Source organism: Denticeps clupeoides, chromosome 11 (genome assembly GCF_900700375.1).
Source record: "Denticeps clupeoides chromosome 11, fDenClu1.1, whole genome shotgun sequence".
Taxonomy (NCBI): Eukaryota; Metazoa; Chordata; class Actinopteri; order Clupeiformes; family Denticipitidae; genus Denticeps; species Denticeps clupeoides.
Window position 1 is genome coordinate 15287444 of NC_041717.1, and position 141241 is coordinate 15428684.

At 43.4% G+C, this 141241-nt stretch overlaps 10 protein-coding genes across 14 annotated transcripts; 5 read left to right on the top strand and 5 right to left on the bottom strand.

Annotated features, from left to right (window-relative positions):
• Positions 1 to 2284: 2284 nt before the first annotated feature.
• On the top strand, positions 2285 to 8025 carry cdk7 (cyclin-dependent kinase 7). The gene is made up of 12 exons (XM_028996344.1): positions 2285 to 2398; positions 2487 to 2546; positions 2637 to 2670; positions 2961 to 3028; positions 3731 to 3799; positions 4687 to 4797; positions 4988 to 5106; positions 5366 to 5465; positions 5633 to 5719; positions 6093 to 6242; positions 6534 to 6678; positions 7776 to 8025. Exons 1-12 carry the CDS (start codon positions 2333 to 2335, stop codon positions 7802 to 7804), a joined length of 1038 nt encoding a protein of 345 aa, XP_028852177.1. The 5' UTR covers positions 2285 to 2332; the 3' UTR covers positions 7805 to 8025.
• Positions 8026 to 8294: 269 nt separating this feature from the next.
• On the top strand, positions 8295 to 25355 carry serinc5 (serine incorporator 5). The gene is made up of 12 exons (XM_028995485.1): positions 8295 to 8590; positions 12533 to 12700; positions 14470 to 14648; positions 15496 to 15578; positions 18593 to 18686; positions 19790 to 20001; positions 21102 to 21194; positions 21393 to 21519; positions 22091 to 22163; positions 22663 to 22699; positions 22875 to 23022; positions 23346 to 25355. The coding sequence occupies exons 1-12, from the start codon at positions 8564 to 8566 to the stop codon at positions 23488 to 23490; spliced, it is 1386 nt and encodes a 461-aa protein (XP_028851318.1). The 5' UTR covers positions 8295 to 8563; the 3' UTR covers positions 23491 to 25355.
• thbs4a (thrombospondin 4a) lies at positions 25313 to 34502 on the bottom strand. Its single transcript, XM_028995484.1, has 22 exons — positions 34261 to 34502; positions 33548 to 33745; positions 33225 to 33475; positions 33044 to 33146; positions 32446 to 32531; positions 32315 to 32366; positions 32027 to 32190; positions 31068 to 31205; positions 30880 to 30957; positions 30483 to 30635; positions 29672 to 29776; positions 29479 to 29586; positions 28812 to 28971; positions 27952 to 28070; positions 27825 to 27877; positions 27567 to 27748; positions 26842 to 27020; positions 26716 to 26764; positions 26416 to 26612; positions 26053 to 26225; positions 25831 to 25970; positions 25313 to 25547 (listed from the first exon to the last, which is right to left on the bottom strand). Exons 1-22 carry the CDS (start codon positions 34340 to 34342, stop codon positions 25495 to 25497), a joined length of 2823 nt encoding a protein of 940 aa, XP_028851317.1. The 5' UTR covers positions 34343 to 34502; the 3' UTR covers positions 25313 to 25494.
• Positions 34503 to 35612: 1110 nt separating this feature from the next.
• On the top strand, positions 35613 to 42618 carry mtx3 (metaxin 3). Its single transcript, XM_028995284.1, has 9 exons — positions 35613 to 35851; positions 36821 to 36890; positions 37021 to 37097; positions 37941 to 38033; positions 38392 to 38574; positions 39078 to 39154; positions 39460 to 39608; positions 39862 to 39950; positions 40501 to 42618. Exons 1-9 carry the CDS (start codon positions 35771 to 35773, stop codon positions 40597 to 40599), a joined length of 918 nt encoding a protein of 305 aa, XP_028851117.1. The 5' UTR covers positions 35613 to 35770; the 3' UTR covers positions 40600 to 42618.
• A 118-nt stretch (positions 42619 to 42736) lies between these two features.
• On the bottom strand, positions 42737 to 54690 carry cmya5 (cardiomyopathy associated 5). Its single transcript, XM_028995282.1, has 13 exons — positions 54519 to 54690; positions 50460 to 54261; positions 48135 to 48230; positions 47679 to 47912; positions 47249 to 47271; positions 46761 to 46882; positions 46536 to 46670; positions 46168 to 46314; positions 45874 to 46015; positions 45649 to 45782; positions 45064 to 45175; positions 44337 to 44513; positions 42737 to 44251 (listed from the first exon to the last, which is right to left on the bottom strand). Exons 1-13 carry the CDS (start codon positions 54587 to 54589, stop codon positions 43999 to 44001), a joined length of 5448 nt encoding a protein of 1815 aa, XP_028851115.1. The 5' UTR covers positions 54590 to 54690; the 3' UTR covers positions 42737 to 43998.
• Positions 54691 to 56183: 1493 nt separating this feature from the next.
• tent2 (terminal nucleotidyltransferase 2) lies at positions 56184 to 64092 on the bottom strand. The gene is made up of 15 exons (XM_028995283.1): positions 63944 to 64092; positions 63364 to 63531; positions 63154 to 63270; positions 62440 to 62683; positions 61464 to 61578; positions 61049 to 61140; positions 60879 to 60942; positions 59743 to 59809; positions 59506 to 59582; positions 59268 to 59396; positions 59150 to 59193; positions 58930 to 59066; positions 58232 to 58323; positions 57257 to 57336; positions 56184 to 56745 (listed from the first exon to the last, which is right to left on the bottom strand). Exons 2-15 carry the CDS (start codon positions 63492 to 63494, stop codon positions 56671 to 56673), a joined length of 1464 nt encoding a protein of 487 aa, XP_028851116.1. The 5' UTR covers positions 63495 to 63531; positions 63944 to 64092; the 3' UTR covers positions 56184 to 56670.
• A 6131-nt stretch (positions 64093 to 70223) lies between these two features.
• homer1b (homer scaffold protein 1b) lies at positions 70224 to 91744 on the top strand. 2 transcript variants are annotated; one of them, XM_028996750.1, is made up of 9 exons: positions 70224 to 70511; positions 77159 to 77315; positions 81062 to 81193; positions 82622 to 82714; positions 83589 to 83731; positions 87574 to 87730; positions 89001 to 89111; positions 89341 to 89421; positions 89968 to 91744. In XM_028996750.1, the coding sequence occupies exons 1-9, from the start codon at positions 70507 to 70509 to the stop codon at positions 90154 to 90156; spliced, it is 1068 nt and encodes a 355-aa protein (XP_028852583.1). In that variant the 5' UTR covers positions 70224 to 70506; the 3' UTR covers positions 90157 to 91744. The 2 variants fall into 2 exon arrangements, with proteins under 2 accessions (XP_028852583.1, XP_028852582.1); XM_028996749.1 differs by lacking the exon at positions 70224 to 70511 and having other exon boundaries at positions 76994 to 77315.
• A 2310-nt stretch (positions 91745 to 94054) lies between these two features.
• LOC114799679 (betaine--homocysteine S-methyltransferase 1-like) lies at positions 94055 to 96901 on the bottom strand. The gene is made up of 8 exons (XM_028996475.1): positions 96813 to 96901; positions 96199 to 96331; positions 95963 to 96075; positions 95686 to 95877; positions 95346 to 95493; positions 95067 to 95249; positions 94513 to 94741; positions 94055 to 94409 (listed from the first exon to the last, which is right to left on the bottom strand). The coding sequence occupies exons 1-8, from the start codon at positions 96885 to 96887 to the stop codon at positions 94220 to 94222; spliced, it is 1263 nt and encodes a 420-aa protein (XP_028852308.1). The 5' UTR covers positions 96888 to 96901; the 3' UTR covers positions 94055 to 94219.
• Positions 96902 to 97670: 769 nt separating this feature from the next.
• lhfpl2b (LHFPL tetraspan subfamily member 2b) lies at positions 97671 to 103479 on the top strand. Of its 4 annotated transcripts, none has more exons than XM_028996227.1 (4): positions 97671 to 97861; positions 99682 to 100206; positions 102492 to 102590; positions 102674 to 103479. In XM_028996227.1, exons 2-4 carry the CDS (start codon positions 99816 to 99818, stop codon positions 102892 to 102894), a joined length of 711 nt encoding a protein of 236 aa, XP_028852060.1. In that variant the 5' UTR covers positions 97671 to 97861; positions 99682 to 99815; the 3' UTR covers positions 102895 to 103479. The 4 variants fall into 4 exon arrangements, with proteins under 4 accessions (XP_028852060.1, XP_028852062.1, XP_028852063.1 ...); XM_028996229.1 differs by having other exon boundaries at positions 97671 to 97855; XM_028996228.1 differs by lacking the exon at positions 97671 to 97861 and adding an exon at positions 97974 to 98291.
• Positions 103480 to 104588: 1109 nt separating this feature from the next.
• Positions 104589 to 114377, bottom strand: lonp2 (lon peptidase 2, peroxisomal). The gene is made up of 15 exons (XM_028996053.1): positions 114052 to 114377; positions 112246 to 112474; positions 112033 to 112164; positions 111538 to 111660; positions 110854 to 111017; positions 110669 to 110763; positions 110090 to 110348; positions 109421 to 109562; positions 109168 to 109318; positions 108922 to 109048; positions 107333 to 107469; positions 107112 to 107242; positions 106779 to 106986; positions 105989 to 106179; positions 104589 to 105274 (listed from the first exon to the last, which is right to left on the bottom strand). The coding sequence occupies exons 1-15, from the start codon at positions 114282 to 114284 to the stop codon at positions 105044 to 105046; spliced, it is 2553 nt and encodes an 850-aa protein (XP_028851886.1). The 5' UTR covers positions 114285 to 114377; the 3' UTR covers positions 104589 to 105043.
• Positions 114378 to 141241: the final 26864 nt, after the last annotated feature.

Sequence of the window (141241 nt, forward strand, 5' to 3'; positions counted from 1 at the left end):
TAAGAATACTAATACAAAAAGAACACGCCCAGGTGGATTTACCTGCTTAGCAAAGCTTATTAAGCTGTAGTAATAATAATAATGATGGGGAACTGTCCTATGAGGTGTCATCTTAAATTTACCTAGATCTCCAAATTTGTTAGATTTCCCTTTTTGACCATTTTTGAATTGACACAGCTGTTGGGTGCTCACAGAGCATGAGATGGAGCCTAAATTTTGTTAGAAGTAATAACTTAAGTAATAACATATTCAGTCTGACCAAAATACAAGTTCTAAAATTGAATTATAATTTGCCTCACAAAATTGAATTCCTGCAATACATGATACAGAATTTACAAGACATACTTCTCTCTCTAAGCTCAAAGCTTGAATGTTGGGTTTACTCAGAAGTGCATTTTTTACATTTCTGCAATGTGATAGTAGGGTGGTAGTAGCCTAGAGGGTAACACACTCGTCTATGAACCAGAAGACCCACTTACTACCACTGTGTCACTTAACCCTTAACCCTGAGTGTCTCCAGGGGGGGACTGTCCCTGTAACTACTTATTGTAAGTCACTCTGGATAAAGGCGTCTGATAAATGCTGTAAATGTAAATATACAATGTAGATTTGAATACTTGATGCCCTCAAACTAACCTATCGTAAAGATAATTAAATCATCTTTTGTTGCAATATGTAAAAATGTCCTCTCCAAAAGCACATTAAATTCCTGTGCATGTCCAAGCCTAGAACTCTTTTTGTCTCTACTTTTTGTCTTGGCGTGAAAGGACCTCGATCTTGTCTTGTCTTGGTATTGCCGATTCCTCCGCACTCCACTGATGTGGTATTAACAACCAATCATCCGTCCACATGATAACCTTCAGATGCTTGTCATAGCTCTCCAAAAACGTCTAAAACACACATCTCCCTCAAATCCTGTTACTCATCACGACAACTTGGAAACCACAAGACAAATCAAAGCAGGCCAATGGGAACCACATCAAACAAACCAGGTGTGTGAACAGGGCACCCCGGATTTGTGCTGAAATTGGGTAAACCTCCAACCCAGTGTTAAGTGCTGGGTATTCAGTGTTTCCAAGCTGGATTTCTGCATGGAATAAAGGCGAATGGATATATTTCACATTGGAGAAGCTGCTGGATTGCTCCTGGCCTCAAGCCCCAAGTGATGCTGAGAACAACCGCGATCTGCTGTGAGCATGAAAATGAGATTTTCCATGACTCATCTCCGTCCCCAGACCCACCAAGCTCAGTGGCTTTCGCCCTGATACAATCTGAAAGTGCTCTGGGCACATCCTCAGCCTTTTAAAATTTGTAACATCTGGGCAGAGCTGCGCCGATTTCCTGCAGGGCCTGGCGCGTAGTGAAGGGTGCAGCCGTGCCTCGGCCCGAATCTGCTGCACAGGCATCTGGAAGTGCTTACGCCAAATGCCCACATCCTCTTCACTCGTTTCTCACTGCGATTAACACCGCAGTGCTGGTGGGACAGAAACCGGATGCGAACGCACACAATGTGCCCTGGATGGGAAGCAGAGTGGAGTAAATGAGATTATAAATCTCAGTCCATCATCTTCAGTTAAGTGGCAATATGACCTTAGGGGTTAATGAACATTAATGACAGTATCTCCTTAAAAGACAAAAAAAAACTGTTGTAAATTTCATACCATCTTTGTTTGAATTTTGATAATCTGATTTATAATACGACTCACAAAGCTGTGAATACCACACCCACATCCAGTTATCCAGAAGAATATATTTGATTTCCTTTAAAGAGTTATTTTGTCATGTATCAGTCAGACACACATACATATACGTGTATTATTTACTGATAAACAGAATTAGAACCTTTGTTTTAAAAAAAACTTTTGACTAAAATTATAATTGACAGACACCGCCCTCTACCGTCCGATTTAAATTTTTAAAAAACCGCCACATGTGGGCACTGTGGTAACAAAAAAGATTTTGGGTCAAGAATTTCCTAAAAAGCAGAAAGACGACTCTCTCCAAGTCACGTGATACAAACAAAACGATGGATTAGTCAAGACTAGAAAGTATGGGTTAAGAATAACTAAAATTGTCATGCTACACGTGGAACTGACATTTTGAAAATCCTATTAGAATGACACGACTGAACAGCGTTTTTCTTTGGTATTTGTTTAAAATAATGTTACAAAACATGTAATTCTATGTAAGTGTATGGCGTACGTGGCGCCCAAAGTATAACGAGAGAAAACGCGGAGAGTCGTCAGGCTCTTGACGTAAGTTAAACCGGAAGCGCTTGTTTTGACCCGCTCTTTAACAACCCGGAAGTGAGCCGGAGAACAGGCAGTTGAGCATGGCGTTGGATGTGAAGTCGAGAGCAAAGCGATATGAAAAGCTGGACTTTCTTGGGGAGGGTCAGGTAACCTGCAAAGCCTGCAAACTGCAGCAACCGTGTTCATTACAGTCTTGCGGAACGGAAACATCTCATGGCTTCTTTCTGCTTTCAGTTCGCCACTGTTTATAAAGCCAGAGACAAGACAACAGACACCATAGTTGCTATCAAGAAGGTGGGCCTTCTGCCAATGTCTGGTGCATGCTTGTGCTATAAAAGCTATGAGGTCTAATAAAGCTTCCATGTCGTTTTCCTTCTTTTGTAGATTAAGGTTGGTCACAGGACGGAGGCTAAAGATGGTAAGATGGAGAGAGACAGTGGTGACTGCCATCTAATGCTCAGACATTTTCTGGTACCAGAGCGGAGCTGTCTACAAGCCAGATTACGAATTTATTCAACCTCATAGGGCAGAACCGAATCTGCTGTCTCTTTTCCTTTTAGTCTACAGATTAAACACCTTTCAGATGTGAACTAAAATTACAAGACAGGATTTTACATTTTTGCCTTTACACGGTAGCTGTGTATGTCAGTTTTTTCTCTTGTCCCGTTTTGGTCTTTTCGTCTTATTTTTTTCTGTGTTTCTTTTCAGGCATCAACAGGACTGCCCTTCGAGAGATCAAACTGCTTCAAGAGCTGAGCCACCCCAACATTATTGGAGTAAGATCTTAAAAGTGTCCTGCTTTAAGGTCTCCTGTCATGAAAATTACCCTTTGTGAGATTATTTAACATTAATATGCGTTCCCCCAGCCTGTCTATAAACTGCAGTTGCTAGAAATGGTGATAGTTGTAAAGTTTGCTTTGGCCGTTCTGCTTCAGAATCGGCGGAAAAAACGTACCTCCCCCTTTTTTAATGCTTTTTCCGCCCAGAGAATTTCCCAGCCCTCCCCTAAAACATTATCTCCACCGACCATCATGGCTTCCGAACATGTGAAGCATTGCAGTTGCTTGGTGATTGGATGTAAAAATGAGCACAAATGTATTTTTTTTTTAGTTATGTCACATGAGACTCTGAAGCACCAGTGGGTTAATTTAATTTTCTGGAAAAAAAAACGCCAACAGGACTTCCTTGTGGTTTGGCACCTTCCTCCTCATCCCGTCGCTCTCCTCCTCATTAGCATTTAAAGCTACAGACACCGAAACGGCGCATCCTGGGGAAATCTCTGGACTTCCTAAGTTCTGGTGTCTGGTCTTCTGGAACTTGCTGAATTCTGCACCAAATTCTGCTGAATTCACATACAGTATTAAGGAACCACTAAGAAAAAAATTCACGTCAGGGGTCCTTTAATCTGCACATTTTTTTTTTTTTTTCAACAGGAAGCATCTTATTATTGTTTTCTCTCTTCTGTTGGTTTTCTAAAGCTCCTAGATGCTTTTGGACACAAATCAAACATCAGTCTGGTGTTTGACTACATGGAAACTGATCTGGAGGTAAGATGGGCTGTCAACACATTTTTAGTAATGATGTAATGCATCTTATTGAAATGACAAGAAGAAAAATGTATTGTTCTGCACAGGTTCTAAAGCATGGTCTATTTATGGCTCAGTATAAAATTGTGGTTGCATCTTATGGGATGGGAATTAAAAGGTTCATCTAAGCTGTCAGGAGCGTACTGCTCCTCAGAATGGTTCTGAATAAACCCTTTAATGGACGGTCCTACATATTTATACACAAAGATATGGTTTACTTTTTTCTGCTCAAAGGGATTATCTGCCACCTTATCCCACAAGCATTTACATTACATTTACATTTACAGCATTTATCAGACGCCCTTATCCAGAGCGACTTACAATCAGTAGTTACAGGGACAGTCCCCCTGGAGCAACTTAGTGTCTTGCTCAGGGACACAATGGTAGTAAGTAGGATTCGAACCCGGGTCTTCTGGTTCATAGGCGGGTGCGTTAACCACTAGGCTACTACCACCCTACCAAGCAATTCCTCTGCATAATTCAGTGTTCTCCAGTGATAGACGTACACTGCATTTTGCAATCATGGTCAAACTAGTCACAGACATAAACGTTTTGTTATATATTTTGTAGTATCTTGTGTTGGTAAATGTAGGATTAATAATACGTATTAAAAATGGCTCAATGCGAATAATTTAAAATGTACTGCTTATTCGAGAACAAACTATTTGGATAAACCCAATAAAAAGCCTCATTTGAAAGCCTAACTTTTCCCCTCATTTAATGACAATGCTTATTTTGCTAGAGTTTTAATTATTAAATATTCTAGTGTCAATTTTTTTTCTTTTTTAAATGCGCTGCCTTTTCTAGGTCCGCGTTGCATGATGCTCTCATTCTTTTTTCCTCCCCAGGTGATCATAAAAGACACCAGTTTAGTTCTGACCCCGGCCCACATCAAGGCGTATATTCTAATGACACTGCAGGGCCTGGAGTACATGCACCAGCACTGGATCCTGCACAGGGTGAGAGAAGAGCTGTGTCTGTATGTGCATGTGGAAGGGAAGCTCTGGTTAATGTGGTGTGGAAATGTAGCTAGTCAGATCTGATCAGTTTGTATGCATCTTTTTGCTGCTCACAAATTTTTCATTGTTTGTTTCCTTGGTTGGATATCTTCCATATCTAATGTTTCCTCTGTGTTTTGTGTTTTTATAGGATCTGAAGCCCAATAATCTACTGTTGGATGAAAAGGGAGTGCTGAAAATCGCCGATTTTGGGTTGGCGAAGGCCTTTGGAAGTCCAAACAGAGTCTACACACATCAAGTTGTTACAAGGTCTTGTTCTTTCACCTTTGTATCAAACAAAGATTCCATCTGTACATCTCACAGCGCCCTGATTTTGGAATAGCATTCTGCCAATGACAAACCAGAAATGGAGTCTTGTATCTTGCGCAACGTTCTCTACATTTTTGTTTGATAAGATTGTTATGTAGGTGCACCGAGGCTCAGCAGTAACAGTGGTGGGAAGAAGTTTATTTATTCAGTTTTTGTCTCAAGACCTGTCATAAAAAGGCCCTTTGTTTTCTTATTACAGATGGTATCGCGCTCCCGAGCTGCTCTTTGGTGCCAGGATGTATGGAGTGGGCGTGGACATGTGGGCAGTGGGCTGCATTCTAGCAGAGCTCCTCCTGCGAGTAAGATCACATGACACACACACATGGTCATTTGACGTTTTGTGAGATTTAGTCAGCCAACAGACTTTTAGAAAGACAATTCAATTCCAGCCATAGCTGTTTTCTTTTATTCCTTCTCTCACTATACAGTGTGATTTTTATTAAATTTCTCCTGCTTCTGGTATCAGTTACCGTTCCTAGCTGGCGACTCAGACCTGGACCAGTTGACGAAAATATTCGAAGCTCTGGGAACTCCCACTGAGGAAACGTGGCCGGTTAGTTTCATCTGCAATGTCTTCCTGTTTCTCTACAGATTCCTGAGTAAACCCAAAAAAAAAAAAAACAATCATAAACTGCTCATGTCTGGCCTGTTCCAAGCTGGACCCTGGAAAGAACCTTGCTGTGGCTGTGCATGGAGGAAATACCCAGCAGCACTTTCTTGATTGCTTACTTTAATTCCTTATACTGTGCAGTGTCAGAGCCAGGAAATTTTCAGTGGAAAAGAATGGATCAGTGATCATTTTGGGGTGGCATATGTGGAAAAAAATATATATATTTTTCATATTTGAGACCCACTGAATTACCTTGTGATATAAAAAGATAAAAAAAAAAATTCGGTCCATTATTTCTTGATTCTGCGCTTTGAAGGGAATGACGAGCCTCCCGGACTACGTGTCGTTCAAACTGTTCCCCGGAACTCCCCTGGAACACATATTCAGTGCAGCTGGAGATGACCTGCTGGAGCTTCTCCAGGGCTTGTTCACCTATAACCCCTGCACTCGGATCACATCGTCAGAGGTGAGTGGTGGTGGGCAAAAGAAGATCTGATTCACGATCACTCGAGTTGTTTTTAAATACGTGAGGACAACGGTTTAGTAGCCTAGTGGGTAACACACTCGCCTATGAACCAGAAGACCCAGGTTCAAACCCCACTTACTACCATTGTGTCCCTGAGCAAGACACTTAAATAACTGATCACACTATTTTACATACTTCAAACCTCGTGTATGACCTTTCTGCTTCAGCTTGAAAATTAGAGACTTGAGATTTCAGCACATTTTGTTATTTTTATTGTTTATTGCATCCCAGGCACTGATGGCGCGGTACTTCAGCAACAGACCAGCCCCGAGCAAAGGGCCGCAGCTCCCGCGACCAAACTGCTCCGCTGAAGCCCTGAAAGAGAAGGAGAACCTCACCATCGGGATCAAGAGGAAGCGCGACAGCATTGAGCAAGGTGAGCGTTCACCTAGTACAAAGAGCCATTTGCACCCAGTTTCCACGAGGGAAAGCACTTCCAAAATATAATAAAACTAGTCTAGTAATTTGTCCTCTGCTTTTAACCATCACCCTTGGTGAGCAGTGGGCAGCCATGACAGGCGCCCGGGGAGCAGTGTGTGGGGACGGTGCTTTGCTCAGTGGCACGTTGGCGGGTTGGGGTTCAAACAGACAACCTGCCGCTTTCTTAACCGCTAAGGCACCACATGCCCTCCATCAGTGTTTTTCCTGATCACGTCGTGGTGAGTGTCAGGAAAGTTTTTTTGTTTTTTTTTTAACCTGAATAATAGCACTGTTTCAAATGCCTGCTCTCATCTGGGCCTTTTGAAGATCGTTCAGAATTGGATCTTTGTTCCTGCGGTCCAATCAGAAGAGCCCCTCATGAAATTGGATATTTTCCTGTTCAAATCTGAGCCTGTGCTTAATGCTGAAACCTGATAAGACCCATGGCGCTCCGCTCGGAAGAGCCAAATTGAATTTGCTGCCTCCTGGATGTTCTTGAGGCCTTGTGGTCCACTGGGCCGTGCCGTCCAGGTCTGTTTGGTTCATTATAGTGCATAACTTGGGTGGTAGTGTCCTAGTGGGTAGCACACTTGCCTGTGAACCGGAAGACCCAGGTTCGAATCCCACTAACTACCATTGTGTCCCTGAGCAAGACACTTAACCCTAAGTTGCTCCAGGGGGACTGTCCCTGTACCTACTGATTGTATGTCGCTCTGGATAAGGGCGTCTGATAAATGATGTAAACTTCCAGTTTTTCGGCTCTGCTCGCTCTGTTTGGAACCTATTATCAAAAATCAAATGGGTAACGGGGAAAATTTATAATCGCTATTTGACATTGTATGCTTGGGCTGGTCATGGCAACCTCTTCGTTCGCTCCAAAATTTGGTGTAATGGTGACCCCGCCCCAACATGTGAGCACCAATCAGGCAGCTGCTGTGTTCTTTTGTTGTGGGTGTGATGGATTTGGAGAGTTAAGCGCCACTGCGGACTGTACATTTCTGAGGCTCTTTGATAACCGCTTTATTTTAATGTTTTTTTTTTTTGTTTTTTTAGGCACTCTGAAGAAGAAGCTGGTCTTTTGAACAGAGCTCGCTTCACCAGTGAGGTTAAAGTGGGAACGTCTTGGCCGTACGTTCACATTACAGAACGTTTCCGGGGTCAAAACCTGCAAAAACTGACATGAGTTGTTTTTTTTTTTGTTTGTTTTTTTGTATGTGTGTGTTTTCCTCCCCCAACTTCAATGCTCGTTTTATTTTTGTATTTCATGCCAAAATGTAATTAAATTATGACCCTGCGCTCTTGACATGTTGTCCAGAGGTTTAATTAACGAATGGCGTTTAATGAGAAACTGTGGAGTCTACAGCATGGCGCGTTGTAATTAATTGAGATGCTGGCGGAGGCCATTTTTCTTCTTCCTCCGACTGCCGCTGATTATGGGGACGGAGGGGACGGGGGGGGGGGGACGTGGCTCCACATGTCAAGTCCCCGCGCTGGAGGGGTGGGGGGGGGACAGACACGGCAGCGTGACGACAACGGAAGCGGAGACAGGGGGGGAGGAGGAGGAGGAGGAGGAGGAAGGGAAAACACGACCCGGCGACTCGCCGTCGCACATCAACCCGAGTCCCAGTCGTCGCCCGTTCGGGATTTGGACGCAAGGTGCCGGGCTTTCGGGCTCCGTTCAGAAGCATCGAACCCCGCCCGCCCGCCCGGGATTCGGACCGCACCGACCGAATCTGAACCGGACCCGCCGCCTTTTGTTCGCGGAGGAGCACCGGAACGGGGGAATCTTTCTTTTTTTTTTTTATATATATTATTATTATTAGATACAAGACCGGGATAAAATGTCCACCCAGTGCTGTCTGACGCAGGTGAGTTTTTACCGTTTCAGCTACAAACAACGTCCGGAACGTTCTTAAAAAAACACGGACAAAAATATATAATACGCAGTGATTTGGACCTGGACAGTTGCTTTTTTTTTTTTTTTTTTACTATTATTAAAAAGTTTGGCCCTGGCTGAATCCCGCGACTTCCATTGTTCGGGTTTGAAGTGGGAACCACCCGTGTCCGCCGACAGCTTCGTTTATTTCCCTCTTTATTGTGACCACGAAGATCGGTACGCTCGCAAATCCGGGCTTCTCTCCGTTCTGTAAATCGCTTTTTTTTTGTACCCCCCCCCCCCCCTCCTCCTCTTTCTTTTTTTTTTTTTTTAATAGAAAAAAGTTGGCATCGTTGTTGTCGGAATGCAGATCCTCCGCCGTTTCCGACCACGACGCCACGCGTGGGTTCGGCAGTGAGACGGACCTCCGTATGCTAATTCCCCATTTTCCCCTCGGGGGTCTGCGGGGGGTCCTTTTATTCGCCTCTTTTGCTGGTAGGCTCCGCGAGGCGGTGTGTTTGCGGAAGATTAGTGCTGGAGGAGCGGGGAGCCGCCTCATTAGCGGCGCCCTGTCAGGAGTCACTTGGCTGGAGGAACCGACTCTGAGATGACGAAACCGCGTGAAACGTTTCAGTCTCACCCCCCCCCAGTTTAATTAGTGGGGTAACACACTCGCCTGTTAACCAGAGGAGCTAGGTTCGAACCCCACTCACTACCATCGTGTCCCTGAGCAAGACACTTAACCCTGAGTGTCTCCAGGGGGGGACTGTCCCTGTAACTGTAAGGTGGTAGTAGCCTAGTGGGTAACACACTCGCCTGTGAACGAGAAGACCCGGGTTCGAACCCCGCTCACTACCATCGTGTCCCTGAGCAAGACACTTAACCCTGAGTGTCTCCAGGGGGGGGACTGTCCCTGTAACTGTAAGGTGGTAGTAGCCTAGTGGGTAAGACACTCGCCTGTGAACCAGAAGACCCGGGTTCATATCCCACTCACTACCATCGTGTCCCTGAGCAAGACACTTAACCCTGAGTGTCTCCCGGGGGGGGGACTGTCCCTGTAACTACTGGTTTTAAGTCGCTCTGGATAAGGGCGTCTGATAAATGCCGTAAAAGTACGTTTCCGGTGGTATCGAAAGGTGCCTGGGTTGATGCAGCTGGATGGGGAGGTCTCTTGACGCAAACAGAAGACACGTCCTTGTAGTTCCAGTTTTAAAGGTTTACTGAAGCGCCGGGGGCCCGTTGTTCGGACTGTGGGAACCGAAATCCCCCCTCGTCACCCCAGACACCCGTCAGTTTGACCGGTCCTGGCCCAGGCGGGGCTTTTTCGAGAGGTCGCCGGTTGACGTTTCCCGGGAAGCCACAAAGCCTCCTGTTTGTGGAAACGGGCTTTTGTCCACTCGTCCATTTTTCAGGTTTCGCTCCTGCGGGGACACAGACGGCGTCTGTTTGAGACAAAAGGCAACTTCTGCGTACACCCGCATCGGCACACTGATACATTTTTGTGCGGCCTGTCCCGTCACCCGGATCCACAAAGCGGCGTTCATGGGAGCGAAGCGGCGACGTCGCCCTCTCGGGCGGCCCGTCAGATCTGATGGTTTCTGTCCCGGTTCCGGGTTCTCACATCTGAAAGTGGGCGTGGCCTCGCAATTCCGGCTCGTGGAAGCAGCAGACTGCCTTTAGAATCCCAAAATGTCATTAAAGGTACATTGGAACTCGCTGATCGGGTGATTGGTCACCAGTCGCTGTGGTCAAAGACACTCGGTCTAGTACAGGGGGTCGCACATTCTTTTTGACGTGTAAAATGAAGAGAACAACAACATTTATTTCTTATATAGCCCAAAATCACATACAGGATGTCTCAATGGGCTTACAGTTGACGCCCCTACAGTTGACCCTTCTGCACACAAGGAAAAACTCCACACAAAAAAACTCCAGGAGAGAGAAAAAGAAAGGAAGAAACGTTGGGAAGGAGTGATACAGAGAGGGACCCCCTTCCAGGGTAGAGTGAGCCTGCAAGTGGTGTCAGTGCAGTGCTGGGGATGATTTGTACAATATAATAATAAGTCCTACAGTTTTAGGGTTGGGGAAGTCCAGAATGTAGTCCAGTGTCATGGTCTAGATTACGTGTCCATAATGATGCTACTGGTCCACTTGAAGATGCCTGAAGCTGTAGTTGACTACAGAAAAAAAACTATGCTAGCGTGTTTGCTAGTAAAATAGTTTTTAATCAAAGAAAACATTTTGTGTAGATTCCACGTGTGTGTCCACGTATTATTTGTTTAATGATTTGGGAAAAGAGGGCACCTGGTCACCCTAACTTAGCGGCGCTACGCTAACTCTCAACAGCGTACCAACTTCAAGTCAACTCATGCAAATCACTAAACGCTAAATATTACCCCAAATAGCCGTCAGACTGCTACTCTAATTGAACAAACCGATTATCAAAAGAAGATCAGAATAATCTTAAAATATGAAACTACAATAAAAAAAAAAATGATTGGACCGCGTTATTGTAGTTTTTGACCGTTCAAGCCGCCCGTTTCAGTCACTCGTGCGTTTTAAAAACCCGATGGATAAGTTGGCCGCGTGGTGTGAACAGCCCAGCGAAGCTGGTGTGGCCTGAACGTAGCGTGAGGGAATTAGTTTGCCGTGACTCATGGGGAATGTCAGACGGTGAATCACTTGGTTTCTTTTTCTTTTTGTGCTCGACCGGGGAAAAAACGAAAGCGCGTTCCTCTAGTTCCGGGGCAGTGGTGGCCTAGCGGTTAAGGAAGCGGCCCCGTAATCAGAAGGTTGCCGTTTCGAATCCCGGTCCACCAAGGTGCCACTCAGGTGCCACTGAGCAAAGCACCGTCCCCACACACTGCTCCCCGGGTGCCTGTCATGGCTGCCCACTGCTCACTCAGGGTGATGGGTTAAATGCAGAGGGCAAATTTCACTGTGTGCACTGTGTGCTGTGTATCACATGTGACAATCACTTCACTTTAAAGGTTCCTGCGTGTCACTGGCACGTATCGGCCTGCGTTGTGGGGCTTTTGGCCGCAACGTGGAGCCGGGGTCCCTAGTGACAGCCGGAGAACGTGGAAGGGTGAAGGTGAAGGTCCGGTGACGGTCCTCTCGTGGCCTTCTTTTTTTTCCGCGCCCCGTTTCCGGACCACCGGCGTGCCGCAGCCTGGGGTTTCTAAAAACGGGCCCGTGGTGCTCCTGCCGCCACGCCCCGGTGTTCAGCGGCCAAGTTTGTTTGCTCGCATGGGCGGGTCCGAGCGCTTACAGCGAGTACCTGAAAGGCCGCATTCAGGTTTTTAGTGTACGGGTGTTATTCGCTGCGCCGCTGTTTTTTACATTTATTTCTTCACTTTGTCACTTTTACACTTACAAGCTCTGTTGCACTACATTGTTCACATTGTTTACATGGTTTGCACTCTCCACCATGTGCCCTTATTTGTATATTGTGTGTTTTTTAAATTGTATTTATACCTTTGTATTTAATGTTACTGTTTGTATTTAATGTTACTTGTAAGCACCATGGGTCTGAGAGTAACGCAATTTCAATTCTCTTTATGTCCTGTACATGTGGCAGAATTGACAATAAAGCTGACTTTGACTTGACTTTGACTTCAGGGCCAACTAGGGGCCGCCTGGATTGTGCGTCGCCTCGGCTTTAGCCTAAACATCCTGCCGTGCTGTCTAACGGGCAAATCGGAAGCCATTACGACATCCATGCTATTGCGTCAGCTCCGTCTCGTGGAGCTGATGCCGTCTAATTTGTCTGTGACGCTTCTGTGTCTTCCAGTGGACATGGGCGGTTTCGAAGTAATTTATTAGTGCGTCGGTCTGAACTGATTCACAAATGATTTTGTTAAAGGCGACCTGAGCACATGAACGATCAAACATTTTTCTTTTTTTTTTAAATTTCTCTCCTCCGTTCCCCCAGCTGGCGTGCTGCTGCGGGTCGGCGGCGTGCTCCCTGTGCTGCGGCTGCTGCCCCAAGATCAAGCAGTCCACCGGCACCCGCTTCATGTACGCCCTCTTCTTCCTGCTGGTCACCTCCGTGTGCGTCATCATGATGTCCCTGACCGTGGAGAAGGAAATACGCGACACGGTGAGTCCCCGCGCCCGGCTGTCCGCCCGCTGTGTTGCCGAGATTTCACCGAGAATACAGCGGTTCTTCCCGGGCTTCTCTCGTTTCTAAAAAAAAAAAAAAAAAAGTGAAGTGATTGTCACATGTGATACACAGCAGCACAGCACACAGTGCACACAGTGAAATTTGTCCTCTGCATTTAACCCATCACCCTGAGTGAGCAGTGGGCAGCCATGACAGGCGCCCGGGCAGCAGTGTGTGGGGACGGTGCTTTGCTCAGTGGCACCTTGGCAGATCGGGATTCGAACCGGCAACCTTCTGATTACGGGGCCACTTCCTTAACCGCTAGGCCACCACTGCCCCTTTCTCCACCTTCAGCCCAGAGCCACGGAGTTGCGTCTGATTTTGGACTGTGCGCAGTTAAAATACTACTTCTACAAATAAATAAAACAGAATAAAAAAAGAAGCGAAACACACAAGCTGGTGGCGATGGATTCTGCTGCAGTGCCGGTGTAATAAATAAAGTGAAGCGATTGTCACTTGTGATACACAGCAGCACGGCACACGTTGCACACAGTGAAACTTGTGTTCTGCATTTAACCCACCACCCCGAGTGAGCAGTGGGCCCAGGGGAGCAGTGTGTGGGGGCTCAGTAGCACCATGGCGGATCGGGATTGGAACCGGCAACCTTCTCGTTACGGGGGCCGCCTCCTTAACCGCTAGGCCGCCGCCGCCCCCAAGCAGCAGACGACGGTGAACATTCGGAAGGTCGGGTTGGGAGGCGTGAGGTGTGGTGGCGTGTTCGGCGCCTGAAAGGCATTCTTCCTCCAGCTTGCACTCCGCCCCCTGGAGACGGGTGCAGATGCACAATGGGATGTTGCCACGGCCGCGGCCCGGCGCATTGTCGGCCTGTCGCGCGGCCCCCTTGTTTTACCGCCCGGTCGTGCCTCTCCTTTTGTCTCCTGGGCCGGTGCTGACTTCCTGCTGTGTAAATTTCACGCGAGAAAAAAAAAAGTCACAAAAGCTCTTTGCTCTTTGAAAGCTTGTTGGAGGGCCGCCGCAGGGGAGGTGATGAATGCGGCGGCGTTCTTTAGCGAACAGCGAGGCGTCGCAGCACTTGCACTAAAGGCTCTTATAAGCAGAGAGAGTGTAATTACTCGGGTTGTAGTGACTGAGTAGTGTGGCCTGGGATGAAAATGTTAGGGCTTTGCTCGCAGAGACGTGGAGAGGTTGCAGGTTGTGTTGTCGTGTTTTCGCCACGATACTTCCACCAGTGGTGACGTTTACAGCCTGCCTCGCTGGACCAACGAGGACTTGAGAGTGATGGTGGCGGTTCCCTCTGATCATGTGGTGTTCCGCAGTGTTTTTGGGCCTTTTAGGCCTGTATGGACCTGATGCCATCAGCCATGATCAGGTTTTTAGGTAATAAAAATAAGGTGAACACAACACCATGTGCCGTCTTTTTAATTCCTCAGGTGGGTTTCTGAAGGTATTCTGAAAGCAGTGAAGGATCAGAAGGTCAAATAAGCATATGAACGAAGGTGGTAGTAGCCTAGTGGGTAAGACACTGGCCTGCGAACCAGAAGACCCGGGTTCAAATCCCACTTACTACCATTGTGTCCCTGAGCAAGACACTTAACCCTAAGTTGCTCCAGGGGGACTGTCCCTGTAACTACTAATTGTAAGTCGCTCTGGATAAGGGCGTCTGATAAATGCTGTAAATGTAAATGTAAATAACGTATAATCATGTACCCTGACGCATGTTCCTCATGATCTCTCATGTCGCTCAGGTTCCCTTCTACACCGAGCTGTGTGACAAGCTCAACGCTGGGGAGAACTGCAAGACTCTGGTCGGATACTCGGCCGTCTACAAGGTCTGCTTCGGCATGGCCTGCTTCTTCTTCTTCTTCTTCATCTTCACGCTTCGGGTGCGCAGCAGCACGGGATGCAGGGCTGCCGTGCACAACGGGTGGGTGTTCTTTCTTTGCCCCCATCTGCTGTCCTCATGGCACGTCTCATTTCGGCGCACTTTCCCCCACCTGCTAGGACACTTAGGCCTTCGAAAATCTCCTTGACCAATCAGAAGTTGCGTTGCAGATTTAGCACGTGCTTGGCGTTTTAGCGCAGGCGTAAATCATGCGTCCAGGCGGGAGCCTCTGGCCTTGGCAGGCAGATCGGCCTTTTTTTCCCGTCTTCTTCTTCTCTGTCCTCCTCCCTCCTGGTTTTCTTCTGTTTCCCCCCCCACACCATCAGCAGCCAACGGAGGGCGTGTCAGCGGGTTCAGCTTTGTTCCTTTTGAAGCAGAAACGCTTTCGCCTCCGAGGGGAGCCCTTCAGATCGTAATTGGATCTGCTGTAATTGGATCTTTTGTGTGTCTGTGTGGCTTTTAAATATCATGACGGAAGATAAGGAGGAGCAGGGCGTTTGGAGCAACAAACATCATAGTTGCCCTCATCACACTACTGGAAACACACTAAAGGATAGTAAAGTACAAAGTTTGGGAATCGTCTTTTGATCAAGGAAATTATGGATAAAGAGACGTAATAATTGACATTATTAATGTAAAATTAATGGATGTATGAATCATATGGCTACATCAGATTGGGTGGGGTGGTTCCTCGTATATTTTTGTATATTTATGTAGATTTTTTTCCGGGGCTGTAGCAATCATAACTGCTTCGACAAAAAGAATGATAGTGACTAAAAGTATGGAGGGATGAAGAAATAAAGGAGGAATAGCGTTTTTTATGGTGGAATGTTCATAGACCTCAGACCTATGACTTGCAAAGGACCGGACCGATGTTCTTTCTGTGCAGATTCTGGCTGTTCAAGTTCTTGGCTTTGCTGGCCTGCTGCACGGGAGGATTTTTCATTCCAGACCAGGACACATTTCTTGAAGGTAATTGGGTGTTTCCTTCTATTTGACTTTGCTGTACGTGTGCTTTTGTGGCTTTTGTTCCTCTCCGTGTAAGGCCACTTTCTAAGAGAAGGTCCTCCAGGAACAGCATGGAGAACCGCTGCTGTGTGGAATGCACGGCCTAAATTAAGCAGCATGTCCATGACCAGGTCACAGGTCTTCAGGGTTACGAGCATCATCACGTGTCTTAGCTTTAATGCAGGCAAACATTTCTGCCCCCCACACTTTTGGCCATGGCACAATTTTAAACTGTCTGCGCCAGCGGAGCTCGATGCGAGACCCACACTCACTGCACCATGGTATGTTGAGGGTGTGGCTCCGCCCGGCCGCAGCTCTGTACCGAGTGGACCACACCCTGACATTACATGTACTTTGGTCGGAAATTCAGTTCATGATAATGAAGACCTGAACTCTTAATGGCTGCTCTTTACGGCGACTTCAAATTATGTCGAAACCTCAAACACTCCAGCCAACACCCTTCAATTATTTTCTTCTTGTATGTTTTTACTGTTTTAATGCAAAAAAAGACTAAAAGTGACATTGGTGAAAATCGAAATATTGATTGCGTAAGTGACCAAAACAGACCAAAGCAGTTTGCAGATTTCTCTTAATAACGGTAACTTATTTGTATCCCGTTCTGGGAGGGGAACTTTTATTTGTAATATAAAATGCCACATACACCCTTCTGTTTCAGCAGCAGTAATCCTCTCTGAACACACATGCAGTTTTGACCGGCGCTGCTGTACCTGCGGGTGACCGAGTTTTATTTTTTCTTTCTTTCAAAATGGCGGCAGCTTCTTGTACGAGCAGTAATTAGACGAACAGCCGCCCTGGCGTCTCAGTTTAGAACCTCCTGTGGTAGCGGAACGGCTCTGTTGTGAGAGAGAACAGAGGGATGGCGGGGGAGAGAGAGAGAGAGAGAGAGAAAATCACCTCCTCCATAGTTCTCGAACCTCCTGGGCCCTCACTGTTCAGCCCAGCCAGCTGGAGGCCGACGGGCCTTTGGCTCGGCCTCAAACTCTAATAGCTTTATTTTCATGTCTTTCAGTGTCCCAAGTAAAGGCCGCCTGTTTTTTTAAAGACTTCATTTCCAATCTGAACGGTGGTAACTGGAGCTATGAAGCGCCCGTTAAATGAAACATTTATCCACATTTGGATTTTTGCACAATCCAAAAATTCTCGTCCACCCTGAACACGGCGATCACTGTGTAATTGTGAAGTAAATGGGGAGTACGGGTACATGAACAGGACTCAAATTTAGCCTGCTAATATTGTATATTTGTTGGCCAATCCGGCCTTTTGCGTATTCTGACCCTTCAAACAGGCCTAAGAACCTGGTCGAGATAGGAAAAATGTCCTGAAAGCCGAACGGAGCCCCGCAAGGCCTACTAATTGGGAAGGAACCCAAGACAAGAGCATGGAGAAGCTTGAGATGTCCTTGACTCCTGCAACCGGTTAAACAAATGCAGAATTGTCAGTGTGACGTAGCTTATTCCTAATTAAAAACATAGCAGTCAGGTAGCCTGAAATTATTATAATTATTTTGCAAGCGGAAATCGATTAATGATGACAATCAGGTTCGCTAAGCAGTAAGGGCCTGGGTGGCCACCTCCGTGGGTCGGAATATTGGTGGCCAGCCCAACGAGGGCACCTATAATCTGGGACAAATCAATTATTCAAATGCCCCTTGTAGGAGGTACCTATGTGTTAGGTTTATCTGTCAGTCTAACATTTACTAAACAAAGAGAAGAAAGACACAAAGCATTTGAGTCCCGTCTTACAACAGGCCTCCAAAAGCTCTGGCGTCCTTCATCGCATCTCCTTCTTTTATTTGGTAGGTTCATTAGGGTTCACATAAAATCACACCATATTAGTTAATAATTGTGTATTACACGTAGTCTTATGAATTGATCTTTGGTCATGGTGACATGTTCACCTTCGTCTGTAGATTCTTCAGGTGATTGGACTCTGGTTCATCATAGTCTGCTTGTTGTTGGTCCTCAGGTCGCGGTCATGCAGTCCTGCAAACTTAAAACCTTTGCTTTGAGGTTTGTTAATGATTAAGAGTTGTCAGTAATATTCCAAGGATTAATACATATTCGTGCTTAAAGGATATGAATAAAAGAAGTAATTACATGACAACATATATACATTTTTCCAACATTTCCCTCCTGTTTATCATGTTATTTACTCTTTTGTTAGCTTCCCTAATAATCTCTTCCTTTAGGATTTTCAACTATTAGTTCATACAATGAGAAATACATTTACACACAAAAGGTCAGTCGTCTTTTTCTTGTAGAGGACTCTCTTGAAAAAGTTGAGTTAGCTTGAAGTCACTAAAATCATAGCTCCCGTAAAATTCTTCATTTTCCAAAAGTGGGTACGCCTGTGTAGGCTCAACATCCCTTGGTGATAAGGCGGTAGTGATGAGACGGTTCACAAGACTGCGTAGACAGGGAATACAACAACATCCACACAATGTCAGAATTGCTGCAAATACAGCCATTGAAACTAAAACAGATTGAACTAGAGCTCTGTATTTCCCAAATACTTTCATCCAGGAATCCCACACGGTCGTTTCCACTCCCGAATGCTCCTTCATCTTCCGGTTGAGGGTGCGTAGGCCGTCAATGGCCATTGTCAGACTGCCTCCTGCAGCTGTGTTGTTTGGTATGAAAGAACAACATTGCTCTCCAAACATTAATTAATATTGTACTTTGGTGCCATGATGGGTCGAGTGCTGTTATTTTTAGACACCTTTTATTTGAAGAAGAAGAAGACTTTGGCTTAGACATTGGCTCTCACTCAAAATTCTCCATGACACTCACCGAACACTGCTGGAAACACCACGTAAGGTTTTATAGTAAAACAGCCAGCGATGCAGCCCTCTGTTCTTCGGAGGTTTCTGGGTGCAGAAGCCGACCCTGTTGCATGCTGGGATGGATGGGCTTTTGGGTGGGTGATTGATTGGCCGCCTGTCTCTCGTTGGCCTGCAGTGTGGCGTTACGTCGGCGCGGCTGGAGGCTTCTTCTTTCTCATCATCCAGCTCATATTACTGGTCAAGTTCGCTCACCGATGGAACCAGAACTGGTAAGATGATACTTTTTTTGGTCATATACTACCAAAGTCTCTATCCTGTTTCCTTAAACTTTTTCATTTTTTTTTTATATTTATATAACCAGAGAGGATTCAGTCCACAGCAACTGGAAGTCATTAGGCAGGGAATGGAAGATGCGTTGTAGGTTTTAATCCTGGCTCCTGGTTCGCTGTTTCCACTGTTCCTCCCGCCTTACACGCAGCATTTTTCTTTTAACCGTGATTAATGTTAAGCACTCGTGCAACACACAACTTTCTGCACAGTCCCACGATGGGATGTGGGAGGTGTCTGGACTAAGTCTAAAAAATAAAACTGAATCTGGCCATCTACATCTATAGGTGTCTTTATACTGACTATTAAAAATATTCATGTAGATCTATATCCCGACGGAGCTGTGACTAGTGAGTTCTGAGATACGCTCTACACTGTGTGTTTTGCCTTGATCTGCACTGTTTACTCGGGGTGGGGGAGGGTCAGATTTGACCTTGCAACCCCCCCTTCTGTTCAGGCAGGATGCACGTGTTTAGTGTTGAAATGTTGACTAAGAGATTCCTTCTGCAGCTGAGGACAGTGGAAATAATAACCGTTTTTGACATGAATGGAGGGATGGGAGTTTAATCTCATTTCCTGTGTAAGTGGGTCAGCAGGGATCGCAGTGAGGCTGTCGTTGGCACACATGCTGGAGAGGAAGTGGGAGGGAGTCGTCACCGGCGGTCCGTTACGGGTGGGACAGTGTGCAGTTACTCCAACCCGAAACAATGTCCCCTCTCACATGACAGAACGGGATCGCACCCACACACACGAGTTGCCTGTTAACCCTGTCCTGCTTGGAAAGTTTAGCATATTCGTGCACTACATTCACAGTTCGGTCCACAGAGTAAAATGAGTCTTTTCTGCGATCAGATTAAGTAGGAGTGTGCATTCAAAGGGTGTTTTTTATGTTTAGCTGACCTCCAAGTGAACTCTCTGGCTCGTGTACAAGGTCACATGACCTCTGAAGGAAGTTCCAGTCAGTTTGAACATTTCGTTTCTGGTCTGTTTTCTTCTTTCACTTGAATGAAATGGGGTAATGAGTTGAAATCTCTCTCTGGCGCAGGTATTCTGGGGTGACCTACAACAAACTGTGGTACGCTGCCCTGGCCTTCGTCACCCTGATGCTCTTCACGGTGGCCGTCGGCGCCCTGGTCTTCATGGTCATGTACTACACACACTCGGAGGCTTGCTTCCTCAACAAGATCTTCCTGGGCGTGAACGCCTCCCTCTGCATGCTGGTGTCCCTGCTGGCCATCTCCCCCTGCATCCAGAACTGTGAGTCCATCCATTTCCACACCACGCCACTGTCAAAAGCCTGGTTGAGATTGTTTTATATTTCTTGGTGCAGAATTACAGTCCCACAAGTAGGTGTCTGTATCTTTAAATGCTAATGAGGAATAGAGAGGCGACGTTAAGGGCCATTCACGGATATGATGTAATCAACTCCATTCACCAACCACAATGTTTGGCACAGACAGGAAGTTGTGTTTTCCAAAAAAAAACTACATTTAATTAACCCACTGGTTCTGCAGAGTCTTGCGTGACAGAACATTTTTACATCCAATCACCAAGCAACGTTTTCAAGCCATGACAGTTGGTAAAGATAATGTCTTAGTGGAGGGGTGGGGAAATTATCTGGGCAGACAAAGCACGAGAACAGTGAGGTATCCTTCCCCTCATGACGACATAAGGGGACAAATTCCAAATCCGACCGTCTGAGCTGCTGCTCTCTGAAAGGCGGAGCAGAATGGCCGAAGCACTCTTTATACGTATCGCCATTTCTAGTCACCGGACCATGGACAGGCTTAGAGCTTGTGAGGTCCTCGCAGCTGTTTAAGCAAATTCAAAATGCACAATTATTAGTTCAAGGCAGCTCATTCCTAATTAAAACCATAAGCATGAGTGTTATTAAGAAACCTTCACAAGCAGAAATCAATCGATGATGTCAATCAGATACACAAGCACACACACACATAGATCTACTTTTGGGTCAGATTTCATATTTGTACGCATGAGCATTAAGGGCATAGTGGTAACCTCCATCCTTTATGACTCCGTTATCTTCTGACTTTCTAACTTAAACTGAATTCGGCTCTTAGTTCAAATCGAATCTGTGGTGAGAAATGAATGCTGAGTAGAAATTTCCTTGGTTTTGAGGGGAAATTTTAATCTTGACTGTCAGACTCCTTTCGTCTCCTGTTTCAGTTTCACTTAATGAGCCTCGTGTACAAAATGAACGTAATGGCGGAAACCGTCCTCACTGGCCCAGCTTGTCCCCAGACCACATGGTGCATTTCCAAACCTCCGACTGTAAATGAGCTCACTGGCAGGCGCTGTGTTATAACCGCTCCCTTCGTCTCGTCCTCTCCCTCCAGCCCAGCCCAACTCTGGCCTGCTGCAGTCTGGGGTGATCAGTGTGTACGTCATGTACCTCACCTTCTCCGCCTTCTCCAGCAAACCAATCGAAAGTAAGTTGCAGTTTGTCTGACTTGTCTGTAGTGGGACTTTTTCAGTCTGAAATCTCATTTAGAAAAACCTATCGGGTGAAAGATATGATGATGGTGGTGGTGTACAGAAATGGCTTTTTGATTTTGTGCAGAAGTTGTAAAATAATGGCGCGAAGTAAGAAAAATAACCGTCCCCCGCTCTGTCGCCCTCTCTGGCAGTGGTGGAGCAGAACGGCACCAACGTCACCGTCTGCGTCTTCCCCTTCAGCTCCGGCTCCGAGAGCGATAAGAGCATCGCCTCCGGCGTGGGCACGGTCATCCTGGCCGCCTGCGTCCTCTACTCCTGGTACGGCCGCGACCTTTCCTCCGGGGCTCAGGACACGCGCCGGTCGCCGGGGGTTTTGTGTTCGCGTCCGAGTGCGAACGTGTCGCGCGGTGTCGTTTGTCGGACTTGACGGGCGGATGAAAGGCGCCCTCTCTCGCCCCCCTCTTGCACCGGGCGGATGGCCGCGCTCACATGTGTTTCGCATTAGGCCTGCTGCGGTCCTCCCTCTGAAGCCATGCTGCCATTTCAGTAACTCTACTCCACATTTACTCGGGGCTGTTATTGTAAGCTCCGAGGATGATCCAGGCCGACTGGAGAAAGCACCGGAGAAGCGGAGTACAATTCGATTCTGACAGCGGCCAAACGAGACGCTTCCTATAGAGCAGTTTTCGTCAGGCCCTCCCTAATCAAATACCACAACAGCAACCTTTCATTTCTTACCCATTCTTTTTATTTCTACAGTTAACCGCCGACCACATTAGAATTCCCGAACATACAATTGCTGCAAGTGACAGTTGCCATAGAAACAGAATGGGGACATACTGCATAGAGTCTGTCTAGTCCTTCATCAGAATCTCTTCTCCCCAAACAGTCTCATGTCCACCACCAGGAGGAGCTCTGCAGCTCTGAGGGGCAGCAGATACTCGGACACTCCTCGGAATGAGGTGGGAGAAGGAGATCCACCATCGTCTCTCTTTTTCTATTAGAACCTGTTGCTGTGTCTTCGCAGAATAATTTTTTTTTTACGATGACAGGCCTACGTTTTATATAGCACAGAGAGTATATTTTTCATTAAGATTAAAAGAACTGAACACTTACATGAAATAGAATTAAGTCCTAAGTGCAAATTAATTTAATTTAGAAATTATGGAAAAGCACCGCTTATTCAACTTTGTACTTTTTAGTGATATTTTGTCCTAATGTTTTAATTTTAATGTTTTACAGATTGCATAGATATGTAACGAAAAAAATAATACAAAATGATTGCCTAAAATGTCTTCATTTTAATACATTTTTTTTTCAATGTTTGAAAAGAAAAAACTTTATAGCAAAAGTTTGCAAATTATGTTATATAAATGTTCTCCATCTGTTTGGGGGTTTATGTGTGACAACCGTGCAAATGTAGCGTTTGTGATTTCAGCTTTGTCTCTGTCTATTTTGCAGAGAGCACGATGCTGTTTCTGCTTTGGAGATGACACAGGTTAACAAGACACTTGTTCTTTATATGGGTTCTATTGATAAAACAAGAACACACTTGATAGTTTTGTATGTAATTTGTAATTGGGTGAAAATGGTCGGCTCCCCCTGCTGGATGTAGTGCTTCACTGAAGGGATTTTATTTTGCGCCCTGCCTGACTGTTCCGTTCCTGTGCCAGATGATTCCGAGGATCAGGAGAATCCCCGAGGCGGCCAGAACGTCATGTATGATGAGAAGGAGACCACTGTCTACAACTACGCCTTCTTCCACTTCATCTTCTTCCTTGGATCGCTCTATGTGATGATGACCCTGACTAACTGGTTTCAGTGAGTAACACTTTTTAAATATGGAACTACAATCAGTAATTACAGGGACAGTCACCCTGGAGACACTCAATGCAATGGTTGTAAGTGGGGTTTGGACCTGTGACTGTGGTTTTCTGGTGTTTTACCCCACTTGGCTACGACCACCATAATCCTTTTGATAGAATTTTCACCTTTTTTTGAGCCTTGCCCATTGAAATAGTGCTAATAGGAGTCTATGCTTGAGCAGGAGGGGGGTACAGGTCAGGATGGTTATTTTTGGTCATGAATGTTTTTGTGGAAAATGAGCTTGGAGAACATTTCGGTAACATCTCGTGCCTTCACAGCTACGACAGTGCCAAGATCGAGAAGCTGCTGGACGGAAGCTGGTCCGTCTTCTGGCTCAAGATGGGGTCCTGTTGGGTCTGTCTGCTGCTTTATTTTGGGTCTCTCATTGCCCCCATGATGTGTCCAAAGAAGTTTATGGCATAAACCAGTGTTCCGCCTCCCAAGTTTTTGATACTTTCAACTTTTTTTTTTTGTTCCCATGGTTTACAGTGTAAACTTGTGTTTTATTTTCAACACAGTCTGATAGCTACAGAAGCGGTTTCAGGCCCTTATGGATTTTTTTTCGTTTGTTTTGACACAACGCTGTACAGAGCACCGCTCATAGGCATGAGTGTGATAGGTGAAGTACTCTATGCAATTAAACAGGTCATGTGCTCTTTTGTTTGCAGATTTTTCTTGGACCGCTTAAGCTTGCTTTTTTTTTTAATGCTATTTTATCAGGATCTGAGTCAACGGGCCCTCAGATTGTCACATTTTCTTTAATTTCGTTTTTATTTGTGTGTATCTGTGTGTGTGTTAGTAGCAGCAGTAGTATTAGTATTAACTGTACCAATATTTTCCAAATGCTGGCATTGACCTAAGATTCATTTTAACAGGGGACCAATTAGTTTGAGGTTTTGTTGCAAAGTTTGTCATCGGAATAATGGGTACGGAAGTGAAGTGAAGGGAAAGCTTTTCCTCGCCTCGTTCCTCAGAGGAAGGCTACTTTATATATTTTTAAAGCCTGTTTCAAGGCCAGCTCAGGGTTCGTGCTGCACAACAGCTGTTTCAACCGGCTGTGTTTTCACTACTTTTGGTGTTTGTGTAGGATTCGGTCTTTGTGGTGAAAAAAGACTTTGCCAAAGCTACAGAGTATGGAAGGCATGACTCTCCATCACGTCTCAACCCTGCAAATGGATCTGTAAAGTGCTTTAAAAACAAAAGAGCTCATCCACACGCCCTGAGCTCATCCACACGCCCTGAAATAGAATCTATTTTTATGTAAATACCACAAGATGCTTGTTTCTCTGAGTGTGTTTTGTATGTTTTATAGTTGAGATTATAGGACTAATCCACCGCTGATAACGCTACTAACGCCTGAGCGCCATAGACATTCAAAACCGCTCGTCTGCTCATAGATATTTTAGTAACACTAATGCACTTTTTTCTATCTTTTGATAGCTCGTTTTGCAGCGTTTTCTCATCATAAATATTGATCGTCTCTTTCAAGGTGACGTAGCATGTGGTAGGTTATCTTTTCGAACTCCCATTCTGGTTTGTTATCGGGTCTAATGGCAGCCTGGTGAGTAGCTGTAGAAAGTGTTTTACTGGAAAAAAGGTTTTACCCTGTGTGTGTGTGTATAAATAAGAAAATATAATGTAAAGCTCATCTTTTCTGTCGTGAAACTGTTCAACATATTTATTCTGAGGGATTTGGCAGTCTGGTATTGGCAGGTTCCAGGCTGGTTCGACTTCTGTTTTGTAGCACCTTGGAGTGAATTAGTGAAGCCGCCATTACGATGATGAGGATTTCTCCCGAAGCTCTGATCTGATGTCTCTGGGACAGATCTGGGGACAGTTTTCATGTGAATTCACTTTAATACACCCCTGAACTAACATGGTGCTCTGTAGACAGATTAGTGTGTGTGGTTTTTCGGAGTATTAGTTACCAAACACAAGGGTCAGTTTATGGCTGAGTGATATTTTTGACCGTATAATGATGAATTGCAACAGCATATGTTGTGATGTAATCACAAAAGGATATTTTGTTGATATGTCAACAAATGTAAAATGTAAAAACCAGCTTTAGTAATTTACCAATTTTTGCAGGATTTGTTTAGATTTAAATCTCCATTTTTTTTGTAGGTACCTTTCCTTCAAATAAAGTTTAACAGTTTTTTTTGTTTGTTTTTTCCCATATGTCATATGTTTGCGTTTGTTTGCATACTGCTATTCTTTCATGGGCTGAAGAACAAACTGGACTTCATTTTTTCAAATCTTTGTATTTTTAATTAAAATGAATGAAAACAGTTGAATTGTTTGTTTCAATTCTGTACGTTTTTTTCATAACTCAAATCCAGTTCAGTAAATAAGTGGATGTAGGGACATTATTAGACACCTTGCACCATGTTAATAACTTGGTTGCTCTTCACGTGCTCTAATGGGGTTTTAGTTGGTTGGAAGCCGAGTCTTGTATTGTTCAAAGTCTTCAGGAATTGTGTCTGTAATGTAAACATTTCATAATAATAATATCCATCCCTGTATAAACACTTAAATTCTAACATGACATAAAAAAAAAGAACATTTAAATTTATTATTTTTTCTTTTTTTTAGAAACCCCCACTTAATATATCCCATTCTTCGCCACAGCGGACGGCTGCCTGAACAATTGATTTGGCAAAAGTTTCATGCTAGATGCCCAAGAAAGTGGCTGTGTTTATTACGTTCTATTATTATTATCTGTAAATCTAAAAAATAAGAATAAGGGATTGTGCCCATGCTCACCGTTGCAGCGGTACTTGAGGTTGGACCAGATGATGTTTTCTTGAGAGAAGCAGAAGACCCCGAGACGGCCGCCTCTCATGCTGGTGTCAATGATCACCCCGGAGTCTGCCACCACCTCTGTTCCCTCGTAGAAACGGACTCTTGAGTTGAAACACATTAAAAATAAAATGAGTTTCGGAAGAAAAACTTAAAAATTGAATCCAGTTGAAGGCTACAACTTGCCTGATGTATCCAACTTGGGGGCGGTGCAGCAGGTTCCAGCGGTAGGACGCTTTGTCTTTCCAGCCCACGTTGCGTGGGTCCTTCCACAGCAGGCGGACCTGGTTGTTTGTGTCCCCAGTGTGCCATAAAGAGTTCCGCAGTTGCTCCCCGGGGCCCGTCTTGGATTTTACAGCCTGTCCCACCAAAACACTTGATATGCCTGTGACCGCCATGAGTGTATTGTTGCAGTTTTCATGTACAGTTCGGGTTTGGGACCTTCATCATTGGTTAGTGTTGGTGATGGACCACACCCTACACATTTAAGTGTAAGTTGGTTGGTGAAAATGAGCCAGGACTGTTGGTGGAAGTGGGTTGTAAAATTACCTTAAGTTGGATCCCAGGCTCTGCTACGGCTCGGAAAGGCACAGCCTGCCAATAGGTCTGCTCCGTCTGCTTCCACATCACCACGTAGAAGCTGGATGAGTCCTGGTATCCGAAAATGAAGCCTGCGTAGTCATCGTCGATCACCGTGTTCACGTGGAACGTCCCTTCAAAGTCCACCCCGCTGAAGGCCGTGTATCCTGGGAGTCACAGGGAGGGACAATCCCTCCACTTTTATCCACTTTAAAGTCCACTTTTATCCTTTAAACCTATTTTAGAGTGTGAATGTATGGACCCACATACCAACTGCAAGACCAGGATCACTGTTCATGGTCTGGACGATCTCCATGCCCTGAGACAAAATTCATTCCACAGAGGTGTTGATGGAAGTAGATTCTTACAGCTTCAGAAAATATCCAATTAAGTCACCTGATTGAGGACGACCCAGTTGGGGTCGATTTGGGCGTCGCCCTCTGGGTCCAGCACCACCGTTTGGTAGGCTCTGAAGTCTGTGAGTGTGACCTCAGCATTCTCAGGGCAGTTATCAATTCTGTCAATCACTTTATCTTGGTCAAAGTCACCTTGACAGGCATCTCCCACGTTATCCCCTACAAAAATAATTGACCCAGTATATACATATAAGTATCCTGGGATAGACAATATCTCATGATATGATCATTCTATTTTAATGTTACAATGCGGTATCTATTAAATAAAATCCAAATGCCTTAGTTTTGGTGCTCCCATAGTTTATAATTAATCAACTATTAAATAATAATGTTAATTAAATTTATGTAAACTGATTCCGATTGGCTATAGAAGCTTCACTCCCAATCACAGTCAAATCATTAGTACTTGGCTCTTGGGAAATGCATGTCTACATCGTTAATATTCCTGGGTGACTTCGAATCAGTAGTAACAGGGACCGTCCCCCTGGAGACACTCAGGGTTAAGTGTCTTGCTCGCCATGAGACCACTTCCACCCTACTCCTTTTATATTTTGCATAATTTATTACAAACACCTGATTAGTCTGTAAAGCCTTCATTCTTGTCCAGATTGTTCTGATTTATTGTTTGGTCCCCCCAAACAAATGGGCTAAAATATTTTTTTTTAGTTCTACACATGTAAAGAGAACAACGTTTTGTTATGTTACCATTTTCATCTTTCTGGTCTGGGTTCTTCACAAGCCTGCAGTTATCTGCTTCATCTGGAATGCCATCATTGTCATCATCCTCGTCGCACTCGTCTCCGCGGCCATCTTTATCCGTGTCGAGCTGAGAGCTGTTGATGACATCGGGGCAGTTGTCCTTGCTGTTCTGATGTCCATCTCCGTCACTTGGAGAAATAGGAGTCCAAGTCAGTTCTGGTCCAAGGGCAGCTTTGGATGTGCAGCGTTCTGTGGGGTCTGTACCTGTCTATGTTTGTATCGCATGTATCCCCTACCAGGTCATTGTCAACGTCCGACTGTTCAACAGAGAGAACATCACATGTCACAAATCAGCAATTTCCAATCTTAAAAAAAATGTTCTGCTACTGACCTGGTTTGGGTTGGGGACATCAGGACAGCTGTCACAAGCATCACCAACCCCGTCACCGTCTCTGTCTACTTGGTCCGGGTTTGGCACTCTCAGGCAGTTATCTAGAATGTTCTTCAGACCTGAAACTCACAAAAACTTGATGCAACAGTGGGACCAATGGACCATGGGACCCCAAGCACATTTTGATACAGACGCGGAGAAGTAACGTAAAATTCTGGTTTTAACATTTTCAGCAGCATCATCAACCCAAACACACATCATGATTAGGCCAAATGTTTTTTTTATCCAGTAATAGTGCCACATTGTACAATGTAATGAACGCATTTTCCAAAGAGGCTTGTACTGTGTGTCCCTTGTTTAATCGCAATAGTGCCAGAAGGTGGTGCTGTGCTTATGTATCTCCTCTGAAATAGTTTCCACTGGCCAGCAGCCCTTGGGCTCGGGTCTGCGATGGAAACTGTGGTTTTGCGCGAGGAGACATGACCAAGCCCTGAAAGATCCGTCTGGAGAACGGCTGCTGCTAACAGACTGTAAATGTCAGCCGTCCCCGAGTTCACTTTAACACGTGTGACCCAGGCGTGCGTGGCAGGTCTCCAGGAGCACATTACCTGCTCGACTCTTCTAGGAAGACCACGGTCCAAATGGTTCCTGAAGGTCTTATATAAAACCTTAACAATTGTGTTTTTTCTTCTCATTGTGAGGAGAACAAGAACATATTTAATTTGCTATTTTAAGACGGGAGCTGAAAACAAGACCCCAGCTACTGTTTTTCTCCGCCCTATAAACAAATGAGCTAAGTGATGGAGAATCTGAGTTCCTTCACTCACCACCAGCAACTGCATGATGAACGGTGACCTTACCATCGCCATCCATGTCGTCGTCACAATTGTCCCCCAGGCCGTCCTTGTCTGTGTCACGCTGGTCAGGGTTCTCCACCAAAATGCAGTTGTCACACGCGTCTCCGTGGAGGTCCTTGTCGCTGTTCCTCTGGTCTATGTTCGGCGTCAGCCAGCAGTTGTCCTTGAACAGGTCATAAAGCGAAGGACCGTGATGATGTCAGGACACCCAGTCACATCCGGAAGATGTACAATTTACTAAGATGTTCCAAAAATATACATTTACAGCATTTATCAGACGCCCTTATCCAGAGCGACTTACAATCAGTAGTTACAGGGACAGTCTCCCTGGCGCAACTTAAGGTTAAGTGTCTTGCTCAGGGACACAATGGTAGTAAGTGGGATTTGAACCTGGGTCTTCTGGTTCACAGGCGAGTGTCTTACCCACTAGGCTACTAGTGTTGATTTCACGAAACCTTAAGTAATGTCGACCAAAGCTTTAAAGAGTTCAATTCAAACTGGAATTCACCTGCATGGATGCCTATGCACCAGTAAGTAGCTTAGCGCAGAGATTCTCCACATTTGCTATGACACACATACTGTAAACTTGGCCAATTTTTTTTTTGGTTTTGAATACTGATTCACAGGTAAAAAGGAGCTCCAGGTCAAATGGTGTTACTGTGTACGGTACCTGAACATTCATGATGCCGTCACTGTCTGCATCGTCATCGCAGGCATCGCCCATCCCGTCTCTGTCCGCATCCTCTTGGCCAGAATTGGGGACGAACACACAGTTGTCCTACAGAAAACAAAGTCATCTTGATCACAGTACATTCGGATTGTGTATAATGGAAATCCATGACGATGAAGAGGAGGATTTTTACCTTCCTGCAATTTTCATCTCTGCACCTGAGTTTTTCATCTGGGTAGGCGTCAATGTCGGTGTCCCTGCCACAGGAGTAGCCATTACCGGCCCAGCCGACCTTACACTGCAAAAAGAAACATTAATTTAACATATAGAGTGGTTAAAGCCTAGTGCACAAGACCATTGCTGATGAACCATAACAGTCAAACCCCCCTACTACAATTGTGTCCCGAACCCTGAGTTAAGTGTCTTGCTCCAGGGGGATTGTCCCTATAACTACTGATTGTAAGTTGCTCTGGATAAGGGCGTCTGCTAAATGCCAGAAATGGAAATGGAAATATAGCACATTTCATACCCATGTGCTTTACAAAGATGAAAAAATAACCAATAAAAGAAAATACAGGATGCTGTCTTGGAGAGTTTGACCAAGCATAAAAAGATGAAATAAAAGAGGCCCATGAATGAAACCTTGTGGGATCCATCTATCCTGCAGTACTCTGAGATTCCTAACTGTCTATAGACAACATGCAATTCCCGCCCTCTAGGCAGGATCTAAACCAAGCAAAAATCCCAGAGAAATGTTTTTATCTAATTCATTTCTAAACCTAGGATTTTTGTTTGTACAACAAAACCCCCAATTTAAGATCTTCACATCTCACAAAATAACAGGTTTAATTTCTCAGGTCAACGTCCTTAAGCACTCAGGGATTTTATTGCTAAGTTAAAATTAAAACGTCGTAACTCATGCCAGGACCTTCTTGTTTTGAATGGCTCTTTTTTATATGTCACTGTGTAACTGAGGTAGCTGGAGGTCATACAGGAGATAATACCTGGCAGCTGATGCTCCCATCTCGTTCTACCACACAGTCAGCGTTGGCATCACAAGGGTTGGGCTCGCCGTTCCCGCATAGTCTGTCGCCGTGGCAACCTCTCTGCTGGTCACCAGTGAAGCCAGCTCTGCACTCACCACAGCGGAATGAGCCCTGATGGACATCACAGCCACTGTTCTTAATAAACGTTATGCAGACTTTTTATGGGCAAGTGCATTTTACTGGTTTTCAGTAGCATAATTTCACAAAATTTAGTTTCTGAAAATTTTATTTCATGCACTATGCGAAATTTGCTTTGGGCTCTCGATTCAAGTAATTCTACTGGTGTTATGTTTTTAATCAATTAAAAAAGTACTAATGTAAAAGTATATATTCTTAATAAAAGGTAGACTCATACCATGGTGTTATGACAGTGAGAATTAGGTTTGCATCCTCCATTGTCGAATACCAGGCACTCATCAATGTCTTCACAGACCTGTAGTGCACAGAAAAATGTAGTTTACGGTGGATTTTCAAGGCTTCACAAAACTGGCCAAAACATGAAGACACGGGTCTGTTCTCAAGCCAAGCCCACCCCAAGCCCACCTGCTTGTGTGTCTGGGCGTAGACGGCACCCACACCTTGGACCACTGGGCCCCTGTATCCACGCGGGCAGCTCTCACACCGGAACCCGGGGGAGGTGTTGATGCATCTCACTCCAGGGAAACAGGGCCTGAACTTGCACTATAAGAGCAAAGGCGATGGCGTAGTTCATGCGTCTCCAAAAAAAAAACATCTGGAAATGGCGAGCAGTTAAAAATAGCTTAAATAGCTGCATGCTGGTCGATTACTGTCGATTAAACACTGCCCATTGTTGTGTCAAATGAGCTTGACTGGATGTTCTGCCAGATTTTGGCGAGATAATGTTATGGGCTGAGTAATGGAAAAAACACTGAGAACCTACTGAGGATCCTGTGTGGTGACAGGAGAAAGTGAGGCAATGCTCAGTAAACAATTTAGTTTTCCATCAGGTCCAGTCTTGACATTACATTAAGTCTGTTGATAGTGGCTAATAAGCAGCCTTTTCTTCTGCTGATTTCGTATAAAGAGCCCAAAAATACACAACCAGCACCTTTCGTGATACTTTGGGTAGAAAAAGATATTTGAAAATGATATTCCAGATCTTTGGACACAGTGGTCATTTGTGGGCAAATGTTTCCTCGGACAGCTCAGCCCCAGCAACTAAACACCTATTAAGTAGATTAATACAAAATACTCACTTTCTCACTCACTGTCCTAAACCACTCAGTCCTGTTCCACTGAGTGCAGGGCGTGCTACTGAGCATTCCCAATACTATTTAATCTAAGGATAACACTTTTGTTTAGGGCGTAAAAACAGGATGAAATAGCACGAATAATTCCGGAGCAATGGTTCTCAAACCTACCCTTGCTTGGTAAAATTTGGTTGAGCATCATGTGTGCCTTCCAGGCCCATGGATATTGAAGTGGTCTCTTACTTTTATCCAGAGCTGTAAAAACTCTTAATTGAGCCAATTAGGCCCTACCTCATCCACATCGTCACAGTTCACTCCATCTCCAGTGTAGCCTTCAGGGCACGGCGAGCATTCCGGTCCACTGGCTGTCTGGACACACCTGCCGCCCTGGAAACACGTGACCGAGCCGCACTTCCCCCCATTGTTCTGGTCACCTGTTGTTCCGTCGTGCCCGTCTCAATATGAGGGGGGAAAAGGGCCCCAGTTAGCCTGTCGCCCCAAGTTACCGTCCTCATTAGGAACTGGGTGTAAAGCAGTAAGGTTTACAAACCGCAGATTTGATCAGATTTTGGGCCTTACCACAGGGTAAACATTCGGTGAGTGTTTTCCTCAGAAACGCCGTTTCCTCCATCTGTGCAGAACGAGTGACATGTCTGTTGACTGCATGCTAGTAAAAGCAGGTGTCATCAGCGGAAAGGAGGGCACGGTACCTGCTGCTGAAGCATGTCCTTGAGCTCCACAATCATGTTCGTGAGCATTAGAATCTCGGGGGAGTTCACCTTGGTGGCAGTGATTCCTGTAAAGAAATAGTGGTCCAAAATACAGCACTTTAAGAACAGTTCTGGTTTTTATTTATTTTTTTGGTTGTGGCAACACCTTCCTTTGACAGGCCATCAGACACCAGAACGCTGACACACACACACACACACACACACACACTTTGCAATATTGTTGCAATCTTCCGTTTTGCACAGCAGGACCTTTGCTGTATTTTTGACTTCAGTTACACTCATTTCACTGGTTCAGCGCTGTCTGTTGTCTAAAATGTCAATCTTGCTCTGCCTGTGTCATATGCGCACGTTATGTAGCCCAGTTTGATGTGCACTTCATCTGAGTCCGTTACTTATGTTATATGTTACACCTGGTTTTGGAGAACTGTCTAACCTGCTTGTAGCTGAAATGACAATAATAATATACATGAATAATGAATGTTCAGATAAATCAAATGTTTAAATTAATCAAACATCGCATTTGCCTAAAGTAGATTCAAATTCAAATTAATTCAGTGAACCATCATAAGAGTCTCACCCAAGTGCTGAAGTGATTCACTCTGTTGAAAGGTGCAGTCTTGCAAAGTCGCCACGTTCTCAACAGTGTCATCAATCACCAGCTGAAGTTCCATTAGTTGGTCCTGAGACGTCAGAGTAGCAGCAGGTTGCTCAGCATCGTTCGCCTGCATGTAGCTGTGAAGTGTGCAGGCTCAGCGTACCTGTGCAGTGGGAGGCATCTTCTTCACTGCTACTTTGTTGGCTCCAGGGCCGACTCCGGGCTTGAAGGCCGCAGGGAGTTCGTCAACCGTCTGAACCAAGTTGCAGTCCACGTAGATGGAGGTTCGGGGTGGGCCTGTCCGCAGGCCACTCATCTGGAGCATGACGTTGTGGGGGCGCCCATCTGCCAGTTGGGTATCGCTGAAGACCGCTTGACCCACCTTACCATTACTTTTTTGGTATCGAAGTGTGGCTGTTTGAGGAAAAAAGTACGAGCGTCCTCGTTATTCTGCCAAATTGCAGTGCAGTCTGGTGAAAATCGTACCTTTGTTGAGTTTTCCCTGCACTATGAAAGCAAGGTGCTCTGTGTTGTCCTGGGGACTGTGAATCTTAAACACATGGGTTGGAGCTTTGGTCTTCATCTGAAAGGTGGTCAGCACGAACGCCTCATTGACACGCTTGTTCTTCAGTCCGCCTTGTAACAGGTCTGGCAAACAGTCCGGTGATACCAGGAGATCGTAAACTGCAGGAATAATTTAAAAAAATATCATATCATATCGTTTATTGCCAAAAACAGGGACCCAACAAAAATGGATTCGTTATTTACTTTCAGTCCAGGTCACAAGCATATTAAACAGATTCAGCTGCAGGCTACAGCATAATATTTCCCAGGCTACTTCAAAGTGAACTCCACTTGTGAACCACAAGTCCATTAAACATCAAATAGTTTCCCTCCGGTTGCAGTTTTGACTTGATTCATGACAGTTTTATAATGTGCTTCATCGTAAACTCTTTTAGTTCTTTTAAGTCATCGTCAAACTGGCTATTTACTTTTTTTTTTACTGTAACACTGACTTACTGCAATTACGTACGATGGTTTTCCTAGAGTGGATTTACTTAAAGGAACTTGCTTTAGTTATGCTGCAAAGGATGACTATTTGTATTTTAGAGCCAGTTTCCTGTGTCTCACGATTTTTATTCATCTAGGGACCTGGAATAACAAAATTGCAGTGATAATGAGACAAAGTTCAGACTCACCAGTTCCTTCAGCTTCCACACATGCCAAGTGAAACTGCAGGATCACCTGTGAAATGAGTAAAACTTTCCCCCATTCCATCATGGTTTTTTTGGATTCCTTGCTCTGGGTGATCCTTATTTTCCAGCGGAAAGGTAGCCGTTTCCTCTTGCCGAGGAGGTCTGTCTGTCTGTGGAGGGACTGGGAGGTTTGAAGAAACTGGGACACAAGCTGGTGCCCAGGAGGTTTATGTGATTCTCATGGCTTCCAGGCGTGGAAGGTGTGACCAAAGCCTCACCCCCCGAAACACTCACACACACAGAAACACACACACTGACATAGAAACACACACACACTGACACAGAAACACACACACACACACACACACACACACACACACACACACCCAAACACAGTATCCCTCTCTTTCAGAGCTCCTGAGTTTGTTGCATCATCAGTTGTTTGACTCAAATTCGAGCTAATGCGTTATGACCATTTTTATATCAGGAACGCTCAGAATGGCTCAGTGTTAATGCTGGAAATACAAGCAGCTTTTTAATCCTGCTTTACATCTGCCAAATCAACATTATTTTGTAAAAGTAAACGGGTAAAAACTCATTCATGTTTTACTTCTGTTTGGTCTTGGCATGGATTCACTTGAATTCTATATTTCTTTTGGTGTCTTTTCCATCTATGAAGCTTAGTTTATGCAGAGACTTATAATCAGTAGTTGCAGGGACAGCCCCCCTGGAGACACTCAGGGTTAAGTGTCTTGATCAGGGACACAATGGTAGTAAGTGGGGTTTGAACCTACTCACTAGGCTATTACCATCCCAGGGTAGATATACTAGGGTATATCTCTTGCGTAATTATAAAATGCAAAATGTTTATTTCACGTTAGTAATTTTTAGTTTGTTTTGTTTTCATGTTATTGTGACCAATCGCTGATGAAATTCAGAACTCCAGTATGTCAAATTACCCAAATTATGCATAAGAACAGCCATCTTAACAATGTAGAAATATTTAACTTGCTCATTCATATTGTAAATAGCTGAACGGTTTTGGAACATGAAATTAAGTCATTTGCGTCGCAGTAAATAACCAGCTTTGATTGAAGCAAACACATTGAAATTGTGTGCGGTTTTGTGACTCATATGAATTAATCATTCATATTAGTTTGGGGATTTCTTTGAATTATATTTTGATGCCGAACAACAACTGGCAAATTCACTATAGCCAACGTGTCGTTTTTATTTAATAAAGAATTAAAATGTGGTGTACAAATAAGTTCATGAGTTTGTTTTGAATGTAGAAATATTTTGAATGACGTTCGAAGCCCCGCCCCCTAACATCTCACTCTTTTTATTCAGAGTAGTCAGGGCGGGTGAACTAATGAAATGGCTAATCAGAGAACTGGTGAACAGTGAGGTCACGCAACTGGTTAAAAAAAGAGTGACGTCCAGAGTCCGTTTATTAAAATTTGTTCTGAAACTGTAGACCAGTAGCCGCCACTGTGTGGCCACTGGATCCAACATGGCGGCGCCCATGGAGCTGAGATGCTGGGGAGGGGACTGGGATTTGCCCTCTGTGGACCCCGAATGTCTTATCGTTTTGGTAAATATCTCCAAGTGTACATGCACCGGTACTGTCTGTCAGTTTAGATGTTTAACGCCCTTGTCTGTATGCTAACACTAGCTGCTGCTAACCTCGTTATGCTAAAGGCATGAAATAAACATTCTAGGGTAGATGAACAACGTGTGGTTAAATAAACGCGTGGACCCAGTATCTGCATTCTACCCTACTGGACAGCACCGTATACGGTGTGAACACGAAACGTCCACGTCTGTGGAGCGAACAGATGCGAATGCTTTTCTTCAAGGGCGTTTGCGGGTTTCTTGCCTTCACCACTGCATAGGTAGGAGTTCGGACTAAACCTTCCACCGTAACAGGCAGCAAACATAGCAGTTTTTTTTTTATAACTAGAAATAAAGGTCAGTGTTTGTGCGACGTAGGTCTCCACGCTCCTGCATAGCGCAGAACATGTGCTCAGAGGACCGTCCATGTCAGTGGATGGACATTTTCTGTCAGCTGTGTTCATGTTCTGCACCGTGCTCTTGCTGTGCTTTGATTGGCCAGTTTCTGCCCCCCCCCCTCTAGTCACATAATATTTCATAGAATGTGGACATACTAGGCAAACGGACGTAAACGTAATCTAATGTAATAGAAACAGAGCAGTGTTATTATTTATTTATTATTATTATTATTATTATTATTAGTGGGCAACTCCCCATCGCTGTGATATTTTCTTCCACCCCATCGCTGTGATATTTTCTTCCACTCTACCTTTCTTTGGGCAGTGGTGGCCTAGCGGTTAAGGAAGTGGCCCCGTAATCTGAAGGTTGCCGATTCGAATCCCGAGCCACCAAAGTACCAATGAGGTGCCGCTGAGCAAAGTATCGTCCCCACACACTGCTCCCCGGGTGATGGTCAAAAGCAGAGGACACAATTTGTTCTCACCGTGTGCTGTGGTGCAGTGTTTCACAATCACTTCACATTCACTTAATAGGCAGTGCTGTTTTACAGGCATATGCAAAGTTTGCTGGTGCAGATCTAACCGTGAAACCCATTGACTGGACGTGGAAGACAATCACAGGTAAATGCATGTTGGTTTATGGTGTTTTCCTCCCCATTTACCTGGCTTGGGACCATCACCATGAAATATACTGCCACATGCACCTCCAGTGGCTGGGATGGTGATTTAATAATGTTATTTCTGTCTCTAGCTACTGTGCCAGAGCTTCGCTCTGATGGATCTACAGTGACAGAACCAACTAAAATTCTCAATTTCATGAGAAAACAGGTATTTTCTGTTGACATGTCGGAATTGTCTTCTGGCTTTACAGAAATAAACCAAAGCAAAAGAAATAACTGCTTCCTAGTTATCTGCATCGTTCCACTCATCCATTTTGGGAGGAGCCTGTAGGCATGATTGATGGCTCGCACATACCATAAGTCCTCTTTCTGGAGTATTTAAATACCTTTTTGTCCATTTGCCCACTATTTCCCTTATATAGCCCTTGTCCGTGGGGAAGGGGGGTGTCAGCTAGCATAATACACGTTCTCCACATGCCCAAACCAAGACAAAGATGCAGATCCTCTGTGGTTCAATTATTCAAGTTTTCTCATTGATGAATGAATAAATATGAAAGCACTTTAAAATGATGACAGTGGTTTTTTTTTTTTTTTTACATTTGTGCCTATGTTAAAACTAGGCAGTGAAAAGAAATGTAAAAGTGGATAAGTAACAGTAGATGAAGATAAAATAATCCACGAGCCATAAAAAAGCAAGTGAAATCAACATCTCACATAGTGTTGAGCGGCAAAAAATAAGGCTGTAGCTTCAAGTGCTTTGAGTTCTGGAGCATTTGTGGAGCATTGATAAAACAGATGAAATATTTCCGTGTCCCAGTTAAAAGACTGGGATTGAATTGAGTGAGTAATGGCGAATACACCAACCCCTACGTAAAGTGAGTTACAATAATAAAGGTATGGATTCCTGTTTCAAAATGCTGTTTGGAAAGAATTGGCCTTGTTTTAGCCCCTGCTGGAAGAAGCTAGACCACAGCTCAGATTTTTGGTATGTTTGGTTGTGTTATATATTTTAGAATGTGTGTTTTTTTTTGTTTTGTTTTTTTTACTTCAGAGATTCAATGCGGACTACGAACTGTCTGCCAAACAGGGAGCCGACACAATGGCATATATTGCACTTCTGGAGGAGAAGTTGAGACCAGCCCTGGTACGTAGCTGTGTCCGCTTCCAGAAATTTGACTCGAATGTATTTGCTCACACACTGTATCCGTAGATCTCCGTAAAATAATCAATTTACTAGATGTTCAACCTCGTTTTTTTGTCCTCGCTTGTCTATACTTCCTCTGCATGGTATAAAAAATACTTTGAAAACACTGCCATAACACTACATTAATGAAATGTGGAACCAAACCCCCATATGAGGTACCACACTGAGCTTTGTAAAAGAGCAACGATAGCTGACTGATCACACTGATTGGAAAAATCTCCCTGTATCACCGCAGTATGTTTGGTTTTTAAGGCTTTTCTCCCCTTCAGATCTACAGCGTTTGTGTTTTGACTTTCAGCTGCACACATTCTGGGTCGACGCGGAAAACTATGCAGACCTGACGAGACCGTGGTTTGCATCGCGCTCCCCATTTCCGCTCAACTTCTTTGTGCCGAGCTGCCTGGCCAGTGCTGGCCTCTCCCGCCTTCTCCTGACCAAGGCAGAGTCTCCTCTCTGTGGTGTAAAAGAGGTTGAAGGAAAGGTAAAGAGCTGCTTCTGTTTATCTACCATCCCAACGAGCCTTGGGCGGGACAGATGATGCCGTGTTTCACGCCAGGGCTTCTGTGCGGCTTTATTACGGTGGGCCTGGAAGTGCGGCTGCTGTTAGGAAGCGGAGGCCTCAGACCCGGTCTGTTTCTGCGAATGTGGTTTCTTAACCCAGCAGATGGAAAAATGTTTATCTCCCGTGGAGCAGGGGGGCCTGTGGAGACTCCACCGAGAGGCAGGGCTGTCTGCTGATCTCCTGAATTCACTGCCAAGGTCAATAAAAGGGCAACCGCTGGCCGGTGTTCACAAAAGGCCATCATTTAAGGCCCCTGATGCACTTTTAGTCCTCTATGTGTACATGTGAAAGATTCACCATATGGTGATTTGAATATTTACAGTCAGTCATAACAGATTGTGAAACTTCTCAGAACGGCTGGCAGCACAGTATTATGGACGTAAGCAAATGATTTAATGTCAACGAATTTTTTGCCTTCTCAGATTTACAGTGATGCGAAGGAGTGCCTGAATTTACTTTCACACAGATTGGGGAGCTCCCACTACTTCTTTGGAAGCATGTGAGTTTCATGTACAGTTATGTATTTAACATTTGCAGCATTTACCAGACGCTGTTATCCAGAGCGACTTACAATCTGTAGTTGCATGGACAGTCTCCCTGGAGACACTCAGTGTGTCTTGCTCAGGGACATAATGGTAGTAAGTGGGGTTTGAACCTGGGAATTTGTGGTCTTCTTGTTCATAGGACGAATGTCTTACCCACTTTGCTTCTACCACCCCAGGCACTCAACTTTTATAGTTCTAATAAGAATGGAGCTCTGCTCTGGCCTTGTATTTAAAATGTGTGTGTGTGTGTGTTCTATAGGCCTACCAGTCTCGATGCCTTTGTGTTTGGATATGTTGCACCCCTCCATAAAGCCCCGTTCCCCAGCAGTCGGCTTCAGCAGCACCTTAAACAACTGGCCAACCTCTGCCATTTCTGCAACACCGTCCTCAAGACCTTCTTTGAAGAAGGTGTCCTGCATAAATTCCTGATAAGCTGTATTCACACGTCTGTGTTTCATGTGAAATGAAGTTGTCTTACTAGGGAACTTATGAAAGATGGTGGTGGGGGAAAAAATGGCAAAGCTTTGTCTTGTGCATAATGTAGAAGCTGACTGTATTTTTGTGATCTAGATTCTTTAGTGCCAACTGTCCTTAATTCTCCGCTGTGGTGACTTCTGTTCATTGAATCCCTTTTAATTAAATGCCTTCTGATTTTCATTAGGGTCACCGCCACCCGCTCAAGAGACAGTTGACGCAAATCTCCAGAAACTGACGCAACTTGTCAACAAGGAGTCCATCCTTATAGAGAAGGTCCTTTCATGTTTAACAAGACATTAGAGTATATATTTGCATACACAAATTTACAATGTAGGCCATGTTTGACCGGAAATTGCTTGTTTAACCATTGTAATGGGGCAGTGGTGGTTGCCGTTTGAATAACGCACCGCAAAGGTGACACTGAGGTACAACTGAGTGAAGCACCGTCCCTACACACTGCTCCTTGGGGCCTTTCATGGCTGCCCACTGCTCACTAAGGGCTATGTGTTAAATTTTCCCGGTGCTGTGTATCATATACGACAAATAATCACTTTCACTTCACTTCGTAATGCAGAACATTACTCTGTACAAAAGTTTATCAGCAGCACTATTGTCCCACAATGACATGGTTTTTGCAATAATGGGAATCGATAACAGTATATAACAGCAAGCCCCGTTCTCCTATCTGACTGAGAGGATTTGACCAGAACCTCTGCAGAACAGGCTCAGAACTGAGAACAAAGGGTGTTCTGAGTGAAATAAAATCTCGCCTGTAGCCTTTTTCCCCTCCAGACTAAACACATTTTTTTTTTGTTTCTTACAGATGGATGACAACCTTCGCAGCAGCCCTCAGCACAGACCTCATAGAAAGAACCATAAAGTGTCAGCTGGTTCAAGTGAAAGAAACTCTACTCCAGCCTGACTTTCATGCTCAAAATCCATTTTTATTCCCCAAAAAGCCTTTGTGACTAATGTACTCAAGCCTCTAAGGAGTAATAATAATGTCTGTTTGATTGGAAGAGCTTGGGTTCAGAAAGCTGGCCTGTTGAGTAATTCTGGCAGGCGGGTGTGGGGAGGCAGCCACTTCATTTTCATTTTAAGTATCTTTCCGTGGTGTGTTTCAAATGTGGATTAGTGGGACTGCTTAAAATATTTTGCTTTATTGATATCCCATTAAGTATTCGCATAGTAATTCTGAGGATTTAAGATATAGTCAAGCTATAATGCAGCCAAACAGCACTGACTTCTCCAATTGCATTCCTAAAATCTAAGAAAAGGGCATATGTCTGTCATAATTAATCATAACCATTTAATCTACCGAGCTCTACTTTTCATGATCTTTACATGTGAATATATTACCTTGAATATAGTTACAGAAATGTTCAAGACATTATAATATATTATTCCTCTCTAAAGTAATTTGTGGGATCCGACACTAACCATTGTATGTTCTAACAATCTCTATTGGAGTGTTGTTTTTGTTGCACTTGGATATTATAATTTTTTTAAGCAGATGATCTATGGTTTTGACAAAGTTGATGCACTTTAGAATGTTTTAAGGAAAAAAAAAACCCAGGCGTCTGTCTCTAGATGTTACTTGTCATGTTACCTGTACAAATGTAAATATGCAGGGAGAGAAAACGTATGTGCGAGAAATATAAAAATCCAAAGACAACCCTACATAAAGAGGGAGACAGACGAGTTTTAAGGCTTATCCAGATGGTGTGCATCGTCTGTGCGCCGCATTGACATTATTTTCATGTGGAGACAGACGGCTGGCGAGGTGCTCAATCAGGGGACCAATGGGCTTGCGTCGTGTCCACGATGGGCCTGTGTCTGTGACACTTCTGTTTTTTTGGTGCCATCCTGAGAATGGAAATCAGCCATGAACAGATGAAAATATTTAAATGCTCACTCTACCATGTTATACCATTCTGTTATTTTTCTATGTATTACTGCCAGAGTCTGCAGGTTGTTACTGGAAAAAAAAAAATTCCAGATCGTCTCCCTGGTATTCCCTGCCTGAGCTTCCTTCCCAAACTCATCTCTGTACAAGTACTCATTAGAACTCCTTATATCAAGCTTATAGTAGTATAGAGTAGTATTATATTAAGACCTCTTGCTGCTAAACAAGCCTGTGTTCTGACAGCGATTATGGCGCATCACAATCATGATGTTAACAATACATTGCCAAATACGTTGCCAAGATTCAGACTTCACTTCTTCCCTTTTTATTTGCTAGAACCATCTGTTTTTACACTTGATTTTAAGCGTTCAAATGAAATCCATCAACATTCTGTTATGAATAGTGCATATTATAATTTTTATTTTATGCAAGAATGCTGCATTACATCGTATGTGAAGCAACTATGTGAGGTATTAAAAGCTTGAATTTGTTCATACCACCTAAATGTCCCTCAACATATGTATCTGTAGCAATATATTATGATGTGCAGTATGTGCAGTGTACACTTCCATTTCAATGAATCATTTAAAAAATGCTGCCTTTTTTTGTCAGGACCTTATATCTAATTCTGTTTCATGCTGTTGTTATGTGTTTCTCTTTATGTTGTCTGATGAATGTATGGACACCAACGTCCTGAAACTATCAGCAAAACTGACTATAATGCAAAGACTATTTTGAGATATAAGAAATTTAATTTCTGGTTCTTCTTGGGCTTCAGCCTGCTGAAACTGAATGCAAGTTTTACTTCACACTACATTCCTAATGGGGGAAATGTAATGCACAATGTGCCATCTTTCTTTTATCTTGTCATTCATTACTTAACATTATTTTTAAGCCATTACTGCTGTTCAATGCTGTTATAAATTTAAAATGTGTTTAGCAATTGCCAATCCAGTGCAAATTCTAGTTCATGTCTTTATAAAAAGTAAAGGTGGTTTATTATTTTATTCATGTTATTAAAAAACCATTTGCATATGTGCAGGCTCATATGAACTTCATTACACTCCAATGTGTGCAGGATTTCCCTCTTTTGTCTGAATTTACCAGAAATGGGGTACAATCTTTAGAAAAAAAGAAGAGGTTTGAAAAGACATTGGTGGAGAAGCAATCATTTAATTGCACTCATAGCATTGGCTTGCCACTGGAAAATTAAAATGCTTCAACATATTTTTGTGGTGAGGCTTGCTAAAATCCATTCTTCAAGAGCTGTTCTTAAAAATGTGCATTGCTATCAAGGTTCCACTCTTTATTTCTGCAGTTAAATTAATTCTTCGAAATCAAATAACAAGCCCCACAAGTCTCACACCAGTCCACAGATTAAGCAACAGCCCATACTCCCTTTTTTTGTTGTTTGTTCGGTAAGCTGGCCTCATGACTTCCTGGATATGACACTGTGTTTCGTCTCTGCGGAACAAAATGTTCCACCTGTGAACTGGCAGGCTGCTTTCAGAGCAGCATCCAAAACCTGCAGTCTGCAAGCATGCTGAGTTATGGGCCTGCTCTGTTTCCAATACGAGACCCTTGCACTAACCCTCTACACATGGATGGCACGTGGTGGCATTAACCCCCTAGACAAGCAGTGTCACGTGACAACACGTTCACATATTTCATCGAAAATCCAAATCTGTACATTTCCTAATAAGATATCCATCACATTATTTCAAGAAAACAAAAAATGTCACGATGGTACAAAAATATTTCAGGCTATCAAATCGCATTCAACAAAGTAATACAGCAGGAAAACATTTCATATTTAAATATGGTATCAGTTAGAATTGATCTATTACATCAGGATGCCTTAAAGAAAAACCACAGCAAAATAAAACGATCTACAGGGACATCTAGTGGACAGAGTGCCATGCATATTGCAGCATAAACGTCACCTTTGAATCAATTCAAATACTAATGGCATCTATCTAATAACCAATTTAATAATTAGTGCTTCATAAATAAAGACACACACACATATATATACAGTGTAAAAAGTAAATAATGCATATAGTCAAATCAATTAAGAAAATTGTTGCCTATTGCGTTCATAAAAGTGACCAATTAGCTTAGCCATACGTGTAAAAAACGTGGTGATATGCATTAAAATCAAGACAGTGGTACAGTACATTATTTACACAAAGAATCACACTTTTAGTACATTCAAGTACATTTGCCATCATCAGAGTCCAATTTTCAGCCTCTGCGCCACAAACCATGATGACCTGAGTCTGGACTTTCACAGATATTTTACATTTATTTTTAAGTGCATTTCAAGAACCCTGTAAATTGAGCAAAAGGGTTCCACAACAAGTTCATGCCACTCAGCTAAAAGCAATTTTTTTAAAGGTGAGGAAATTGACAAAACTAATAGTGCTTTGCGAATGCTGGCACCTCCAGCAGCATCTGAAGCTTCAGGCTCCCTGGACTCTCCAGGCCGAACACGGCCTGACAGGCCCCAGTGAACCTGTGGTGCATGGAGCCCAGAAGGTGGCAATTCTGTGCATTGAAGAAGACCAGCTTTCCATGAATAAAGTCCAGCAAAGTTCCAATCCTTTCAGGCACATCCACTACGAAAACATCTGTCTGCACACTATCATGCAGCAGCTCAAACCTGCAGCTGTAGAAAGTTAGGAAAAGTGTGAAATTCTACGTGAGTAGAAGCGAGTAGAATTCTAAGTGGGAAGAATTATGGACGTTTGTACCTGGCAGACGTAGGGACACAGTGAAGGCACCAGGAGGTGCTGTCCTCTCCTGGAGGAAAGTTACCCGTGCTCGAGCTGTAAGCAACACCGATCCGGTAGGCCTGGCAGTCCGACACGACCGTCTCCCAATAGTAGTAGCCTTTGGGGGCCAAGATCTCCCCAAGTATAACCGGACACCTGAACATGTTTCACATATTTAAAGCGTCACGCAGCTGCAGTGCATCCAGAAAGCATTCGCATGCATGGGTTGTGCTCTGACATGAACTGTCGACTGTGGGACCTTATATAGACGGGTGTGTGTCTTTCCAAATCATGTTCAATCAACTGTTTCTCCACAGGTAGACTCCAGTAAAGCTGTAGAAACATCTCAAGGACGATCAGGGGAAACAGGGTGCCTCTTAGCTCACTTTTGAGCTTCACGGCGAAGACAGTGAATACTTATATACATGTGCTTTCACGTTTGTTTTTTTTAATGAATTTGCAAAAAACCTAAAGTAAACATTTTTTTGAAACACACATTGTCATTATGGGGTGTTGTGTGTAGAATTCTGAGCAAAAAAAAAATTTGATCAACTTTGGAATAAGGCTGTGAATAAAATGTGGTGTTCTGTGAATACTTTCCAGATGCACTGTATATGACAGCCACATGCACAGGGACTGCAAAAATGTACAAATGCAACACTACAAGGTGGCACAACATCCATTTCTGATGGTGTTTGTTACGTACTCAAGAACTGAAGCTGCCTCTTTGGTGTCAACGCTGTAGACCACCATGCTCTCATCCTCTGACAGTGTCAGTGCTGGACTGGCTGTTTCCTTCAGGAAGTGAAATCTTGTGCCTTCGTATTTTTCAATATCAGCATGACAAATCAATAATCAGCAATCAATTTTTCCATAATCAGAAATCATGCAATCCTTCTGAGTTCCTATTAATGTAAATGTTTTGCAAATGTTTGTTACCATGTAACCGATGTATGAAATCGTGAATAAAATACACAGAATTATGTGTGGGAATCCCTGAGAATGGTGCGATACGGATATGATGAAATACTATGTTACCCATGCCAATGATTATATCACAATAGTTTGATCTTTCTGATTAAATTTTTTTTAAAGAATAAAAGTTTAGTCTGATACATCTTTCTTCTGCTATAAAAACACTATCTGTTTTATGAAAGACCTTAACTTCAATAAATCTACACTGGGCACACCAATAATGTCAGCATTTGCAGTACCCTTAGTAAATAATGATACCTACTGAAAAGTAGCACAAATAAAATTGGCAAATAAAGCCAGCAGTGTGGAATCTTACCTCTTGTGGAAATGAGTGCAGCTTCACTCTGCTCACTTGCTCCAGCTGAGTTCACGGATTTTATGTAGAACAGATAATTTTCATTGGGCTGCAGGAGAACCTTTTGCTCATGTCCTCTAATCCCAGAAATGGACCTAATGAGAGACACCAGATTAAATTCCAAAATTAAATTTTGAAGAGCTATGCATGTCCAAAAATGCATTGTGGGAGTGCATGAGAACCAACCTGAGCCCCTCGCCCTCGCAGGCATACTGGCGGCAGTACTCCAGGGTGAAGCTCTCGCCGGGCAGCTCTGAGCTCCAGCGCAGGGTGGCTGAGTCCCACAAAACTGAGCAGCTCTCGGGCTGAATCGTAGCTGCCGATGGAGCTGGGAGAGAGACGGGGAGATTATTATCCACTAGAAAAACTGTACATACAGACCCTCTGAGGCATTTCTAAAACCAAGAAGATAATGAACATTTAAGGCAGGCTTAAAACAGGTGGTTATTTTATTTATATCCTGAATGGAAAAGAACTGACCAGTCCTGAACGATAGCCTTTCACTGGGCAGGCTGCAGCCGGTGTAGTTGACCGCCATCACCCAAACTTTATAACATTTGTCTGGTTCCAACTCCTCCAGTGTGCAGTAGCTCTCTTTCACAGTCACTCTGTACTCCTCAGAAATAGCTGGCATGGAAAAAGGTTATTGAAGTGTTATTCAATATAAGTGAGGTGATTGCAACTTGCTTAAACATTACTGTTTAAATTCTTAATATCACACAAGAGTTAGATATAAATAATAAAATAATAATAAATGACCCTGACCATGGAATATTCACGTTCTCTGTTGTATACAGTGTATATGTGCACAATGTATAGATTAAAACCCTATAATCCTGTGCTTGTACCTCCTTGTGGTTCTTCCATACAATAAACTTGAAAACAATCAATAATGTCCCCCTCATTGACTGTCCAGTATACTGTGACCGAGGTGCTGGTGGCAGAATTAGGTTCTTGTGCTTGAAGATGGGGCTTCTGGGGAACTACATTTGGAATATAAAGACAAACAATCATTTGTAAAAAAAAAAAAAAAAAGAATCTTAAGAAGCTTTAAAAAAAGTACATGAGCTAACCTGGAATGCCTTTACGATGTTTTTGGCCATTGGTTGAGGAGCCCTTGGCATAATCATCAAACACAGGAAGTCCACGAGGTCCGAGCTCCAAAGGCTTGGCTGTTTCTAAAGCTGTTGTAAGACTGTAAGATTGCCAAAAATCTATAAATATTATCGCATATAACCTGAACTTACTACTGTAGTATGGATTCAGACATTCACCAATCAATCATCATCATGGGTTCATGCAGGACCACACACTTCACTTCTACACATTTTTATTCAAATTAGTTAAAAATACAATGCTAGCAGCTATCTTGCATTATAGATGTGGGTAATTCAGATGTGGGTAAGTGACACTCCAGTTCTGTCATTCCAGATGCAGTTAATCCAAACCAACCTGTAAAACTGTGTTTTATGTGTAATGTGTTTTTAGATTTTTTTTCTTATGCAAGCAAATGGCATAATCTCATTGTGCACATTTAACATTAAATCAGACATTTTGTTACCTCTGGTTTATGTCTTTGGATGACTGGGAATAAAAAAGGAAATGCTCTCGTTAAATGCACCCTGACATAAATATGGAAATGAATTATCCCACATACGGTTAGCAGCAATAGAATGCCAACATAATGAAATAGCATGAATTACCAAAAAAGAAACAAAGTGCATGGAATATTTTTGAAACATACCATAATATTTTAAATGTACATGCTTGATGAAAGAATGAGAATTAATCATGGGTTTTAGTATTTGCTCTACTTGTTAATATGAATTCATGAGAATGTACATGATATGAGCAAAAAGGATACAAGAGTAGTCTTTAAATTCATAATAAATAAAAAATAACTTATCATAAAATAATAATTACTTATTTGGCTTGACTGATAGGTATTGTGCAAAAACAGCTGTAATTTTGCTCTTTAGCATCTTACTCACAGACAAGAACGTGAGAGGATCCTCCTCGTGAATGTCTTTGGCACTTTTCTCCAGGACCTCTTTGGCAGCATCAATGCTCTCTTGAAATGAGACAATCTGGTCATAGAGCTGCTCCAGCTTGGCCTTCTTCTCTTCTTCCATGGACTGAGACATTTCATTGTACTGATCCATAACCATTTTCAGCATTTCTTCATTCTGATGCTCCATCTCCTGCTCCATGGTCTTGCACATTTCCTGCATGTGACAATTGTATATACATTTTTACATTTAGGTGACACTCCTATCCAGTCCAATTTCCACTTTGCACCATTTACAGGTTTAGCATTCATAAATAAAATTCATAAAATAAAGTGACTTTTCATGTGCCAGTGGGTGTAACTCTCATCTTACAGTGGCAGCAATTTTACATAGAACAGTGACTAGGGAATTTCCAATTGAAAAAAAATTGACCTGTACCTCCACTGAGTTGTATCCCAGTTCAAGCTCAGACACCAAGTCCTCAATATTTTCAGATCTTTCTTGCAACGCCGATATCCAGTCACTCAGCTGATTCTGTCAAAACAAATTGGCGTAAAATGAGACACATCCCTCAAATGTACCTTCTAACGCGTCACTAAATGTAACTACATGAACTAAACTTTTTCTGCATGACTGTCCCCCATTACCCAAAACAAGGTCTTGAACAGTGCCCTGACCTCAACCCCATCAATCAGAAAGTCACTGTTTGTTCTACAACTTCATTTGAGTCCAGCTGTGTTTGATTATACTCACGGACCTGATAGAAAGTCAACAATCACTGCAGCCCTCCATCAGTCATGGGCTTTATTGAAGAGTGGCCCGACTGAAACCTCCACTTCAATGCAAGACACATGAAAGCCTACATGGAGTTTGCTAAAAATAACTGAAGGACTCCAAGATGGTAAGAAATAAGATTGTTTGGTTTGATGAGACCAAGATAGAACTTTTTGGCCTTAATGCTAAGCAGTATGTGTGGAGAAAACCAGGCACTGCTCATGACCTGTCCAATACAGTCCCAACAGTGAAGCATGGTGGTTGCAGCATCATACTGTGGGGGTGTTTTACAGCTACAGGTACAGGACAACTAGTTGGAATCAAGGGAAAGATTAATGCGGCCAAGTACAGGGATATCCTGGACAAAAACCTTCTCTGGACCTCAGACTGGGCCAAAGGTTTACCTTCCAACAAGACAATGACCTTAGCACACAGCTAAAATAATGAAGGAGTGGCTTCACAACAACTCTGTGACTGTTCTTGAAAGGCCCAGCCAGAGCCCTGACTTAAACCCAATAGAGCATCTCTGGAGAGACCTTAAATTGGCTGTCCACAACATTTACCATTCACCCTGCCACAACTGGAGAGGAGGAATGGCAGAGGATCCCCAAATCCAGGTGTTGCATCTTACAAAACTTGTTGCATCTTTCCCCAAAAGACTCATGGCTGTATTAGATCAAAAGGTTGCTTCTACTAAATAATGAGCAAAGGGAGAGTTCAGTTTTTTCTTTGTTAATAAACTGAAAAAACAATTCTGTGTTTTTCTGTCAATATGGGGTGCTGTGAATACTTTCCGTACCCACTGTATGTCAAGTAGAAAACAGCACTTGGGTAAGTTTCTAAGCAACTGGTATGCTGCTCAATCACTCACTCATTTCCTTAACTGCTTAGTCCTATTACTGGTTGCGGCCACCGGAAATCATCCTGGGAAACTCACCCAGGGTGGGGTACCTGCCCACCACAGACACACACACACCATTCACTCACTCCTACAGTCAATTTAAAACTGCCAGTCCACCTAGTGTGCCTTTGGGTGGGTGGGGGAAGGAAACCAGAGAACCCGGACGAAACCTGCACCAACTCTGCACACATACTCAACCTCACAACCATGGGGATGATTACCCACCATGCCAACGTGAGCTTGTAATATGGCAAACATGGTTGGCATGCAATGCCAATCCTAATCACATTCAGTGGTTACAGTGTAAAGCAATATGATGCCGCTACTTGTATTACAAATGCTGTGATACACATGGCAGTTGAACGACAGCTAACATGTGACAGAGCAGTGGTGGTTAAGGAAGCGCCCCCGTAATCAGAAGGTTGCCAGTTCGAATCCCGGGAGCCTGTCATGGCTGCCCACTGCTCACCAAAGGTGATGGTTAAAAGCAGAGGACACATTTCACTGTGTCACCATGTGCTGTGCTGTGTATCACAATGACAGTCACTTCACTTTCAGTAAACTATCGCAAACCGTTGCTGTGGTAGCCAGATATTTTGTAAGAACCTTTGGTTTGGTTTGAGCTTTAGGTGCATATTTGGGGTCAGCTGCTCCGTCTACCAAAGTGTACAGAATGTTCATGTTAGAGTAGGGAAACATAGATCAAACATCACTAAACTAGAAGGTGGCGTCAAAGATGACCTTCTAAAAACATGCATTATTTGCTTCTCTGTATCATTTACAGAGAAGCAAATAATGAAGAAATTTTCCTTCTGAAGAAAAGGCCCATTGACAGTGGAATCACTAATGCATTCTACATACACATCTAAATCTGATCTCTTGCACCAACGCTTCGTTTTGAACTCCCTGGCTCTCAGACCTTATTTCAAACCACAGGCTCTGCACCTCATCTAACAGTGTATGGGTTCTTATTACACATGGAATACATAATAACTGTGATGAAGCTACGTCTGTTGTAGCAGATCAAATGACTGAATGGCAATAATTCACCTCGGAATGCACGGTTTTAGGAATTGCCCCATAGTTACCTTAATGTCATCATAGGCTTTATCCAAGGTGGACACTTCATGATCTCGATGTTCACCAAAGAGCTTATCTTCCCCTAATATTGGACAGCAACAGACAAGACAAAAAGTGTCCATTCCTGGTACTTCATCTTCCCCCGGGGCCTCAATAAACTCATAGCTGTCTTCCAGGGCATCATCAGAAATGTCGTCCCGGGCCTGATCTTCCTCATCCTTTACCTCCACAGTCTCTAGGCCGGGAAAATCTGTTGCATCTTGCTTAGTTACAATCTCAAAATCGAGATCCTCTGCCGACTCGCCAGTATCTCTGTAGGCCTCAGGTAGTACAGACAGGTCCTCCTGACCTGAGAAGCTTCTGAGCGGAGGGAAAAGACCATGGTCCTCCTGTTCTTCTTCCTTTATCCCTTGCTCTTCATCTTTTCCTTCTTCAGCTTCCAGGTGCTCCAGAGATGAAGGTCTTTCTTCAATGTCTAAAGGCTCCTCTTGCTGCACCAGTTTATTTTTGTTCTTTTGGCCAGTCACGGCTGTTTCAGGAGACTTATCTAACTCCATCAGTATCTCCTCTCCTTCATTTCTTTCTTCATCAGTTTTGTCTTGAGTGACATCGGCCGCAGTCACATCCTGTGACACATTCTCAATATGTTCCTTCTGAACAAAAAGCCCATTGACAGTAGCATCATGAATGCATTCTACATTCACATCTAAATCTGTCTTGGTGATATCTTGCATCAGCGCTTCATTTTGAGCTCCCTGGCTCTCAAATCTTCTATCGTCTTTCAAATTGTCCACAGCGCTGGAAACCAGGCTTTCCTGAACTGAGAAGCTCATAAGTGGAGAGACAGTACCTTGGCTTTCCTCTTCACATCCCCTTCCTTCTTTAGCATCCATGTGCTTTAGAGAAGAGGGTTTCATAACCTTAGTTTGTTCATCACAGAAAATCTTGCCGTCTTGCTGTACTAATTCAGTTTTTTTCTCTTGGCCAGCAATGAAGGTGTTGTTGCCATCTTTTGGGATTTGTTCTTCAATCTCCTTTGCTTTTTCTTTATCTGCCATTACAGTTTTGTCCTGTGTGTGTCTTGTTTCAGTTGCATCCTGAGCTGCTTTCTCCATTGTCTCCTTCTGAATCGAAAGGCCGTTAACAGTAGATTTACTATCATGCTCAGCATGTACGTTCAAGCTTGGCTTGCTAATCACTTCCATCACTGGTTCTTGCTGAGGTGCATCATCTTGCACTTGTTCTTCAACACTACAAGCCATTGCAGTCTTATGGACTAGAGCATCTCTGATTTCCTCTGGTTCCTTGAGAAACTCCACATTTCCAGGAAGTTTGCCTTTGACAATCATTTCTTCATTCGGTTGATGAGCTTCTGGAATAACAATTTCTGCTTGTTCTCCTTTTTCATCTTCACGTTTGAGGTGTAAAGTCTCAGGTGTTTCGTGCAATGCTATGTTACAGATGTCTTCCTGGGTAATAAATTCAAACTCACCAACTTCATCAGCGCTTTCCAACTTACCCTGCAATGCACTTCCTTTATCAACTTCTGATTCGGGTATCAGTTTATCAGGACTATCTCTTACTTTTTCTTGAATTTCTTCCTTAGCTTCCTCGGCTTTGGTGTCAACGTTAACAATGGCAGCTATTTCAGGTTCCTTTGTTTCCACTCTTGTGACTTCTGCTTCACCAACCACCTTTTCTACACCCAGAACTTCCCATTTATTTTCCAATGAGATACGACCTGAAGAATCCATTTTTGAAGATTTAGCCTCACATCCTTTTTTACCGGGTTCTTGAGCGATCTCATTCTCACACGGTTCACTTTTGTCCGTGTTTTTTTCTGAATCATTAATAATCCCAATGACTTTCTGCTTCATCTGCATATTCTCAGTTTCTATCACATGTTTAAAATCTGCATCAAGAACATTTGTGGCTGTGTCACTTTGGTGCTCAAAGATTTTCTTTGAATCTTCTAGGCTTTCAGCTGGAATCTCAGCCTCTATTAAGTCATCGGTCTTTAGTACAGTTGCGGGAATGTCTGTAGCGAGCGCCTCGGCTTTACCTATTGATGCAATTCCAGAGCAACATTCGTTTGAGTTGTTACATGCAGTGGAATCCTTTTCTTGGATGCTACACGGTTTTTCCATTTCATCTTGAACCTCAGCTTTTCCTTCTGATCCAAGTTGATCACTGGTCAATTGTCTCCGCTTCTCTGTTTTTGTTTCGTTTTCCTGCTGCATCCGATTCCCAGCAGTTCCTTGCATCTTAGTTTCGATGAGAGTGCGACAGCACTTCACTTCATCGGTACTTAACTCCTTCTTCTGTTCTTTAATGGGTTCTTGTGGTTCTTCGGGCTGTGTAATTTGCACAGGTGCTGTGTCATGTGAACAGCCATTGCCGGTGCATTCAACTTCCTCTTCCTTCTGTGCATCCTCTTCCTGCGCCCGTAATAAACATCCCGTTAGCTCAAATTTCGTTTGTGGCCAGATCAGGCGATTATCTTCAGCCGCACCACTTTCAGGCTCAACTGGTTGTACTGTGGGAGTCTCGTCCTTCAAGATAAACTTCTGCAGGTAGCCTTCTTCCTCATCATCTGAAAGCTGTCTTTTAAATGACTTCTCAGAAACGACACTCTCCACATCTGAGCAGTCCTCCTCCCTCCTCCTGTCACCCAGGGCATCCTCATAAAGGTCAGAGTAAAGGAAGGACATTGCAGTTGGCTCGTCCAGAAGACAGGGATCGATTATTTTTGGCGGGCCCGTTGGAAGGAAAACCGGAGTGAGAATCGATTCCTGACTTCCAAACAGCACCGATCCGCTCTCCTTCAGAGATTTCGACCGCTCGGCTATCATCACCGCGCCGTTTTCGTTTTCCTCTTCCTCCATCTGACTGTTCCCGTAGAAGACTTCATCCAGATGTTCGCTTGCTATCTCGACATCGCTCACAACCACTAGGGCGCTGTCTGACTTTGGTGGGCTCCCTGCGGGTTTAGATTCTTCCTCAGGCTTCAGCTGTTCAATATCCGGTTCAACTTCTTCTTTGTTAGGCATCTCACTTGCAGCCGGCTCGCCACCGGGCGCACTGTCATCTACCAAAGTGAACTTCTCGAAGTAATCCATGTCCATCGTCCCTTCTTTTGTCTGAGGTTTGCTGTCTGCGGTCTGTGAGACGTCGACTACTTTCTCTCCATCCTCAATGACCATATCTACCTCTACCGGACCAGCAAAGGCCTCCAGGGCAGGTGTTACTTCTTCTTTACATTTCGACTTGATCTGTGGAGAATCCTGCAAATAGGACAAATTTTCCTCCAAGTCAGCTGCCTCTTCCTCGTCTACTGTGGGAAGTTTTGAAGGGACCACCACGTTGAGGATCTCATATCCTTCTGATATTAGACTAAATAACTCCTGCTCCTTATCAGCTTTACTTTCTGCAGACTCGTCTGTGTTTTCCTGGCGCACATTGGGCACAGACACCTCCGCCATCATGGGTCTCTCGGTTCCAATCGCGGCTGATCTCGATCCAGACCTCTTAAACCTACTGCTTCGGCCACTTGTCTTTTTTCGCCTCCGCACAATCTTCTCCTCGTCCATGATGATGACGATCTTGCCCTGCGCCCCAGAACCTTCCACGCTGCACGACTCGGACGTGGAGCTCGCCTCCGATGCCCACGGCGTGGAGCACCTGCTGGAGGCGGTTTCCCACACGATCCCGCTGTCCTCACTCTGGACCGTGACCATGGAGAAGGACGGGTCCACCATCAGACACTGAAACTTGGGCTTTACAGACTGGTCTTGCATCACTTCCTTCAGACTGCAAAAGGGGCAAAACAGATGTAATTACATCCATTCCAGTTTTCGACCGCGGCTACAATTATTACTGAATAGCTATTTATCCCAATGGCCACATTTCATGCATATTAACAAACACAGCTCTTAAAAACGTCATTTAAGACCGTGTTCTGGGTGACAGAAACAAAAAAGGGAAGTAAGTTTGGGGATCCCTAGATCTCTTACAGCGCCGAGAGAACGTTCTAAATGCGTTTTTGAACCGTTCGGCTCGGACCCCACCTGCTGTGCAGTTCCTCCGCCTCGCTGTCCCCTCCGGCCGCCGCCTCGGCCCTCTCGGCGCCCTCGTCCATCGTCGTCGGGCTGCTGGACACGGACGTTCCCCCCGAGACCCGAGGTTCGGAGAGGAAGGGTCCTCGCCCGTCGCGAACCGCGCAGTGCGGGAGGAATTAAAAAAGCGAACGTAAGGCGACACCGCCAGGCGGACCCCGGCCGCCCCGTCGGTCCTAATTATACCCCGGTGACACATGGCACGTCTCTCCCGGATCCGACCAGGAATAGACGAGTTCAGCACGAATTACCCCGTCGTGTCTCCGCCGGACCCGAGGCAGAGGGGGGCCTGGCTGGCCCTACACTCACCCCAACCTGACCCAGGACCTGGTCTATAGAGAACATTACATTTACATTCGCAGTAATAGTCATTTCATAATTGCTTTAAGATGTCTCTCGTTGAAATCCCTTATTTGGTTCGGCTGGAACATGCGATTAGTTGCCACAGCACAGCACCCAGTGAAATGTGTCCTCTGCATTTAACCCGTCCGCCGAGTGGGCAGCCATGACAGGCGCCCGGGCAGCAGTGTGTGGGGACGGTGCTTTGCTCAGTGGCACCTCGGCAGTTCAGGGTTCGAACCGGCAGTGGTGGCCTAGTGGGGAAGGAAACGGACCCATAATCAGAAGGTTGACCGTTCGAGTCCTGAACCGCCAAGGTACCACTGAGGCACCGTCCCCACACACTGCTCCCCGGGCACCTCTCATGGCTGCCCAATGATTGTTAAAAGCAGAGGACACATTTTGTTGTCTGCACCTTGTGCTGTGCTAACTTGAAAGCACGTTGTAAGTCGCTCTGGATAAGGGCGTCTGCCAAATGCCGTAAATGTAAATGTAAATGTAAATGTGCTGTGTATCACAACGACAATCACTTAAATTTCACTTTTCTGATTACGGGTCCGCTTCCTGGCCCCCTAGGCCGACCACATCACTGCCTCTAGTGAAAGTTCATTCCACCACCTGGGAGCCAAGACAGAGAAGAGTCTAGATGAATGCTTCCCAAGTACCAGCGCAGATCGGAGAGATCGAGGTCCAGCGCAAGGGGGCGATGAGAGATCGGAGATAGGAGGGTGTGACCCTTCCTTGGCTTTGTGGCCTCAGTATTTTGAATCAGATGCGGGCAGATACTGGAAGCCAGTGAAGGGGGACGCAGCAGTGGCGTGGTGTGGCAGCCTTCTGGGCGAGCTGGAGAGGTCAACTTTGAAACAGACCAGCCAGAAGTGAGTTACAGTAGTAACGTTTGGAGATGGCAAGAGACTGGACAAATATCTGTGTAGCCTGTGTCATTCCTGTCGCCCCCAGATCAGATGCTTGAAGAGATTAGTGGGTTGATTTGACTTAGTAGGGTACTTTGACACTGAGGGGAATAAATAGGCAGTAGAATTTAAGAAAAAATCTGTATTTCAGTATATCCATATGTATTTTTGTGGCGGCAATAATTCACACGAGGAGTAAACGTTTGCAAGTTTGTGGATGGTCACCTTACTGATACTAAATCTTAAAATATATAATATGCTTCAACATATGTTAGTATATAATCTAATCGTTCTCAGGGAGCCCTTGGAAAATATCTTTTTTTGAAACAAAGTGAGAGAGAGAAAAGAAGAAAAAACACGAAAATGCTTGTAATGTCACAAATTTTAATAATTATTTAAATAAACATTTAAAAGATTCTATACAAAAAGGTACCAAAGACCACACAAACATGACAGGCAAAGGTAAGAATATGCCCCCTTCAAAAAGTGTCAAACTGCAACAACCTGACAGCGTATGAAGCTCATTTACATGAAAGACAGCAAGAAAAAGTGAACAAAACGTGGTGGGAAAAAAAAGGTGAAGTGGGTGGGTGTTCTGAAAATATAACTCTTGAACAATTTATTAGGTCGCTGTGTTTGCCAGGACACAACACCCCGTCCTATGTACACTATGTACAACGCACCTGAACTGCACAATGTAGCATTCTGACCACAGACGACAGAAGCATTTCTTTTTCGGTTTGCACCAGGAAGTCACTTGAGCCATTCAGGGACCCCCTGAAAAATCTTCACACCACCTCCTCCTCCATTTATTTCCCGCCCAATAGCAGCCAGTCTTCTCAGTCCTTGAATTATCTTTTTGGCCTGGTCTGTCCCAGTGGTAAGAGGAAGTTCAGATCCTTCCTCAGCTGCAGTAACCGCCAAGACTGCGCAGAAAACATGAACAGTAATGAGAATTCACTGTAATCTGTGTGGGATGGGTCACATGAAAAGACTTCTTGGTATTTATTACCCGTATATTAAGTAGTAATGTATAGCATCCATGTGCTTTAGTTCGGGCTCTAGAGTGCAGCCCTACATGACTGTGCCAACATGCACAGAAATTCCTCAACGTTATTTTTCATGGTCAAATTTCTTTTCCACACCTCAGACTTTGCCAGAAGCAAACAGACCATCAGGCTGAGATGATAATCAAGTTCAAGCCCTTAAAACACTTGCATTTTCAGCTCAGTGAAGCACTTTAAGCACCAACACATTTTCAGAAAGTTACCTTTCTTGTAGAATTGTGCTTCAAATAAAGAACTTTATGTTAGCCAGATTGTTAGTTAATCACTTACAAGTAAATATTGGCTATATGCACAGCAATTAACAAAAAAAAAATCTGTAGAACTGCGTGGTTAAATGATATGCAGTCTAGAGCCCTACAAGAATCGATACCTCAAAGAACTGTGCTTTGATTGCTTCAAACTTCACTTTTTGATGAACTGCTCTGGCTGTGTTTGTTCCATCAAACGGTTCTGAAATAAAAGAACAACACAACTTCAAACTAATAAACGCTAGCAATGATTGTGTCAATGAAACACTGAAACTTTAATGAAATGCTTTTGATGGCACACAGTTGCGGGTCCCAAACGAGGAAGGCCACAGCTTTGTCTGCACTACCAATAGATTTGTATATTTTTAAATAGTGCAAGTTGTTGTACTATTGTATACAGGAATTGTATATATAAGATTAGGGGCAGTGGTGGCCTAGCGGTTAAGGAAGCGACCCCGTAATCAGAAGGTTGCCGGTTCGAATCCCGATCCGCCAAGGTGCCACTGAGGTGCCACTGAGCAAAGCACCGTCCCCACACACTGCTCCCCGGGCGCTGGTCATGGCTGCCCACTGCTCACTCAGGGTGATGGGTTAAATGCAGAGGACAAATTTCACTGTGTGCACCATGTGCTGTGCTGCTGTGTATCACATGTGACAATCACTTTTATTATTAGAATCCTGGCTGGGATAAACGGGCTGGTTAACAGAGTACCAGATACAGGTCAAATAAATGCTGGGCAGAAAAAAAAAATACCTGTAATTCATATACATATAAATAGATGATCAAATGAGAATCATATCAGAACAGATAAATATAATTCACTATCAGCAAATTTGTACTGTGCATATAGTTAACATACTTTATGTAAATATTGTATGCAGGTTTTTTTTTTAATAACAGCACTATGTACAAATTCTCAGAAAAGAATCCCCTTATATAGACATAATGTAAGTAACCCTTAACCTTGACCTAGCACCAGTGAGCAAATGTCCCAAAACTTGTGAACTCAGTCACTTTTTCTTGTGACTAGAAAAATGTAAAATGTCCTCCGGACTATTCGGTTGCTTCAACATTTAACTGAAGAACACTTTACTACCTTCAACGCAGATGAACTTGTTTCTCCACTCTTTCATGTAGGGCTTTGGGAAAACTGTTGCCTGACGAACTGATATGACGTATTTGTCCCACCTTTGGAGGAAAAAAAAATATATGTATTAGCATTTGGATTCCATGCTACATTTCTACCGTATCTGAACAGGTGTGGATTTCGAAGACGTGGAGACCACCACAACAGTTCACCAGATGAGACTGCAACAGGAGTCCAGCCTCGCAGCCATTCTTCAAAGTCCCCCGGCCCCGGCCAAAACGCGAATGTCAGAGTCACACCTGCTCCTGCCACTCGGCCGCTTCGCTGAAACGCGAGCCTGCACAGCGCCGGATCGCAGCGGGGGGCTCCACCCCCCGAGGCTCAGTTGCCTGGTGATTGCGCTCTGACCTCCTACATGCTTTTACCAACACTGCACTAGTTTCAGAGGCAGGATTATAAGCCATGTCAGAACAGTGAAGTAGGCCATTGCTGATGTGCACAGCTATGTAGTGGTGTGCGCTGGCTCTCTAACCCGTCACAAATAGGTTCTTAGAAAGTTCTTTAGTTGATTTAGCACTAGCACCTACCCAGAATTTGCAAATAGCAAATAGAGTTGTTGGAAGGAGGGTATAAGAGGATCTTCCTACACCCTAAAGGGCCTTCAGCATGAGAACAATATGAGAAATAGGAGAGATAAAGAAACTTACTTAAAAGTGGTAGCATAGTATTTAAGAAAGCCTAAGACTAATTCTCCCAACGAGGACTGGTTCATGGAAATGAAGCCAGGAATGTTCCTTGATCCATTTGGCACACAGTGGATGTCCATTAAGGGATCAAAACACTCCTGAAATGAACGCATCCATTAATCATTATTAATTTTTTTGTAACTTAAAGGAAATACCTAAACGATGTGCTCTAATATCTTACAGGATAATCCATTTGAAGGCAAGGAATGACTGGAGCAGGAAGAGCTGAAGGAGAACACACGCTGATTAGAACAAAGTTGAGGTTCCTACAGCATCCTACATGTCATGGCCATACTTACTCTGGAGGTAATGCAAGACCATCAAGACCAGTGTGTAGCTACTCAACGTGCCATGACTTGCGTCATTGATGCCATTGAATTTTGCCCACTTCTTGATAACGAGGACAATTGGTCGAACCCGATTTTCAACTAAAGGAAAAAAAAATTATAAAAACATTAGAAATGTTTAATAAATAACAACCCAACACATGGGCAGAGTTTTGAGATTATTGAAAGAAAACCCTAATGTTTGCCTTACTGTAGGCGTAGGTCCGGAGCAGGAAAGTGTTTCTGATCCCAACAATGTTGTTGACGTTCAGGTCAAATTCAACGCCACTATAGTTAAAGAAAGCACCACAATATGAAATTACGGTTGCTCTTCTCACATGCACCTCCACTGGAGAGATGAAACCAGGCACTGAACAAAGTTAACCTAATGTCAAGGCTCAACACATCAACCCTGTTAATCATGTTAAGAAGCTGCTACCAAACATACCTGAATTTGTCTTTAAATTTCAGTATTGGCACTTTAGCCTGGATGAGCTGAGGTCTTTGAATGTAAGCTGCGAACCACATGGTGTCAATTACAACATTTTAATAGTAAAGCAGTGTTATTAAAACAACAATTTAAAAAGTGAAGTGATTGTCACATGTGATACACAGCAGCACAGCACACGGTGCACACAGTGAAATTTGGCCTCTGCATTTAACCCATCACCCTGAGTGAACAGTGGGCAGCCATGACAGGCGCCCGGGGAGCAGAGTGTGGGGGTGGCGCTTTGCTCAGTGGCACCTCAGTGGCACCTTGGCGGATCGGGATTAGAACCGGCAACCTTCTGATTAAATAGATGTGTCCTATTAGCAAATCCATTTCAACATTTCATCCTTACAAGGATTTGTGCTTTTTGCTTAAAGGGCCCCTATCATGAAAATTTCACTTTGTCAAATTATTTAACATAAATACTAGCCTGTCTACTGTCCTGCAGTGGCTAGAAATGGTGATATGTTCAGAGAGTGGCAGCTCAGAAGGTTGGATGTGGAATTTGTCCCCTTATGTCATCATAAGGGGAAAGGTTACCTCCCCTTCTCATGCTTTCTCCGCATTTTGCCAACCCTCCCCTAAAAAAGTAACTCCACTGACCGTCATGGCTTTCAAATGTGCAAAGCATGGCAGTTGCTCTGTGATTGGATATAAAAATGAGCACAAATGTATTTTTTTGTTCTGTCACGCAAGACACTGAAGAACCAGTGGGTTCATTTTATTTTTTCTAGGAAAAAAAACACTGACACGACTTCCTGTTTGCTGATTGTGGTTGGTGAATGGTGTTGAAGACGTCATTTTATTGTGTGACTAGCTTAAAGTGGCACTAATTATGCACCAAATTTAGCCAAATTTCAGAAAGTATTCAGATACAGTATTATTTTCTACTATATAAAAGCAAGAAATTCATGTCAAGGGATCTTTAATCATCTGTTCAACATGGACTAATGGATTGGCACTAATGAAACTCCACTTAATTATGTGAGTAGTGTAGCCTAACACCCACCCCCACACACACACACACAAACTATAAAAGGATGACAGAAGGACGATGTTTGTGTACAATAATAAAATAATAAAAAAATACTCACACAGTGAATGAAACAATTTCTGTACACGACTAAGCACATGCACAGCATGTGCTTTCTTGGACACCTAGAAGAAAAAAAAACATGCAGATATTTGTGCGCAACAACAAATGTTAATGTTTTTTACCCAAAATGACCAAATTTCAGCGCATGCTGCAGTTTTATGAACTTACAGATCCTTCATTAATGACAAGACACAGGTCAGCATCGCTGGTTCTGCTCCCAAAGCCATTGAGGGATGACCCCGCCAAGTACACCCGAGAACCTGAGGGATGAAAGGCAGCAGAATCTAAAAATTGGGGGTAGCTGCTGAACAATCTACAAAATTTAGTGGTACTAGCCTCACACTCGCCCATGAACCAGAAGGCCACAAAGTCCCTGAGCAAGACGCTTAATCGTTAGTGTTTCAGGGAGGAAACCCTTAGTGTTTCCCTGTAACTACTGACTGTAAGTTGCCCTGAATAAGGACGTCTGACAAATGCTGTAAAAATTCACTCACCAAACAGTGCCAGCCTACTAGTATAGAACTATGGCAGAGCTGACCAATGATAGACCTGCTCCTTAACTGTACAATAAGTATAAACTTACATGGAAAGATCCTCTGAATGTCTGTCTGGAGCTGTGCTCGACAGAGCTCCTTCTTTTCCAGGTCCTCACTCTGCTGCTCACACGACTGGAACAACTCCAGAATCTGCTGACTGAGCTGAGAACAGGAATGAGAACATTGTATAACATCCTCAGATCAGACAAACAACAATTGTTTAGTCCAACATTGAAATGATCAAAACTCTGGTGTAGACACTGTTTATGTTGTAAATGACTCTGGTTGCTGGAAGAGGCTGTTCATGATGGAATATCTGCATACATGTAGAAGGGAAATTTGTCAGCAACCATTCATTTTGAGTTACAGTGGAATGATGCTGTGTTCAATAATGCAAGTCTGTCACGTGATTGGTTCGGGGTTCTTACACATTTTACTTAAGAATTTCCATGACATTTCAATTAAATTTTCTATACATTTTCATGGCCATCCATTCTGTGAAATTTCTGTGCAAATGTGAAAATGTCAAATTTATCTGAAAATTGTTAAACTAAACTTATGACAAGCCTCAAAAGCTTAACTCAAAAAACGGAGGTGCTGGAATATGGAAGCAACGCACACAGCAACATGTGACGTGGTTCACTAGGTAAAGCCAGTAAAGCCTGCGCTAGTTTTAAACGGAGGAAAGTGCTTCTCGCGCAGTCGATCAGAATTTAATTAATTTTCCATAACTTTATCCCCTGTTGGCTATTAGAAAACCCTTCAGCATATTTTGATCTTAGTACAGTTAAACAAACGATAAAATGGCCCAATTCAGACTAAATCAGTATCTGGTGCATCAGAAAATGCGTTTAACCATCATTTCTTTGTCAAGTTCTTATTAATATAGGAACAGTTTATACTCAAACGCAGATCTAAATGACCCTAAACTTTTGAACGTTAAACTGCACTGCTCAGCTAAGACCCTTCAAAAAGCTATTTATGAATTATGATGAAAGAGGGCAAAAAACAAATGGTACACACCTTGTCCTTGGTAGAGGACAGCAGTCGGCTGGTGAGGTTAGGCTGACGTGGATCCTCTCTTAAGGAGGGCACGCACCCAGCAGATCTAGGGGTGGACGGGCTGAGGATCTCCCTGGGACCTGCGGGCCTGGCGACGGGTTCAGCTTGAGGTGCTGCTGGAGTGCCAGGCTCTGTGCTGAGTGGCACAGGGGAGCTGAAGCGCTGTCTCTTCAGGTCGTGCTGTCCCTGCTCGTCAGGCCGCCTCCTGGAGTGAGAACAGTGGAGGTTAAACGTCCAGTCCCCTGGTTTCAGTCGTCCTCACGGCACTACTTTGTCCCTGAACTCATAAATTGCAAAAGGATATAGGTAATGCTGAACACTGAAATTTACAGGGGGATTGGTCTGCAGATATTTAGCTTCCTGAACCTACTAATGTAGGATAACAAATTATGGAAAAAGGGTCATTTGATTTCTAACTTAATGTTTTGTATGGATGACCTTGGCTGATTAAAAAGTCCAACCTCTGAAAAGCATCTCAACACTTGTTTATGGCTGATGGGCTGAAGGTTTCGTTTTTTTTTTTATAGGAATTATCAGAATCAAAACAACCATTCCAATGTTATTGTGGGATGCGGAATCTGTATGTGCATGCAGACAATAACTTTTCTTTGACATAACTATACATGCGAAACTACTATAGTCACGTTTCCAACATAATGTGAAAGGATGACGCACTTTCTGCTAGTTGATGGTGACGGTGACCCATGATAAAGGAGGGGTGTGTGGGACGCCGGATTCCACTGATATGTGGAGATGACAGGAAAACAGCTGTGCAGCGGGTTACCATTGGAACTGAAAGACCAAGAAAAAACAACTTGTGGTCGTAACAGTCACACAATTATGCTGCATGTTGTCACGCGGTTGTGGAATTAAAAACAGTCTTACATCGCATTAGCCCTGTTCAGCTGAGTCTCCAGCACCCGCTGCGGGGAGAAGTATGGGGACGCCGGGACGGGATGGACCGCCCCACCCTCCTGCCCATGCTGATGGGGGAATCCTGCGGATCTATGGTACATGCTCCTTCCTGCTGAAGGGGAACATTGATTCTGCTGCCTGCGGGGATCAGATTTGATTGTTCGGTGATTATTCAGGCGTGAACACTTGAAACGGACGAAAACAACACATTCTGGAGACGCGAGTCGCTCAGATGCTGCCGACGAGCTGGGTGCCATGTTGACAGGAGACCCAGCGACATTCGGCTTCAGCTGTCAGCGTTTACAATGTTCCGGCCGATCGGGGCGGGCTCCCCCGGCTGGCCCACGCACGTCTGCGTGGACGGCGAACGTGTTCGGTCTGTGGAGTCGATCAGCACCGCAGCCGTTGCCGCGTTCGCATTCAGTTATTTCGCTTTAACGTAAAGTCGCGCAAAGTTGACGAACTAGGGAAAAAGTCTGCGACAGCACTGGGAGTCAGAAGCCCGTTTTATAAAAGGGTTACAACACGGCGGTGTTATTAACAAACTCACCAAACCGGCAACTCGAAACGCTTCGAGATCTCGGATGTTAAAACGAAAAGCGTACTTCCGGGTTCAGCTGCGTGGTGCAATGAACTCTTCCGGGTGACGGCGGCAACGTCACCCGAGATGGTCTTACAGGTGGAAATGTCAGCACTGATGCACTTTAGTTGTTATATTAAGTCGAATATTAATGAAAGTCATGCTTTATTTTGGATGGATATATGTCAAATATATGCCTCCAATTTACAGATCCTACTGGCTATATTTCATATTCATAAATGTTCAGTACATTCAGGCCAAAGGTTTGAACACACCTTCTCATTCAATGTGTTTTCTTTATTTTCATGACCATTTACGTTGGTAGATTCTCACTGAAGGCATCAAAACTATGAATGAACACATGTGGAGTTATGTACTTAACAAAAAGTGGAGACCTGGTCTCCACAGTCACCGGACCTGAACCCATTCGAGATGGTTTGGGGTGAGTTGGACCCCAACAAGTACTAAACACCTCTGGGAACTCCTTCAAGACTGTTGGAAAAGCATTTCAGATGACTTTACTTTTACTTTACTTTACTTTGTTTAGCAGACGCTTTTATCCAAAGCGACTTACAAGAGGAAGACACCAGCAATTCTCGTTCGATTTCTATAGAATATTGAGTTTACAAACTAAGAGCCCTGATAAGGCTCAAACTTGTCCATGAAGAGCATGCTCAGAGATTGTTAGGTGCTAGACAAAGAAAAAGTATAATGTATTTATACATTTTTGTATTGTTTGTGCAATGTGTGTGCATGTGCGTGTGTAAGTGTTAGATTCATCTGAAATACTTTCTGAATAAGAGGGTTTTCACCTGCTGGTGATAGTCTCGGCTAGTCGAATGGAGGCAGGTTGTTCCACCAGCCAGGGACAACAACGGAGAACAGAGTTGATTGGAATCGGAGACCCCGTGAAGAAAGAATTTTTAGTCTCCTTTCGTTTGCCGATCTGAGAGAGCGTGCAGGAGTGTAGTTAGGTAGTAGTGTGTTGATGTAGGAGGGCGCAGTTCCATTTACAGCCCTGTAGGCAGCATCAAGGATTTGAACTCAATGCGAGCAGCTACCGGGAGCCAGTGGAGGGAGGTAAGAAGAGGCGTAACATGGGTGTGTTTCGGCTGATTGAAGATGAGACGGGCTGCCATATTTTGGATCATCTGGAGTGGACAACCTCTTGAAGCTCATCGAGAGAATGCCAAGAGTGTGCAAAGCAGTAATCAGAGCAAAGGGCGGCTATTTTGAAGAAACTAGAATATAAAACATGTTTTCAGTTATTTTACATTTTTTTGTTAAGTAAATAACTCCACATGTGTTCATTCATAGTTTTGATGCCTTCAGTGAGAATCTACCAACGTAAATGGTCATGAAACACATTGAATGAGAAGGTGTGTCCATACTTTTGGCCTGTACTGTATATTCAATGACAAGAATGCCCAGTTTATGATTGCTGGGTTTTTTTAAAGAGGCTTAACAGTAAAGTAATTTTCTCTTAATTCAAATTACTCTTTGTATTCTTATATGAATATTTTTTCAATTTGTATTGATTGTTTTTTCTACTTTTAATTTTGCCCCTCTAGTATAGTATTGTATAATACAGTAAGATTTAGTTTTAGGTGTTGAATTTTTGGGTATTTAAAGAAACAAAAAATGTCAGCATGGAACTCTCACAGACACAGATATGTCCTGTACCTATTGCCAATTTTACTCAGAAATCACTTTGTTTTTGTTGGCTGCGCAATCTCATTATCCCAAGGTTAATAACTTTTAGAGTGTCTGGATTACACTTAAAGATGTAATATGATATTTAGTTGTTTTGCCTGCTAGATTTTTTATTCACCAGCAGAACTTTACCAAATCCATTTTAATTAAAATCAATGTGTTTATTGGACAACACAAAAGAAATAAATGAGTGAAATATGTATCCTTGATACCTCAGTTTGTCTACTAGTTTGTACATATACATGTGTTGTATAGTATTCTATACTATAGACTAAATGAGTATCTGGTGCATCAGATACTGGTGCATGTGTACAAAAGAGCTTTATTCAAAAATGAATAATATAATAAAGTGATGATTACTTGCTTTTGTGGACAAAATGTGAGAGGGGTTTATCTTTCTGTGTACGAAATGCAGAAGGGTGTAAGTTGATTTTGTCTTTACAAAAATCACACCTCTAAGGTTTTTTGTTCAAATTCCAACTCTATTGTGTGAGTTTACATGCACTCCCCATGTTGACAGGGGTTTCCTTCCACCATCCGAAGGCTTGAGCACTAGGTGTGTGTGAATTGGCAACTCTCAACTGTCAGTAGGTGTGTGTGTGTGCATGCCCTGTGGTTGGCAGGTGACATCAAGCGATTCACTGTTAACTGGTTATTTGCAAATACTCCTTCCAAATCAACTCTTGGTACTATTCATTTGTGCAGGATTCTGCTTTTTTTGCATTGCATTGAAAAACATCATCTCCCTTTGGCCCCGCCCATTAGGGGTTGCCACAGCAGATCAGCCGGTCTGGTTGTCCACATAATTCATTTGGAAAGAGGTTTTATGCCAGATGCCCTTCCTGATGCCACCCTCCCCATTTACCTGGGCTTGGAACCGGCACCAAGAAATGCGGTCACATGCATACTGCATTTAGGAACACGGATGTTTTCTTTTCAGGCCAAATTTTGATGTAAAGTACAGAAATGTTTAGGTGGGGGGAGAACATAAAAAGGCAGAGGGACAAAATGTGACGTGTCATAATGTGCCAGATATGTTGGTGGTAAAGACAAACAGGCCAGTGGCAACTGGGACAGGGTGCCGTCAGCGTTGCCGTCATGCTGCCATTCCAGAGGCCTGTGTTCATTTTTGTGACTATGCAACTGAAGCCAGATTACTAGCTGCAGAGCACAAAAATGCCACAGACAGCTGAACCAAACCATGACCCTCACTGACCAAGGATAATACTGCGGGTAAGAGAGACATAGAGATAAATAGGAAAAAAGAAACCCAGCATATATCTAGATAAATAATGTGCATACAGTATTTCAAATTGAACGACTCTTAGGGAAGGATATGGAGCAATAAAAAGGAAATATGCAGAACAAACATACAACAGTATTCTGTACTATACTATAAACAGTATTTCCACTTTTGTGACAAAGCAAAAGTAATTCCATTCACAAATGTTTACACATTAGGTGTATCATATCATGTGTGCATCCAGTGTGTGTTTTGTGGCTGTTGGAGTGGTTGTGCGAATAAAGGCCCAGTACCTGTGGACGTCGGGCAGTCAAAGTGGTGCTGGGATGAGGTCATGTATCTGAACATCCTTCACCTGCAAATCATACATCAAAGTTAATCCAAAAACATAGAATGTACGTAGTAATATGCAGCATGGGTGAAGATGTAGAAGGATTTGAATTGTTGCATGTCACATGATGAGCTAGTTTACAGAGCTTCATTATCAGCAACAGGCGCTTGGCCTCATTCATTACTCACATTTCCTAGAGACGCTCATTCAAATGCTTAAAAATCCAGAGGTGGCGGATTAGCTGTCACCATAACAACAGCACTGGGGATCTTGCTGCTAGACCATCTGAATGGGGGTCGATGGCACGTAACCATGGCAACATCAGGACAGGGGATTCCACATCCTGAGCTACCCGCTGCTCATGTGATCTTGGCTACTCCAGGGATTCCTTCATGAGTTGCATTACCCTCTTTCCCTCTTCCGTTGTATTGGCTGATCCCGAAATTACTTTCCGCGTTAACAGGTACTGTAATCTGTGTCAGGGACACAATGGTAGTATGTGGGGATTTGAACCTGGGTCTTCTGGTTTATAGGAGAGTGAATACCCCCAAACACACACATACACACTAGCCCTTCATACAGCACCTTTATGCACAGTATTTTTATACAGTCGAGCCTTAAGGAACGAAAGTTTAACTTTATTGAACTACCTTTTGAAAACCTTTATTGCTGCTTTGACATTGCATTTCAAGTTCAAGCTTTAAAGTGCACGGAGAGCCCAAAGAGTAAATGTCAACCTGGGTGCCAAGTAACACGGTATTACCGATGCACATTCCATCCGCAGGACCCACGCAGTCGTCCGTCGCCCTCGTTGCCCGGGAAACCGCCTCACCTGACGTCACAGTCTGCGCGGCTGTAAAGTTTTCCACAGTCCCGGGTTAACGCACGTCTCTCGGACTCGGCTCCGTTCGCTAAAACGATAGTTCCTCACCTGACTGGTTCTCAGCAGCCGAGAGACGACCGGAGGTCGCCCGTCCGAGACAGCAGCACCAGGACGCAACTGCAACGGAGGAACTGGCTCGCATTTCTCCCTTCTGTGTGTTTAAAGAAAAACGTGTGGCGATCGGATCGGATCGGATCGGATCGGATCGGGGAACGCCGGCAGGGAAAGGAGTCGTGTGCGCGATTTCACGCGTGAGCGCGCGCCACAGCCCTGTCACCCCAGTCGTCGTTACCATGGAGACGGCTGCACACGCTGCCGTGTCGATGGGTCGGACAGGCGGGGGGCCTTTGATGGTCAGAGACCGGGGCAGAGAGGACAGGAGAGGAGAGGGCGAGACAGGGAGAAGGGAGCGCGGTTATTCCACCCGTGGGGGTTTTGCCCACACGCAGACACACAGTCAGACGGGCATGTCGCTCCACACCACGCGCGGTGTGCAATTAAACTTCGTTTAATTGTTTAAATGTTACGTGTAGCACCAGGTTCCGGAGAAACTGTCTAACTAATAAAGCTCAACTTCAACTTCACACACGAGGTTGCACACAATCCGACGTGCATGTCGCTCCACACCACACGCGATGCCTCGTTATAACAGAAAAAGATGTTTCCCCAATGACGCATTCTGGAGAACACCAAGAAAAGAAACCATTCTACGTTTATTTAGTTCATCTTCATGTCTAAATTGTCTAAATCACTTCGATTTCTGTCAGAATGATAACCATGTGGATGAAAAGTGTGCGTGTGTGTTTGTTAGTTGTGGTGCATTCTGGGAAATGTATGCTGGAAATGCAGCGGGAATCCCCGCCTCAACCCGAGTTTACGAGTCAAGTCCATTCACATGCTCATACGCACCCACACATGTGCACAGGAACAACACCCAAACACTCAAATTTCCTCCAATGCCAGCCCATGTTGCATGTGTGGTCATCTGTAGGCCCGGGTTAGAAGTGGATTGTCATTGTGAAACACTGCAGCACAGCACTGCCCCGGGCAGGGACATGCCTCCAACCTTCTCATACAGTGCTCTTTTTTTTTTTTTACAATTTATATGTTAACATCAACCGGTATGTATAATGATTGAATTCTGAATTATTATATTAAAATAAATTATTATATGTAGTTGGGTATGTGAACTGAAGTGCCATGCATGTGTTTGTACTGCCATCTACTGTTGCACAAGTAACATTAACCATAAAAACTCCATACCTCAACAGACATAAAGCTATAACCTTGAAAAAGAAGCATAAGCAACAAGCAAGTTTTGTAACTGAATGGCGTAAAAATGGCGTGCTAGTATCACGGGGAAGTATCGTTTTTCCACCCCCATCCAGCACAATATTCTCGCGTTTCTGTCAGCGACCATTCATTCATTCGCACAGGAAAAAAACCCCGCTCCAATATGGCAGTTCCGTGGACGTACGGAGCGTCAGAACGTCTGTGACGTCATGTTCACGCTGCTCTGCTATGGCCATTCATTTAAAAGCACTTGCGAATCAGAAATGATCTGACTATCCATGATATTACAGACATAACATGTTTTAAAACTGTAAGTGCACCATCCGATATGAGTCAGACCAAAGGTGAAAAAGAATCGTTTTAAATTCAAGTGTTCACAAAAAAACCTCGCATTTAATAAGATGTTAATTCTAAGGTACGAAGTTCACAATGGTTCCGCATAATGGACCCCTCAGAATTGCACGGGGTCTGCTGTGGGTCTTCTAAGATACTTGTTCTTCTCCACAGAGGTTTGCCTGGCCTACGTTCACATATAAAGCCTGAACGTGTATAGCATAATAAATCAGAATTCAGACTATTTCCATACATTCATCCAAAATGCTAATATGCTAATAATAATAATAATGATAATAATAAAAACACGTCTTGCCAGCATACAAAAACAGAAGGATTATTTTAAGATTGATAGATACACCCCAAGAGCCGTTCAGCCGTCATAAAAAAAACGTCATCCTCCTGTCCAATGAAATCAAAGTGATAAAATGTCATCTGGTCAGTGACGTTTCTCATCGAACCATGCGGCTGGCGATCGGAGCACAGGGGCTCCAAATCAAATAAACGCCTCGCGTTTCACCTGTAGCCACCCCCACGCCGGACTCGGCGCAGCGGGCTGCGGGCTGCGGGGGTGGAGATGCCCCCCGGACGCGGCTGATCGCTCCTCGCCCGGAGACTCCCACGCCAGCTCCGACGCTCCCCGCCGCGTGGACGTGGCCGCGGTTTCTTTTTTTTATTTAAAATTTTCTCATCGCAACCACAGACGCGCCGCTTTCCAGGAGCGAGGAGCCGGGACCATGGGGTGAGTAGAAACGATTCTGTATACAGAATACCGGAGACGACGAGGTCCGGGTCCATCATCATCATCATCATCACCATCATTATCATCACGTCCCCATTTCATCAGAACATCACAGTCTCGTCTGCTGGAACCCAAGGAAAGACTGGAGTCCAGATGAACCAAATATCCAGAAAAAATCGACTACACTGCATAACGGTACAGGTTCCCATTGAGGGAGAATCGGAAAGTTTATGCTGTGGAGCACTTTCAGATTATTCTTCATCGCATCATAGCAATGACCTGGCCCTGGAATTTGTAAATTATAGTTGACCATAATCATTTTAAATGACATAAACAACACGTTACACGACAGCACGCCTTATTTATCCGAATCAGCGCTTTCAGAAACTGTTCCTCTGCGATGCTGAATATTTTTGTATTGTGCATTTAATGGTGAAAGAGTGCACACTTGGAACTGTCTTTAAGGTAACAATCCTCTCATGGCCAGGTTAGGATTTAATATACACCACTGTTTATGTCCAGCTATTTATTTCCATTCTACTAGACAGAGTCCAGCCCGATTATGCTGCATAAGCAGAACACGTATGGAGAAATACACCCTTTTTTAACCTTGTAATATTTTTTACTCATTGCTTTGTTAGGGTTGGTAATATGCACAAAACGAAAACTGGTATTAAAGGTGGTGCACAGAGGTGTTAAAGGTGCACAGAGGTGCATTAATTTAGTATTAAAGGCAAACAGAGCACCCATACGCTATATTCTGAATTCTATGGGATTTGCTCGTGTGTGTATGACTGTATGAGGATGCCAGCAGTGTGGGGGTTGCAGCCCACTACCACCCACCTAAACAAGTGCTTGTGCTTTCGGGTTCCTGTTATGTAATTAAACAGATGCAAACGGACGGGAATGCTGAATTGGTTCAAGTCTAAGCGATAACCGATCTTCTTTCTTTAAGGAGATGCGCAAAACGTTCACCAGCCCATGGTGAACGTAGTTCATATAGTAAAGAAGTTCTCCCTTGTTCCTAGAAGTCCCTGTCCCGCATTACTTCATTCCAACCCTGTTGTTCACCACAGATATGGCAGAGGCTGAGGACAAGGCTTCAGGATAGGAAATCGCAAGATAGGCAACATAGCAGCACATGCTGCACACAGTATCATCTTTTTAGGTAAAAAAAAAAAAAAGAAAAGCATCAAAATAATCAATGGAACCAACCCACCACCCAAGGATTTAATATGAGTAACACTTGAAAAGGTGGGCAATGCCAAAATGCGGCCAAATCGAAGTTTGTTTGCACCCATTTCTTTCTATTTCCTTTGAATTTCAGCACAGAATATTGAGGAAGAGTTTTGCAGAGCTCTGATTGCTTGCTTTTAAGAGCCAAGCCCGATGCAAATCAGACCTGTTTGCTACCGTCTGCTGTCACCAGTTCACCCAGGCATTTCCCCTACTTCCCATGCTTGTAATGCTGTGTAATATTAATACATCCAATATCCTTAATCTTCTCGACAGTCATAATTAAAGAACGATTGCTGTTGGCCCAATCAGCAGACGTTCATCTCCAAGTCATCTTACGCCCATCATATTTGGGTTCTGAGACCTCAAATACACCACATTCCACTGTAACAGCTCATGTCAGTCATTTTTAATGTTACCTATTGATAATATAGGACAGATTAAACAAAAAGTTGTGTTGTGCAAATTTCTTATTAAGGATAAACATTATAGAAGATGAAAGACTGATGCAAAATTAGGGGTGTAGCTCCAAAAAGCAGAAACTTGAGCCTCAGTTTATGACACGCTGATGTGATCCAGTCGGATGGACCATAATGACACAAGTCGTTGGCGTATTGGTCTTTTTTAGAGCCGTGTTTAGTAGCAACTTTTTTTCTCTCCCAGACTCCATTTCTGCTCAGTAAACAGCATTTGACCCCTTGTTAGAACTCAGCGAGCATTACAGTGAACCCAGAACCATTTACTGACATGTAATTAGGTTTGGAGCCAGAAGGGTTTAAGTGACATTCAGAAGTCATCTAGCAGAACACAAGGTAATTTGGTCATTTCGGTGCATTAACACCTTCATGCTCGTTTAGTACTTATTTTAAGTGTGTTAAGCACTTCTGGCAATCTGGCAACGCTGCTTGGCTACTTTTGCACATGTGACGTATAGCCAGGATGACACTCGAACAAAAATGGCTGGGCGGGAAGATGGTTCCTTCTCTCCAAGATACAAACGACTAGCAGCTAGTGAATATTCCCCGAGTGTGTATTAACCACAGATGAGTGCTTGTGCCCACGCCACACCAGCAGTCAAGCATTTTTGCTCTCCAGGAAGGAGCAGTCCTCTCTGCTTAAGCTCAGGGGGGAAAAGAAAACATGGACGCATCCCCTGTGCCCCCTGCCCTCCCCTTAGCCACGTCTTTTCACCTCTGCGCCGCGCTGAGAGTGGCGGGAAGTTCATTTCTCCGAGCGAGGCCTGTGCCGCAGCAGTGTGATTAATCACCGTCCTTTCAGCCCCGCGATGCATGGACGCTGTGATAAAAATTCATCGACGGACTGCATTAAAGCCCCGTAGGCCTGGTTCCAGAAAGAGACGAGCGCATCCCGTAATGACTGTCGGCATCTACTGCCGCTGTGACCTGCGATGTGCGATCTGACGCGGTCCTGTCCCGACTTCCGTGGACTCGGACCCGAGTCCAGCCTTCACTCCCCGCACATAATCACTGCTGTTAGTTCTCCTTTCTTTTTGCTGGGCATCAATCGCCGCATGCCGGGAACACTGAACTGGTACTAATCTCCTTACACGGCATTGTTCTGGCCACAACCTGACGGTTCACCGGCGGCCTAAGACCCAAACCACCCTTAATATATACCATGCACTAATACAAACCACCTACTGTACTTCGGTTCTAACAGACCAAAAATTGTCTGAGGTGAAGCAGGGTTTGTCGGAGGCTGGCACATAGGAAGTGTAGAAAATCGTTCTCCCCGTTTCATTAAGTGCGGAAGATTACGTAATAATAATCAATTCTGAATGCGTAATATAAACAACACGCTCTTCCAATTTAAAATGCCTGTTGCCAATTATTACAGAAATATGAACGTTGGCCACAATTCATCTGTTTCTGTCAGGACCAAAAATAAATACATCTGTGCTTTATTTGACAATTTTATGGTGATGGAATGGCCTTTTTTTTTTATATTATTAATGCCTGTTATCATCGCCTGCGACTGTAAACAGGTACTGTATTATAAGCCGAAGAACTTTTTAGAAAAATGATATCATTTCATTAGATATAGACCAATGCAACGGAGAGCAGGTTTCCCTGTCCAGCATCCAAATCAGGCTAACCTCCCTCTTTCATTCGCTCTTCTTCCTTTCCTTTCTGTCTGCTATGATAATTGCGGCTGAATTTTAATGTTAATTATGCGGCTTGCGTTTGATGTTTTTTCAAAGATTTTTCAGCCCTTCTGTGCTGTGTAAGCACTTCCCATCTCTGCTGCCTCCTCCGACCCACAATCCCCTGCTGCCTCCACACATGCATTTCTGTGTACCAGGGCTGATGGCTGCTGATTAGCAACATGCGAGTGGAATTGAATATGGTGATTAGCTCTGCCTTGGCGGCACAAACACTATTCCCATCTTTCTCTTCCAGGCAACAGCGCTGAGCTTTGTACTCGGATGTTGTCGAAGCAGCAGGGTGCCGGCGCGTCCGCACGTGAGTCCTTTTGTGTTCGCGGCTGGGGAAATGGACGGGCTGCGCAAATGAGCCCCGCCCTCCCCCCCAGTTCTCGTGGCGAGGCACTTCATGGACCGTCTCTCACTCTAATAGATCTTCCGCCAGCTTCCCACTCTCCGACGTTTCCTCCTGGGATCGGTATCTGAGATCAGTGTCAGCAACTAATTGTGTTTCTCAGATGCAACGCTCGCTCCTGTTAAACCCCAGTCTACTCGGCCTCTCGGGTGGTGAACGAACCCCTGTGAATATTTATGAAAGTGCACCGGCGATATTTTTCTAGGCCCCAACCCTCCTGCCCGCTGAAAAACTTATTGCAATACTGCAGAAGTATTGTTATACAAGCAAAAAAAACAGTATACTGTACTTATGTACTACTGGCATTATTATGTCAAAAATATATTGGGAAAAAATTTGCCTTTACGTGCAAGAGTAGTAAATTGAGGGCCATAATGTATAAGTGAACACTATATATTTTTTTTAACTATCTACCTCTCGTTATAGCTAATGACGTGTACTTATTAAGATTTTAAAGTACACGTTAAGTATTTTAGTTGTACAAGTATAGGGCAAACTTAGATGTTTCTGTATATTTGAGCGAATAATGAAACCGTAAGCCTGCTCGCATATTTTGAGTTATTATGAATAACATATTAAGAATACAGTTGAATTAGGGTTGCATACAACATAAAGTGACATGGTGCGAGGTAAAAGAATGAATATAAAGATAAAGAAAGGCATACATTTGAAGGAAATTTGAAAAATGTGAAAAGTGTGGATCTCGGTAGATGACCCCAGTGCAGGGTAGGCAGGAGATTGGGTGGAGGTTTCTGATGGCCTGTGGGAAGAGCTGATCTGTGAAGTGGTAGGTGTGTGAGGGAGGTGGTGTGAACTGGCCAGGTTGGCTGATGCTGATGGCAGTGGGTGGAGCAGATGGATGGTGAGATGTGAGAGATACTTGCCTAATATTCTGGGTTACCAAGGTCCTGAGGAACCCCAACTCACGACCTGCTAAGGAAGTAAAGTGGTTGATGTTCAATGCTTAGAAATATGGCAGCAAACTCTACTTTCAAACTCAGATTGAGTATTGTTCAGATCACACAAAACGAATTCTGCTGGTTAATGCACATCTGTAACAAACAAAAAGTATGATACAAAAGTGCTTTTCTCAAGTCGCCTCAACTTGACCTGCACTGGTAATGATCTGGGGGTCTCATTTATAAAACTTTGAGTAGAACGTCATTCTGTACATGCAAACAAAATGACGTACGGAAAGAAATGATCAGATTTATGAAAACGCAATATAGGCTTTATAAACCAGTCTGTACGTGGGACAGTTCGCACATGGATTTGCCACATATTCTGCCCTCTACACGGCCCTTTTCAACTATACATGGTAAATTCAAATAAATATGCACGTATTCTGCCATCACGTTCGTTTCTATAGGGGTGGTAGTAGCCTAGTGGGTAACACGCTCGCCTATGAACCAGAAGACCTGGGTTCAAATCCCACTTACTACCATTGTGTCCCTGAGCAAGACACTTAACCCTAAGTTGCTCCAGGGTGGGACTGTCCCTGTAACTACTGATTGTAAGTCGCTCTGGTTAAGGGCGTCTGATAAATGCTGAAAATGTAAATGTGAATGTATAGATCGCAATGTACGTGTAGAAGGAGGCGTACGCATCTTTTAGGTCCCATTTTGTGCACACGCAGCGGTTAGAGCATTCTCACACGCTAGCTGCCTGCCCTACTTAACTAGTGGGTAACACACTCGCCTATGAACCAGAAGACCCGGGTTCGAATCCCACTTACTACCATTGTGTCCCTGAGCAAGACACTTAACCCTAAGTTGCTCCAGGGTGGGACTGTCCCTGTAACTACTGATTGTAAGTCGCTCTGGTTAAGGGCGTCTGATAAATGCTGAAAATGTAAATGTGAATGTATAGATCGCAATGTACGTGTAGAAGGAGGCGTACGCATCTTTTAGGTCCCATTTTGTGCACACGCAGCGGTTATAAATGAGACCCCTGATGCGGACACTGCTTACAAATACCTGTGAGCATCTCTCTGTTTTCCCCACCATTAAACACTTATATGCAGGAGAATCCCTGTTTTTGTCCATGCTGTAATTTGAATTTTGTGGGGAAAAGCAAAATTAATTCTTCCATTTGCAGACGAAATTCTGTTTGTGCACACATTGCAAGACCTTTACAAAAATAACCTGACATTTTATCTGACAGATTCCTATTTATCAGTGTATGTGACACATTCCTTTTCTGTAGATTCAAGTTGTGCTGACATATGTCAGACATATATATCACTCCATAATATAGTTGTTCTGAGACTAAACAAATAAAAAATGCATTTTATCGAAAGTGACCGGCATCATGTATCTTAATTTTTTACTTTATAAGGGTTGATTCCCATGACGCGTCCAAAAGAAGCATTCATTAGCTTCTTGGGAACCATTACCTTAATGCATCGTTTTATATCATATATGATTGTGCTTCCTTACAGTTCTTCTGTTAAAATGCATTATAATAAGGCAAAATGTAAAAGTTAAATACAGACAAAATATACAAAAATACCCATGCATAAAATGCAATCCTTATTTAGGTGAGCATGCACCTTTGGCCTCCTGGCCTCCTACATGCGTGGGAGGGGCTGTGGCAGATTAGAAGCGCCTGGACTATATTTAACCTGCCTGAAACGAAACAGCTGGCATTTCCATTCCATCGGGTGCTCCAGTTCTGCTCCGGTGGGCGGTCGTCTGCTGAGTTCAGAGCCAACATGGAGCAAGGCGAGATGGTGGTCCGGCTGCCGGGTCGCTCGCACTCGCCCAAGGGATTCGGCGAGACCCTGGTGCTGAAGCACAAAGAGGTTCACCACTTTTTCTTTGTCCCTTTCAGGGAACAGCCGATCTACAGCACCCGTGCCCATGTCTTCCAGATTGACCCCAACACCAAGAAGAACTGGGTGCCCACCAGCAAGCACGCTGTCACCGTCTCCTACTTCTACGACAGCACGAGGAACGTGTACAGGATCATCAGCCTGGATGGCACCAAGGTAGAGCATTCTCACACGCTAGCTGCCTGCCCTACTTAACTAGTGGGTAACACACTCGCCTATGAACCAGAAGACCCGGGTTCGAATCCCACTTACTACCATTGTGTCCCTGAGCAAGACACTTAACCCTAAGTTGCTCCAGGGGGGGACTGTCCCTGTAACTACTGATTGTAAGTCGCTCTGGATAAAGGCGTCTGATAAATGCTGTAAATGTAAATGTAAACTTCTTAACTTCTGAGAGCTGATCTCGAGGGTTCGGTGAAGAGCCCCCCCAGGGAGTGTTTTGACAGCGCAGATGGACACTTACGGCTCCAAACTAGGAATTCATTAGCACTTTCACTTGGGGAAGGTGACAGATGAGAAAGGGACTGACCAGGACTGCTGCTCCCAAAGATAGAGGCAGAAGTCTGTCGGACTGTAGGTGAATGTGGCCAGGCTCCGGTCAGGACCGTAACCCGACACTTGGGTTGCCATAGAGTTGTGTTCCACGCAACATCAACAGGGATGGTGGCGGCATTTTCCTTTACGTGAGCCTCTGGATAGCAACATCTCAGGATTTGGGAGTTAAGTGCAGTATTAAATATACATTTTGACACCGATATTTAGAATTTCAACTCTTTTCCTTCATCTCAGGCTCAGTGCACTGCAGAATGATGAGCACGTTCTGTATGGAACAATATAACTGATAATTCAGGCTGGCGGGGGAAGTTGAGATTTCTTCCTGGAGATCACGCTGTGCTGTTAAAACAGCCCCATCAGCACAATCCTCTGTGTAAGTGGTTTCTGGCAAAATGAGTGAAACAGTAAAGTGATTGTAAAACACAGCACAGCACACAGTGACACAACGAAATGTGTCCTCAGTGGCACCTTGGCGATTTGGGACCCGAACCAGCAACCTTCCGATAACGGGTCAGTTTCCTTACCTGTTAGGCCAACACTGGCCCTTTTAATTAACCTGTTCACTCAATCCCAAATATGATTTCAGGATATTGATTCTGCACTAAGCCATTTTTATCTGTAGTGATTTGTTTGTTTTAATGTTTAATGGAGTCCTTGGTTCTGAGCCAGTGGTCAATGTCTCTAAGGTATTCAATTAAACGTGTTTAAAAGCCTCTAAATGGTCTTGTATTTTAAGTAAATGCTTCACATACACACATTATGCTAAATCTGATACTGATTGACATTTAAAAAAAAAAGTTTGACCAAAAAAGAGACATTAACTCAACTGGTACCTGCTTTTCATAGCAACTGTTAGCAAGATTAGCCTTCAGGGACACCAATACTCATTCAGTCTCATGCAAACCAATGTCATGCTTCTTATCATTTCTTATCATTCCTACCACACGATCATTTTTAGAAACTCTCTATGCTTCTTACATCCCATTTCAACATTGCATCAGGACTCCAGACAGTTGACCTAATGTTGAGTAGGTCCCACTTTTGTAATTAAATCATGGCATGGACTCAGCAAGTCCTCTGAAGGTATGCTGCAGTATCTGGTACTAAGATGTCAGTAGCAGATACTTCCAGTTCTGTAAGCTGAAAGGACCACCATGGATCCAAGTTGGTTTTCCAGCTCATCCCACAGATGCTTGATTCGTTTGGAGGCTCAGTCAACTTTTCAAACTGATTGTTGTTCTAGAACCAATTTTGCTATGTGGCAGGATGCATTATCCTGCTGAAAGAGGGTGATGCCATCAGGGAACAAATATATTTTCCGTAAAGTGCCGTATTTGGTCAGCAACAATGTTTAGGTAGGTGATGCATTTTAAAGTAACTTTGCTTCGTCTTCTCAGTTCTCATTTGTGCCATTTATCAGATGCCCTTATCCAGAGTGTCTTACAATCAGTAGTTACAGGGACAGCCCCCTGGAGACACTCAGGGTTAAGTGTCTTTCTCAGGGACACAATGGTAGTAAGTGGGATTTGAACGTGTGACTTTTTGTGGTCATCTGATCAATAGGTGAGTGTATTACACTCTAGGCTACTACCATCCCTGTAGATCATCATGTTGTGTCACGATGGCTGGACATGGTGAGGAAGAAGGACACATACGCAGGACGTCACAAGATTTATTACATGGAGCACAGGACAGGGGAGACATCACCAAACAATGACCTAACGGTGGACAGACATGAACAGGGCAGCTTTATACAATCATACATAGGTCATGAAAATAAATCCTACACTAACATCTCTAGTGTACGGTATTAGTTATAATGGAACCAGTAGAAGGTGTTTAATGGTGAGACTATAGTTCCAGTGTGAGATGGATCTGTCCCTACCAATACAGGTTAAAGACGTGTCCTACATGTTTTGCAAGTGGAAAGAGATTCAATCCCCAGAATTAGACTTGTCATCTCACACTTCACTTTGATCCAGAGGTGCAGGCCTTCACCTGGAGCTCCTCACTGCCTCTGGGGTAAGAGGAGTGCCAGGCGTGAGCGATGGCAGACCTTCTCGCTTGATCTCAGCTCGGACTCTGAGCTTCAGCAGCTCCCAGACTCACTGCAGTCTAGTCCCAGTGCGTCTCACGCTGCTTAGCATTCAGCCCGTGAAGCCGTGGGTGTGTGAGAACATGAGCGTGGGCTTCAGATAAAAATGAGGGGAATGTGGGTTAAAAAGGGAAAATGACTGCACGGTCACATGTTTGTTCGCCGATGAGAAATTTTGTGACTATATATAGTCATTCTACTCATCATCATCATCATATATATGCATATATATATATGTGTGTGTGTGTGTGTGTGTGTATATATATATAAAAACACGTAGCATCTACTGCACACTGTACCTCAGTGTGAACAACAATGTGAGTGTGTGAGTAGAAGGAGTCTAATGAGAACTATCAGTCTTCTCTGAGCTAGAAGAGAGAAGAGAAGGGTGGGTGGGGGACGGCCGAGTTCTCTGAGGTCCCAGTGGACTGAAGGAGGTTTGCGTAATGCAGGCAGGAGACAGGAACCTGAAGGTGGAATACCAGAGTGCTGCTTTCCCCCCCCTCCTCTCCTCTCCTCTCCTCTCTTCTCCCTTCCTCATCACATGGATACCATTTTTCTCTTTGTACCTTAATCTGAAAATGGTGTAGGAATATAGGCTTTATAGGGGCTGGTGCACTATAGGGTCTGCACATATTAACCATCTTCTGCCATTTTACTGATTTAGTAAAAGTAAAATTTAAGAAAATTTAATGTGTGCATATTTAGCTGTTGTTGTGAACTGAACTTGATGCATAAGGCCATAACGTATCTTGGTAATGCGGTGACGTGGTGGGTAGCCCTCTGGCCTCACACCTTCGAGGTTTGAGGTTGGGTCCTGGCTTTAAGCATGTGGAGTTTACACCCATCGATGTAAAACTCTTCGAACGAGTTAATTTTCTCTTCTTTTTCGTCAGTCACTGTTTGGCAAGTTAGCCCTCGACTACTTGTATATTAAAGATAATCTACATTTTTATTGCAGTGCTGAATTACATATGCATATATAATATATATTTTTGTTTGTATATATGTATTTGCCATTGCTTTCTTGTATTACACCCCCCTGGGGGAAGGTCCCCATCTGAATGCTGCCTTTATCATCTTTAATGCTCAGAATGTTGGAAGTGGTTCAGTCCTATCGAGACAAAATCAGCAGTTGAAGTCAACACACCCATTATTGCAACATGACATGATGTGTGGGGCCGCCTTGGTGGGACTATTGCACCGCCGTAAATCAGTTCTCTCAAACCTGATTCTGTTTCCTCCCCCGCAGGCAATAATAAACAGCACCATCTCCCCAAACATGACGTTCACAAAGACGTCCCAGAAGTTCGGCCAGTGGGCCGACAGCCGGGCCAACACCGTGTATGGGCTGGGCTTCTCCTCGGAGCGTCACTTGGCGAAGGTGGGTGGTATTCTCTCTCTCCCGGCGCTGGGAAACACCTACACACACCGGGCTCTAATGAGGAGCGACGCAGTCAGGGGCGCGTGGGCAGCTTGTCAGCGCGGTGTTCGCCTGTCTCCACGGCGCCGCGATGAAGTGCTCGTCGTGAGCCGGGGGCGGCGGTGCGCCGCCTCGCGCTCGCCATTACGCAAGAGAGAGGGGTGCGGATGAGGCGGTCCGCTCGACTTCCTCGCCCTCTCTTTTCTCCGGCGTTGGCATTCTGTCCGCTTGCACAATGCCGCAATTGATCACACACACACATACACACAACCCTGCACCGACACCAATTGCAGGCTCACTTTACCTTGGAAGGAATTTCCTCTCTGCATCACTCCTTCCCAAGGTTTCTTCCTTTCTTTTTTCCTCTCTCCTTTGTGTGGGGTTTTTTGCTTGTGTGCAGAAGGGTCAAGTGTGGGGGGGGTGTCGACTGTAGGGCCTGTCAAAGCCCATTGAGACATGCCGTATGTGATTATGGGCTGTATAAGAAATAAATGTTGTTGTTGTGTTCTTCACTACCCATTTCCGAGTTCATATATCCCTAATGGCTGGGGACAAAAAGTGGCAGGAAGTGCACATCATGGTGAGATGCAGCGGGTGTAGATGAGGGCATTACTAATAGTGGGAGGTGGTGGTGGTGGAGCTCCTCTCCCTGTTCACTCCCACCTGAAACTGCTAAACGCAGGAGGGGTTATGAAATTAACAGGGGCGGATTTAAGTGAGAATTAGCGAGAAATCGTGTGGTGTTGAGGCACAGCGGGTGCCATTAGTGGAGAGGTGATCTCATGTCTCCACACCTGCTGGGCTTCAGAATGGCCCAGCGAGGTTCACCCTCCTTCACTCTATCCAGGCAGAATGACACATTGTTCTCAGCTTTAAATTTGAGGCAAGAACCTTGTATAAATATTGAAAATGGGCAGAGAGCGGGTGGACTGGTAGAATTATTCAACAAACTGTAGCAAATATTTAATGTTGGGCTGAAAACAAAAGAAACTTTTTCAAGAACAATTAAAACTCTCATTACAAAATATCTCATTTGTTGTCCCTAGACTAAATGAAAGACAACACCACTTTTTCAGATTGTATATTGATATACTATATTAGGGCAATATATTCTACAGGAAAAGAGTAAAATCATACTCAGAAATGCAGTTAGATTAGCAACAGTTTTGAAATTAGCCACAATTTATTGGTAGTTTTCAGCTATATTGCAAGTAAATGGCGATATATACTAATATATACTAACACTCACTAAATACTAGATTTTTTTGCTGTAACTGGAAAAACTTATTGTAATCTACAACGTAAAATTGAAAGATTATGCATATATGTTGTATTATTTGAACAACCCTTTAGGAAAGAAATTGTGATCATTTATGTTCCATCCTCCAGTTTGCAGACAAATTTGCGGAGTGCAAGGAGGCGGCACGGCTGGCCAAGGAGAAGTCTTTAGAAAAGATGGGACTGGCAAACTCTCCCTCTCAGGTATACATCCCAATATCCACATCCTCTCATCCTCTCAAAATTGTCAGTTTTTGAGTAATGTAATTAAAGATGTACACCTTCAGTCCATTTGCTGTTCACAAAATGTACCACCAAATGAATAATGTATAATGTATAATTGTATAATGGAGTGTAATGCTGCATTTGGTCCACAGAAACATAAACCCCCTTTACATTTATACAGAAGAAAAAGAAGTCATCACATTGTTTTGTTCAAAAGCAGTGACATCTGCTCTTGCCATTTTGTGGACAGAATCTGTATTGACAGAATACATTATATATATATATATATATTTTTTTTTTTTGTCATTATATTCTTTTCATTATAATGATTTGAGATGCATTAGTGTATAACACAGAAGCCAAGAATGCTTCAGAATGTTTCCCCTCAGTTATTCAATGATTCCTTGGAATAATAATAAAAAATAATACAATTATTTTTCATGGGCTATTCCAGTGCCGAGTGTGCCACTCTATTAGGATGTTGCCATGGTTACCGAGATTGCCTTGGGACCAGCATTTTAATACAGAATGTTGAATCTGAATATACTGTGCATTGTATGGATCTAAAATGCGATTGGCAGAATGATGCATACAATTCTAGTTAAATTACTCCATAACATCAGTCATTTTTAGTTCACTATTCATGGCTTGAATTAACCACTGGAGATAAAGGTTATAAACACTAGAGCTTTATTTTTTTCTTTATTCTTCATTCTGTGCATTTGTCTGACTGTATAATTTATAAAATATTACTATAAAATGGTGTATAGTTAATAAAATATTACTAATGGAAAGTAATGGCAAGTGTGAGGAGTTAACTATATTAATTAACAATATTTTTTTTTTTTTCAAGGAGTCGGTGCCTGGAGATATCCAGTCACCAATGACCCCAGAGAGTATTAACGGCACTGGCGACGAGCTGGGCGTTCCCGATCTGACACCGAACTCAGAATCGCAGTCAGAGCCTTCACCGAACACACAGACGTTCACACACAGGTAAACAGGAGACACACCCTTGCAATTTTCTGTGGCCTGGAGCTGACTTTTCTGTAAACAAGGTTAGCGTCCTTCAATGTGGACTATAATAAGCTGCCAGTGATGGCCACCAATGGTCACTTTTTTATAGCTGCCATGAGTCATTAAGATATGATATCATTTTAGAATTTTGTTCAAATGTTTAATGTGCAGAAATGTGCTTTGTGCTTGTTTCAAAATAGACATGTAATAGAGTGCAAAGCTCTGGACATAAACTATTAGTGGTTCTAATTGTGTATGATGATAATAGGTAATTATAGGTAAACAGATAATGTGTGTGTTGGAGTAAAAATTTTTCTTCTGAATCTTCTTCTTTCCAGACCAGTCTTTCAAACATGTCGGATTTGCTCCGCCTGATAGTAACGGTAGCGCCGTGGCCTTGGCCTGTGAGCTGGGCCCATACAGTGTAACCGCCACGATCTTTCCACAGTGCACGGTGCATGAAAAAGCACATTCCTCAGCTGTTAACAACGCTGCCAAGAAAACCGTATCATCTGGTCCATCTGACCCGTGTGGGCCTCTGTGGATGTCTGCTCTGTGCCGCGATGCATGTTCTTCACCTGTAGTGCTGTGCCCTGTACTCACCTAATTTACCCTGTTATGCAAAGTGTTCATTTCTGAGAGCGGCCTCGGATGTCCTCATGTGGGATTTTGGTGCTTCTTTCTTCTCTGGTATTGTACATAAAATATGGATGTCAGGCGAAGCGGCGCAAAATTCATTCACATCATGTGCATTTTTTTTTTTTTTTGCCTTCTTGGACATTTTTGTCATTAAAATTTGTTTCTGCTCAATGTGAGGCTCACATATTCATAAATGACGACAACAATGTACAAAAGTGTATTTTTTAAATCTTTTATTTATTTCACAATAGACGGCAAGGTTGACAAATTCTTCTCTGTCACTCTCCAAAACCACAGGCTGCTTTTACAACAATAATAATAATAATAATAATAATAATAAAAACGTTCAATTAGAGAAGAATTAAGTGTCCTTTGTTGGATTTTGAAGTAAATGAAACTAATAAACGTGCTGAGCAGCATTAGTAAATAGCTACTGCTGCTCATTTAAAAATGAATGAAGGATAAATTGAGCTCTTGGATACTGAATTTTTGGGAGGAGGTGGGTGGGAGTAAGCTTTGCACAGAAAGCCCAGTCAGCACGTCTGCGCACCACACACATGCGTGTACAGTTATTTAAGCAAAGCTTTGTCATTGCCATTCACGGCAGTTTTAGCCAATGCCCTTATCCAGAGTGACTTACGATCAGTATTTACAGGCAGTCGCCCTGGAGACAATCAGGGTTAAGTTTCTTGCTCAGGGACACAATGGTAGAAAGTGGGGTTTGTACCTGTGATTTTGTGGGGTGTGCATACCCTTGCCCCCTTCACTGGTGGTTGGCAGTGGCCATGAAAGCTATGAGCTGTTATGTCATATTTGTGGAAAACTGCTCATCACTGTTGAGAGCGGATCTGTTCCCTTGTGGGTGCACAAGGGAAGGTTGGATTCGTTTTGTGTAGGTTGGATTCGTTTTGCAGGGAGCTGGGTGTTGATTGTTCGTGCTTGTGGTGCTTCGAGCTGCTGTTAATTTTGCAGTGCACTTTACTGGGAACACATTTTGGTTTTTGAATCACACTCTTTATTGTATTTGGAATAAAGTAAAAGTGCATTATTCATTGCAGTCATACTGTAAGAAGAAAAATCAACAATACGCACACATTTGGTGCGCAATGGGTAGCAGATATCAGTATGCCTTGTCAAAATGTACCAGCATAGCAGTTAAAAAAAAAAAAAAGAACTTGAGCGGTCTCCTGTCCTCCAGTCGTCACCACATTCTGACAGTTGTCACCAAAGAACACGAGACACCATGTTAAAATGGCACTTCTGTATACCTGGTTGTCGAGAGGCGGATAAAGCAGTAGAAGTTGGAGTAACAAAAGAGAAATAAAATAAACAAGTTAATCCGAACTGCACTTACCCTCTCCTCCTCTCCCCGCTCTTGCAGACAGCCTGCTGCCGGGCCGAGCGTCTCCAGCACTGCCAGCCTCACCGCGCTCGGCCCCTTTTAAACGCGAGCAGCTCCTGTAGGTGTAGAGTGGGACGGCAATGGCGGCTACGTCACCGGAGCGCAGTGGAGGTGGCAGCATCGTACGGGCTCCCCAAGGCATTGTGGGAGAACTCTGAACATGTGAGCGACTGGGAGGGAGTGCGTTGCATATTGTGCACGTGGAAATAGTGAGCAAAGACGTGGCGCCGTGGGTGGGCACATGTGACTGTTCACTCACAGTGTGTGAAAAGAGAGAAAAGAACTGAGATGTCACACTCCAGGCCCCGTGGTTGCGACACGTAGGCAGAAATGTCTTTGCGCCTGACCGGGGACATTTTAACCTGCTATTGTTTTTCGTGTGCTGTTTTCATTGTTTTGATTTTTGTTAATTTTTGAGTCAATTGTTGAGTACTTTTTGAAATCATACCTCACTTCTCGACATGAAGACTAAATTATAGATGCAAAAATGCAGAGTGCACATACACAGACATAAAAAAGTGGTTCCAAAAGTGGTTCCACTCATTCTGTTACATCAGGCATTCAGCTCACCTGCAATTTTACATTCACATGACACAAAATGAATGAACATTTGATGGTTAGAATCAGATTGAAATATTGAACTTGGTGAGAGTAAATAATTTCAATATCCTCTTATTTGTTAAGTGGACATTTTTGTTCTTAATAGACCCACACGTAAGAAAGCTGAAAGAAAGCATCAACACTAGAAGTAGCAAAGCGTCATTTTGCATCATTTCATCAGTTAAATTCATATTTGCATGTGAAGAAAAATCCAAACTCAGCGTTTTCAAGAGTGCGTTTCAGATGCATTCCGTTCCTTTTTTGCCTACATTTGTAAAGCCGTGGATGCCGTGTTATTTGACCTTTCATTATCTTTAATCAGCAGAACTTTTCAGGAACGAATTGTCTTTGTTTATCTGCCGATCTGGCATTTTTTCATTTTTAATCCTCCCTGATCTGCACTCCCGGGGAGGAGAGATTTGTGTTGCCATCGACTCTCCTACCTTTAATTGCTCCTCTCTTGACATTTTCCCTGCTGCCGTGTGCCAGTCGTGAGGGATCCTGCTGGGAGACTCCGAAGCCTGTGAGCCGCTTAGATTACAAAGCTCTGTAGATCTGATGATCCGATGCTGATATCAGATTGGAACTCTCATTATAATCTCTAATCACATGCCTTTCTTCCGGTTGCTGTCTTTTCATGTCAGACAATACGTGTAACCCTAACCCTCTTTTTCCTTTATTTCCCAGAAATGGGTGGATTTGTCAAAAGAGTCACAATTCAACACAAATATCCCCTTTTAAACGCAAAGTAAAGAGTGACGTTAAAAAAAAACAAATTATTCTTATTAATATTCAGGCATTTATCAGACACGCTTTTCCAAAGTGGCTTACAGTCAGTATTTACAGGGACGGCTCAGCCTTCTGAACCAGTGAATGTCACTAGTAAGTTAGACATGGGAGGGATGAAGAGTACGTGAGTAAAGGGAACTGATTTGAACATTAAAAGTTGTCTGATGCGTGAGCTGTGAATGAAGTTGCTAATCCGTTTTCTTTTGAAGTCCCATCATGCACCCCTGATCGGACTCCTCCTGGAGGAAGCTCTTCGCTTGAGCACTCTTGAAGAAATGAAAGCTGAGCGTTAACAGGACCGGAGCGCTCCGTTGTTGCCTGATCTGCACGTGTTGCTGCAGGGATGTCATCGTCCATGTGACAGAATCTCCTCTTTGGTGCTCTGTTGCAGCCCGGCAATTACCAAGCACTGGGAGGCCGAGCTGGCAGCGCTGAAGGGCAACAACGCCAAGCTGACGGCCGCCCTGCTGGAGTCCACTGGCAACGTGAAGCAGTGGAAGCAGCAGCTCGCCGCCTACCAGGAGGAGGCTGAGAGGCTCCACAAGAGGGTGAGCGAGGGAGGGATCGCTGCAGAAGCGCACTGTGGGCGTGGACGGCTGCCAAACGGGAGTGTGGGGGCGGCAGGTTGGGTGGGGGCGGAGCCGAAAGAGCTGCCGCCGGAGATTCGAGATGAGGGAAGGAAGAATGAATAGTGGCAAGGCTTCTTTTACGGCCTGGCTCCATAAACACGTCCGCGGTGGACCTTCAGCTGCATTTGTGGTTTCTTACTACTGTTTCCATGGTGTCAGGAGATGAAGTTATCAGGAGTCAACTGACCGGGGTTTCAACCTGTCACAAACTTCACCTTAGCAGCTCCTGGAATTAATAGCAGAAGCTCTCGACTAGTGAATATATTGAAATATTCTAGTCAGGCATGTGTGGTGACATGGCATTACTGTGGTGACATGGAATTTTTTATATGCGGATATAAATAATAATATGCATAGTGGTAACTGAGGCATGGCAAGTTGATTTATACACATCTATAGAGCGGTAGTAGCCTAGTGGGTACTAGATCACCACAAATTCACAGGTTCAGATCCCACTTACTACCATTGTGCTCCTGAGCAAGACACTTAACCCTGAGTGTCTCCAGGGGGATCTGTCCCTGTAACTACTGGATGAAAGTCTCTCTGGATAAGGGCGTGTGATAAATGCCATGAACGCGATTATGAACATGCCCATTATGTAATACAGGCAAAACCTTTACATTAACAGAACGTTTGGCTGTGTGCGGTTTTGGGGTCTTTTGTAGTCTTGTCATTCTTGGTTTGTAGGCAACTGAGAACGCTGCATGTCCTGTGCATATCTGATTCAGTGGGGTGGGAACATCGGAGGGAAATGTACTGCGTGGGGAAGATATAGTTGAACATATGTAAAGTGAAGTGATTGTGATACACAGCAGCACAGCACACGGTGCACACAGTGAAATTTGTCCTCTGCATTTAACCATCACACTTAGTGAGCAGTGGGCAGCCATGACAGGCGCCCGGGGAGCAGTGTGTGGGGACGGTGCTTTGCTCAGTGGCACCTCAGTGGCACCTTGGCAGATCGGAATTCGAACTGGCAACCTTATGATTACAGAGCCACTTCCTTAACCGCTAGCCCACCACTGCCCCTAAAAAATATGGAGCTCTTTACGGATTTGCGTGTCGGGGGTTGCATGGTGGTTTGCACAGTTAAATCAGAAACCTGACCGCACTGCACACGGAAAAAAAGCCCATGTGTGAGCAGCTAGGTTTGAGCTCTTTTGGTTAAACTCTTGTGACATCTTTCCAGGTGACAGAGCTGGAGTGCATGAGTGGCCAAACCAACGTAATAAAGTCCCAAAAGACAGAGCTGAACCAAACAATAGAGGAGCTGGAGACGGCCTTAAAAGCTAAAGAAGAGGTGGGTGTTCTCATCAAAGTATTTCTCATTTGGTTTAATGCAGAGCTCTGTTCTGACCTTGGACATGTACAAACCTGATTGTGTTACTGGTGACAGAAATAATTAATAACCAACAAAAAGGGATCTTACACTAGCAAATGAGCCCCAAGCTTGAAAATAGTGCCCATAGTGTGCAAAAGTGCATACGTAACACGTATATCTTTTCACCTGGATGCTGTCCCACTGTTAGGAAATGGAGCAGCTGAAAGTGGAAGTGGAAAAAGTGAACAGGCTGCAGGAACAGAAAGACTCTCTCGCTTGGAAACTGCAGGTAAACACACATCAAGGGATCACTGCACCAGTTATTTTATTAATGGAGCAGAACTCAACCCTCGATAATATGTTAATGATAATGCAATTAGAGTGGAAATTTCAACTATTCAACAACAGCAATTATTAAACGGAAATATCTTTCAGGAGTAAAACATATTCGTACTTTAGTTTCCAACAGAATATGTAAATAAGCTTGAAGGGTGTGGAATTAACTTTTATGATGTTTCATGAAAATCCTGCCAACTCACTTAACAGTATGTAGTGCCTACAATATTTAAACTATTATATATCAAGCTGGTAGCTGCCCTGGTAATGCATGTCCAACATTTCCCTATGTTGGAATGATTTCATATAACACACCATGGGCATTTTCAGGGGCTGAGATGATGCATTAGAGCCAAAGAGTCTAAATGGTCTTCAGCACACAGCAAAATGTCACGGTGACACTGATTGATGTGGGTTTCTGACATTTATTTGCTACGGTGTATATATGGGAGGTATTATTGTGCCAGCGGTCTCCAACTGAAATGTGTTTCTTCTGTAGGAAACTGATGATCGAAGTAAGGAGCTACAGACGCAGCTGGCCAACTTGGAGCAGCGGCTGGAGGCTAGTCAGGTGGAGCAGGAGACCTTCCGGAAAGACCTGAAGACCTTACTGGAGGTGCTGGACGGAAAGATCTTTGAGCTGACTGAGCTGAGGGACAACCTGGCCAAGCTGATCATGGGAAGCTAGGGGGACTAACACTAACGCTAGGCCACTGACTGTCAGCCTCAACGGGAAGAACAGTGCGATTCAGATCCACACAACAGGAGATGGACACTTCCTGGGGAATATCCAGAGGAGGGCCCGCCTCCTGCTTTCTAAACCAGTACTGAAATGTACTGTTGCTCCGAATATTGCAGCGTATCGGTAACTTCTGGTTTGGAATAAGGATTTAATCTCCATGTCATGTTCTGCCAGGCTCAGTTTTTTTGTTGCTTCAGTCACCTTCTCTTTATCAGTGCCATAGCTTGCATTTGCTCCAGGGTCTTACTGGTTTAGAGTAGAAGGATAAAGCCCTGAAAGATGTAGTCCTGGGGGATTTCCGGTAATCCCAGAGCCATAGGCTGTAGCCACATGGAACTGGCATGTACCCTGGCAAAGTGACCTACAAAACCCAGCTTCCAAAAGGGTGACTCAAAGCCCTCTATGGGTCACATGTATGTACAGAGCAATACTAAATGGACTAGCTGCACTTGATTTCAGTTTGACTATCAGGTATTTATCCATATACTAGTTGGGGTATAAGGTGTGGATGGCTGGGGAATGTGTCGCTGCTTGTGTTTTTTTTTATATGCAGACCATATTTATACTGAAACGGCATAGGTTCCAAGTTCTGCTTGGTTCTGAGTTCTGAGATCACTGGGCCAGAGTCACCTGTGGGACCCATATATTGAAAGGGCTCCATGCAGGCCAAACTGTAGTACAAAAGTGGTTTCTAAATGGTCAGGCCCACTTGGGATTTTTGCTCAGATAAGGCCCATGTGTACTATGCAGGGAACTCACAAAACCCTCGTAACCCGCATGATGCCCATCGGGCATGTTGGCCAGAGCCACTGTTCTTTTGGTCCTGTTGCATACAGGCCCGGGGTCTTTATTTATACATGCGGCAACGAAAGGTCCTTCTTAGAAGCAAAACAACGGAGTGCAAAGCAATGAGCTGCCAATTATTCTGCCAGCCACTGGAAAACATTTTTTTTCTCTCCTGAAAATAAACTGAAATATTCACCCTTACTCTGTATGTGACCTGTGACGTAGGGCGTACAAACCTTTTAGATCATGATCTACATTCTCAAGAGTGGAAGAGTGGGGTTGATCCCAGTCAAATGATATCATGAATTTGAGAGATTAATGAGTCACGAGAAGTCACTCATAACATGATGCCCATGAGTGATGATTATCCATCTGTGAAATTCTTTTATTTCTGAAACCAGTATGGCAAGGTTATTCACAGATTTGACATGCCAGTTACCTACGTGGGTAATAATGCAAAAACCAGGCAAGATCACTGCAGAGGCACACAGCGTTTGTTGAAAATCTTATAATCGCAGTCTCTGTCAAGAGATTATGTCCAGATTAAGTCCAGATACCACAAAAGCTTCTCCATCTGCCTACAGTAAAGCTGGTTGGGTCCATGCACTCCCAGTGCTCCCAGTGTGCAGTATGATCTGCCTACACTGAGCAAGACCAAGGTTACCAGCGATATTAAAGGTGCTATATGTCATATAAATGGCTATGGGTGCAAATGATGCCATGAATAATAAAAAAAAACTCCTATTCACTTGTGTGTTTGTGGTTTACAAGGTGGTGGTTTCGAAATAAAGAACCTGAAAGCTGACTATAACGGACATGGATGTTTGAATTATCTTGTTTGGCAGGAACGCAACAGCTACTGACGGCGGCCAGAAATATCAGCATTGGCCAAGGTAGAGCTGAAAATGATATCTTTTGAAAGTGATCTGTCCAAGATGGCCTCCACTGCTGGTGCTCAACCAGATGAGAGAGTCAAAGACCATGATTATTAGTCATGTGACCTAATCCAGCCCTAGCAGTATAGACAATTCCACAGGATTATGAAATGTACTTCACTACACGGTGTGCTTCAAGGAAGCAAACATTCACCTTTCTGTTATTTGTTGCACACATTCATTTCTAGCATATTGCATTTGGAACTTGCTAACATTTGCAAAATTCTTATTTTGGGTCATTAAAGATGCACAATGTTTTAACCACTGTATTGTAACCAGTTCGATTCCGTTTTTTCGGCAGACTTGCACACTGCTGATTTGGGCTGAGGGTCGTAAGATGACACCCAAACTTAAAGTGGGTCAGGTGTCACAGGTTTCCAAACTTAGGGCAGGCAGACATTTTTACACTGGCACAGCGTAATTTACGTTATGTTGAGGAGAGTAAATTAAAAACAGGCTGAAGGTGGCCTTGTCTTTCAGGCCACTGAGTTACTGTTTCTGACTTTTATGGGTTTTTTTAGTTGAAGGCATTAAAATAACAAAAGATTGGGTATGCCTTTAACAGACTATCAGTATCCGCAAAAAATAATGGAATGTTCCGGAGCCTTATTGGCACCTTTCTTTTTCTTGGACTTCTTTCGCCCCCTACTGGTCAGAGACAGACTCGACCCCGGAAGTTGTTCAGATGCCTGCAGTCCTATGTGTCACTTATGTGCTTAGTCTTTAACACACAAATACACATTTTCTTCCCAGCCCTACTAGACTAAAGGGCTTTTGGTAAGAGACTGGATGGAAAGCAAGAAAAACCCCTCTGCTTGGCACTGTATTCACAAATGACAGAGGAGCAGTTGCAATGGCTTAAGCAGCTTACTGGCCTTCCCTAGGGTGAGTCCCAGGACAGGCCTGCCAGAGGACAGCTTTCATCTGAGACAAGTGACAAAAGAGAGAAGCAGAGAGTGAGGGAGACTTCTGGGACGCTTTGTAATGCACTTGCCTAGCAGCAGTGTGAAGGGAACTTGTTTAAAAGGCAGAGTGTGTAATAAGATCTATAGAAATTCCAGAAAGGTTAAACAACTTTTCTATTAAAACCAGAGCACTAATTCATAAGCATTTTGAAGGCACTAAGAGAAACAAATTAAAGTTAAGGAATAACTTTAGATTTATTGTTAAACTTTATATTGTTAAACTTAGTAATTTGTTTAAGTACCACTGATAAGGATATTCAGGCTGTAGCTTTAATTTATGTTAAGATATGTTGTAAATACTAAATTAGCAGTGATATTAGGGGTATAAACATTAAAACAAGTTTATAGTTGCATTGGAAGTTGCATTCATTTATTATGTAGCAAATTATGACCGCTCATAATTTGTACTTCCTGAATACAGGAAGCCAAATTTCCTAGTAGAACATTGCCCAAAGCATGTCAGCTTTAAGTGTTCACTTGCAGGCCCACACACTGCCCGGTGCCACTGTAATGAGATATTAAATGAAAGTCACTTCACCTGTCACTGGTTAAGAAATGTTGGCTGATCTGTGTATATTTGTGACCCAATACAGTTTATATAAATTTCAAAATCCAAGGTTCTGGCCCAAAGTTGATCATCATCAAGATCTTATCACTAGATGGAGACAAAGAGCCACACCCACTGACTTCAATATCAATATTTCAGGAATATGTCCAAATATCAGAAAATGCTTAAAGCGCTTTAATAAAAACAAACGCTTAAAGATAAACAAAACTGAGAACACTGTCACTGATCAGATCAGAACTATTACTACTAAGATGTTATAGCCCCATATTCAATAAGAACATTGATTTTGGGTGGAATAGTGCCACATGCTGCCTGAAGCAAATACACATTCTGCGTTTGTAAGAACCTGTCTGTTCCAAGGATTTGAGGGTTTGAATCGAAAAAGGCTTGAGCACTGGATCTCAAGTATCTGGGGTTTTTACTAAGAAGTGTTAATCCACTCAGCGAGATGCACACTGGGATTTAAACCTGCTGGGTATGAAGGTGTTCACAAAGATGCCTGGTGGTTTTGGGCAAATAGATAAGCCCATGGTTATTCAGTTGTGTATTGGAAATGACACAGACAACGAATGATGCAAGCCTGCGGGATCTTGTGTTAGAGACGTTTATTATTCTAAAGTTGTGCTGCACAGGATTTTTAAAATGGGTTCCTCATGGACTCTGCTACCAGGACATCTCCATTTCGACCGATGCTTAATTCCTATAAAGCGGGGTTTATAGAAAGTAGAGTGGTGGTGGTGGAACTCTTCCTGTCGTTAGGCCTTGGTTTTGGCTTTTCTCTGCATCTGCAGTAAATGCTGGATCTCCTCGGGAGAGGTGGGCTCCGGGTGTTGGATGAGGTCGGCATGGCCCTTAGTCACCCCCCAGCCTTCAGGGTTGGACAGTGAGGGACAAAGAGGACGCCCCGAGGCAGGATTGATATTTTCCCAGTAGTCTCTTCGAGACCTAAAAATGTTATTTATTCATTTGTGAGACCATATGTTGTTAAAATTTTACATGGTGATATTGATGACAAGTCTGGAATATCCCATAACCCCCCGGTCCTCACCTGGCCCTGACCCATGGTTTGGTATGGAGCTCCAGGCCTTTCCCCCACAGCCCGTGCTTTTCAGTGGCCGCGGGCAGGGAGCCTCTCTCGGGCGCCAGCTCCTCTGCCACAGCCCGGATGTGGTAGGGCTCAAATCCACAGCAGCCCCCGATGTAGCGAACGCCAGCTTTGTACGCCTCCCTTGCATACCTGTGCATGTCCCACCTGGTGAGAACCCGGGGCTCCAGGGCTGGGCAGAATAGTGAAAAATATATGACCAAGATAGACTGTATATTGTGATAGAGACAAAATGTGATTTTATAAAAAAACTATTTAAATAATATTACTGTAAATATTGCTTTAAATAATGCTGCTCTAATTTGATCATATTTTAGGACAGTGCTGGCACCATAATTTTCATTTAATAAAATTATACAAGCTCCAACCCCCATCACATTTGAAAGATATCATGACAGACATGGTTGTTTTTTCATGATATAATCACAATATTATAATGCTACATCAGAAAATATGAGTATTTGAGAGCCATGTGAACATAGCAGTTGGTCGCGCACCAAACGGGAACTCGGGCAGGTCGATGAATCCCTGCCGATTGCAGTCTGGAGTGTGGTACGCCAACGGCTGGACCATGTAGTGGGCCCTCAGCCCAACCCGCTCCACTCCCTCCTTCATCAGCCGGGCGGTCTTTACACAGGTCATGGGGTCAAAGTGGCAGTTCACCCCAACAATCTGGGCACCTGGTGGTTATGTCGTTTTAAATCAATGAATACAAGGATCAGAACAGATAAATACAGCGCCGATCAGTAAACGTCCAATAAACTGCAGACACGCACCAGCTTTGACCAGCCGAACTGCACAATCCCCGGGACTGAGTCCGTTCAGATCTCCTTCAGGGCCGATGCACAGTGTGGCAGCAACAGGCTTCCCAGTGGTCTTCAGAACCTCCACAGCCCAGACGGCCTCCTCCACATGTTCGAAATACTGCAGAACAAAAATGAAGCAAAAAATGAATATTGTGTAGAAAAGGTCATTCATTCCAAATTCATTTCTTGTAAAGGGAAATATATTTTGTTCTGTGTTTTTGATCTTCTCCCCCTTATTCATGAATATGCTGATAACGCCTGAATCTGCTCCAAAAATCCCCTTGTCTGCAAGAGTAGCATGAAGGCAAACCTCTGCGATCAGAAAGTCCACATTCTTCTTCACAAAGACGTCCAGCTGCTTTTTAAAGATGGCCTTCACCTCGCTCTCACTCTTGCAACTGAGGTAAGATGGGGTCTGGCTGACGCCCCCCGCCACTAAGGCGTCGCCCTCACTGGCCACCTCCCTGGCCAGATCACAGGCGGCTTCGTTAATATGCTGTCCCTGGAGATGGAACAACAAAACAATATACCATGTTTCAGACGTATGTGTACGTGTGTGTGTGTGTGTGTGTGTGTGTGTCATTTACAGAGAGTTGCAGGTTTTGACCCCTGTTCTCCAGTTTGTCGTCGCTGGCATAAAAGGTGAAGGTCTGCATGACGTTTGCACCGGCTCTCAGAAACTCCCGGTGCAGCTGACGCACTGCGGTCAAAACACAAAACACAGCGATGAACTGGGCACAATCTGGAACAAGCTGCTGCAGAAGGTTCCAGAAGGAACACATCCAAATTCATCTCCTTTAAGAAGTCTGCTGAAACGCCTCACCGGCCTCTGGGTGAGTGACGGCCGCTTCAGGTGTCCATGGACCCGCCTTCACGTAGCCCCTTTTCTCCAGAGCAAAAACGAACCCTCCGTCCCCGATCACAACCTCGCCTGAGTTGAGGCGCTCGAGGATCCCCTGAGAGAAATAAAGCAGCAGAGGCAATGATGATGATGGTGAAATCGAGAGATGGTGGCCTCAGGACCATCTGGCCTGCTTGTCACATGGAGCTGCCCTGTAAATTGCAGAACTTCCAACACCCAAAAGGTCCAGACAACAAGACAACTGGCAGGTCCCAGCTAAGGCAGGGAAAACATCTTCATCTTCAAAACAGGATTTTAAGATTTAACTTAGAAAAAAGACTTTAAAATAAGACATAGATGAAGAAACCTAATACATCTCTGGGAGATGTAGGAAAAATATCACACAAGTGAAGCATGCAGAAATACGATATTTACCGTAGAAGGCCAGGCATTGTACCTTTATTCATTATATTCCTGGACCCGTAAAAATGGTCGATTTCAGAACAATACGCAGACCGTGACATGCATTTTGCAAGCATCCATATTTCACATAACATTTTGTAAGAAGAAATGATTAAATGATTACTGTCCCGTACCTTTTTGACAGGTGCCATGTCTTCCTGTGCTTCCTGCAGCGAACTCAGGACAGAAACGTTGGGAGCGCCATCCATATATCCACCGGATAAAGAATGGGTGGTTCTGGCGACGGAGCCCAGAATGCCGGCTGATTGGTGCTCTAGTGTTTGGACAGGTTGTGCAACCCGAGACGGGTTGATCTGTCAGCGGGCCTGTTCAGGGGTTACGTGGGGTGATTTTGGAAGCAACCCCTACTTTGGTCTTTTAGCGATTTCATCGCTATTTACTCTCAGGTACATATTTTTGCACGTCCAAAATGCTGTCTTTTTCTTTGATGAATTATGTAGACTTAGTCCAATTCCGCCAAGGAATCAGAATGGATACGATGGACAGAAAACAGTTAATCAGGGGCAATGATAAGCTTCCCGCCTGCCAAAACCTTTGACCACGGGCACGTCCGAGTGGCCTTGAACACTGTTACAGCTAAATCACGGCCCCTTTTTTAAACCAATTTTTTGGTTTGTTACGTAAATGTCTTGACCGAAGACCAGACTTTGCCTGGTCGGTCGCTGCTTCTGATCACCAGGATGACTTTAAGACCCTCTAATATCCATCTAGAGATATACTGAGGACCAATCTCTTAAACACAGGCTGTTCTTAAACACAGGCTGGTTAGCTGGTTATGTGGCAAGTTTGCCAATTTGGAGCCCATTCGTTTAATGATTATTTTTAAATTTGCACACAGACCCTATGTTGCATTTTATTGTGAATTTGTGCATGATATTACATTGTATTAACGACAAGGTGTTCTGAAGAACTGAAGACGGACAGAAAACATTCCAAAGTTGTAGACACACCCCATACAACCCACCCACACACACACACACACACACACACACACATACAGATGCAACGGATGTCCGGGGCTTCGTGTTGCTGAAACTTTACTTCGCTATAAAGATGTCATAATGGATGATGTCCGTGGGTCTGAGTAGTCTGGAGAACCTCTGGATGAAGCGGGACGGAACATCAGCCCGCAGCAGCAGGACGGGGATCCCGCACGGTGTGTGTGAGTGTGTCTCTTCACTATTGCACTTAGACTTACATTTACATTTACAGCATTTATCAGACGCCCTTATCCAGAGCGACTTACAATCAGTGGTTACAGGGACAGTCCCCTTTTATGAGTGAAACCGTGAAGTTGGTCCAACGGTTGGCGTAAAAGCGATCGCTACCGCACAGCTATTTGTCGCGCCAAATCTCGCGAGACTTGGCGAACGGCGCGCCTGGAGAAAGGGGTTCGGGTGGCGAGGCCAGGAAGGGGCATGTGGAAACATTGCATTCCAGTGGAATGTCGGAATTAACGCCTTCACTACTGGCATGCAGAAATAAATAAGCATACAAGTACTGTGGTCCTGTATTTAAGTCCTGACCCTTGGATCATGCAACCTTTACAAGAGTTTATTGCAGAAAAAGCGTTATGATGCTGCTTTGAACTGGTCAGTAAGTCTGCATTTATTTATTTGTGCCTGACTCTATTATGACATTCGTTCAAATGGTTGGAGATTTTAATGCATTTTTAAGTGAGGATGAAGCTTGTATTTATTCTTTGTTAGATGTCTTGTTTGCGATGCAAACTGATTGACCCTTTCATTTGCTTAAAATAGATTCCTATTCCTTCAATTTATGGTGGGAGGGGCAATTTCGTGTTTTTCTAGCTTTAAAAATACAGTGTAGCCCACTTTTAAGATGTCCAGACCTGAACACAACAGCTTTGTGCGGCAGTAGCTTAGTGTGTAACACACCCGCCTATGAACTACAAGATCACAAAGTCCCAGGTTCAAACCCCACTTACTACCATTGTGTCCCTGAGCAAGACAACTTAACCCTGAGTGTCTCCAAGGGGGAATGTCCTCTGTAACTACTGGTTGTAAGTCTGACAAATGTTGTAAATGTAAATTTAATTTATGTGTTCAAATACAGGAATTACAGTGGCTCTAAAATTGAACCTTGAGGTACCTGACTAAAAGATCCAGTAGACATAGACCACTTTGTTTAATATGTTGTTGCAATGTTTTTTCTACGTATTGTGTTGTAGGCATACGCTGTGTTGGAGACCTCATCTGCCTTCTTGTATGTTTTCCTCTGCCTTCCTTCCTGGCAAGTGTTGGCAAGTTTAAGTACCTCGAGGCAAAGACCTGTTTCAACATCCTCTCAGGCATTCACATTGTAGCCAGAGGTTGTTACATTTACTTTGGCTCCAGAGAAAGGTAGAACAGAAGAGAACAGCACAGCTTTTCTGTGGATAAAAGTACAGTTTTGTAAAAAAGAAAAAAAAAGGTCCTTGTTAAAGTCAGTCACCTTGTTTGTCGAGAACAGGCAGAACTGGCTGCATAATTTATCCACATGAGCCGTTACCAATGTTTTAATGTTGTGGCGGAAAAGTTCTTTGCTGCATGTGAGTTACTGTAGTAAAAAAGTTAACTTTATTGAATAAATCAAAATGCCCCGGAAATTGAATTTCAGAGCAGCACAAACACCCTGGGGAGATGTTACATTTACATTTACGGCATTTATCAGACGCCCTTATCCAGACCGACTTACAATCAGTAGTTACAGGGACAGTCCCCGCCCTGGAGACACTCAGGGTTAAGTGTCTTGCTCAGGGACAAAATGGTAGTAAGTGGGGTTTGAACCTGGGTCTTCTGGTTCATAGCCGAGTGTGTTACCCACTAGGAGATGTTGGACTGACTGTTGGACACAGCTGTTAACAGTCCTCCACCTCCTTCAACAGTAGTGGGAAGTTGTCTTGAGTCTTGTTTTCCAATGTTCTTTTCTCGTGTGCACTCTTAATACCTGCTTGTGTTCCTGTCTCTCTTTCCCCTGCAGGTAAATATTTTTTCTGGGCTCCTCGGGGAGAATCCATGACACATCTCGTCAATGTGAAACATTGAGAGGCACTTTTAAGGAAGCGTTTCATTTTTTTAATGATTTTCTGGAAAGACTCTACTTAGACCAGCACCATGTGCAAAGTTATAGTCACATGCCGTTCCATGCTGTGGACCCTGCTGAGCATCGTGGTGGCCTTCGCCGAGCTCGTCGCCTTCATGGACAGCGAATGGCTTGTAGGACCTTCCATCTCCCCAAGCCCCAATTCAAGCATCTCGTACCAGCCTACCCTGGGCCTGTACGGCCGCTGCAGACTCATCCAGCAGCGCTCTGCTCAGTGTGGACCCTATGCAGAGAACTTTGGGGAGATAGCCAGTAACTTTTGGAAGGTCACGGCTATTTTCCTGGCCGTAGGACTGCTCATATTGGTTGTAGTGGCTCTGCTTGCTGTTTTCAGCTTGTGCTTCCAGAGCATCATGGGGAAGAGTCTCTTCAATGTGTGTGGCCTGGTGCAGGCAATCGCTGGTAAGAACTTTTCTTTGACTTCTTGCGTTTTTTTTGTCATTTGGAACATGAAGGTTATTGACACTCGACAAGTTGTGTGAACGCTGATTTTATCATAGCCAGGTAAACATGATTCAAAACAGTTCTATCAAATTTTTACTTGCTAATGTTTAAATGTGATGTCTTGCTAACATCAATAAAAGTCATCATTAATATGAACTGTTCTCTAACAATAAATATATATTTTGATCAGAAACATATCAGCAATAATGACTTAAAGACTGAATGAAACTATAAGGAATTAATTATATTTTACAATCTCTGTGTTATATTACATTACTTTACTTTCCATTTTGGTAAGTTGGTAGATGCTTTATGCAAAACACTCACCTTTTTGCTGAATCTGAATATGACATGTTAATGGTTTGACATTGTCCATCTTGAAGGTGTAAAAAAGTTGGAAAGCTTCAGTAGAGAATAGGATCATATAGATCAGATGACTGGCTCAGGACTCTGATCAAGTGAATAAGCAGGCAGCAGACAAAGAGAAGAGCTTCAAACAGGCTTCTAGAGTCTTAAGTGTCATATACAGCAGGCTCATGCAGTCAGGGGTGCAGAATGTGGCAGAGACCTTGTTTCCTCATGGGATCTTCAGTGTCACTGGCCAGTGGAACAGAGCTTCTTCAGATGCAGGATCTGACATGTCTGTTTTGACGCTCAGCTCTATGATATGCAGACGGCTCTGATATGATCACCGAGATATGCAGTTTCAGTGAATGTATTCTTTATAATGAATATATACGCCATCCACCCAACAATTACCAGCTTGTTATAGGTAGAGGTGTGAACCTTCACTGGTCTCACGATTCGATTCGATTATGATTATCAATGCCTTGATATCGATGCATCCCAGAAATTTTCTACATTGTCACGTGATGCTTTCAAATACATGAGTTAAGGTCTCCTACACCTGTGTGGACGCTTTGGTTTACTACAATGAGCAGAAAAACTGCCGTTCGGTCTGTGATTACCTTGTAACAGTCGTATATACTTTTAGTTCTCCTTTAAATTCACACGGCACTATGCTGTGGGCGGAGTTAGTCAGATCAACTGAGGAACTGAGCAAACTGGCCCAAACTCCTGTGGTCCCTTTATTTTGTATTACATAAAAGCAGCAATGTTTGCTATGTATAATGTCCCTGTACAAGCAGTTATCGACATTTACCTGGACATGGCGGAACTGAAGTGGTGTAAGCATAATAAATAGAGAGCTTGATGGGAACCCCAGCAGAGGCGGGAGATTCTCTTTCTTCCCTGCTGGCCTCCGTTTTCTGCATGCCTCACCAGAGTTTCCTAAAGCCAGAAACGGCAGAAAAATGGCTGGTTCAGATGCCCATTGGAGTGAGGTGATCACAGACTGAACACAGACCGATTTTCTGCTCATTGGAGAAAATGCGCCCACCACAGGGCTCAGTGTAAAAAAATATGCCGGCAAAAAAAGTCCCGGTAAAACAATAATGTCATGTTGTACATGACACATAGACTGTTAACATCAGCTTTTCCTCTATTCCCATTTCGCGTGTGTGTTTTGAAGTGGCAGAAAGAAAACTCACCCACTTGGATGCTGTTGGTCGCAAAAAAAAATGTCACGGCGCACAGCGGTCAAAGTTGCGGTGCGGTGCAAGTGTAGCTACCCGATTTGGACTGCGCATGAGTACCCCAAAAGCCAACATGTTACAGCCTAAACCTAACCCTACTCTTAAACCTATCCGCAGCTGTTGCGCATGGATTCCGGTCCGAATCGGCTAGCCACAGCGAGATCAATTACATGAATAATTTCAACACCCCTAATAATAGTTGGTATTATTTGTATATGCAATAGAACTTTCTGGAATAAAGTATTATTTCTTGAAATTTAGTCCTGCAAATTACACCTGTGAAAAGCTTTTTTGAGCTGTTGTGGTTTAAGATCACAGGCATACACCTGAGTTCCGTATTAAAGATCGATAAGATGGACACTGCACTTATTTACAGCCCCAATTCCCAAAAATGTAAATAAAAACAGAATGATTTGCAAATGTATTAATTCTAGAATTCATCAAATAGTTGTACCATTTCATAAAAATTGTCATGTTAATGTTATGTCATGTTAAATTAGATGGCAGCAAAACATTTCCAGAAAAAATTAATAATATGCTTTATGCATCATAATCCTGTTTTAAAATCATGTTTAATACAGACATTATTATGTTATATGCATTGTGCTTTTGGAATATTTCATGTGTCTTTCTTAATTTCTCCTGAAGGCTTTTTCCTTCTCCTGGGCTTGGTGTTCTACCCTGTAGGCTGGGGCTGTGAGAAGGTGAAGCAGTACTGTGGGGAACAAGCCTCTCCTTTCAGAAATGGTGACTGCTCTTTGGGCTGGGCCTTCTTCACAGCCGTAGGGGGGTTGGTGCTCACGTTCTTCTGTGCCGTGTTCTCCGCCCAGGCGGAAAAAGCCACCTCCAGCGACAAGGTTCAAGACGAGATCGAGGAGGGAAGAAGCCTCATTTGCGCTCTGTAGTCACAGCTATACTGCTGGATTCAACCACAAACCATCAGGCGTGGTGGAGCCAGGACGTCGTTTCTGCTGGGACCGAAAAAGAACCTGCCATCCGCACTGCAATCACTGACGCTCTCTTCACTTTCTCTGGAATTTACTCAACCTGAAATTACTCTCATCATAGGCACTACTTATAGAATCACCAGTCGAAATACATGGGAAAAGCCAGCAACACCAGAGGTGGCGGTTATAAACATATGCCCCGCCCTTCGCCAACAGAAGCCAGTCATCTGCCTCTTATTAGCTGAAATGGGAACATATTAAGCCATAGAAATATAACGCTTGGCAGGCATTTAGTGTATTTGGTGTATTACATGGACGGCGACATTTCTCAATTGTGAAATCTCTTCTGGCTTTAGTGTGTTTGGATGGTGGAGCTCTGTCTACACCAGCGATCCTGATCCACTCCTGATCCCCACCCCGCACGCATGTCATGCTGACGCCTGAACCCGGTCCGGCTGCTAATGAGACTGACCAGTTATGGGTCGGGTGGTGGGTGTCCGATGCACAGTTTCCGGCCATGGTCTACAGGATGTGACTGGCTGCCAAGATGTGACTTTCTGTTTTGTTTTTTTGGCTTTTTCTTTATTTCTTCCTGAACAAAATCATTAAATCATTGCTCCTCTTTCCAAAACTGTAAAATGTAACTCTTAATATCATTAAGTGATGTTAAATAAATGTATTTTTGGTTACTGTGGTAAAAAGTGAATCTTTCATCTTTTCATGGTAAAAATTTGTTTACAAACATGGGTGATATTCTCCTGTTCTGCCATCTACAATCAGACCGGAGAGAACAGTTGATCAGAACGCAGGACAGGAGCCTCTTTGTCTTGTGCGACAAAACAATCAATTTGTAATTAGGCCTGTGGTGATTAATGGCATTCCGATGGGGTGTGTTCAAGTCTGATGAATGTTCCTGGGCCATCCCACCTACAGAAACGTCCAAGCAATTTCATCTCACCGCCCGCCCGGACAAGTGGTACTTTTTACACTGTAATTAATATTTTTATATTGCTGAAACAGAAGATATTATAATTATGCTCATTATGGACACACAGGCTTACATACATATTATTATAAACTAGTCATTGTACCTTTTCTTTCAAAGTGATATTAAGAGTCTATCCGAAAACTATTACTTGCTGCACCTAACCTTTATCCCTGAAGAATTCCAAGATTCCAGATGTCAATATGCATGACAGGGTGAGAAATCAAGGGAAATTTTTCCCTCACATCACCCAGGTAACCCAAGTCTTACTTAGTCCATCGGGAATTTTTTTAGTTGAGCTGATTCGGTACCTCCCTGTTTAATAGAGACATGAGTCACACCTTATTTGTCACTCATTTCCTATGCCTCTATACCTTATATGTTCTTCAATGGGTAGCTCACACCTTGAGATCAGGACACATCACAATAAAAGCAGTCAAGGATTCATATTGGTTTATTCGACTAGTTCACATTTACGGTGAATTGTGCATAATTCTACAGTATGATCAACACCAGTCTCCAGCTACAGGCACAAGAGAAAAGTATTTCCCTGACTTATTGCATGGGGCTTGTTTGCTCATGTCACGATTTGCAGAAATAAAACAACTGTAAGAAACAACTTCAATATAAGAGACATGATGGGGAAAGAATTCATTGTGACATTAGCAAAGGGGTGGAAAATATGGGCATAGGTGTCAAATCAGTCTACCTAACATCTTCAGCAGATCCCCAAAGTCAAGGCCTTCTTATGCTATGGAGTACGGACAACGTGACTGGTGACACAAGCGATTGAGAGAACGTCACCTTCACAGAGATTGTTAAAGAGGTTTAATGTCGACTATGAACATAAGAGCAAGAAATAATTATGAGCAGTAGATCACAAATAAATTTTACAGAAGAACAGTAAAATAAACTGATTAGCATGAAGTAAGCGCTTATTAAGTGCATTTTCTGGCTGAGCTAAAAACATAGAATCCCTGGATCAGAATGGTTAGAACATTTAGTATGAGGGCCGACAACTTGATCCATGGAAGGGCACTGCGGGTGATGGGTTTTGAAGTAGGCAGCCAATAACAAAAGTGTTCAGAGACATAAAATGACCCACTCCTATTGGCCAAAAGGGCATCCGAAAAGCCTGCGCCATCACCAACCTTCCTAAAACTATTCACAGAAAACTTTTGGATTTTTTCGTTAGTGGGACCATTTTGGCTAGACATCATAAACTCTTGGCATCTCTGGCATTTTTTGTGTGTTCGGTGTAATATGACTCAAAGTTTGCTGGAAACTTGTGGGTGTGTCACTGGCGCGGTGGTGGCTGCGAAGCCCCCATCAAATGCGGCATTCAGGACTTCATCAAGACTGCTGGCTGCAACAAAGTCCAGGTCCGCCCTCACATGAATGGGGATCTCCTCCAGGTCCTTCTCATTGCGCTTGGGGATGATGATGCGCTTCAGCCCTGCCCTATGAGCAGCCAGCACCTTGTCTTTGATCCCGCCCACCTGGTGATGAAGAGTCACAGTCTTTGTTTAGTGCATTTACCCATGTTGCTCAACAGAAATCTGCTTTTGATAAAATGCAGCAAGACTTGGCTACATATTGGTTGACTGTCTCTTTAAGAATTTTTATTTTTAATACTTTTGAAAGCAAGCAGTGTAAAGTGATTGTTTATGTCATTGTGATACCCAGCAGGCACTGCACACAATGCACATAATGAAATGTGTAGTTTGCATTTAACCCCATCACCCTTGGTGAGCAGTGGGACCCTGGGGAGCAGCGTGTGGGGACAGTAGTGGCTAAAGTGGACCTCAGTGGCGCCATTGGCGGTTCAGGATTTAAACCTGGAGCCCTTCGGTTATGAATTCACCACTGACCCCTTTTACTTGTATTTCAAGCTTTAAATGGACAAGAATATTGTTCAGAGTGTCTAACTGAAAATGTTATAAATAGGCCCTTGATATCAACAAATTCCAGCTTGGTAAACATAAGTATAATAAAATAAATATGGAGAAACAGTAATCTGATATTAATCAGGCAAGATTTATAATCATTTATAGTCAATTTGCAATGTGGTTGCTCCACGAATGAGCTCATCAAACTGTATTGAGCCTGTTTCCTTCACAGTTACTTTCTTTATTTATGTGTATAATGTGATATCTGCTTCTTTCTCCAGGCGTGTGTGTGTGTGTGTGTGTGTGTGTGTGTGTGAGACTCACTGGCAGCACGAGTCCCCTTAGTGTAATCTCTCCAGTCATCGCTACATCGGAGCGGACCAGCCGTCCACTGAACAGAGATGCCAGGCATGTCACTATGGTGACGCCAGCAGATGGGCCATCCTTGGTGACCGCACCTGCCGGAAAGTGTAAGTGAACGTCTGTCCCCTCCAGCGGGTCTTGACTTCCTGCAACTACACAAACACAAGTGTCACAAATGGCACTTTTTGTTACAGACTCACTCTCTAGGGTCCTACAGAGAACCAAACCAGTGCTTGCTGTTTTACACAAACATGGGTGGTAGTAGTCTAGTGGGTAACACACTCGCCTATGAACCAGAAGACCCAGGTTCAAATCCCACTTACTACCATTGTGTCCCTGAGCAAGACACTTAACCCTAAGTTGCTCCAGGGCGGGACTGTCCCTGTAACTACTGATTGTAAGTCGCTCTGGATAAGGGCATATGATATATGCTGTAAATGTAAATTATACATCCATTTGTGTATTTTATGGTTAGTTTGGTTTATTTGACTTAATAGGCAGTAAAAAATATAGCATAAGCAAAAAAAATATAAAAAAAACATGTCTTGTGCCATTACTATAAAAGTTTGACACCACCATGTGCAATATCATATGAGATTAAGAGACTTTTGACAGGTGTTGAGGAAATATTTGATTAACTGACTCAACTGAGCTAGCAGTTTACAATTAACTTGCTATTAGAGACCACGTGTTGGTATTTTAAACGGCCTTTCGTTCTGATCTACGGTTGTGAACTTCGGTTTAGACTCACTGTTGGTGAGCTGGTAGAGTTTTGCGTTGCTGCGCAGCCAGCTGATGGCCAGGTGAGCCGACTCCTTCATCACGTCACCAAGCTGTCCCGTCAGTGTCAGCTGCCCCTCCCCCTCCATGCGGCTAGCCTCCACAAACATGATCTCCCCGCCCAGTGGGGTCCAGGCCAACCCAATGGCCACACCCGGCAGGGTCAGGCGCTCGGACACCTGGACGAGAAAGAAAACCTGGTTTTCAAAAACCTATTCATTTTAAAGGTGATCACATATTATGCAAATGATCAGTTAAGTAATGAATAATAATCAGTTCCCCAATGCTTTAAATGGGTTCCTACCTCCATCTCAAAGACAGGAGGTCCCAGTATATCTTTCAGTGCAACAGAGTCGATAACAATGGGCATCTCAGGGGGAGCAGTCATGTCCGTGTCCCGGTAGGCCTCTTCACCTGTCCTCTCTCTGTCTCCAGCTAATAATCACACATTAGACGCACACATAGATAAATAGGGCAGTGGTGGCCATGTAGCCATGCCCGATGGAATCCCTGGCCTGGTCTCACCTTCTTCCGGACCATGCTGGGGGCCAGATGGGTCCGGTTTGGAGATTTTGTGACCTTCAGCCACCTTTACAGCCACAGCTCGACAGACGGCTCCAATCTTCCTTTCCAAGGAGCGCACACCCGCCTCCCGTGTGTACCTATACAATTCCATACACCAAGAGGAGCAGGCGTCATACATCACAGGTTCGGACCACTGGGGCGGCAATGTGTTTTATGGGTTCTGAGACACCTTAAGGTAATTTTGCTTATACACTTAATACTTCAGCTGGTTGATTCTTCTTTGGCCCAGAGCCGGTTCATTCTACACACAGAGTCTCTATGTTAATTCCATTATATGTGCATATTGCCATTTGTGAGCCATTGTAGTGTACACAAATTGACAATTTGAGATTCCTCTTGTACTTTTAAATAATAAATTAAGCTGCTCTTCATGTAAAACTTAAAGTTAATGTTTGTGTTTCACTGAAATGTCTTTAGTACAGCAGATTTAGTACAAATACATTAGGTCCAAGCATTCAAAGTTGATGTCGTTTGATCCTTTGAGGTTAACTAATGTGTTACTACAGACTATAAAATATTAACAGTCACTCAGTTGCATTTGTACATCTAATGTTTTCTTGTAATAACATTTTGAAATGACGAAGTATCAGTAAAATGTTGGTCTCTAGTTAACACTGTGCTTTTGTGTTGTCTATAATTTGTCATTTTCGGGTATGTGATGTCTTTCATTCCCATTCACCCCTCATCTTCTCTCCGACTGTCTGATGTCTGTTTGTCTCTATTGTGGCTATATGTGTTTCTGTTTGTGAGTCTGTCGTGTGTACAGACCGGGGCCATCGGGCTGTCATAGCCAGTGCCAAGGCACCTAATCACAGTCCTGAGTAATCTCAGTTGGTGCCAATTAAGTATGATTACTCAGGACTCCTTGAAAAGCAGGTCTGCAGCACCCAGTGGGTGCTGTGACATTGATGTGGCCTCACCCTAACCTTGTGTTTGATTTTGTGTTCCTGATGACCGTAACACACCTTAAGGTTTCTTTTAGTTCATTTTCGGCCATCGTGTCTGGTTTTGCTTTCCTTTATAATAAATTCCTTTTTGCCCCAATGTCCTGCTTCTGTGCCTTTTCCCCTTGGACCCTGACACGTGTAACACCTACTCATTTATGAGTCTTGCATTTTTCACATTATAGAACAATGTGAGGTTATGTAATAAAAAACTAGAAAAGTTTTAACATTTGCATCGCTCCACAGCAGCGAGCTTTTGCTGTGATAGCAGCACTTCACACTCTTGGCTGCTCTTGAAGACAACAGAGAAGGTTTCCCATCAATCCTGAGAAAGGTTGATGCTGAAGGTTCATGCTCTCTTATCATTTACTCTTGCTTACTCAAGCATCTCATGAAGCGGCTTTGAAAATCACAATAGTGAATCAATGTAAAAAGTGGCAATTCATCAAACATACATATAAAACAAATACTTAACATGTTTCTTGTTGTGGATTCTTCAAAATGGCTCCATCTCCATAACAACCATAGAGTATGTGCATCCAAACGTTTGACTGGTAGTGTAGGAGTTGATGTTTGTGTGTTTACCTGCTGATGATTTCCTGTGTAGTGTGCTGTGGGATCTGCAGCTGCTGAGGTGTTAGACCATGCTGCTCCAGCTGATGTGGGATCAGATGACGATGGGCAATCTCCACCTTTTCCTCTTGAGTATAACCTACAAACACACACACACTTAGCAAAAGCAGTGTCACTAACAGGGCACGACCAATCTGCAAGGCTGAACTGAAACAGTGGAGGCAGGTAAAACCTCTGACCCCTGACCCCCTGACTAACCTGGCACTTGTAGCACCTCCATCCTATCCAGCAGGGCAGGGGGAATGGTTGCTGTGGTGTTAGCCGTGGCAATGAACAGGACTTGGGAAAGGTCAAAGGACACGTTCAGGTAGTGATCGGTGAAGCTGTGGTTCTGCTCTGGGTCCAGGACCTGTACACACACACTTTTATTTTTCATGTCAGGAGTGTGTGTGCCTGGGATTTTAACACAACAATGTAATGTACTCTATTGGCAGACCACATTTCCCCTGACCTCCAGCAGGGCAGCGGCAGGGTCTCCTTGGAGACTCTTTCCCAGCTTGTCAACTTCGTCCAGTAGGAACACAGGGTTGTTCACACCCACGGTCTTCAGCCCGTTGATGATCCGGCCGGGCATGCTGCCCACGTACGTACGCCTATGGGGCAAAGGAATTATTACCAGTTGTGGTAGCGCTTATAATGCTTTGTACTGGTTGTACTTTGTACTGGCTGTAAATTTTACATTTACATTTATGGCATTTAGCAGCCGCCCTGAGCAAGTTACAACCATTTACATTTACAGCATTTATCAGACGCCCTTATCCAGAGCGACTTACAATCAGTAGTTACAGGGACAGTCCCCCCTGGAGCAATTTAGGGTTAAGTGTCTTGCTCAGGGACACAATGGTAGTAAGTGGGATTCGAACCCGGGTCTTCTGGTTCATAGGCGAGTGTGTTACCCACTAGGCCACTACCACCCCTAGGCTACAACCAGTAGTTACAGGGTCCCCCTGCCTTGCTCAGGGACACATTGGTAGTAAGTGGGGTTTGAACCTGTGACCTCGTGGGCTTGTTTTACCCACTAGGCCACTAGCTAGGTAGTAGGTGTTTCATCTTTTTTTTGAGCGCCTCTAACTTACTTTACATGAGTCTTTAATCCGTCCGGTGGGCAACTTTGACGTACCTGTGCCCGCGGATGTCGGACTGGTCACACACCCCACCAAGGGCGATTCGGTGGAACTCTCGGCCCAGCGTCCGTGCGATGGAGCGGCCCACGCTGGTCTTGCCCACACCTGGTGGGCCCACGAAGCAGAGAATGGGCCCTTTCAGGGTGCTCTTCAGCTGCCGCACAGCCAGGTACTCCAGCACCCGCCGTTTCAGCTTCTCCATGGCGTAGTGGTCGTTGTCTAACAGAACCCGTGCTGCACGGATGTCCAGACAGTCTGACAGACATTATTTTTGAATACATTATTATATACATCACTTTTTTTTATGTAGTTAGAAATATCCTATTTTTTTTACCAAAAGAAACATTTTGCTCCGGTCCAGACATTGGAAAATGTACAAATGTTGAATGGAATTTCAATATAAATGTATAGAGGCCCGATATCAGCAAAAGTTAGTACATATTAATAAAACCAAATGGATGCACTAGATGAATTTTTGCTCTGCAGCCAAATTACAAGGCAGAAGGCCTTGTAATTTACAACAGGAGAGTTGAGTTTCCATGACCAGAAAGAGAGCACAGATTCACCCTGCTCACCTGAAGTGCTCTTGCTCCATGGCAGCTCTGCCATCAGCTCCAAGTAATTTCTGGTGAGGGCGTATTCTGGCATAGACTGGGGCATTTTCTTCAGCCTAAAATCGAACGTTTCTCACGTTTACACCCCAATGACTGGAGTATCAGAATAAAATCCAAACATATGATTTAATAATATACAGACACACCGTTTCAGCTCCTTGAGACACACACGTAGTGCTGGCTCAGGCATATTTGCTCCTTTAACCTTCCTCTCTAGCAAGGAGGTGTCATCAACATCCTCCTCATCACCCTCCTCCTCCAGAGAGAACTGACGCCCGGGATACATGCCGCCCTTTCTAACAGCCAACACCTTAAGGTGGGAGACAGTCGGTAAACGGGAATGAAACAGACGCAGGGTCCTTACACATTTTTACTAAATAGCTTGCTAAAGAATTGCCTTAGCTCTAAGGCAAATTTTCATGACCAAATGTTCTCTGAAGTTCCTGTGCAAATTTGAAGAAAAAAAAAAATCATAAAGTAAAATTTACCAAAGTATTGTGAAACTAAATTGGACAAGCCTGAAAAGCTTAACTTAAATGAAAGTATTTCTTCCTCTCAGTTCGCGAAGCCCTAGTAAAATGGGCTCCATCGGGTTCGGCCGTAGATCATCAGCTGTAATTAACGTGAGTTTTAAAAGGGGTGCTGGAATATGGAAGCAACGCACGTAACGTTGTTCACTACATAAAGCCAGCAGAGATACCATAGACCTGCAATCGAACTATGGACTTTTCAAGGCCTTGAAAACTCTCTTTTCAAATTCCATGACTTTTCCAGGTTTTTGATGACCATAAAAACCCTGCAGAAGACGACACATGCATTGAAAGCCCCACCTTCTTATTGTCGTCTGGGCGGAGCTTCCTGGTATTCTGGAGAAGCTTCAGGCCTTCTATTTGTCTGGTGATGAGAGGAAGAGTCTTTTTAAAGCGCTCCTCCAAATCGACCGCATCAAGGACCTAAAGAGTCACACACACAAAAAAATACACTTTTACATGTCACTAATGTCCATCACTGGCATTCTCAGTATTCTGATGTAATAATAGCTGCTATGGGCTTTTAACTACAATTTCATCAGTCCACGCCTGATGCCACCACAAATGACAATACGGATGAATATAACACAAGAATGTGAGTACAGAGAAGACTGTGAACTGAGAAACAGCCCTTGTGATCCATTGATGGGGTGGATAGCACCCCCTGCAGGTCAGTCTAAACCGTACACACTGCACCATGATGCTGATCTGTGGTGATTCTCATCATTTCTCCTGCAATGGCTGTCAGGTGAAGGTACGTGTGGGTAAAACTGGTTCTATGGTCTGTAGCCACACCTGAAGCTTTTCTTTATTTGTGGTGCGAATCATGGATGCCAGGATGTCAGGTAGGGTGTCTCTGGGCAGACTGTCCAGCAACTTGCGTAGCTTAGCAACCACGGGAACAGACATGTCCAGCATGCCCACCAGCTAGAGAGAAAACACGAGGTATGAAGAAGATGGAAACAAATAAAAGCACCATCCTGCAACCACTACGGCCGAGCGGCCCACCTGCACCGCCGCCTGGTAGAACCTCTGAGACAGTTCCCCCAGCTCGCCCTGGTCTGTGTCCATGTACTGCTCCAGCTGGTCCAGCTGCTCCACCTCAGCCACCACAAACGGCCGCTCCTTCAGCAGCTGGGCCACACGGAAGCGGCACAGGCCAGTGATGAGCAGCGTGTAGTGGGGCTTCGGCCAGTTGCTGCCCACCACCTGCACGGCCAGGCCGGCGGTGCCAATGCTGGTGATGGAAGTAAAGAACCACAATCATGTGCTGTGACTGGACCTCTCTGGCCAGATGAAACAAATTTACTCACATCACCAAGTACATGTATAATGGTCGATTCTCTGGAAAATTAAACCAAAATACTAAAAGAAAAAAAAAATATTCAGAAATATTTGCACCTTTACTTTACTTGTCCTAATATTTATGATGGGTATTCAGATAACGTGGAACATAATTTAATTTCAATGTATTTTTAAAAAGGGAAGATTTTGCAGACATTCCAAACACGGTTACTTTTTACTAATTTTTACTAATTTAAATGAAATTCAAGGCAAATATTAACATAACCCAGACATCCAAAGTTCAGTTTATATATGTTAAAGTGACTAGTGCATCAGGCTTATAAGATAAGATAAGATAAGATAAACCTTTATTAGTCCCACAAGTGAGGTAGGTAAAAGCATCACAAAAAATAACATAAATATGTATCTGTATATATGTAGAAATTTACAATTTAAACAGTTAACAATTTAACAGAATGAATATTTAATATTTTGAATATTATGCACTGAATATTTAAATATTCATACAATTAACCACATTTTAACTCTTGTACTGTTCTGGCTATAATATGTTACACTTAACAGCACTCGTGCAGTGACATTGTTGTCCCGTGCATCACATCTTGGTCATTTGACACCCTACATATAGTGAAATATTTGGTGCAATTGTTTTGTCTGAAAGTTGGTTTTAACAAGTGACACTAGTTTTCTGTCCCATGGATCATATGGCAAGTTTTCAAACTGCTTGTATCGCTTTTGTCATAACTTTATATTGAAGTACCCAGGAATAAAGCACGACAAGTACTACATCCATGTCATCCTGACAACTAGTTACGGGGATAAAGTAACTTCAAAATCAAAATGTCCTGTGCATCACGTAGAGAACTGTCCTAATGTGCATATACAACTAGCTGCTCCCTGCTTTGGAGAGACTAAAATGTTTAACTGTTTGCCTTGTTTGCTATTTTTTTGGTTAATTACATAACATCATGTGTGTTATTTCATAGTCCAGTTTTGTTTTATAATGTAAAAAAATGAATAACTGTGTGCAATCTTTTGGCTGGTAGTGTCTAATCGAAAAGATGACTATACCACAGGAAACACCACATTTTGTGCCGAACAAAATCCATAAAATGTTTAAGAGGGACAGGTACAGATAAAGAGGGTAAAGGTCAGGGGACACACAAGGCCGCGTTCAAAACAAAGGTTAAAGTCCGCCTGGGTGCACAGAACTTTCCAGAAATAAAGAACAAGCCTATGTACTCAGCAGCGAGTTATGTAAAAGAAACCACGTTCCTCTTGTTACTGTCTGTGTCACCTGTTCGCACTTTATGTCAGTATGGAATGTTGTTTAAACGTTCAGGAGAAGGTTCCGGAGAAACGTTGTTTCAATTACTAATTACTATTTAGTACAAAAAAAGCAATCACTTGGATGATGATGATCATTTCTTAATCCAAATGATGATTTGTGAACGTGTTTATGTGGCTGGTGGTCTTCTCACATTTGTCCCCTGTGGACGCCACACCCACCTGTGCAGCGTGGGCAGCTCGTCCGCCTCCTGCTCCGGGTCTCTGGTGTTGGGGATCACGCCGATGATGGTGCTCTTGAGCGAGGTCCCCTTCAGCAGCCTGCTCTTCACCAGCTGCATGTTCCGGCCCGTGTCCACGCTGACCCGCACGGTGGAGCCCGGCAGCAGCACCCCGTCGTGGGTCAGCAGCAGGGGCAGGCGGCCCGGGATCTGTACGCCGCTGCTGGAGGCCATGCCGCCGTGCTTAGTACTCTGACATGAATACGGGGGGTTCGAGAGAAATCCGCGGCCGATCAGCTGAGCCGAACAACAACACGGAACCGGACTACGGGTGCCGGGCTGCGACAAACAGCGTCGCGCATGCGTAGTACTGAACATTCGCCTAACAGGCAGACACGAAAAATTTACTTTAATTAATGGCGGTACAGATATCTGGCTGTTGAATTTCATAATTAAAAATGCATAACTTTTTTTTTATCGAAATCAAAAATAGTTCGCGTCGTGTGGACGTTTTCCTGGGGATCCCCAGGTTCCAGGAGGACCGCTGTCCTGTTTATATTTTAATTATTATACTTATCTGTTGAATGTCCAGCATAAGCCTCCTGAACAGGAGCAGACGGATTTCCCGGCATCCTTAGTTGCTTGTGGTTTATGTGGCAAGCTTAAAATATTCACAAAATACAATAATGTACATAATAATCAGTAATATACACATCATACAACAATGTACACAATATTCAGTCATTTACACAGCATACATTAATGTACATAATAATCAGTAATAATCATACAACAATGTACACAATACATTGTGTACATATATGCTGTGTATATACACATCATACAACAATGTACACAATATTCAGTCATTTACACAGCATACAATAATGTACACATAATTCGGTAAAATACACATCATACAATAATGTACACAATATTCGGTAAAATACCCAGCATACATTAATATACACAACAAACAGTAATATACACAATATTCCATAATTTACACAACATACTGTAATGTACACAATATTCAGTATTATACACAGCATACAATAATGTACACAATATTCAGTCATTTACACAGCATACATTAATATACACAACAATCGGTAATATACACAATATTTACATTTACATTTAAGGCATTTGGCAGACGCCCTTATCCAGAGCGACTTACAATGACAAAGAGATTTAAAATGTTGAGTACAATATTCCATATTATACACAACATACAGTAATGTACACAATATTCAGTAATATACACAGCATACGATAATGTACACAATATTTGGTTAAATACACAGCATACATTTTACATTTACATTACATACAATACATACATACATTACATACAATAATGTACACAATATTCAGTAATATACTGAATATACTATTACTATACACAACATACGGTAATGTACACAATAATCAGTAATATACACAACATACAATAATGTACGCAATATTCAGTAATATACACAACATACATTTTACATTTACATTACATACAATACATACATACATTACATACAATAATATACACAATATTCAGTAATATACACAACATATATAGACAATATTCAGTAATATACTGAATACACAATTAATATACACTAGTATACTTTACACATCACCGGTCCACATCATGTATCCATCCGAAGCAGTTACACTTTTTCAACACTCGGAGGAGCCCTTGCTAAATTTTCTTGTTTTCAATCATTTCCTTCCTGGCAAATGAGAAAAGTGCTATGTATAACACACAGTGTGTTCATTTCATTACAAAATAAAGAACACCTTGTTATGTTCATGACTTTTAAATATGAACATGATTGTATAACGGCACTGCCTTATTATGGTAACATTAAGAGTTAGAATTAGGATGATAAAACACAAATACAAGCTTTGATAAAAATAGATAATTATTATAATATTTGGATTTATATTATCCCCCATCTGTATACATCATTTGATATACCTGGTTTAGAGTAAGTGCTGTATTCTTCAGCTTATTAATACAATATGTGTAGAAAAGTTTACGGTGCATCATATGATGTAGCCAGTGATCGTCATATTTCAATCAAATGATTGCAAGTCGTCTTGCATTTTCTTCCGAAGCACTCAAAAACCTTTAGGATCATCATTATTCCACTGTCCACTCTTCCCCCCTTGCCAAATGAGCATTTGCTGGCACATTATCTCACATTAATAGACCCCATTCAGAACCTGTATGAATAATCAATGGTGAGTCAACAGCCCGAATGGCCGCTAGCAAAGCGGAGCATGAATCTTGCTAATGGCACACATCTCCAGCATTTAATTAGGAATAATGCACCGCTTGGGGCATGGCGATCATCGCATGGTTTGTTTGCCGCAGGATGTGAAAGGTAAACAGGGGGACGGCGGGCGGGGGAAGAGGCCGGTTTCGTTTTAACCGAGTCCCCCGGGGTGGAAGCAGGCCAGGCCACTGGAAACAACTGCTTTCCCTAATGGCTAGTACATTAGTCTTCTTAAACACCTGGTCATGGCCATTTAGAAATGTTCATTAACCACTGATGCGGAGTGAATAGGTGCGATAGTTCACTCCTAGTTAATTGGCTGAATAAGGGCGACTGTTGATTCAGACAGCACTTCGGCTTTAACCATTAGGCCAAGTGCTAAAAGCCAGACCTACAATTATCCATTTTGATTGGACATGAGAAAAGTGCAGAGCACTGTCGAGCCAAATCTGCTCATTTGGATCCGGAGACGGCCATTGGCATGGGGTGCCGTACTGTACACCCACTTTTTTTTTTTATATACATATTTTTAAAATACCTAATCGTTAGAAGAATCCATGTGTAATTTATGCAGACATTATGAGCTAATGTGGCATTATTAAAACTGTCTCCTCCACGCTGACGCAGTGTTGGACTGGAGTGGGGCGTTTTTCCAGAGCGAGGCGCTCAAGGAAGCCTAGTGGGAAACGTTCACAGACCCGCGTCCATACTGTCGCAAACCACGAAAACGATTCTTCCTGAAGCAAGATAATGGGCTGAAGCATTATAATATGAAACATTCTATTAATACGTAAATGGACCGGTGCAGACTTTGCTGTAAATGATTTGTGCTTTCAGCTGTAGGTGGGTGCAGCCTGGTGGGTGGGCTCTGTTCTCCTCCAACTATTGATCTGAGGCAGTAGGTGGCTGTAAGAAGAAGCAGGAGGGAATCTTTAATGTTGATTGCGTGTGTGTGTGTGTGAGTGCTAGGGAGGCTTGTGCAGATGTTCCACAGTGATGGATCTATTATCCAACTATTACAAGATAAATGTGTGATCTTTCCTATTTTCCATGCCTCTGGAAAATTGAAATGGGAGCTTAGCGGGTGGCTGTGAGTCTGCGTGTGTGTGTGTTTGATGGGTGCTGTGTGATTAGACTTGGTGGGACGGCCATTAATTCAGGAGTGAGGGAAGCAGCAGCAGCGTCGACCCATTATAAATCAAACCTCAGTCTTCCGGTGATGACCAGGCGCTGCCTGTCTGCTGCCGCTCTAATTAGAAATCATGACAAAATAGATGCGAGGAAGCGTTCTCTACCCTCATAATTTTGGGGGGGGGGAATGTATTATTCGGCCCACCATTTGCTAAAAGGGATATTTTCCATTACCGTCTTGTCAACTAACACGAGAGGGGGAAAGGGGGGTGGAGGCTACTGTAAAAAATTGGATATCACGTTTTTGATGGAATGCATGTTTACAGTGAGACGTTTCAAATAGCGCACAAAAACAACAATCATTTGCACGTCCACCAACATGGTGCGCGTGTGTGTGGCAAGGATTCATATTTATATTAATAATCCCCCCAGTGTACATTTGAGAGGATCCCACCCCTTACTAGCTTTTCCCGCTGTTGGGGGGGGGGTCTCGACATGGACCCACCAGAGCTCGGGAAGGTTCTTTTATACAATCCCGTCCATATTCACCCCCATCCACTGCATACATCGATGCCCAGATCCAACCATCCGCACAAGTTGGTGTTTCTCAATATGGAGAATGGATATGGATATTTTGAATATTTTAACCCACAATGCTAAGATTTGAATGCTAAGATTTATTGGCATCAAGAGACAAAAAAAAAATGCAACTAAGGCAGTTATGAGTCACTCTGGATAAAGATGTCTGCCAAATGCTACAAATGTAAATGTAAATGCAGAGAAAGACCCATGCCAGAACTCAAGTAATTAAACAGAGCAAATTATTCAATGTACCGTGGATTTAGTGTCCTTTGTTGATCGGAAAAGTGACAAAATATGAAAAATTTTAATAACTTCTGTTGGAGCCAATATATAGACTGATAATAGTGATAGTTATAAACTGATGACGAATTGGTTCCAGAGCTGATGCAGTTAAACGTTCCGGGCCTGAAAAAGGAAAAAGGTGGCAGCAGGAAAAGAGACTGCAAACATAGCTTTACAGTCCATAACATGAACTACATGTGTAATATATTATTATTATTATTATAATATTATTATTATTATTACATAGTCATGTACCATTTGTTTATGTAGATATTATCAGGCATAAATAAAAATGTCATAGTTGTCATATGAATCATGCAATAATGTGTTTTTTATGTTTACCTGCCTTAGCTTTTGCATGTTCTAAATAACTATTTTGATATCATATCCTGTAAACGTGGATGTATTAAGTTCGAGTGAGGCTGTTCTGTGTTAAAAAATGAATTCTTCTTTGCTTGTGAAACATGCTTGTTGTCATCTTAAAAGTGATAATAAGCTAAATCACTAACAGAAGAGTAAATGAGGTGGACTCAGAGCGGTTAAGAAGGGGGCAGCTCTAAAGTTTGTAATAAAGGTTGATGCTTCGCAGGTTCGTGTGTCTCTGGCCTTTAATTTGGACATTTTTCCCAGGCAAAAATCACATGAAGACTTTATAACACTTTAAAAAGAATCACTCTCCTTGATCAGCAGTTGCAAAGTGGACACAACTCAAAAGTCAAAAGTTCATTAAAAAAAAGCTCTGGGCTGTCAGAGCGAAGACTGATGGGCCTGAGATTTACATATTAATGATGTGATTTGGTAAGATGCTGCTGGAGAAAATAGCTGCGTTTAGAGCGTGCGGCATTTCTAAATAATGAATGAAAAATGAAACCTTTTACTTGAATACAATTTCATGCAATCTTATTAGCATTTTCCATTTTTTCAGTCACCTTAGGCGTCCTTATGGTCATGATGCAGTAATTTGAAAGTAATTTTCCAATTCTTGGGCAATCAGTGAAGACCAAATGACATTGCCCGCACCCTCTCTGTTGTAATAAAGTGCATAAGAAAAACAACAGAAGTAGGAAAAGTCGGTCATGTCTTATCTCCCGTAGCTCATCCTGTGTTTTATGCCGGAGTGAGGAAGCAGAATTACGTTTTACGTTGTTGACGTAGCGGCTCCAGGCCACTGTGACCAGCGGCGGTTAATAAAAACCAGCCATTGGGCCATAATGTTCGCCAATGAATCAACCCTACAACTTACAGATGGCAGACCATAAGAGCGGCCACGGTGGATGGGGGCGATGTTCTGCAACATATGCAGGCTTCTCAAGCTTCACTTTAATGTTCCGCTTCTCATTGGCTGCTTTATGTCCATATTCATTTCAGGACATTTTTTAACCAGTGCCCAGGTTAGTACACATTTAACATTTTTTTTATAAATAGGATGTAGCACAGCGGTCAACCATCTCATCGGCTAACCGGATTATTCAAAGTACTACATGAGACCCCTACTATTTACATGTAAATAATTAACACCAGTCTGGGTGATTACCAGGGGACACGGTGGCATTATGTTTTGCACAAGACAAGAGACGGAGTGAATGCGGCTCAAGTATTCATGGTCCAGGTTAATGGGTCATAATTTAGAAAAGGGGGAGGTGAGCCACCAGTCTCCGTAAATCCTGCATTAAGGAGAGCACGAGTGGATTTCATTCGTTTTTTTTCCGTCAGCCTCCTGGGTGTAGCTTCTTAGCTTTTAACTACAAGAGAGTACATTTTACCACATGTATGTACAACTTTGTGTTCATTTGGGATTTGAAGAGATCCCAGTATCAATAGATTGGCAAACCAGGCACTGCTTAAATCAAGCGCTAAGAATATGAACCATATAATCAATTATTACTTTTGGATTGTCCTGTGTGGGTTGCAAATAAATAAATCTTCCATGCGGACCATATATGTGTGTGTGTGCGTGTGTGCAAGCGTGTGTGTGCGTGCGTGTTTTTGTGTGTGCGTGTGTGTCTGTGTGTGTGTGTGTGTGTGTGTGTGTAGATGTGAATATATATATGTCACAACGTAGGCAAGTTAGAAACAGGCATCACAATGGGACGTCATAGATGTAAAATGAATCCTAGCCAGAGACATTTACCTACATAAAAAAATGAAGAACTTTTAGATGACGCATCTATCGCATGTCATTTTCAGAATTTAAATCATACATGACCACACCCACATGGTGGGCGTGGCAAAACATTTTCACAAAAACACAACTGGTGATCCGGAAAACTCTGCATGTTCCTCTCTGCATACAACAATTTAAGGAACTCGCACCGCTGCCTTCATAACACATTCGTGCTGAACCCTAATTATGAATTTATTTGCTGAAGTCACCGCTTAATGATTTTAAAAGTGATTTACATTGTTTTTTCCCACTTCGGCACAAATGAAATCTGTAGCCCAAATTAATATGGGATTTCATCATGGCGTATTTAAAAAGCCTGTTAGTGCCACCATTTTCATCATCAATTTAACGTCTGAAAGACCTGGGCGGGCAGCGTAAACAGCCATTATGTAGCAGTATTGAAAATGGAGATGGGAAACTGGGACAATGGAACGGAAAATATTAAATTAAGGCGTCAAACAAAACACATTATTCTTCAATATAACTTTAATTCTTCCAGTGTTTGATATTTTGCAATATTACAACACATTATTTTAATGCCTAACTCAAGCTAGGCATTAGATTCAAGTGAATCAGAATATGGCATACTGTCCCTTCGTATTGAGGTCTAACTACTCAGTGAACAAGGTCATCAAGATTTTAAATGGTTATCTTAGACAGTAAGACTGGGAAATGAAAGCATGAACTCAAGTATGTTAAGCAAATAATGCCTGATAATGCATTTCATGTAACAGAAGCATTTATCACATTAAAAACTAAAGCCAGTTCAAGGAATATGGTCAGGATCAGTGCTCTCTGATGCACTGGCTTGAATTTCAAGAATTAGCCACCTTGATTTTTGGCAGAAAACATCAGTTACACTTGACATTTGGCTCAATATCACGCAATGGGCATAGAAGTGCAGATCTGCACGTCATGCACATTCACCAGCGTAAGGTCAGGCGAGTTGACATGAGTAGCTACTTCCCCATTCTGAATGACTTCATTAAAGATCAGGCTTCTTTCCTCTTTTACCTGTTCACTTATGTAAAACCTGGGGATGCCGTACAACAACGAACACTAACCACAAATAGTGACCATCATCTCTCAGCATCTCTTCAAATGTCATTCTGCGTCTGTTGGCGGTCATTATAATAACTTCAGAACAATGTCACCAAGGAGCAAAAACCGAAATCTTCTCAGTAACGTATCAGTATTAAATAACTATAAACATGTAAACTGCAGTGAGATGTCAGCAGTGTGGTTGGATCTGTTTAAACGGTGAATTCAGTTGCCGGCAGTAATTGGGATTCACCTATGCGCTGAATTATTTTTTTTAAATTAGAAAATCCCTTGCCTGCCGGTGAAATGTCATTGCCAACAGGAGAAATAAATTTGTGTACACCGAGCTTCATTTAGCCTATTATCAGTTTAGGATTCCATAATCCAAAACCTGCTGACAAAACTCAATTTTCATTCAACTGCTCGCATGTTTGGATGAAGATGAGTTAGAAATAAGAGTTTGTTCACCAAAATGTGGTTTGCACGTCTGTCGTCCCTCCCCCAGCTCAACTCCATTACCACTGCCACGCTGTGAAATTCCCATTTCGTACACTTTGCTGGTCGGGCCCATGAATTATGCATCGTGCCGGAGAAATCCTCAATCTCACGCTTCAAGCTCACTGTGCATTACTAGGGTTCTGTCTCTATTACCAAGATGAATCGTCAAATGGGGAATATTTGATAGGATATGGTTCGAGCTTCATTGTTTGTTTGCGGTGTAAAGATTTTTCTTCCCAGCGATTTCCTTTTGCCTATAGACCCCGTTGGATTTTATGGTCCTTCGGTGGGGGAAAATGGAGAGAAAGCGCCCGTGGATGAGTGTAGGTACAGTACGTTGAACGCGCTCATGCTGAATTTACCGCGGTGAGAGGCGCAGCATTACACCATTCAATTTCTGGTGAAAGCTTGTGTAACAGGTCCAAGATAACAATGATGTCTGGACGCAGACAGGCATCTGAGCAGCTAGCTGTTTCACGGCGAAGGCTTTTCTGACTGCCACTTTCTGACAAATAGCACCATGTTCATCCAATGACTGAAACTGTGCAGAGCAAGAGGGACTTCATTAATAATGATTTTATAAAATAGTGGTTTCTGTTACCTTATCATAATGGCTGTTGGCAGTGACCATCATATTCCATATGAGCTGGTTTTGTCATGAAATAGTAATGATGTCGATTTTTGACATGTTTCATGTGCTCTGATGTGAGAAAAATGTGAGATCTGCTAATTCTGATTTTATTTAATTTTTGGGAACAGTGTGTTACTGTTTGAATGTACCTGCGCCACGCTTATGGTACTTCCCTCTGCTGGAGGAGCTTAGCTGGAACGGTAACATGATCATTTACTGGTGTGTGTCAGATCATTATCGTTCAGACAGTCAGGCCAATTAAAGGCAGTCAGGCCTGGGACATTATTCCATAAGAGGCATTTTAAAGTGCTGCTCCAGTCAAGCAATTTTTCCACATTAAAAGAAGATCAAAATCTGGTGAGGTGAGTTATACCGTCACCTAAGAAACTTTCTGCCTGGTCCTGACGTCAAGGAACAGTTCAGTGTGATGGCAAATCTGAAATATAATGAAAAAAAAATAAGACTGATTGCAGTGAATGGTGATGAGAAATCATGTCAGGAACTCATACGACACCTCGTTTTACACCCCTGTTGTTATTTTGCTCGCTCATTAAATTGAGAGAATGTGGGATTGCCCTGAACCAGCTCAGTAATTCCAGATTTAATTATGCTGCTTTAACCCTGCATGACTATGGGCAGCGGCTTCATCACATTCTGCCTGCTCGTTAATCCAAAGCGAGGGAATTAACCCTCATTTATGATTGTTAGAGCAGAAATGAGCCGTTTCTCCTGTCCGCTGCGTGTGGCCGTGAATCTTGATTGGTCACTGAATTCCGGAAACCTTTACATTCCAGCTTTTCAGGTTTGTCACAATCTGAAAACAACACAACACCATAGCCATTTATGACATTTCAATAGCAATGCAATAACAGATCAATTCCGACTGCTAGGCTGGTGGCTCTGAACACAAGTCGAAGCAAAATAACACACTTACCATTTATTTTTTACATATTGAAATACTTTGGCAATCAATTTTTGGAATTTATACTTGTATTTATTAAAAGACATCACTTTTCAGTTTATTTATTTATCATTAAATTATATTTATATTCTTTACTGTCTCATGTTTATAAGATCTATGATGGGGTTTCCTCAGTTCCTGATCTTTTAGGGTTTTTTTTGTCAATTTTCTTTTATTTAACGTGAACATATCTGCTGAGGCTCAGGCATTGCTACTATTGCAGTTTTTTTTTTTATAAAAACTATATGGTATTTGTAAAAAGAAAATAATAAAAATGCTGTATAAACAAGGCTTGGTTGATTGACAAGGCCGTTGATAAGGGTTCCTCTGGAATTTCAGCTACATTTGACATGAAAATTTGAAAGGATTGCATTCAAGGGCGCTAAAAACAAAAGCTAGTGGCAACTGAAAATTTAAGGATTTCCGTGCATTTTACTTATTTTTAGTGTTGGTTTCTGCAGCCTTTTGGAAAATCACATTCAAGCACACAACACACACTGGCTGCTTTCTTAATAAGCAGCCGTATTGTGCTTGACCCTCTCCTCAGCCAACATGCTATTTCTAATAACATTTTGACATTAAAATTTTGACAAAAAGCATTTTAGCCCCCCTGCAGCTGCGGTGGGCAGCAGATAACTTTTCATTCATAATTAGCTCATTGCAAAGCGCCAGACATTTCCAGGAAATTGAACTGTCAGAGAATGCAGGCGAGCATTTGACCTCCGCGAACTTGGTGGGGCCCATCATAATTTCCTCATTTGGGGGCCCATCAGTTCATCCCTAGCACTCAGGTGACCCGTCCTTGTCCAATTCCGCGCGGTTCTCTTTTAATTATGACTCAGCAAACACGGAAAAACAGCCAGACGCACCCCGAAAGCCCCAAGACTGTCAATCATCTAAAGAACTACTGAGTCAAAACCATGCAAGTAATGTCTGTGTATTAATATGTGTGTGTTTAAATTTGAAGTTATTTACCAATCATCCCCACTACCACCTTTCCCACTATCGTTAATAACATTTATAATGTGGCTATGGCAGCCATTTACATCACTTTGTCCAGGGGTCCCGATCTCATTAATGTAAACCGGTCAAAAGGCTTTTAACATTTCTGCTTTTAAATGTCACCCAGGAGCAACTCCTACTTACGCCGATAATTCAGATGCACAAGTGTAATTAGCCGACTCTTGACAAAGACCCCATTCATATACTAATGCTGGATGCTTCAATTAGGTAAATGTTTAGAGCTTCAAAATGCCAGGCTTTTCAAAAAAAAAAAAAAAAAAACAACAGTTGAGCAGTCTGTTAACATTAGGATGCTAAGTAAATAGATTTTTTACGTGCGCAATCCTCTCTAGACATGTGAATGTAGGCGTTTTGCCACTTTCTCAGTCTGAGGTAACACTTTGCATGATGGACAAGAGCAGAATCACAACCAGAAGAGCTGTGAAGAGAAGATTATTTCTTCAAATTTTCATCTTGCCATAACCATGAGACTGTGAGACTGCGAGACAACTGGCTTTCAGAACCTACATTAACGTATCTGCCATGTTTCACTAAAAATGTGGGCAGATTAGTTTTTTTTTATTGTGCTTGATTTTCAGAATTTCCTTTTCTTGTCCACAGGATTCAAACATATAGACATAATAACAAGTTTAACGGCGTAATCAGGAGACACAAAAAGAACTGTGTTAATAAGTAGTCACAGATGGAATGTAACAAGCAAATAAACATTGATGAAAAGTATTTTTTAGAGCTGTCAAAATTAACATGTTAATAGTTGTGATTCATTTTAAACATTCAATGCCATTAATGCAACTGCATTTTGACTATTGTATTTAATGCAGCTGCATTTTGTCTACTCTACACTCTCACACACGTTGCATCAACATTTGGGTGTGGGCATGTCTGCAGTGCAGGGAGCACAGGAATGGCAACCCATCGTGGGTTTCTCACTCACGCTGTGCTTTTCAGGTTATCGCAGCATGAAATAACAGTGCTCTGAATCGTACACGTGGTGTTCCGATCTGTAATGTCATTGTTGGTTGTTGTTTTCAGCTCCTACTTGATTTTCAGGATTTGTTTTTTTTTCCTCAGGATTATAAGAACTGAATCTGCTTTAATAAGATCTGCCAAGCACTTATCCACAGGCCAGTTAATTGGTTTAACCCAAATGATTTCCTGTCGTCTGTCTTCTAGGGCTCGACTCCAGTCCAGTATTTGCGACAGGTCAGCTTATTAACCTCCTCAACCTGAGGAAGTTCAATATGTTTGTGGACATGGGAACAGAGGTTAAGAGACACTTGATAAAAGTGCATGGGTTCTTTCTTTTATCCTTGATTTTTTTGGGTATTTCTCAGGGGAGAATACCCGCCAGCAGCAGCTATGTGTAAGAATGCACAACATTGTTTCAATAAAAATGTATTCACTGAACTTGGCATTGTCCAAAGCTTAAGTCTAGATTAACTGTATTGTTGCCACATGTACTGTCAGCAGGAGGGCAACATATTGTTTAATTGTACTTTCAATGTATTTTATCATATTGTTCTGTTTCACTACACCATTGGTTCTAAAACTTTTCACAATAAGTACAATGAGTTTTGGGTTGTCCATGCAAAGTTATTTTTCCAGCATTTAAAAAAAAATCATTGCATAGGACTGTCTATCAAGTTTACACATTTACGTCTACATTTACATTTACAGCATTTATCAGGCGCCCTTTCCAGAGCGACTTGCAATCAGTAGTTACAGGGACAGTCCCCCCCTGGAGCAATTTAGGGTTAAGTGTCTTGCTCAGGGACACAATGGTAGTAAGCGGGATTTGAACCTGGGTCTTCTGGTTCATAGGCAAGTGTGTTACCCACTAGGCTGCTACCACCCATACACAGGAGCAGTTTAAACCCTATAATGAATATTTTATTCATTGTCATTACTGAAAAAGTGAAAGTGAAGTGATTGTCATTGTGAAACACTGCAGCACAGCACACGCTGACACAAGGAAATGTGTCCTCTGCTTTTAACCATCACCCTTGGTGAACAGTGGGCAGCTATGACAGTGTGTGGAGGTGGAACAGAGTAAAAAACTGAGTGTGAATTTTGACACATAAAGAGTTTAATTTAACTGTTTTGGATAGCATTTGGTCCCGCTCAAAATTGTAGAAAAATTTACTCTTTGGTCAGTGTTGACTTTTCACAGTTTAGTGTAAAAAATATTTAACGCTGAGGTCTATTCATATTGGTAGAGTAATATGATTACACCTTAGTTTATCTTTTACTCCAAATTAGGTTTAATAATAACACTGATACATAATTTTATTTCTCTCTGGTATTATTTTTACACATTCATCATATGATGCTATATTGATAAAGTGATAAAGTGAAGTGATTGTTACTTGTGATACACAGCAGCACAGCACACGGTGCACACAGTCCTCTGCATTTAACCCATCACCCTGAGTGAGCAGTGGGCAGCCATGACAGGCACCCGGGGAGCAGTGTGTGGGGACGGTGCTTTGCTCAGTCGCACCTCAGTGGCTCGGAACCTTCTGATTACATGGCCGCTTCCTTAACCACTGGGCCACCACTGCCCCCTCACTTATTGCTAAATGCATGTTATCAAACCTGTATTATGTAGCTTGTAGCTACTCGACAATATCATTACACTGATGGGTAAATGTCCTCACTCGACTTCAGTGAAACTATAATACTCTTGCAGCGTTCAGTGTTGGACGGATGGGTCAGGGGACTGAGTTGGGGCAAGTCCATTTTTATTTGAACCTCACCTCTAACAAGACGCGAGCAGCCTGGCTAATGCTCACTTAAACTGGCATTCCCCCCCAAGGCCCATAAATATACGCCATCATCTGCTAAAAAGTTGGGTGAATGCCCACATGGGTTAATATAGGTTAACCTTTTATTTACACAAAATTTTTTACTTGTACTTTGCTCAGTGGCACCTTGGTGGTTCGGCAACCTAGAACCAGCAACCTTCCGATTACGGGGCCGCTTCCTTTCCCCCTAGGCCATCCACTGGCCCTAACACACGATCATACAGGCAACAAGTGAGGATATTACTTGTGTAAACGGGAAGTAACTACACAACAGTCATGGCAAGGGCTTGGAACATCTGATGAGAAGACCCAGAAATCCTGGGTGCAGGTCACACCCATGTGAGTCTGTGCACCTGTAGCCCTCTGCTGTAAAAGAGATCCTACATCAGCGCTCAGGGTTCCGGCATTGTACTGAGAACCGAAGCGAACGCTGCACTGACACCAATTGCAGGCTCACTCAACCTTGGAAGGGGGTCCCTCTCTGTTTTGCTCCTTCCCAAGGTTTCTTCCTTTCTTTTTCTCTCTTTTTCTTTTTCTCTCTCTTCTTTCTTTTTCTTTGTGTTTTGAGTTTTTTCCTTGTGTGCAGAAGGGCCAAGTGTGGGGGCGTCAACTGTAGGGCCTGTCAAAGCCCATTGAGACATACTGTATGTGATTATGAGCTATAAACGAAATATATGTTGTTGTAGTTGTTTTTGGGCCATGGTCCTGAGTGGAGTGTTGTGTTCTGTTTTGCAGGTGGTGTGAGAGGGTGGTGAGATCCCTGTGTGAGTGTGATCCTCCCTTTTTCTTATTTCCACTTCTCCTGTCCCAAAGTAAAGCACTACATGTTTATTCGTCCAGTTTAAATTGAAGAAGAATGTTTTTGTGAAACCAGCACCTTCTTTTTCATGACAACAACATGTAAACACACACTGGCTGGATTACCAGTTAAGGGACCCCAAGTGCCACTACCATACCACATTGTGAGAACCAAGGAACTAGTTTTAGGTTTATGCTGACTGTGGGAATCACTGCTGATATAATCCTAATAACAGTAATAAAAACGTTTCCCAAACGTTTTATGGATTTATCCATAAAACTTTTTTTTAACTGTTCCTGAATTAACTCTAGCAGCCCTTTACCTGCTCAGTTCTCTTTTTGCCTTTACAAACAATCATTCCAACCAGGAAAAGATCGCTGGACCTGGGGCGTCAGCCTCCTTAACTTTCACAGATATCAGATTTTAAATATTCATCCACTGTAAATCTTTTCTCACTGAATTAAAGTGGAATCCATGTTAAATGGGGCCAGCAAGCCACCGACTCCATCATTACCATACAAATGGGATCATATCTCATTGATTTTATGCAGATCGTCACCTTTGGAAGGTCTAATGTTTGGCCCTAATGTAAATAAGAAAAAAAAAAAACAATTACTCTTTCACACATTGCAGTGTAATTGTTTATTATTTTCCTATTAAATAAACAGGATAGATCAATAATACAGAAGGCAGGGCTATGAATAACATCAACATAAATAGATTTGCCAGTGACATTAATGGTAGATTATTTTTAATGATCTCTACAATGTCAGCTCAATGGCAGTGAGCGTCTTTGATATATTAGTGTTTTTGCCTTTGGTGATCAGGGTGTGGATTCAGAAGTGCATCACTGGTCCTTGTTGCTATATCTCATGATATTATCACAGACCTGAGGCCAGCGCTCAAATGTATGACTAATTTACATATATTTATATTTATGACTAATATAACGTATCTAAATATTCACAATGTTTGTAGTTTTCTAAAGTTGTTTCAGCTTTGATTACTAATAATCTTTACACAAAATTCAGACAACCACAGAATGGCTATCCTCTCCCAAACACACCACTGAGCATCTAATGTGCTTCAATTTATTGAAATAATCATAATGAATTTGTGGAAAATATTGCATACTTGTGGGTGCAGTTAGTTTTGCAAAATTTCTTGGCACAGTTGTACAAACTGAAATAAAATACACTGTCTGATGCACAAACTGGTTGTATTAAGACACTGGCTTTTGTATGTTACCAAGTTAGCATAGAAATAGGGTCTGGAGGCATTATTAGGGTCTGGAGGCAAACTTTATTCGTACGTCACAAAAAAAAAAAAAAACTCAAAAACAATTATTATCCAATATATAATCATTAATAGCTTAGCACAGCAGAAATTGCTGAAGTGTTGCCTACAAACCCTGATACATTTTTTTCTTCCTCGGTGTTCCCTGACATGGTTTTTGTTATTTACCTCGCACCAAACGCAATTGATCCCCGAGGCGGTGTAATCACAATTACTCACATTCCTAATTGGCCTGCCCCAAATCAGAAAATGGAAACCGATCGCCTGGGCACAAATCAATGTTATTATAGGGGAGAGTGTGGGGGCAGGGAATAGAGCAGCAACGTGTGATCAATCAGCCTGCGATGGCGGGCCATCTCTCAGCACGCTGCAGCTACAGGTACCAGACCCACACGGCGCCTCCTTAATTAATATTTGTGTTTACTACACATAACTGTGCCGCAGACTTGGATCAAATGCTCATGCTCGTTTTCATGCGTGCCGAAGGCTGATTAGCCCGCAGCCGGTCAAAAACATACCAAACCAAGAAATCAAGAACAGAACTTATTCCAAAATTCCAGAATAGACCCAATCGCACATGACAAGGAGAATAGACTTTACGATCATTTGAATTCATTTTAAAACTGCCGCCATAGCTAGTTGTGATTTTCTGCATTTATGCATTCCAGGGCATATCAAAACATTCAACACGCCATTATTTACAGTTTGTTAATACTATGTTAATATTGTGAACAGTTCTTGAAAGCTACAATGTTAGCAATTACTATTGTCATCTATAAATATTTTTTTTTATTTTTAAATGTATTTTACTTCTATTTCTATTATTTTGTTGGGTTTTATTTTATTTCTAATTTAGTTCAAGAATTTAATTGCCCAGAGTACATTTCTAAAGTGTAATCTAAAGTGAAGTTATTGTCACAGCACACGGTGACACAACGAAATGTGTCCTCTGCATTTAACCCATCACCCTTGGTGAGCAGTGGGCAGCCATGACAGGCGCCCGGGGAGCAGTGTGTGGGGATGGTGCTTTACTCAGTGGCACATCAGTGGCACCTTGGCAGAGTAGGATTCGAAACCGACAACCTTCCGATTACGGGGCCGCTTTCTTAACTGCTAGGCCACCACTGCCCCAGCCCCATAACAGGGACTAAAAGAAAAATGATGATGTGCATATGACAATGAACGCTTTGAATTTTGAAACATATAATTTATTTGAACCAGCTACTACAGCCGTTCACTGTTTGAATTTGAGTCGTATTTGAGGTGCTACTAGGTGACGACTCCAGAGTCCTGACCACAGCACATCATCACTGTTTTTTTAAACTTGGGTCGGGCCACCATGTGCAGTCAATGCGCTCCACACCATGCAGGGAAGCTGTTGTGAGGCGTGAAACCTGACAAGCTGTTCTAACCGCTTAGTCAAGGCCGGTTCAGGGTCCTACTCCGACCATTTCTACACACAGAACATGACGTGGGCCAGCTGCCATTTCACGTCCTCTGTGTGGTTCTACCCAGCATGCACTTACCATGTGTACTGTGTACTGTACTGTTGTCACCAGGTCTGTAGTGTGTCTGTAGGCTGCAGGTTTATCTATAACAATGTGTTAAAATCTCTCCAAGACTGATCTGGTCAGACTTATCTAATTTCACACTCACTTAACTCACTTTCATTCAAAGTCAAAGAGGAGTGGGGCCACCATTACTTCATCAAAGCTCTGGGCTCCTTCAGTCTCATTAGCAGAAAGCAAAACTAACGAGTGGAGCTAATAAATGGAAGCTGTTGCGAGGGGTGATCTTTGTGGAAGAAAAGTGGCCATAACAATCTCGGGATCTTACAGGGTTTCCCGTAACAGGGACTAAAAGAACAACCATGATTAACGTGTTAAGAACTGCCTCCTTCCTCCATCTTCCAGCATGGATTTTCTGGCACAGCATGGAATATTTGCATTTCTGTGCCATACGGATTCCAGGTAATAGTTCCCATGGCCATTAGCCGGTTGCAGCTGGTGTGTGCGGCTCCGGAGACAGCGCGGCGATGAGAGCGGCCCAGATTCCCGCCGGAGCCCCGCGCTCTCCACTTGCTCATCTTTCTCCCTCTGCTTGCTTATTGCGCGTCTGAGTGCCTGTGGCAGCTGTAGGTTATGTTTAATAGAGTGGAACAGCCATTCGGAATGAAGCTATTTGAAGATTTGTTTAGGGGAAATATTGGTAAATAGAAGCGGCGCCACCGCCGACTCTCCCTTTCTCATTCCCAGGTCGAGCTTTCCGGTGGGATTTAATGGCAGATATGGCATGTGGATCTTCCCACACTTTACTCCCACATCCACTCAGATGTACATTTTATCTCTGTTGACCTACAGATATTTACTAAACTGACAGTTTGGCAGTTTAAATAATCAAAATATTCAATTACCAATAATCCTGAACAATATATTTTTATTTCTATATATTATGTCTATATATGTGTGTGTTTATTATATTATTATATATAGTTCAATATAATATTGATATTTTGTGTGGAAATATTAAAATATTGTTTTTATGTTCATATTTCCTCATAGTTTCCTTTTGTTCTGTTGAATTCTCTGACCAATAGTACTGTAAGATGGAATATCATTTTTCTGTCCTGTTTGGGGCAGTAAATCATCCCAGGCTCTGCCTCTTTAAATAAAATTGTACTTTCTTTCCCTTGTTTAATGAATTGACGTTTGCAGCCACTGCAGTCTAAAGGTCCATTTCAGACTTTAAAGAACATCCTGTTTCAGCTTCATTTTAATTTAATGAATTTAATCTGATTATTTTTGCCACCATCCACATGTTGCACAAACACATATTTAATCATCACAGGTCTTTCTACCCGTGATCGTTTCACTGGCTTTGGTCTAAATAAAATTGCATCGCTCAAAAATATACGTTACCAAGGTCCAGGCCCTAAAGGTCCACGGCAACACTGTTTCCTAAAAAGCAGCAGCCATTTTTCTTTTCTAACCACCTTAAACAATCACATTTGATGCTCCTTAATTTTGGCGCTCTCCCGCTCTCCCCCCACCTCGGTGCTTCCTTTCCAGTTGAGCAATCGAGACAATGTGTTTGCTTACCATGCTGCACTGCTAAGTGTTCTTTTGCATGTAAATTAATCTTGATTCAGTTTACACTGTCATGCTGAGTGGTACAAATTGCCTATACCAATAAAACAGCATGAGTGGGGGGAAAAAAGCCAAATTGCACCACTTGATGGGATGTTGCTTTGCTTTATGCCAATACATTAGCGGCACATAATGAATCTTCTGTTCTGAAGAAGAAGGGGGTAAAAAAGAAAGCGTGGTATGTTTTTTTTTATTTTACGGAGGAGCAGAGCCATGTCCCTTAAAACCCTTGTTAGACAAACCATTAATGACGAGAACGTTGAGGTTAAATGTGAAGTGACGCGTGCGATGGCATCGAAGTGCCATCCATCAATTCATTTACAGTAGGCCGACAAAAGTCTGGGGCTCCGCGCAACGCATTCTTTAATTGCGCTGTGTGCAGAAATGGTCCTTCGACATAAATACGGCTGCATGTATTAATTCACCATTCCGTAATAATGTACAGGTAAAGAAACCGGTTTTCTCTTTTATTTGATATTTTTTGAAAGGTTGCTGTACAAAGGCAAATTTGTGAAATTCCTCAACACCATCACCTTTTTTGTGAAAAAAAAAAGGATGGGTAACCCTCAAAAGATTATAACCCCCCCAAAAATTACTGTATTTACACACACACACACACACACGCACACTCTCTCTGTTGTCACGGGGGACGGGGTGCATTGATGGGGACGCACACTCGCACGATTTGGAACATTCGTGGTCTGATCATGGCATCTTTGTATACTTTTAGGAAGCATTTTGAGAGGTGAAATGGGGAAGAGTTCAAGACGAGGTCTCTGAAATTCATAAAGGACACTCGTTTGGTCACCCTGTAACGTTGGTGAAACGTTTCTCGTGCCACACTGGTTCTCAGTCTGCGCAGTTTGGGAAGTGTAGCAACGTTTGCAGTTGGCACTGAAGCCATCTTGGTCCTGCATTGGCCCTCCTGTGGTCCAGTCCATTTAACTCTGGTGGTTTAAATGGCGGCTCCTCTGCGACTGGAACAATGGGCTATTTACCGCTGAAGCAGGCGGCTCTCTGTTCCTCGCCGCGAACGCCTCTTTGAGCCGGACGTGAAGGCGTATCCACACACTCGTAGGACAACCATTAGCAGGTGTTACTCCTCTCACAACAAAGACTTTTCCCGGCTTGTTTGGCAGCCGATAAACTTCCCCCCCAGAACAACAAAGGACCTTCTGGCAACAGAGGCCTGCTCTGCTCAGTCATCATCAAAAAAAATCTTTATTCTATTAAGCAGCTCTTTGTTCGTTTAGGGATTGTTTCATTAATTTACAAACATAAATACATAGTGAGAAGAGCTATAACTTGATATATTCTATATTCTGTATGCATCGAGAGAACAGTTTTATGTTTTCTGCTGATGATTAAGTCTCATGGCTCATGAAAAAATAAATAAATAAATCCAAAAAAGGATTCAGAGAATTTTTTTTACATTTGAAAATCCTCATTTATACACCCATGAAGGATAATAATCCAATTATGATCCTTTTTCATCTCATTACAACACCAAAATTAAATGACCCTTTTCATCATATATTGTAAATTTTCGAGACGCTCTAGTATTAACCTACATTGATACACTATGAAACTACGTCACTTTTCATGGCAAATGTGTCGATTTTGTCCCCTGGAAGCAGGACGGAGTAGAGAGGACGGCCGATCCTCGTGTTTATCTGTCTGGCCACTGAGAGGCAGCACAGCCTCTGCTGATCATGGGTGCATTTCCTCCGGGTGTGAACGATCTCATTGGTTAGTGGGAAAACTGCTTCAAATTGGGCAAAGCTGTTCCGTAATGTCGGCATCATTGTGATGAATCGTGGAAATCTGATTCATTTATTGCTTTTACCAGACTGTTCCAGTCTTCTTTCACCCTCCTCTTCCTCCTCACACACCAGCTTCTCGGGTCGATGTGCGATCACCCGCCCGGTCGGCCCCAGACCCCCCGTTTTTGCCTTCGCTGTGTGGCCTCATTGCAAATTCGTCAACTGCAAGTTAATTATTCTGCCATGGAAGTGTGTGTGTGTGTGTGTGTGTGTGTGCGCGCCTGTTTTTCTCCCCAACACCCCCCATCTCCACTCGCTAATAGGATTGTGTCTGCTTCAACTGACTTTAATTGAGGGCTCCATGTCAGAGGAGTGGTGCTCTGAATGGGCCGTTTGCTTCCACCACTGGACGCTGTTAAGACACAAAACAGGGGATCAGGCAGGATTAACTTGCTGAATTAAGGGATTGGAAAAGGGAAGTTCAGGATAGTTGAGCTTTATGGGTCCCTTGCACAAGTGACTGAAATGAGGAAGTGCTGCGCTGTACGGTGGATTAAGGAGGCTTGAAATGATAAAACGATGGGCTTTGTTAAAGCTCTGAATGGCACTCCGTGAAAATACAACAATAACATGTCCATTTTCAAACAATTATTGACATTTTATTGGTTGGAAATGACCTGTACATTTCTAAAGTATCCGTTCTATGTCTATAGTAAAAAAAAAGGAGCCATTTCTTTGTCATTTGAAATAAATGAATGGTGTCAAATATTTTACCATGTACAATAGCAATTTTATTTTATTTTATTTCAGTAGTTAGAAATGCACGTGTGTTAGTAACATGAGCATCAAGTAGCCGAAAGACAACTGTAATTAGAGGTTTAATTCTGGGGCTTCCCAATGATTTCTTTTGGAATCTCATTTCAAACAGCAACGTCAGGGTGAATCGTGCCATCTCAGCTGTCCTGACAAGTGTCCTGAAACCGGAATCCAACAAGACGCAGACAACAGTGCAATAAACATGTAGCAACAGTATCATCCTTGGGCATAAAACATACAGCGTAGAGAAACAAGACAGCATGCAGCATGTCAGCTCGACTGAATGCAGTCCAGTCTAGACTGTAAATAAGCAAGGCAACGACACGAAGACAACAAAACAGCGGGCACGAAAGCATTTCATTTATTCTAGAGATTATGGCAGGATCCACATATTTAATTATACATTTGACGCTGATTAACAGCAGTGTGGATGAGTAGTATCCCAGTGCAAAGTATTTCGCGTTTGCAGGAAATGCATGAATTCAACTTTTACCTCATGCATGAAAGTGAATTGCAACTTAAGAGGCCAAGGCCTGCGATGCATTCAGAGTCCATGCGCAGACTTAAAAAAACGCTTCATTATTTACTCTACTGATCCACAGCAGTATCGACAAATATAAACAGGTTCAAAATTCAGCCTTGATCATTTCGCACAGATAGAAAAACCCTCACACATTTCCCGTCTTAGCCTACATTTACATTTACATTTACAGCATTTATCAGACGCCCTTATCCAGAGCGACTTACAATCAGTAGTTACAGGGACAGTCTCCCTGGAGCAACTTAGGGTTAAGTGTCTTGCTCAGGGACACAATGGTAGTAAGTAGGATTCGAACCCGGGTCTTCAGGTTCATAGGCGAGTGTGTTACCCACTAGGCTACTTAGCCCTGTTTAATATGCGAGGAAGTCAACGAGCGTGGCGGCGTTGCTATAAATGGACTCATTATGAAAGAACCGTCTACTTGGAGGTGCGGGGACATTTTTGAAATCTTGAATGAAAAGCAAGGCGAGCAAACAAGGTGTTGACCCGGGGTGAGCGAAAGGCATCGATAAAGCTGCGCGGGAAGTGGACTCATCAGCGACGCCAACCCCGCTGGTGGCAGCCTGACAGGGACCTCACGGGCCGACAGGCAGGATTAATGGCGGCCGGCGTCAAAGTGACCTTCGCCGCAGGGCGAAACAGTTTTAGAACATTTCAACATTTTCACGCCGGGCAAGGGCCTGGGGCCGAATCCTGCTTTTTAAATGAGCTGTGGCGTTAAGTGTTCGACAAATGGTAAGACACGGCGTCGTAAAAGACATATGCAATGACCATATCAGGGTCATTAAATCCAGCAGAAAGGGACATATATATATCCACCTGGTACTGGGAAGTCATTCCCGCTCAGCCATGAAAGTTAAATCTGAGAAAAAAAAAAACTATAAATTCAGGAAAAGGACAAGTTTTGCCAGGAAGCGCGGACATGTTGTTGAGTATTGGGCTGTTGATGGTAATTAGGCTCGTCCCCCAGGATCGGGACGAACTGTTGGTGGCAGGATTCGTGCTAATTGTCAGACATGGGACAGCGGCGACTCGGCGGGAGGACGGGACCCTCCGAGCCATGGCTGGGCTGCATGTTCGGAGACGGCCTGCTGTAGGACCTTTTGTCAGGGATAACTGGGTGCCCATTGTGACCAAATATGTTGCGCAAATTGGGGCAGATGGCTTCAATTCAGACACGTGGCTTTCACCGGGACTGGAGGGAGGGGCCAGACTGTGAAGAGGGCCGGCGGGTCAGGCACCCGCTTGGCACTTGTTAGCGCTTTCAATGGGCCCATGTGTCGCCCGTTCACCCTTGATGGGGTGTTGCCGAGATACGTGACTCTGGGAGGGATCCGAACGGAGCAGGGGCGGGTGCCCTAGTATTCCATCTTCCCCGCAGCCCCGGTCCGTGGCCCCACTCGCACCCCTGGGGCTTGGATGAATGGCCAGGATTGACAGGGGGTGGTATCCTCTCACAAATGGCTTTTCAGTCAGCTGTAATAATGGACTGGCAGCGCTTCTTTAAACGCTCTTTGTAACAGTGGGCGATTGTGCGGTTTGCAATGTTTAGGAATTTTACATTTAGCTAAAAAAAAAATGGCGAAATAAAATACTTCGAACGCAGCTGAAAGAGAAATCGTTTTTTGCAGTGGTGTAACTTTTATAGAATTATGATATAATACCGGCCAGGCTGTTTTGAAGGACAGTGCACAGTTTTGCATCGGCCAGGTGATGATGTGCTTCTCGACAGGACATGGACTTCAGTCTCTGGGGTAAAAGGCCCACATCTGGATGTCCACTCATCCAGTATATTGGAGCCACCATCTGCCAGTGCCACCACGGAGCACTTCAACATTAATGAGAATTAATTTAGAGATAAGTGCCTTTTCTTTGTGAATTAAAGTAGGCCATGAGAATACCGCCATTCGGCTACTCCTATTCTGTTTGAGGTTTGCAAATTATGTATCAGCATTATATTCTGTTATATCATTTGTGGTAATCTATAAATCTTGAATAATCTTTAGGCCATTAGGCCTCTCACATACATACTGCATTTCACAATACAACTAGGTGATTTTAGACCACAGTTAATGCTAACGTTGGCTCAGTTGAATCCTGGGGGGGGGGTAAAATTTCATGATGTCAGACAGCTGAGATGAACACAAAAAATTGGTCTTCTAGCATCAAATATCTGCACTTGTGCAGGCACTGCACTTTTATTGTGTTATTTTGTGACTAAACTCGAATTTATTGAGAATAGCATTGCTAAACTCCAAAATCAGTACATTTATATAGACCGTTCCTTCGCACTGTATTTAAAAAGTCAACACTGAAGGCTCTATTCAACGTGCATCTGGATTCATGAGTGGGATTACTCTTCATCTTCCGGATTATTATTGTGGGACTTTGAAGTCAGGCCAGCCTCTCATCTTCACTACCTCATTGTACAGTGGTACGACGCACAGGCCGGAGAATTGGTACGGTGGAACCTGCGCCGAGTCTGCCGGTGTCTCAATTACCCAGCAAGCCCCCGGCCTCCTCTTGAACGTGAGGCTCGTCTTTATTTATTTATTTTAGCCCCACGAACACAAAAGCGGCCCCGTGGATCTCCATTTTAATGCACTGCTTACTCAAACGTGCATGGGGTGGGGGTGGGGGGCGGGGGGGTCAAGAGTGAAGATGTGAGCAGCCGGCCATTCATCACCGCCGTGACACCCTCTCCCCACCGCACCCACACTTCCAGGCAATGTTTTATAAAAGAATAACACGTCACCGCCATCCGGCCGGCTATCCATTTTCCCTCGGCGTCTAATAAAGCTGCGCGGATTTCCTCCTCCTTACCGAAAAAAAAAAAAAAAAAACCTGTCTGGAGGGGAGACGTGACAGTTGCTACCTATCCTACGTTGTGCACAACGAGTGGAGGTCAAATAAGACTTTCACTTGAAAAAAAAAAATTTGAATGGAAAAAAGGCCAAGTGGCGTGAAGTAATGATTTTTGCATTTGCCGCGGGAGCCGCTGTTCGTTCGGCATTATTAACAGACAACAAGCCTCCGACGGCTGCACTCGCCCACCCTCCTCCTCGATTTTCGACACACACAACGTCTCCCAGAAAATCATTGGCTAATTAGGATTCCGAACGGAGTCTGACGGAACCGACTGCTGCATCTGGGCCCCCGAGGTGCTGCCGCCCGCAGCTGGTGGGGCCGATCGCCGAAGGTGCGGCGAACGCCGCCATAAATAAAGTCCAGGATGAAGCTGTTATGAACACCTGTTAGATCATCTGTCAGCATCCATCACCCCAGAGCAGACCCCCCCACCCCAACCATCCATCCATCCATTACTATACAGCTTGCCACCGATGTGGGCCAATCAATAAGCACAGCAATCATATTCTCGGTGTTTCTAAATTTTATAGAAAAGGTGTGGCTCACGGTGGCGAATGTTTACATGCCGTTGGTGAAGCACAGGACGTGTGTTCTTCATGCATTTCGGTTGATGTACGGCCACTGATCCGCTCTGTGTGTATCTATATTTATTTATAAAATCTGCGGGTATAAGACCCACGAGAGTGCAACCTTGCACTGCAACCCTATCACCATAAACGTCTTTATTTTTTCAATTATGATGTGCAATGGATAGTCATACCCAAGGGAGCTGCACTCATCAATCAGACCTGACAGACGCTGACAGGCCTGCTTATGGAGCATGCAGCCTCAGAAACACTCCAAGCAACCTGGAAGCAACCTGAATTGCCATTTGGAAAAGACACAGTCCATTCGGCTTCTCAACAGAACGCTTGCAACTGCTTGTGTGAGAAGGTAATTGGTGGAGCTAAAGGCCGACCCCATCTTGGCAGCTTCAGTGCAAAATGCACGGTCCCAGCAGTGCAGGATAGCACACGTGGGCTTGAAGGTTGTGGTGCTAAAGAGGGTTTTGCAGAGTCAGAGTCATCTTGTAACGCCCTGGGTGAGTCCCCGTTCTGAGCACAACGTGAGCACAACTCTTTGCTAATGCATGAATTCAGAATAAACAGAGAGAAACGACTGGTTCTGGGTCTCTTAAAGAGATTAACTAAATACCCACCAAGCCATTTTTCTTGGTGTGTTTTTGTTTATGATCCCCGAAAGTTGAACTTTCATGATGTTTACATAAAAAAATGAAATGGGAGGAGCCTGTGGACATGATTGACAGCTCTCATGCATCGTACCTAGTTTTATTTTTTATCATAATACCCCACGTTCAGAGTTTGTCAGATAACATGACCCACACTGTCTTTTTCATAGTGGTAGGGTGGTAGTAGCCTAGTGGGTAACACACTCGCCTGAGTGTCCCCAGGGGGACTGTCCCTGTAACTTCCGATTGTAAGTCGCTCAGTATAAGAGCGTATGATAAATGTTGTATGGTCTCGAGACCATGTCCACCTCCAAACGAAGCAGGGAGGGAAGATTACCACCGATTAAGGAAATACTGTTTGAGGGGCTAGTTATCCTGACATTAACAAACGCTCCCAGTGTGCCACTTCTTATAAAGCGCCTTGATGTCAAAACCCTCCATGATGTCAAAAATGGAATCTAGACAGAGGGGCATCTGAACAGTGAAGGGCACCCGAGATACGAAGGTATTATGCACATTAACTCTGGTAATAAAGACAAGTTATAGTGCTCTTGTATGGGTTTATGGTGACTATTATAATATAGTTATTTTCTGTTTTATGTGCATTATCTCAGGGCTTGGCTGAAACTATAACTTTTATGCATTCATAAAGAGTCGTCTGATAGCAATTAATCAAACAAGCCTGGGTCCTTTTTCTCACCTCATTGCATCCAGAGGAAGTCAGCGAGTGCTTTGGAAATGGTGAGTGATGCGGTCGGTGGTGGTGTTTCGTCTTAGTCACACACATTCATATTTGTATTTTTATTATTATCAGACGCACAATATTGTTGCTAATTTTCTCTATAATTGTTTTTTTCTCCACTTTGGTCGCTCACCAGCTGAAGGCACGTCTGAAAATGCATATATAAAGGCTTGTGATCCATCTAGTTTAAGGGACATAAAGTAATGGAGCAGGAGAAAGTGGATGCCGGCCCGGTGGCCTCATTGTACCACCCTGCTGTGACAGCTTGATTTTCTGCTCCGCTCAGGGGGCGGCGGGCTGGTGACATGATGGGCCTGTTAATTTGGCCATTTCATGGTGTCTGGCAGGGGCTCCGTTAAGCAGAGAGCACGGCGCTTTAAGAAAAGGGGATGAAGCATGTCCCCGCTACGGAAGCACCTGTCCACTCTGACGGAGGAGAGCGCTTCTCATTAACGTGCACGTTTTCCCGGCTCCAAGATAGTGAGTCTGACAGTCGGATACATGCAGACACACACACACACAAATACAACCTGCTTCCATGCAGTGACAGGCATGGGTGGAATTGGGGGCCAGTCGGTCCTTTTGTTTGTGCCCCT

Excerpts from the sequence above, each read along its gene's own strand:
- cdk7 (XM_028996344.1), top strand. The coding sequence starts at position 2,333 with ATGGCGTTGGATGTGAAGTCGAGAGCAAAGCGATATGAAAAGCTGGAC. Across the intron at positions 3,029-3,730 it reads GCCACCCCAACATTATTGGA|CTCCTAGATGCTTTTGGACA; the intron begins GTAAGATCTTAA and ends GGTTTTCTAAAG. Across the intron at positions 6,679-7,775 it reads GCGCGACAGCATTGAGCAAG|GCACTCTGAAGAAGAAGCTG; the intron begins GTGAGCGTTCAC and ends TTGTTTTTTTAG.
- serinc5 (XM_028995485.1), top strand. The coding sequence starts at position 8,564 with ATGTCCACCCAGTGCTGTCTGACGCAG. Across the intron at positions 8,591-12,532 it reads CCCAGTGCTGTCTGACGCAG|CTGGCGTGCTGCTGCGGGTC; the intron begins GTGAGTTTTTAC and ends CCGTTCCCCCAG. Across the intron at positions 14,649-15,495 it reads AGGGCTGCCGTGCACAACGG|ATTCTGGCTGTTCAAGTTCT; the intron begins GTGGGTGTTCTT and ends CTTTCTGTGCAG.
- thbs4a (XM_028995484.1), bottom strand. The coding sequence starts at position 34,342 with ATGATGGAATGGGGGAAAGTTTTACTCATTTCACAGGTGATCCTGCAG. Across the intron at positions 33,476-33,547 it reads GCAGGGAAAACTCAACAAAG|CCACACTTCGATACCAAAAA; the intron begins GTACGATTTTCA and ends TTCCTCAAACAG. Across the intron at positions 25,548-25,830 it reads CCTCAAGTACCGCTGCAACG|ACACAATTCCTGAAGACTTT; the intron begins GTGAGCATGGGC and ends TTTACATTACAG.
- mtx3 (XM_028995284.1), top strand. The coding sequence starts at position 35,771 with ATGGCGGCGCCCATGGAGCTGAGATGCTGGGGAGGGGACTGGGATTTG. Across the intron at positions 37,098-37,940 it reads TCAATTTCATGAGAAAACAG|AGATTCAATGCGGACTACGA; the intron begins GTATTTTCTGTT and ends TTTTTACTTCAG. Across the intron at positions 39,155-39,459 it reads CACTACTTCTTTGGAAGCAT|GCCTACCAGTCTCGATGCCT; the intron begins GTGAGTTTCATG and ends TGTGTTCTATAG.
- cmya5 (XM_028995282.1), bottom strand. The coding sequence starts at position 54,589 with ATGGACGAGGGCGCCGAGAGGGCCGAGGCGGCGGCCGGAGGGGACAGC. Across the intron at positions 46,671-46,760 it reads ACATCGTAAAGGCATTCCAG|TTCCCCAGAAGCCCCATCTT; the intron begins GTTAGCTCATGT and ends TTCCAAATGTAG. Across the intron at positions 45,783-45,873 it reads TGCGAGGGCGAGGGGCTCAG|GTCCATTTCTGGGATTAGAG; the intron begins GTTGGTTCTCAT and ends GTCTCTCATTAG.
- tent2 (XM_028995283.1), bottom strand. The coding sequence starts at position 63,494 with ATGTACCATAGATCCGCAGGATTCCCCCATCAGCATGGGCAGGAGGGT. Across the intron at positions 59,397-59,505 it reads GCTCCGGACCTACGCCTACA|TTGAAAATCGGGTTCGACCA; the intron begins GTAAGGCAAACA and ends TTTTTCCTTTAG. Across the intron at positions 59,067-59,149 it reads GCCTTCAAATGGATTATCCT|GAGTGTTTTGATCCCTTAAT; the intron begins GTAAGATATTAG and ends CGTTCATTTCAG.
- homer1b (XM_028996749.1), top strand. The coding sequence starts at position 77,040 with ATGGAGCAAGGCGAGATGGTGGTCCGGCTGCCGGGTCGCTCGCACTCG. Across the intron at positions 83,732-87,573 it reads ACACAGACGTTCACACACAG|CCCGGCAATTACCAAGCACT; the intron begins GTAAACAGGAGA and ends GCTCTGTTGCAG. Across the intron at positions 89,112-89,340 it reads CCTTAAAAGCTAAAGAAGAG|GAAATGGAGCAGCTGAAAGT; the intron begins GTGGGTGTTCTC and ends TCCCACTGTTAG.
- LOC114799679 (XM_028996475.1), bottom strand. The coding sequence starts at position 96,887 with ATGGATGGCGCTCCCAACGTTTCTGTCCTGAGTTCGCTGCAGGAAGCA. Across the intron at positions 95,494-95,685 it reads TGGACTTTCTGATCGCAGAG|TATTTCGAACATGTGGAGGA; the intron begins GTTTGCCTTCAT and ends TTTGTTCTGCAG. Across the intron at positions 95,250-95,345 it reads AGTTCGGCTGGTCAAAGCTG|GTGCCCAGATTGTTGGGGTG; the intron begins GTGCGTGTCTGC and ends CATAACCACCAG.
- lhfpl2b (XM_028996227.1), top strand. The coding sequence starts at position 99,816 with ATGTGCAAAGTTATAGTCACATGCCGTTCCATGCTGTGGACCCTGCTG. Across the intron at positions 100,207-102,491 it reads CCTGGTGCAGGCAATCGCTG|GCTTTTTCCTTCTCCTGGGC; the intron begins GTAAGAACTTTT and ends TTTCTCCTGAAG. Across the intron at positions 102,591-102,673 it reads AGCCTCTCCTTTCAGAAATG|GCGGAAAAAGCCACCTCCAG; the intron begins GTGACTGCTCTT and ends TTCTCCGCCCAG.
- lonp2 (XM_028996053.1), bottom strand. The coding sequence starts at position 114,284 with ATGGCCTCCAGCAGCGGCGTACAGATCCCGGGCCGCCTGCCCCTGCTG. Across the intron at positions 111,018-111,537 it reads GCCCAGACGACAATAAGAAG|GTGTTGGCTGTTAGAAAGGG; the intron begins GTGGGGCTTTCA and ends TCCCACCTTAAG. Across the intron at positions 109,563-110,089 it reads TCCGACATCCGCGGGCACAG|GCGTACGTACGTGGGCAGCA; the intron begins GTACGTCAAAGT and ends TTTGCCCCATAG.